The 121,896-nt window shown below is 44.5% G+C and overlaps 1 protein-coding gene across 1 annotated transcript; it reads left to right on the forward strand.

Annotated features, from left to right (window-relative positions):
- The first annotated feature begins 34,681 nt into the window (after window positions 1-34,681).
- Window positions 34,682-121,572, forward strand: SAMD3 (sterile alpha motif domain containing 3). Its single transcript, XM_054024239.1, has 11 exons — window positions 34,682-34,835; window positions 58,989-59,095; window positions 59,863-60,052; window positions 65,111-65,224; window positions 83,990-84,175; window positions 84,559-84,643; window positions 103,565-103,732; window positions 117,117-117,326; window positions 117,649-117,820; window positions 120,347-120,429; window positions 121,037-121,572. The coding sequence occupies exons 2-11, from the start codon at window positions 59,017-59,019 to the stop codon at window positions 121,316-121,318; spliced, it is 1,569 nt and encodes a 522-aa protein (XP_053880214.1). The 5' UTR covers window positions 34,682-34,835; window positions 58,989-59,016; the 3' UTR covers window positions 121,319-121,572.
- The last annotated feature ends 324 nt before the right edge of the window (window positions 121,573-121,896 follow it).

A 121,896-nucleotide genomic window follows, 5' to 3' on the forward strand; every position in this document is an offset into this window, starting at 1 on the left:
ACTGCAGCAGGTCTGGGCCCGTACTCACCAGCGGCGGGAAGTGCAGCGGCCTGGCCCCAGCTATGCTGCCGGTGAGTGCTGGGGTGTGGTTCCCCCCTGTTCCCTAAGCCAGTTCCCCCCCCCCATGGAGGCCTGGACCCCTCTGTGGGGGGGGCTGCGTAGGACCCCAGAATAGCTAGGGACGGCCCTGTCCACACACAGTTCCAGGAAGGTGGTTTTCCGCATCCGAAAGTTCTGTTGCTACTGCTCATCAACCCACACTTGCATGACGATACAATACCACCATTCAGGGCTTGTTTCCCGAGCCCAAAAGCAACAGTCTACCGTGCAGCTATTCCGTGAATGCTAAAAGCAATCTAAAGTTGCTCCTATCTCACAGCATGTCAGGCAACTGGGAGTCTTCTTCAGTTAGGAACTTCATGATTAACTGCACGGCCATCCGCGATGTCTTCATGACAGTTAACAGAGCATACAAGAGCAGTGCGGGATCCATCCCTTCTCAGAAAGCTGCTGGGCTGCACAGCAAATAAGGGCTGTTGAAAAATGCTGCGAAAGAAAGCTGGAAGCCCAAGGAGTGCTGGGACAGAAAGCAATGCCTCACGGGACATTGAGCCTGGTCCCAAGATGCTGCACGATCAGCTCCGCCTTCCCACAACACCTAGCGACAGAAGGTGTTGAGCTGGACCGTGGGACAGGTACCAATTAATTGCTCACACTGTCGATGATAATGCCCCAACTATGGACGTGTTCTACCGACAGAGGGAGCGAGTGTAATAATGACATTATGATTTTTATTATGTCGATTTTTGAGTGTTAACATCACTTTTATCAACAAAGCTTGGTAGTGTAGACAAGGTCTAAGGAACCAAGAGCAGAGCAGCTGCTGAGCACAAGTTATACAAAGGAAATTACCCTAGAAGGAGCTGTGGATGCAGCTATCTTGTCTGAATCCACAAGACAAATGCTCTTCAGTTACAGAAAGCACCTCTGCAAACTTGCCATTTGAAGAGATTGTTTTAGATTATTGTGTTCAATTCATTTGTGAAGAATTTCAAATATTTGTCATGGAAAATTAAGTTAGGTACACTGGAGCTGATGTGTATCACCCAGTATCAAGTGGGCTAGTAAAATGTTTTATGTAGACACTTAAAAGTTGGAATCCTTCATCATTGTGTTTCAAATTTCTGTTATCACCTATTGCATAAGTCTACACTTGAAGCTACCACTCAGAATATTTGAGCAGATACTTTCTCAAATGCCACTTATCAATTAGATATGATTTATTTAAATCAGATTTGGCAAAAGAAGTTTATGAACATGTAGCAGGGCAACAACTCACCCCTGCGGTGCCTCCTGCTGGTCATCCAGGGAATTAGCTCACCAGCCTCCAGAGGGCCCTCTGCAGGCCAGTGTCTTGCCTTGCTGCTGGCCCCAGTGTCCCTCCCAGACCCCGGTGCCCCTTCTCTTGGGGTTCTGCCCCCTGCAGTACCCTACAGTCTCACTGGGTCTCCCCTCCTGGGGGGAACCTTCAATCCCCTTATCACCATCTCACCTCAGTCTTGGGCTACTGCCAGTCACCATCTAGCCCCCGTTCACTGGGGCAGACTGCAGTATAATTGCCACTCATCATTGGCAAGGAGGGTTTGGACCTGCTGCCTCTGCCTACCCTTAGGCTGCCCCTCTGCAACCCCAGTACCCTTCTTGGCCTTTAACAAGGCCTGCAGCCTGGGGGTTTTCCAGGCAGGAGCTCCCCAGCTCCTCTAGCCTTTCCCCAACCCTACTCCACTTTAGGTACGCTGCTCAGCTCCCAGCAGCCAGGCCCATCTCTCTCAACAGATGGAGAGAGACTCTTTTTTAGCCTCTGGCCCACAGCCCTAACTGAGCTGGCCACAGCTGTGGTCAGCTACTCACTCAGCTTCCCCAGCTGTTCTTAATCCCTTTTACCCTGCTGCAGCCCCCTCCAGGACTGCTTTTAATGCCTCCGAGCAGGAGCGGGGAGACTATCCTGCTACAGAACAACAGCCCAGAGTAAAGAATCCTACAGACTATTCCCTATCTCCCAAGATGTATATACACTAAAGATTCTTAGTATGTAATTACAGAGGAAGGAGTGGGGGAAATATTGCCAGGAAGGCAATGCGGTACCAGTGCCATAACTCGTAAAAATTGAAAGGAATTATGAAGAAGCATAGTAACCTGCTGTTATCAGATAAAGGTTCAGAAAATACAATGACAATGGTGATCAAGAACTGATGTGACTTGCAGAAAGCTGGGCCTAAATTCTGTGACAAGACGTTCTAATTTCTGCAGCAGACTGAAAATACGGTGGCAGCACCATTTAAATTAAAAAAAAACTTAACTGAATTAAGTATTAATTGATTAATACATTCAATGACATACCCCAGTGATATTTATTTTGATATTTAGTGTATTTTATGCCTTTTTTATATTCTCAGTTTTCTAGGTGCTGCAAATTTTATGTTGAAAACACATAAAAATCATCATAAAAGATTTCAGGGAAATTGAAGGTTTTAGCACCGAAAAGCAGTGGGAAATGATTGGGGGATAAGCACAATAGTTAAGGTTTTTCTGCTAAAATTAGCAGCAGTGAAATAGTTGACAATGTTGCCATTTTAAATTGCCATCTTTGTTTGTTTATGTGTCAGAGTTAAATACCACACTGACATGAATGGGGGTAGCTCTCAGTTCTCAGAGCTATTGTTTCAGGTTTTCTGCAGTTTCAGAAAGAACACACTGCTTTTGTTTACATTCAACTAATGTTTTTAAGATTTTCTAAGCAACCATAAAGGCTAGAAACATACATGTTTTCTAAATTAAAGACTAGATTGTGGAACACAGTTTGGTCTCTCCACAGAATGAGTCTGACCCCCTGCCTTAGAATATTGTTAATTGCCGCAACATGTTTGCCACTGAGCACATAGCGGACAGCCTGAAGGCTCCACTGTTGAATTTAGCCAGAATCCCAAGGCATTCCACAAATTGTCTCCATAACTAAAGTTTGACGAGCTGTGTTGGGATCTATTTATTTTAAATCTCTCTTCATACTGGAAAATGCCCTCATTAACAGGGTGGCCAAAATTCAGCATGATCGACTGGAGGAATTTGGAAGAATTCAATTTTTATCGGTAAATGTAGGCACGTGTCAATTTCACTGTAAACACAGACTGATGAAAAAATATTTCCAGCAATAATAAAAATGCACAGCTAGGCAAAGTAAGGAAAATGTTGCTTGAGAAAGTCTTAGAGTTTGAGTTAAGAATATTTACTTTGTCAACCCATCACATGTCAAAATACAATCTGTTTTAACGATTATAAAGCTTTAACATTTTGAATCTGTCTGCTGTCATTAAATAATTATTGCCTAACCCCCGTCCACAATTTCTGGCAACTGTGAAAATTTATACTGATAAATAAAAAGTGGTTAAAAATAAAGAGACTATCCACTGAAATATTTTTAAAAAATAATCAAATTTTGTCAAACCTAATCAAGCTTATTTTGGACACAAGAATTGTTGCATTGTAGCTGTCTCATACATACACACATCAGCCAGTTGTGCCATCAGTCTGCACTCAAATTCCCATTGGCTTCAATGTGAATTCAGAATATGAAAGGATGACAAAGCTATGCTCTGAATAGCATTTACTTACGTTAACTGTCAATGGAAAAGTTTTCCTGTAAATTGAAGGGATTACTGACATTCTCTTACTGACACTTTTTCTGACTCTCAAGACTGGTGATGTTAACCTTGGTCTCCTAACTAAATTCCAGTGTGGGTAATTACATTCTCACTATCTAGATTTCCCCCCTGCCGTTTCAATTTGTTACAGTATTCTTCTTCAGTTCTGGCCCCTTGCTTCTATATAGAGTAGCTAGGTGACTGCATTTCAGTTGTGGAGAAAGTTAAACCATCTGTATAATTTAGATTGGTAAGTCCCAGATGCTACTTTGGGATCTGCTAGCATGGATCCTACCACCCACAGAAAGTCCCATGGAGCTTTGCAGATCCCAGTATACCATTGGACCCTAAGGCTTTGTCTACACTAGAAAAAATGTTCCAGTTTAATTAAATAGATTTTAAATTTAACCTAAATCATTTTAACTTGCATTTAAAATTACCTTTGTAAGCTAAACTAATTTATCTTTTAAATTCTCCTTTGCCTGTGATGCCTTCAAAAAAGTTAACAATAGTTGGGCTGCTGATGTGCTGAGACCACTGCCTATCATACTATCAATATTATTATCTCATTGTACTCCTCTGTCTGTCTCCATCTGTTGTCTCTTGTCTTATACTTGCATTGCAGCGTCTTTAGGGCACAGATTGTATTTTTTATTTTGTTTGTACAGCACCTAACACAATGAGGTCCTGATCCATGACTGGGGCACCTAGGTGATATGGTAATACTACTAAAAATAATACATGAGTGTTAAGATGATTTGTATGTGTCTGCCGTAAAGATTTGAACTGATTTAACTAGATCAACCTCAAATTGAGTTTGTTAAACCAATACAATTTATCTAATATAGACAAGTTCCTAAGTCTACAAAGCACTTTGGGGTCATTTATTGTAAAAGGAACCATATAAATGTAAGATAATTGTCTTCTTTTCTTTGAGTCATTGACCTACCATAACATTCTCAGGGTATAACTAACTTAAGAAATACATAAGTCAACTTATCTTGCAGTTCAGAAGAGTGATTTCCCAGAATCCAGATTCTCCAGCAGTGTTTGTGTGGGTTTGTTTTTTTTTTTGTTCATTTGGTTTGGGGTTTTTTGAGCCTGCATAACATCTCTATTGACCATGTGAGTCTGACTCTCCCCTGCCAAGCACCTTATGTAATCAGTTACACCTGAGCAACGGGGCTGTGAAGTGCTACTGTTCTGATTTGTGAGTGCTTTACACCTACTTCAGACCTAGCCATGATTTTGGAAAAAGTAAGAAAGAGGCTGCCCCTGCAAATCTTGTTTAGGTTTTACACTAAGCCCATTGCATACAGGGAGAGAATTTTAGGAGCATCGACAATACACACATAAATTTAGCCCCTGATATGAGGACTAGAATTGTATATTGACCATGTATATGAACTCTGCCAATCTGAAAATCTTTCATGCTGTGAGAGCCACCTGGCCCACACAGAAAGTTCTGAACTCGCTTAGGGCTTGTCTAGATGAACATTTAATTCACAGCAACCTGGGGTGTGAATCCTACCCCATACTAGCCAGCTGCATGCTGATGGGCACTAATAGTTTGTTAATGCATTTTGATCTACACCACTTTGAAAGAGACTAGATCAAAACACATTAATGAATTACAGTTAGTGTACAGTTAGCAAACTAGTGTGGGTAGAATATAGGAACATAAGAACGGCCCTACTGGGTCAGACCAAAGGTCCATCTAGGCCAATATCCTGTCTCCCGCGAAAGTGGCCAATGCCGCGTGCCAGTAATACATTTTAACGTTTTTAGAAGGTCTCTTTCTATAAGTCTATAATACATAACTAAACTATTGTTGTATGTAAAGTAAATAAGGTTTTTAAAATTTTTAAGAAGCTTCATTTAAAATTAAATTAAAATGCAGAGCCCCCCAGACAGACAGGCCAGGACCCAGGCAGTGTGAGTGCCACTGAAAATCAGCTGGTGTGCCGCGTTCGGCACGGATGCCATAGGTCACCTACCTTGTACTAAGCATTCATGTAGATAAGCCTCTAAACAACCTTGCTGATGCACAATGATTTGCATTGGTCCTGCTCTCTTCTGTTCAGGTTCTTATTCTTCATTCATCAACATAGTATCTGGTAACACTGCATATTACAGTAGCATTAGTAATAATACAACTGCTATTCACCTATGACTTAATTGTACTGTAATTTCTATACAGCTCACAATTTCACAGTAACCTCATCATGAAAATTCTGTATTCCCCTAAATGCCTTTCAGATCTTTAATGTTAGAATGTTATGTTCAATCACATTGTGACAATATTGAAGTTAAGACTCAGTCATGCACCCTTTATTCATTTAAGTAGTGCCCTTGATTTCAGCAACACTGCTTGCATGGATATGAGTTAGCACGGTCATGACTCACTTGTGAAGTACACACAAAATATTAACATACTTTTTAGTTACTTTTCATATTGTTGAATGTCTTATTGATTTCTTACTGCTCCCACTTTTTTCAAACCAACCTGAAATGCCTGCTAGTTTCTAGAGCTGAAGTTGGTTTCATTACATTTTGTCCTTAAAAAGGAGTCTTCATGTGGGACCTCTACAACATAGTTCTATCCAAATCAAAATCATATAATACTTTAACTAAGAGTGTATTTTACAAAAATCAAGCCACACTCCTAATATTTGAGTCCATTATTTTATTCTGCACTTGACTATGACTCATGGAAATAATTTAAACAATAGACTTGTCCTTGACCATCATTTGTGGGTTTGACTCTTCTCCACTGAAGACAAAACACTGGCTTGTACTTGATGGTAACATAGTCATTCCCAGGCCCTTGCCACCTATTATTAGGGTTGTTGTTGGTTTTTGTTTTTAAGTACAGTGATTATATTTAAAGAGATCTTCAGGAAAGCATGCATTAAGATTTAGCTTCTACCTCAAGGAGAAAACAGAGGTTGGAATAATTGCTCATGCTATAATTTCTGGACATTCTACAATGGTAAATCAATAACGCATGTTTTAGCTAATTAGAAGATAAAATGGCTACAAAAAAAAAAGGAACAAAGAAAGTACATAGCAGAAGAATTAATTTATCATTTCCAAACAGATACTTATTGAAAGAAGGAAACATTGTACTTATTTTAAAGAGTTGACATTTTCCAGTGCCACCGATTCTTAGCTTGAAAGCAGACATGAAGATGTTTAATCTGTCTTAATCAAAATTATTTACAGATCTTTAGCGTTAGAATGTGCCTTTTGGCACAATCCTCCTTAAGGCATGATGGCATGCATCTGGGCTGTCCTAAGAGCAACCCAGGGAAGGAGTTGTGACTTATCTGTTATAGCCCCTCACCTGGTGCACATCACTTTCCCAACCCCATGCCAACTCAGTTCCACTGGCCATAGTGCTGGGGGATGGAGTCAAGGCTGTATCAAGCCCCTCTCTACCCACTAGCACACAGTGATAGAGCAGTGCCACACAGTATGCTCGCCCCATCACAGTTGGGGAGGTGATCGGGGAGCCCTACTGGTGGAAGTAGGGGGTCTAGTAGTTGAGCATCCTCAGTAATGAAAGGAGAGTCGAAGAAGCAAGACATGATTAATTTCAATGAAGTTAATGGCAAAACTCCCATTGATTTCAGTGAGAACAGAATCAAAGTGTGTGATTTAAGGAACTGAGCCTGAATCCTTATAGACAATTTTTTCCTGAGTAAATACTGCAAGATTGGGCCCCATGTGTCTTAGCCATAGTGTTACTGTGTAACTATATTAGTTAAATGCATATCCTGCTATATCTCCTCCTCCAATCCCCAAACAGATTCTCTCAAGATTTAGGGTAGTGGTGAGTAGATTCAAATATGCATAATTTGGACTGGAGTTACCAGCCTCCTAGAGTTCCCGTGAATTTAAAGTTTCCTATTTTCCTTTTCCCCATGGAAGAAAAATAGATGGATCAATATACAAAATATATCCTATTTTATTATAAACAATAGCATTTACAACACATTATACATTGCTTCTGTGCCATAGATCTGCTGCCAAAAATGTAAAAGAATACATCATCCATGATTGAACAAGGTTGTAATTTAATCAGGGGATACTGCTGAAATCATAAACAGCAAGAGCACAGCTCAAGCTATTTGTGAATGGCAGCCAATCCCCCTGATTAAATACCAAGGCTGGAATTCAATTTGGGACTGCATTGATATATGTGACCTATAAAAATATGTTTCTTTCATAATGAAAGGAAAGTCAAAGCAGCAAGATAATGTCACTGGAAAACACCAAGGACTCAAATGTGCCTCAGTAAAGTTAATGGCAAAACTTCCATTGACTTTAATTGGAGGATTAGTCTCAAGGCTTGTAATTTAAAGGAACTGATTCTGCAGGCAAAATTCTACAGACAATGAAAACTTTGCCTGAGTAAATGCTGCAGGATTGGGTCCTAAATCACTTAGCAGCAATGTTACTGCAAACACACTTGCAAAGAGCTAAGAAGTACTGGCTGAGCATGATGCTGGAGATCATAGATCACTGGATAATTGTGTCTGAGTGTACCAGGAAATAGCTTGCTCACAGAACATTTTAATAAACCATAATTATCCCTTCAGAATCCACAACCATTGATCACAGGGTATGTATGGAGGAGCGGAGGCCAGGAGTTTAAGCAGACTGGATTATTTCAGTCCATTTATGTTTTAGTACCAAATTTTCCTGATTACTAGGGTTTAACCTAGGTTTTCGCTGAAGAGAAGGAAGGCAACTTCCTAAAATAGGCATGTACAGTGCAAATATAAAACGCCAAGGGGGTCTTAGAACCTGCCACTCTGTTACTACCCCTTATTAGGTGCATAAGGACTAGTCTACCTTAGCTAGGAATTCATAGAGACTGATATTTTCATTTAGGATATGTATACCTAGTGCATCATTTTAGGCATATACTGTAGTCTGGGCTTTGCTAAAATAGTGTGGTTGATCTTAAGGTCCTAAAGTAGTTTTGTTTATGTTTAATGTTAATTTCCCAGGTGACCTGCTTGTCTGTTGGCTCTTTCTGACTCCTCATGCAAATTTCCTATCCAGTTTCTTTAAAGTATATGTCAAACATACATGGGATGTGAGATGCATTTTTCAGTTGTGCTTAAAAGAAAGTCACTAACTATGCTGCCACCTAGCGAAGCTCAATGCATTATAGGACTTTTGTTTGAACAGAGTTTTAGCACCCTTTTCCCTTTGTAAGGACAGAGTTCCTTATTAGAACTATTTAACATTTGACTCTAATCAAATAACAAAGCCATCAAGATAGACTTTGAAACAGAAGAATTTGGTTTAAAGTAACTGCATAAAAATATCCTAGAATACTACTGCTTTGACCTCAAGCACTGCTATAAACTGTTCTTTTAGGGTGATCCTGCAGAGTACTGAAAATCCTAACGCCTAAGGTCATTGCATGTATAAGTGGCTCATTTCCAGTTGTTCCATTCTTTCTAACTATTAAACGTTATGGCTAGATTACTTAGGACAGGTCTTTGCTAAAAAGTTAGATTGACCCACATCACTCAGGGATGTGAAAAATCCAACACCCCTGAACAACTTGGTTAAGATGACCTACCCCTCCTGCCCAGTGTAGACAGTGCTAGGTGGATGGAAGACTTTTCAACCTAGGCTACGTCCAGACTACCCGCTGTATTGGCGGATAGCGATCGATTTATCGGGGATCGATATATCGCGTCTCGTTAAGACGCGATATATCAATCCCCGAACGCACTCCCTGTCAACTCTGGAACTCCACCGGAGTGAGCGGCGGTAGTGGAGTCGACGGGGGAGCCGCGGCCATCGATCCCGCTCCGTGAGGACAGGAGGTAAGTTGGAATAAGATATGTCGACTTCAGCTACGGTATTCCAGTAGCTGAAGATGCATATCTTACATCCCCCCCTCCCCCAGTGTAGACCAGGCCCTAGATACCGCCTCTCAGGGGGTGGATTAGCTACAGTGATGGGAGAACCCCTCCCATCATGCTAATTCATCGGGCTGCAATTGTTTATGTTGAACACTTGAAAAATCTGCCCCTGAATTCTTTGGAAAATAGCAAACTGCTTTAGGCCTGGCCAGTTGATTGAGAGAACTGTAAGGAATTGGTGTTGATGATTCAATAGATTCAATTGCTGACTCACTCTTTTCTCTAAATCAGTATTGAATCAAATCCTGAGTATAGTTGGAAAGTGTCATCTCTGGATCAGTTGTAAAATGAAGGTCTTGACCAACTGTAGTCTTTAAAATACTTCATAGCACATTTTTGCAGGAGTAGAATTATTAACCCTGGTATCCTGGCATTCAGCCTACTTAAAAGTTCCCCCTAAAGTTTCAATTGAAAGTTAATTTTCACTTTCCATCTATTAAAACATTTGTTGTATTTCTATTGAAAAAAGAATGCTGTGTTCCAAGCATGTTAGCTGAATGAGCAATTCCTATATAGATTGTAAAAATTCGTTGGGAACCTTCAGGATAAAGGAACTATGTAAATGTAGGTTGCTGAAGATATACCTACTTTCAATAGACAATTATCGGCTTTTATTTCTAGTAAGTCAGTAACACCATGTGATGTGTGCATCTCTTTGTGTTAGATTATATGTCACCCTGTGAGACAAAGAAATATTTTATAATAATCCCATACAGCATGACATTCATTTGCTATCAAGGCACAGAGCTTTCAGAAATACTTTTGTATTTCAAAAAGGTATTAATTACCAGAGATAACAAAGCACAGTGCCTAAGCTATTCTACATTCGCTGCTATCTCAATTGACTTTGGGTTACTTCAGAATGCCTGTAGAATAAAATGATATTTTTATTAATGTTACTGTCTTCAACCGATATTTTACTTCGGGTTCAATTCTGCAAGATGCTGAATGTTGTAAACCCCCAACAATGTCGAGATACGCACACTCTTTCTCTGTCTTGAAATGTCTTAACACCCATAAAGAAATACTATCCATGATTCTGCTCTCACAATGGTATAAATGGAACCACACTGGAATAAAGCTGGTATCTCCTCACTATTGAGCCTCTAGAAAGTATTACCAAATTCCATGTTAAAAATAACAGTATTAAGTGTGACAGAGGGGGTCAAGGCACAGACCCTTGGGATCCAGGATAGGTAGCCAGAAGGATCAAAGAGGGCCCCACACTGCAGAAAGTCCATGTGTAAGCACACAGCACACAGGTGGTTGTTGACTGCGATTCCCTGTTGCGGGTACAGGACCGATAGTATAGACTATGCATTGTCTGGATGGGAGGCCTGGAATGATGATGCTGAATTTTCTAGGGGGAGGGCCAACATTTTGGTGGCTTATAGTTCAGTATAGTCTTACACCAGCCATGCTGCAAGAGCACCATTCACTAGATTGTCATAGAACAGATGGTGCTCTCATAGATCCACTTGTAGAGGGGCCTTCCATGAAGAAAGAGGTTACTGCCACCTCTGTGACACTGTTCTCCTCCTCAGCCAAATCTGGTTGAATCCTGATCTGTATTGAGGAGGGTCAGACACTAAGTAGGATTGGCAGGTGCACTGAGGACAGTGGCAGGGTATGCATATTATCCTCTCTACCTAGACCTGGGCTATATTACCTTTTTCAGGACCATCCTTAGGATTTATGAGGCCCTACCCAATATTATTAAACTGGTGCCTATGGACCCCCAGGAGAAACCCCCCTTCCCCATTGCTGACACACATCAAGCTTTGTATGCAGCAGATGCTGCGACAGCCCGGGCTCGCAGCCCCTTGTGGGGAGGAACGAGGCAGCAAAGGATACTGAGCTACCCAGCCCGCCTCACAGCAGCAAAGAGTCACAGTTCCCCACAAAGAGCCCCGTACCCTCTCCCTCATGCAGAATGCGCCTCACCAGTGCATTCGGCTCTATGAATACAGCCCCTGCCTAAGGAGACTGCAGTGTGCACTTGGGTGTGTGGGAGCAGACCCGCTCTTACGTGCTGTCCCAGTAGTGCCCCAAATTTTCGGGTGCCCTACGCAGCCGCGTATGCCTAAGGATGGCCCTTACCTTTTTCACATAGTCCTGCCAGGGTTCCCAGAAGAAGCCATAGCCAGAAGGATTACCCAGTAGTGTGAGTCCAATGAAACCATTCTAGTAGGGAGAAAAGAGGAAAGGATTCTGGGAGCCAAAGTCCATGCAGGGGCAGGGTAGTTGCATGCAGACAACCATAGCTTTCTGCAGATCCATCAGGTTTAGGCTCTGACCCCACACTTTCCCAGGGATAACATACTTTTCTCATCCTGGGGGAGGGGCTTCTCCTCAGATGTTTACCCTAAAAGTCCACCTGTGGGTTTTACTGTGGGATGGAAAAATCTATATAATGTGTGGCTCCACTCCCTTTTCTAGGGCTGGATAGGGAACTGGCTTGCAAACCCACTTACTACATTGGAGACCACAACTGAGGCTGAAAAACAAATAATTAAATTTTCATAGATTAAGACCAAAAGAAACCATTAGGATCATTTGGTCTGACTTCCTGCCTAACATAGGCCATAGAATCTCACCCAGTAATCTCTGCATCCAGCCCAATAATTTGTGGTTGATCTTTTAAAAAGACATCCATTCATGAGTCAAATACTCCAATCAATGGGGACTTTCCCACATGCCATGACAAATGCCAGGGAATCAGGTGGGAGTCAGTTGAAGTGGAGGAAGGATCTTGTCAAACAAACCTATCACAAATTTTAAAGAGGTGTGGGACCCTTTCAAATATTTGTGTTTGAGAAAGGAAGTTGAGGGGCTTTTTTTTTCTTCAGGGTATATTCTTTTGCACAGGTTCATTTCACACAGATTGCTTGTAGGCACTGACCTAATGAGGGCAAATTGAATTTAGGAATATTTGTATTACCTTTATTTTATATGAGCTATTCAAGTAAAAGATAGGGGGTAATGTCACACTAATCTTAAGTACTGCTAGAGAAGCACAATAATGAAAATGTCAAAGAGAAAATAAACCACTGATAACCACCTAGTCTACAAGTGCTAAAAAGCAAGACTGTTCTTTTCTGAAATGACCTTCCCTCCCCAAACTTTCACTGCTGCTTCTATCATTTTCAGTTGCAGAAGTGATTGTGCTCAGTCTCATTAAATGGAAACACCACTCTGCATGCTCAGCCCAGGAGAATAGAAATTCAGAGGTTAAGGAGCACTTCTCACCATGAATGAACTGTGGAAGTGTATTTATAAAAAACAACAACTTTAATTTTAATGGGCTTTTCTCAACTATCGGGCTGAAAAGGGAGGTCATCGGTGACACATGAGAATGTGGTAGCATAGCTCTGTGTAAAAGAGTGGAAACCATTTTCCAAGCTGCATAAGTAGTGAGAGCTTCCAATGGCCAATATTTTACAATTGTTTTAGTGGCAGAGCTTTTTTGATTATTAAACCAGGCTGGAAACTGACCCTCGCAAGGGTCTCATTCTGGAAGTATCAGAAATGATGTTGCTAAGCCCAGAGACAAACAGCATCAACTTCTGCTGAAAAACTGATTGCAATTCTACAATTAGCTATGCAATTTCTCCACAGACTTAGTTCTATATCTAGATATGGATCTCTGACTCCACACCTGCAGTCTCCACAGACTCCTGGGAAGGTCTGGGATAGAGCAGGAGGCAAAGTACTGTGCTCATGTGGTAGTGTTCTTAAGGCTTTTCCACTGCAATTGTGCCTTTTGTTCTGCTCCATGCCAGGTACTATAATGGGAGAGATAATAGGGCCCTAATTTATCCCAGGCCTAGGAGACCACTCCCCTTGGACTTTTCTGCTTGTGCATTGGAGCTGTAGTTTTGAAACAGTTTTGAAACACTGTCTATTGCAGGAAGTTATCATTGAAGGCCTTAATCCTGGAAGGTGTTCACCCAGGCAGACTCCTTACATCCACATAGCATGTCAATGGGCATAAGGGGAGTGGTACTAATATGATATTTGATACAAGACCTCTTGTATCTCATGGGTTTCCCATCTATTGTAGATTAAAGAATCAAAGGAGTACCTCAAAGTTAATTTTAAAGTTTAAACACAGAGATTCCAGTAATTTTATACATCAAAATAATCTAATGATTTTAGAAAGATGCTATCATACTTCCCCAATGTTGCTCTTGTACAAACTGTCTCCAGCATAATTAAATGAAGGTGCTCAACACTTTAGCCCATAGGAAAAAAGCAATTATTTTAGGTATCAGTGCAGCCCAATAGTGTCAAATGTGAATATCTAACTAACCCTTTATTGTACCAAGTCATAGCTAACATTTTTTTTTTTTTTTTTTTTGGGATAACAGGAACATCATGGGATGAAAAGGCTCAAGAGTCCCTTGAGTCTGACCAAAGGTAACCTATGGTATTTTCTGTCAAGGACAGGCTTGGAAGTAAAGGGGTATTCTGAGACCTGGCTCATGGGCTTCATTGAAGGACTGGAACTTTCATAGATTTGGAAGTTTGGTAAAAATATAGATCAGTGTCCAAACATTTTCTTCTGTTTGTGGGTGTTCAGCTCTTCTGAAAATCAGGCCACTTACTTAAATCCATATTTAGACACTGTAATGCCTGATTTTAAAGTACCTACATTTTTTAAAAATAGTCTATGTTCTTAAGAGTTTGAATAAACTACCTTAAATTAGACCATCTCAAATGATGGAACCAGCAAAACCTGGTATGACAGAAAGAATGAGAAATTGTCTATAATATACCAAGTGCTGAAGTTAGAAACCTATCTGCTTTTAAAGTCTTTCAGAGATGGTTAAGCATGGTGATTAGATGTAAGGAAGTGTTCTGCAGACACTAGGAAAATAAGTCAGTTTATGCACCTAATTTTCCAGTATCGTTATAGTGACTGGTTTTGATTAAACCATACAAGAAAATTCCTAGCAAGCAAGTTGAAACATTAGTAAGAGGGTTTGAAACAACTTATCACTTGATAGTATTTTCTCTTAAAAGAAAGATATTTAGTGGATATTTAGTAGCCTATTTCCTCACATGCATATGTTTAAGGGAATAGCAGCAGCATTAACCAAACTACGGGTAGAAAAAGCATACTGCTTGTTATCTACACAGGACTAAATTAGAAAGTGAAAGTGGGATATTGCCCTGGCTATAATGGAGCTGTGACAATTTCCACCAGCTGAATATCAGCCCTGAATTGCTTAATATAGTCAGGTCAATATCCCTTAATATAGCTGGGATCAAAACAGAGCTCCCTCTCCCATTTACCCATTTGGAAATGGCAGTATGGTCATGACTGCCTGATATCTAATTGTCAGGGGTTGGACTAGATGACCTCCTGAGGTCCCTTCCAACCCTGATATTCTATGATTCTATGACTCCCACTGACAGATTGAGAACACATGTCGTATGCAATATTTCTTCTCTGTAAGAAAAGATTTTTGGGGTAAATCCTCAGCTGGTAGAAATTATAGTGCCATTAACTTCCATAAAGCTGAATTTAGCTTCACAATGCCCTGTGAGGTGAGGTCAGGTTTTTTAATTCCCCTTTTGCAGCTTTTGAGAAACTGAGGGACCAAGAGCTATAAGGCCGAAATTGCCTGGTCTTTGGGTGCCCAACTTGAGGCACCTAAGGCTATAGTCACAAGGAAAATGTAGGCACTTAACTGACACTTTTTAGGTGCCTAAGTCAAACATTTAGGCACCACTGATATTCGCAGAACCAGCATTCAGTTACCACCTAACCCTGTAGGTGCCTCAACTCTCGAGGCATCTAATTTTCCATTGTTAAAGTCCTCAAGGTGCTGACATTTTGGCGGCTGGACATTCACACAACTACTTAAATCCTGACACCATCTAGCAGCTCAGGCACTAAAACAGAGTGCAATTCCCAAATTAAGCATTGCCCTGCCTTTCTTGCCTTTGGGACCCAATCCAGTAGATGTACTTTGAGCACAGCTAAACCCACACTCTTGCTGAGCATTGCACGGCCCCTTTTGAATCTAGCCTCAGGTGCCTGATTTTTTTCAGAGTACTTAGCATTTTTATAATACTTTATATGTTCAAAGCACAGCTCTCTTTGACTTCATTTGCAACTGTGAGTGCTCAGCATTTCAGCATTTCTGCAAAACTGGCCCAACTGTCCCATACTGGGCCTCCGGAAGATGAGGAACACACAGTTAATGATTACCCATGGAAAAGTCTGGTTTAAGTGACTTGCCCAGCATCACAGAGCAAATTCTGTGGCAGAGGCAAGGATAGACTCCAATTCTCCAGGGCAGTGTTCAACTGTCTTAACCATGAGACCATCGTTTGTCTTCCTGCAAGCCATTCCTGTACACCTAAGATACGGTGGGTGGGGCTTGCATTGCTACTGCTGCTGCTACTGAGTTACCACTGCTGTTGCTGCTGGGGGAGAAGAGGAAAGTGCCATGAAGCCCTCCCCCCATTCCATCCAATCACACACTACTCCTGCTGCTGGCCTGCCTACCTGCCTCCACTCACCCACTGTGGGATTGCTGCAGCAGAGACTCTTATTGCTAGGGTTGCTAAGTGTCCAATTTTCAGCCAGAAAGTCTGGTTGAAAAGGGGACCTCACCGTGTCCAGTTAGATCTACCACCTGGACACCAAAAGTCTGGTTACTGCAGGCGGGGCAGGAGGGCAGGCAGCAGGTCATCACCCATGCTAGCCCCTACTCAGCTGGCCAGGGCCACCTCCTACCTGCATTGGGCGGCTGCAGCTTCCAGCCCCAGCTCTGAAGGCAAGTCCCTCCCAACCAGGCAGGTGGGAAGAGGGGAAAAGCAGTGAGCAATGGGGGGAGGGAGGAAGCCAAGCAAAGGGTGGTGGGGCCTTGGGGAAGAAGCAGGGCCTCGGGGGGCAGAGGAGGTTCCAGCACTCCTGCTGTAGTGTCAGGTTTTTAAATATTACGAAGTTGGCAACCCTACTTATCGCAAGTGCACGTGGATACATGTGCCCCCCTTGGACACCTCCCAACTCCTTCCTTCAGTGTGCATGGGGCTAGTGGACCTCCCCTCCCTCTCAGCCTGCCTACCCACCAGCCCCCTGCTCCACCTGCAGTTTGCTGCCTCCTGTCTTGTGTTGTTCCCCTCCCCAGCTTGCTGCTCACCCTGTCTTGCGCGCTCCTCCTTCCCTTCCAGTTTGCTGCCCCTGCACCATTTTGTGTAGTCTCCTCACATTCCCCTCTCCCTGTATTTTGCCATTATATCTCTATAGCCCCATCAGAGCTCAGTGTTTTGAGCAGTGGCCTGCTAAACCCAGGGCTGTGAATTCAATCCTTGAGGGGGCCATTTAGGGATCTGGGGCAAAAATCTGTTTGGGGATTGGTCCTACTTTGAGCAGGGGGTTGGACTAGATGACCTCTCCTGAGGTCCCTTCCAACCCTGATATTCTATGATCTGCATTTCTCCCCCGTTATTTATTGTCTTCCTCCCCTGCCCTGCCCAGGGGTTCCTTTGCATTGTCTTCCCTGCCCAGCCCCTTCTCCTGACTTTGTTACCTCCTGGCTGCCCTGCCCTGCCCAGCACTGCTTGCCCCAGGCACTTTTGCATTCCCTGTGCTTGTGATTCTCCTCCCCGTTACCCATCGCAAGCCGGAGGAAATGGTTCCCCCCAAACTACTGATTGTGACCCATCTTCCTTTATTTCACTAATCTCTCCAGTTGCTGCTTGTGCCCTCCTCCCCCACCCCCTAACACAACTCAGTGGTTAACATCTGTCATCCCTCTCCCCCCTCCCCCCGCCCCACAACCTTTCAGTTTATCATTCCTATCCCCCCTGCGGTGGCTGTTCCCGTCACTTGTCCTCCATGGTGGACCCTGACTCAGTCATGAGTGAGGTTTCTGCTCCAGTGGCCTCTGCCATTGGGGGGTTAGAGGGGAGAAGACTGAGGGGGATCCCCAGCCATTTTTGTTGCCCCACCTCAGCTCAGTATCAGGTTTACAATGGTGCCATGCCTGCACTCAGAGGGGGCCGCACTGGAAAATACAGTACAGGTGGTGCTGCATGGAGGGGCACACACTCCCCTGTCCAAAGGTCACGGGGCCGCTACCCAGCTGGAGAATGACCAGGAGTATGTGGGCTCAACTGAAGCTGTGGCGCACTCAGCCCCCACTGTGCCGTGGGATGAGCTGTGCCAGTCTTGGCAGGCACACATGGCTCCGGGAAAGGTGCAGCTTGCTCTCCAGAGGTGGGGAGACTTCCATCTAGTCCTCCAGGCTGTGAGGGCCTTGATAGGGGAAGGCAAGGGGACCAGGAAACATGATGCCACAGCCTACCAACGGGCCTGCAGCTTCCGCAACTCCCTGGTCGCCTTCAGGATCAATGATGGGTTGCTCCATGACATCATGGGGACAGCCAGCATTCCTGGCCATGCTCCTCAAACCCCGCAATGCCACCCACCACCTTTACATCGCTGAACATCAGGGGCTGTTGGATGAGTCTCTGCAGGTGCCAGGTACTCTCCTTCCTTCAGGCAGAGGGATAATCTCTCCAGTTTCTGCATTAGATTCACTCTGATCCAGCTGCCTAAGCCAGCCGGAGGAGGAATGCAGCGATAGAGCAGCTTGAGCAGGAGGTTTTTGAGCTGGAGAGATGCATGGCTACTCACCCTTGGGATCCATCTGTCCACAGAGAGTGTCAAGAGAACAGGGATGAGCTCTGGGCCCTTGACGACCGTTTAGCCCGGGGCACCATCATTTGATCCCACATCCAGTTCTTTTGGGAGATGGATTGTGTCTCCCACTTCTCTACACTGGACAAAAAAAGGGGTCCAAAAAGCATATCACCTGCCTCCTGGCAGAGAATGGCACCCCTCGCTACACCAAGGGCACCAAAGACTGCTACTATGTTCTCTAATGGCACAAAAGGTGTTTTATGAAAAGCTGAGAATTTGGCTGCTTTATTTTGTCTCAAATTCTCCTTTCACTGCAGTTCACATCACGGTAAAAGTACTGATGGAGTGCTATATTAGCACTCTTTCCACTGCTAGCGCTAGAAGGGAACAACAGTGGATGATTTCCCTAAAATGCTTAATGTGGATAAGATCCTAGTTGCAATTTCATCAGATATGTATTGTGGTGACGACGCAGGAAAGGAAACAGAACGCCAGGTCTGTGGTAGCTAGAGAGCTTTACAAGCCTCTTGCAAAAAGCCTCCCAGGAAAACTTTTCCTGGGGTTTTTATTTCTCTCCTTACTTTGTTTACAACTCTTCTTAGTGGTTACATTCTTGCGCATAGAAGAGCCAGGCAGTATACATGCACATAAGATAACGAACCCATCTCTTGAGCGCGTGAACACCAGCTGCGAGGGTACAATCAAATCAGCCAAATAAGTTTCCCAAACACAAACGCTGGATTGAAGGTCACTCCTGCCTCGTAGCCATGGGAGCAGTTTGCCGCGCCTGTGGACTGGCGATTCGGGAGCTATGCATCTCTACATCTCCCCCTGTTTTATTTTATAAATGCGGTGTTTAAACAAAACACTCTCGCAGGGTAGCATACACAATGCCACTAGATTGGGTATACATTAAACAAAGCAGCAAAGTAAAACGTCAAACATCAAAACTAGGACCCCATACTATAAAAGGGTCTTCATCCACTCTAAGGGTGGCTATAACTAAATATAATCCTACCAAGGAAGAAAAACGTCTTGGCGGATGACTTAAGCATAGCATTTCAGCATATCAATTTGCTATTGCATACAAAACTATTATCAGCAAGCTTAAAACAGCACATTTCTTTCACTGTCTCACACCCCAGATGTTGCTGGGTGGTTTACAGACAGGAACAAGGCAGGTACTTAACAGACCTTGCATTTCCGGGGCAACGGCCAGGCAGAAATCAGATTGATTTAATACTTCTGCCAGGTGGACCCAGGTGTTAAACTGCAGCCGCTGCTTCATCTGGGGTTCGCCTTGGCAGCTAGGGGCCAACAGGAAACTTCCCAATACACACAAAATAAGGAGTGAATTAGCATTAAGGCAAGCTAACAATGTCACAAGGTAATTTTCTGCGGTAGGTTCTAGCTGCTGCTGCACTCGCAGCTGCTCGGCCTGCAATGAAAGGGCTTTAACCTGTCCCCAGGTTATGCGCTGCGGGGGCCCCCGCGGGGGGTGCTGGCGAGGATGCTCGGGATCCTGCAGATGTAGGTTGAACTGTGGAATGGGGTTCGATAGTCCCTGGTGCCAGGCCATCGCCGTGCCACGGGCGGACGTTACGCGCCGGGACCCACAACGGACCTGTAGGAAGAGAAACGGCAGCATGCCCTCGTCCCCACGTTATAAGGGGCACTGGGCCATGCCACTGAGGGTCTGGGGCCTTGCGATATTTAACAAAGGGGCGGGGCAAGGCCTGGTAGCTGCGAAAATGACATTCTGCTGCAGAGTAGTTGTCAGTCAAATTCAAATGATTCAGGGTAAAAAGCACTGCAGCCAGCCATTCCTGGCGGGGAGGAAGGCCTACGGGAATCCCCCCTTTCTGTTTTTGGCGGACCAGGGCTTGTTTGAGCGCACGATTGGCTCGTTCCACAATGGCCTGGCCTGTGGGGTTATACGGGATACCAAACGTGTGGACAATGTCCCACGTGGTACAGAAGGAGGCAAAGGCCGAGCTACAGTAGGCGGGGCCGTTGTCGGTCTTAAGATGGGATGGGTGACCCATGATTGCCATAGCGCGAATCATGTGATTAATAACATGACGAGAGGCCTCACCCTTCTGGGGGGTGACCCACACATAATGGGAAAAGGTATCTACACACACGTGAAGATATTGCCAGGGGGCAAAGGGAGGGAAATGTGTAACATCCATTTGCCAGAGCTGGTTGGCCGAGGTTCCACGAGGGTTAACCCCTACCTCCGGGCTATTGGAGAGAGAAGCGCAAAGGTCACACTGGCGAACAATGGCCTGCGCCTGATACAATGGGAGAGTGAACTGCTTGGCAAGGGCCTTGGCAGATTGATGAAAAAAGGCGTGGCTTTCGATTGGGGAGGAAAAAATTGAGGCCACCGATTTGACCGCCTGGTCGGCCACCGTGTTGCCTTCTGTTAATAGGCCCGGTAGTGTGGTGTGACTGCGAATGTGTGCCACAAACAGTGGGCTAGAGCGGGAGGAAAGGAGCTGTTGCAGGGTAAGAAAAAGGGCCAACAAATTGTCATCACAGGAGGGCGACACATAGGAACCTGGAAGAGACTTAAGAACATTAGTAACATAAAGACTGTCAGTAATCAAATTAAAAGGGTCATCCTGGAAGCATCGGCAGGCCAGGATGACAGCAGCCAACTCTGCGCGCTGTGGGGAGCGCTGAGGCAGGGTAAAGCGGACTTGCCAAGTGCCTTGCACCTGCCAGCTGACCGCACCTCGTGTTGGGCCGCCGTCCGTAAAAAGGGTAAGTGCATCCTTAATGGGGACGGTTGACAAGGACGGCCGGAGGTGAAGGCAACGTTGTTGTAGGAATGAAAGACGGGGGTCAGGGGGAATGTGATATTTAACTTCCCCAACATAGTCAGCAAGAGACAATTGGAGGGTGGCACTGCAAGAGACAGTGCGTTCCCAGTCTTTAGCCGGGATGGGGACAATAATGGCAACGGGGTCCCAACCCAAGAGGGTACGGGACCGTCCTCGCACTTTAAAAATCAGCTCTGCGGCCTGTTGAGGGAGTGTCTGAATAGTATGCGGAGGGGAGTGGGTCAAATAAATCCATTCAATTAAACGAAGACGCGCTGCCGCCCCCTCCTGGGCGAGGACAGCTGTCGGTTGTGAGAGTGTGGGAAGCAAAATGGCAAAAAGGGGCTGTTCCCTTTCTCGGCGGTCGACCCACACCTGGGCCAGGGTCTGGTTAATGAGGGTGACCGCTTGGCGCTGTTCCTGGGAAACGGGAATGATATCTCCGGGGAGACGGCCCTGCCGAAGGCCAGAAAAAAGAGGGGACAGCATGGAGGTAGTCAGAGGGCAAAAAGGACGAATCCAATTAAGGGACCCCAATAACTGTTGAAGCTGTACAAACGTAAGAGGGTTGGGCAATACCAACTCGGGACAAACTGGACGGGCATATGACTGGAGCATGCGGTGACCAAGATACAAAAAGGGTGGCTGACGCTGGATCTTGTCCGGTGCCACAACCAGGCCACACGCCGCAAGCTGGTGGCGCAGTTCGTCCAGCCAGTCATCAGGGAGGACGGGGTGAGCCACCAGGATGTCATCCATGTAGTGGTAAATTAAGGCATCTGGGTGTGCTGCTCGGAAGGGCCGTAGGGCCTGCGCAACAAAATGCTGACACAAGGTGGGGCTATTCAACATGCCTTGAGGGAGCACATTCCACTGATAGCGTGGAGTGGGCTGGGAGTGATTCAAAACCGGAACAGTGAAGGCAAAGTGCACCCGGTCCTCAGGGTGCAAGGGGATGGTAAAAAAAACAATCCTTTAAATCTATTACAAATAACCGGTAATCACAGGGAATAAGGTTGGGATTAGGGGTACCACACTGCAGGGGACCCATAGGCTGTATAATTTTGTTAATGGCGCGAAGGTCCTGCAGGAGGCGCCACTTGCCAGATTTCTTTTTAATCACAAACACGGGGGTATTAAAGGGGCTAGTGGACTCCTCCAAACGTCCTGCCTTCAGCTGGTCATTAACCAAGTGCTGGAGGGCCTCCAGCTTTTCTAAAGGAAGCGGCCACTGCGCAACCCATACGGGTTCGTCAGTGAGCCAACGGAGGGGGAGGGCCGTATGCCTAATCATTGATATGGATGGTGGCAGTGAACTGTGTCAATAAATCACGGCCCCACAGGTTGAGGTGGACGGGGAGAATGATAGGCCGGATACGGGCGCGGCGGATGCCTTGGGGCGCCCTAACCTCCAACCATCGGGCACTTCGTTGTGAGTCCTGTGCCCCGCCCACACCCCAAACTGCCGGAGCCTGCTCTGTGGGCCAATGGGCGGGCCACTGCGCAGCGGCAATGACGGTAATGTCTGCCCCAGAGTCGATAACACCCTCGAACGGCTGATCGTTGAGGCAGTAAATGCGTTTGGGTTGGGGTGCTCCAATGTCTTTAACAACTGCTGCCATTTGTGGGTGAATAGTGCGCTGGTCGGTGGACCCGAAGCCTCCGGTTCGGGGAACGTTTCTTCCCCCTGCCGGAAGGGAGTAGGGCACAAGTATGAGTTGCGCCCAGGCATCTCCCTGAAACAGCCGTTTCGGGAGATGACTCCACAGTTGAACATGGATAATTCCACCATAGTCCGAATCCACCACCTCAGGCACCACAAACAGGCCCTGCTTGCTGGCGGACGAGCGGGGTAGGACAAGGCCCACCATGCCCTCCGGCAGCGGGCCCTGAATCTGGGACGGCATGAGGAGGACCTCCCCGGGGAGAGTGATATCCATATTTTCCTGATTAACAAGGTCAATCCCCGCACTGCCCCTTGTGGCGGCGGGGGCGTCGTGCACGGAGAGGGGCGCGGCCTTGGGTCTCGGGCTGGTCGCAGGCCCGCCTACTAGTTTCCCGGGGGGTTGTCTCGGTTAGCAGCCAAGACCCGGCTGTCACCCCCGGCCAAGCGACACTGCGCAGCCCAATGGTAGCCCTTTTTGCATTTCGGACACAGCGTGCGGGGCCTCTGGTCTGTCCGGGGCTTGGGTTTGTTTTTACACATGCCCCCCGCAGGGGCCCGACACTCCCGCCAAAAATGTCCGGGCTTCTGGCAGTTAAAGCAGTTCCCCTGAGGCTTCTGCCCCTTGTGCAGGGCAGCTGCCAGCAGGGCCATCTGATGGATCTGAGTGCCTACGTCAGCACACGCCTGCAGCAATTCTGCCAGGGTATACCCGGGGCGCCCGACCACTGCCTGCATGGCACGGCGGCAGTCTGCATTGGCATTTTCGTAAGCCAATTTTATCATTAGTTCAGTCTGGGCTTGCGGGTTATCAATCTGCCTCTGGACTGCCTCTTGGAGGCGGTCAATAAACTGGTGGAATGGTTCGGTGGCACCCTGCCGAGTAACCGCAAAGGACTTAGAGGACTCGCCTGCAGCGGGGACCCTGCGGAACGCGCGACGGACACACTGGCCAATGATGGGAAAAGCTACCCGGGGCGTGCCCGCCGCCTGCTCGGGGATGCTCGAAAACTGCCCTGTGCCATATAACTGCTCAGCAAGATAAGCCCCCCCACCCTGCGCTGCTGCTGCAAGCGCCTCTCGCTGGTACTCGCTATCCCACACAACGTATTGCGCGGGAGACAGCACCATGCGACACATGTCTTTCCAATCTTGGGGGAGCAAGAAGTAACCGTTTGACACACCTTCCAAGATCCCCAGGGTGAAAGTGGACCGCACCCCGGTCTCACGAACTGCCTTGCGGAGCTCGCGCAGAACTGAGTAGGGGAGAGCCTCCCAGTCCACTATCTGCCCCCCATTTCCATTATCCCGCCAAGAGACGGGAAACGCCTCGAACCCACACTTGGATTCCTCATCGGTCAAGAGACCGGCCTCACGCGCTTGCCGCACCGCCGCGGCGACAGCGCCCCCCTGCCCGACCGGTAGGCAGGGGGGCGCCGCCACGGGCGGCGGCGCAGGGAGGGTCAGCTGTGGGCAGGAGGGGGGTGGCCCATCACCTGGGGGCAAAAGGGGGACCGGCTTGGGGCTGTTGGGGCCGATCCCCTCCAGTGCCTCCTTACAACGCTGCCAGAGCAGCAGGCACTGAACTGGGGCACGGGGTTTACTATACAAGGTGATCCCAATCTGTATCCAATCAAAAAGCTGCAATGACCCGCAGTCTGGATACCAGGGGCACTGGCGATCTATTTCCCTTAGGAGGTCCTCAATATGAGCGACCGGGACAGCGACACATGATCGCTGTCGTATAATCTCTTGTAACTCTCTTGCGTGCTCCTTCTGGGCACTGGAAAGTTTCCCCCCCATACTCACGAATAAGGGGCGGCAAACAGCCGCGGGCGCGCTCGGCGTATCCAGCCGGTGAGTAGAGGGGTATCACGTCGGGGTCACCAGCTGTGGTGACGACGCAGGAAAGGAAACAGAACGCCAGGTCTGTGGTAGCTAGAGAGCTTTACAAGCCTCTTGCAAAAAGCCTCCCAGGAAAACTTTTCCTGGGGTTTTTATTTCTCTCCTTACTTTGTTTACAACTCTTCTTAGTGGTTACATTCTTGCGCATAGAAGAGCCAGGCAGTATACATGCACATAAGATAACGAACCCATCTCTTGAGCGCGTGAACACCAGCTGCGAGGGTACAATCAAATCAGCCAAATAAGTTTCCCAAACACAAACGCTGGATTGAAGGTCACTCCTGCCTCGTAGCCATGGGAGCAGTTTGCCGCGCCTGTGGACTGGCGATTCGGGAGCTATGCATCTCTACATGTATAATATTTTATTTAACAGCTACTCACACACAAAGCCAGTACAGAAACTTGTTCTCTAGGACTCTGTAGTCAGTCACGCAATCACTGCTTCACACACAACATGTGTTTTTATCTATCTGCACATAAACCATTTTTTCCCCACACACATGGTACAGCCTGTATAGTACTGTCCACAAAATTTCATTCTCCCCCTGCATGGCAGATTCATTACAGAGGTTACAATCAAAACATGTTAATTCCTTGGAATGATCTGGTGTGAATTGCTTTGTGTCAGGAAATTCCAGGGGCTGGAATCTAGAATTTAACTAATAGTTTCATCTGAATAAAAATGACATTGCAAACTGCTTTGTAATATCTAACTTGTACTAGACTTCCTATTTTAACAAGTTTATAAATGTGTTAAAATCACCACTGTGTGGTTGTGTTTGAAACAGTTGTAAGCCATCACCCTGTGCTACCTCTTGATTGCCTTAATTTTACTTATTAATTGTGGTAAATAATAGCCAAAAGTGATGATTATTTTAAGCTGCTCAGGGCAGGGACTGATTTTCGGTGTTGAGTAGTGCTGAGCACATCCCTGGCATATGAGTAATAATAGTAATACAAGAATAGAGCAGCAATTCCCAATCTGTGGTGTGCAGACCACTGGTGGTCTGTCAAGAACCAAAAATTTCCTACTTCTTGTTTCCCACTGCTTCTAGCAGCACCCAGGTTCTTCATTGCCTAAAGAAACCTACCTGCTGATAGAACAGTTAGAAAAAGCAAGATAAGACAGCAAAGCTGCTTGCATTTGTGGCCACTGATATGGAGAGGAGGACAAGAATCCAAAGCTCCCTTTAGGGACCAGAGACTGTTAAGTATGGGAGTATGAGCAATCTAGGAAACAAAAACCTATCTGAGCCCTACATACAGTAGTCTTAGAGACATATTTAAAATTCACGTTTAAACATGATTTAAGCATGATTCCACTAACCTGGTAGATCACAGTTTGACTGGCGACTGTGGTTGAGGATACATCATTTAAAAGCCATTTTTCCAAACCTCCCCACCAGCCAGACAAATTAGTTTAAACAGGATCCATTTTTCAACCATATTTAAGCACAGCTGTGTGAGACTGTGTGGTGGGCAAAGCTCTGCAGTGTAGTCTCCATGATACAAAGTTTGTAAAGGACTATCTTCTGTCTATCTAATATCTATATATTTAACATACTCATCCCTGTAGTGTTTAGGTGTCCATCCTTAGGGAGTACAAGCATCCTCTATGGCAGTTATGTGAGATCTTCTATCTATGCCAGTTGGAGTCAAGCCTGGTAAATATTCATTTGGGAAACCCAGATGCTGCAATAAGTGGTGCTAGTAGTTTGCTAAGGCCTTGTCCACACGACAGCTGCTTACTATGCCATTAACAGGTTGGTGGATCAGATGGCTAAAATCTCATTCATGTCCACACAGCTAATAACAATTTAACTGTGTGCTGTCCCTGCTAGAGGCCTAGACTGGGTTCTTATAAGTGGTTAAAGACACAGTTGTTTTGCTGTGTGGATGGGCATTCCTGACTTTCACTGTAACCAGTGAATCAAGCCCTCTCCACCGTGTAACTCTTTGTGGGTGCATGTTCCACACTGCACTTTCCCATGTGTTGAGAATGCCACTCTGGCCTGACCTCAGAGGACCCTATCCTTTGTGATTAAGCTATCTCAGAGCACACACATGGCTAATTCTCCCAGAAGCTGCTGGCAGATTTAAAATGCCTGTAACTTGTTTTGCTAGATGTAGCACTCTCACATCTGCCCCCATGATGTAAATGGCCATTATGACCTTTGAGGCTGTAGATTATGGGCTTTAGATAAGAAATCTCATAGACCTAAGCAGAAGTGGGGACCGCTAAATTCCCATAATTGTTGTTGCTGTGAGCAACTCCTGGGACATTATGGCGTGAGCTTCTGGACTGTAGCTCAATGTACTCCTAAAAATATGGTTAGGCAGAATGCTGGGTACGGATGCAAAATCATGAAGACAGAGAAGCTGCTGTGAAGACACAGGTTTAACCACACAACTTGTAAGCAGTTCAGATGATCATGTCCCTGACCTTATCATGGATATAGTTATAATTAAAATCATGGAACTAGTTATAATTTGAATGGGACCTAAAGGCATTGTTTCTTTTGAACTGAGCGCTGAACCAACCCACTCCCTGCCCCCATTATAGTGAGAAGATGCAGATTCTCAGATGATATTGGAAACTAAAGTTTTGGCTAATTGTGTGCATTACAGATAGGACAAAATATTTTGCTTCCCTAGCCAAAATCTAAATATTCTGTCTGCTTTAGTTTCACTTAGATCAGGTTTTCTTTACCTTTGGACCTCAACTCATGTACAGTAGTAGTATTGTGTGTGTGTACATGTTTCACTACGGAAGTGGCTGAGTTTAAGTGGAGGGAAGTGATTTCTGTATATAATCCAGATTCTTTGGATTATATCAGGTTTCACTCAGAGGCCAGCAGGCCTAGTGGGCAGGTCATGGCTCAATAGTCTTTCTACCCCAAAGTCCTGGGATGGGCTTGCCTGACAGTCAATGGGCCCACCAGTCAAATTTTGATTTATCATTACTCAGACAGACAGGTGGAAAGGTAGGGACACCCAGACGCTCCCTCTCAACCCAGTCCCAGCCCAGGAAGGGAGGTGTGGAGTGTCTCAGTTGCCTTTTTTGGTGCAGCTTTCCCTGAGCTGCTTCCTATCTCCCAGCTCTCTTTGGTTTGTGGTGTGGTCGCAGCCCCAGCAGGGCATTCCCAGTCTCAGGGTATGTCTACACTGCGGCTGGCCCATGCTAGCCAGCTTGGGATCGCAGGGCTATGGCTGCAGGGTTGTTTCATTGCTGTGTAGACTTCTGGGTTCATGCTGGAGCCAAGGCTCTAGGATCCTGGGGGTGGGAGAGTTCCAGAGCTCAGGCTGCAGCCCAAGCCCAGAAGTCCACACAGCACCACATGACATTGTCATAAATGGAGTTACTGTCCCCAGTGTTATTCTCTGGGACCCTGAGTACCTCTTTTGCTTTGGCTTATGAAATCATACCCTGGTCTCAGAAGCCCTGTGTGACATACCAGGGTACAATCCAGACTAGTGTGGGGCTGTCACCCCTGCCCTACAACCTTTGGTGCCCTACAATGCCTTGCTGGAGTAGCTCCCACCTGGGCCACTCACAAACAGCCTTCTAGCATGCAAGTCACACCCTGAGTGTCTGTGTGTAACTGCAGCCTGCCAGCCACACTTGGGTTACACTCTGGCTCTCACTAGCCTTGGTTATACCCCAGGGTGACCCCAACACACCACCAGTCCCAGACCTTTCCCAGAAATGTATGTCCTGTGCTGCCCAGCCCTCTCCTGGACAGTACAAATATTTTGTCTTATTTCTTTAAGAGAATAATATGTCATTGTATTATCTCAAATAGTTATTCAGACACTTCATTTTAAATACATTAGATAAAACAAGTTTTATTAACTACAAAGAGAGAAATTTTAAGAGTACAAGTAATGAGGTATAAAAGTCAGAAATGTTTACAAGAAAAATAAAGATAAGATGTTTACTAATGCCTAACTTAACAAACTATTTTAGATTAAAGCAATATTTCAGCCAGCAGTGTGGTGCAGCGGAAGCATGCTGGGCCCATAACCCAGAAGTTGATGGATCAAAAAAAATCATCCTCTGCTAGGTTTCTGAGGGCAGGGCTGTCCCTAGGAGAGTGTGGAGCTCGGGGGCAGAAGTGACATCACTTCCGGGACTGAGCGTGCCGGGGGCAGATGGGGAGGCTGGGGGAGGCAGTTTCTCCCCAAACATCCAGGAGTGGCCCTCTTCACACATTCCACCCCCTCAGGGCCCCACTTTGGCAGCACTGCTGGGCTCCAGGGGGCTGGGGCCACACCGCCAGCCTTCCTGGGGTTGGGGAGGCTGCAGCGGCGCCACGCACTCTCCCTCCCAGCACTCCGGGACTGACCAAACTCTATCAGTCAGGATCCCTCCCCTAGATTCCCATAACCACTTCCTTTGTCTCTTCAGGTGCAGTGAATGCAATGGGCAGAGAGAGAAGGGGGGGCCTTGGTGTGTTTGTCCCTCCTTTTTATAGTTTCAGTCCCCCTCTTGAAAAACATTTCCAGCAGAGACCCAGGAGCCAAAGAGTCTATGTGGAAGGATCTTCCCTGCTGTTTTTTTCACCTGTTTGAACTTCCTTTGTCTTCCCTTCCTGCAAATTAAGCAGAGCACACATTCCTTTGTTTAGGCCAGACCTGTTTGCCAACTTCTGTTTGGGCAGGGCTGTGGGGTTTGGAACATGTGTTAAGAACACCATAGAGGGGAATCTTATAACTTCACCTACAATGTTGCCACACATATTTTACCAGGACAATAATGAACAGCAAATGTGAGTTTTCAAATGAGAATTTACAAGGAATATTTTCTACAAATATTATTACAATAGTGTATAGGGTGTGAATTCAGGGGTGTATTCTGTCACACCCTGGCAAAAGAACATTTACTTACATTCACAGCAGGCATAGGATGGTGGTGGTCAAATGTGTGTTTGACCAATTGAAATCCCGCTGAGAATGTCTACAGACCAATTTAGATTCCAGTGTCATCAGTTCTGTCCGTGTCACTGTGGCTTGCTGTGCTCTTCAAAATCTTTGTGAGGCTAGCTGGAGCTGGATGCAACTGAAATTGGGGATGCGTTGTGCTCCCATATTATGGATTTGCATGGCTCAATGGAAGAGAGAGAATAGGACCTTTATGAATGTGCTGGGGGGGAGGAGCATTGATTGCCGAGGTGGGGGAGTTGATTGCCATGCATTGTACTTTTGAATTACATGATTGCTTATAAATGGGTGGGGGAACAGTATTGATTGATGTATATAGTTGTATGGAGACATGGATTTTGCATAAATCTCCCCGTTGTCTCTGATCATGTGTTTACCTCTAATATCTGAAATACATGTAATATGACGTATTGAGGTAATGGCAAAAAAAATTCTTTATAAAATAAAAACATTTAGTTTTACACATGTATTGGACAAGTACAATAAACAATTGCCTGGCAGGACAGCTGTCATAAACAAACCAAAATAACAGCAACACCAAAAGCTTTAAAAGTAGCCAAAATCAAAGTGCATAAACAAATGTGAACAGTTAAACTGTGCAGAGGACACCCTCCCCCTAAAAAAAAAAAAAATCTATTGTGTGTCCGTTGGTGTCCCCCCATTCTTCTTTCCCTTCCAACTCAGTGCAGGAGCATAGAAAAAAATCATTTTGGAATTTCCAGGGCAGAAACTTACTTTTTGAAACTGAGTTTCAATATATTGGTGGAAGACTGCTTCAGACCTCAGAGCTCCGTGGACACAGTCAGATTACAGAAGCCACTGACAGAAGTGTTGAGAGAATGGTCAGTTAAAAATCACAACTTAAAAAAAAATAATTTTTTTTTTAAATGGAAGTTTGAGGGGAGGTCAGTAGTCGTATTGTGCTACACAGGTCTTCTCTATTATTTCAGGAATTGCTGAGCTTTTCTTTAGATTTTCTCTGTAAGCTGGAAAGCTTGTCTCTCCCACCAACCGAGGTGGTCCAGTAAAAGATATTAAAAGTAAAAAGCACCCACCTTGCCTCTCTAATATCCTGGCACCAACAAGGCTATACCATCACTGCATACACTCATTTCAAATTATTTATATTTAATTATTTGTGCTGTTCAAATACCAAAAAGTATCATTTGTTTTCTTTAAAATATCAAGTACAAAGTATTGGCACTTTTACTGGTGTATTGGCACATTAATATTTAGGGGGGTAAATTTTACATTTCCACAGTTCTCAAAAATGTCTTGTGTTCCTTCGTTTTCTTCACCTCTTCATGATTCATTACAACGTGGATCCTTTTTAAAATCAGCATTAATGTAATTTCCCACAGCAACACCAAAAGGATAATACTTCACAGAAAAAGCCATTATATTTTGCTAAATTTGCCTGTATGTTTATTTTGACCTGTAAGCTGGCAGCGTTAACTCACTTGGTCCAACAGTTGAAGCCAGTGTATTCTACATAGATGTCTTTTTTTCAAAGCCTATTGTCTGGTTTGTAGCATTGGCTTTAGCAAAAGAAAGGATTTTAACAGACAAAAGGCACTATTTACCCAGTCACTTCTCTCTCCAGTGTAGTTCTCAGCTTCCTCAGAAGCTGCTGCTATGACTTAGGGCTGGTGTACACAATCAGTTTGAGCATCAATTTAACTGAACAATCTCAATTAGTTAAATCAGTGCAACTTCATGGTGGGGACACTTATTTTGGATTAAGAATGCCCTATTTTGATTTTGTTTAAATCCAGAATAAGGGTGCCCACACCATAGAAACCAATTTAGTTAAATGGCTGCTCATACTGTGTAAACATGGGTCACTGAAGGAACTGTTTTTAGTTTTACCATGTGAACTGATTGCAGGCTCTACCTTATCCTGCTGATTTAATATGCCATCAGAATTGATCATATGGTTCTTGACCTAAAAATCTGAGGTTGACTTGACCTAGTATGTAGGGTTACCATACGTCCGGATTTTCCCGGACATGTCCGGCTTTTTGGGCTCCAAATCCCCGTCCAGGGGGAAATCCCAAAAAGCCGGACATGTCCGGGAAAATCGGACATGCGGTCGGCGGCTCGGGTGCCGGGCCGGGGGCTCGGGGGCTCGGCCGGCGGTGCTCGGGGGGGCCCGGTGCCGGGCCGGGGGCTCGGGGGGCCTGGCCGGCAGTGCCGGGCCGGGGGCTCGGCCAGCGGTGCTCGGGGGGGCCCGGGGCGGGGGCTCGGGGGGCCTGGCCGGCAGTGCCGGGCCGGGGGCTCGGCCGGCGGTGCTCGGGGGGGCCGGGTGCCGGGCCGGGGGCTTGGGTGCCGGGCCGGGCCGGGGGCTCGGCCGGCGGTGCTCGGGGGGGCCCGGTGCGGGGCCGGGGGCTCGGGGGGCCTGGCTGGCAGTGCCGGGCTGGGGGCTCGGCCGGCGGTGCTCGGGGGGGCCTGGGGCCGGGCCGCGGGCTCGGGGGGGCCTGGCCGGCAGTGCCGGGCCGGGGGCTCGGCCGGCCGTGCTCGGGGGGGCCCGGGGCCGGGCCGGGGGGCTCGGCCGGCGGCTCGGGTGCCGGGCCGGGTGCTGGGCCGGGGGCTCGGCCGGCGGTGCTCGGGGGGGGGCGGGTGCTGGGCCGGGGGCTCGGGTGCCGGGCCGGACCGGGGGGCTCGGCCGGCGGGTCGGGTGCCGGGTCGGGTGCCGGCGGTGCTCGGGGTGGCCGGGTGCCGGGCCGGGTGCTGGGCCGGGGGCTCGGCCGGCGGTGCTCGGGGGGGCCCGGTGCCGGGCCCGGCCGGGGACTGGGTGCCGGGTCGGGGGCTCGGCCGGCGGTGCCGGGCCGGGCCGGGCCGGGGGCTCGGGGGACAGGCTGTGGGGACCTGCGGTGCCGGGGGTGGGCCGCGCCTCCTCCCCCCCCCACCCCCCCTTACCTGCTTCAGGCTTCCCGCGACTCAAATGTTCGCGGGAAGCAGGGGAGGGGGCGGAGACTTTGGGGAGGGGGCGGGGTTGGGGCGGGGGCGGGGGCGGGGCTGGGGGCGGGGCTGGGGCCCCTTTAAAGTGTCCTCCTTTCGGAGGCACTAAATATGGTAACCCTATAGTATGTAATAGCAGATTGTGTGAACTATGTACAAAACTCTGTGTACAATGGCAGAACTACACTGAATTAGGTGGGAAGTATATGGCAATGTTAAGTAATTGCCAAATCATTCAGTAACCTTTAGTTATATTTAAATAATTATGCAAATGCACTACAAAGTGATGCATATTGTTTACTTGAGTTATAGCAGTGGAATGCCACTCCTTCCATTGCTTATTGGAGCCTGATGCATTGGTGGTATAATGGTGAGCATAGCTGTCTTTCAAGCAATTGACCTGGGTTTGATTCCAGAACAATGGATCCATTGCTTATTGTAGGAGCTACACAGTAAGAAAAGGTTTCAGAGTGATAGCTGTGTTAGTCTGTATCAGCAAAATCAACAAGGAGTCCTTGTGGCATCGTAGAGACTAACAAATTTATTTGAGCATAAGCTTTCATGGGCTAGAACCCACGTCACCAGATGCATGGAGTGGAAAATACAGGAGCAGGTATAAATACATGAAAAGCTGTGATTTGCTTTACCAAGTGTGAGGTCAGTCTAATGAGACAATTCAATTGACAGCAGGATACCGAGGGAGGAAAAATAACTTTTGAAGTGGTAATGAGAGTGGCCCATTTCAGACAGTTGACAAGAAGGTGTAACAGTAGGGGGATATTAGTATTGGGTAAATTAGGTTTAGGTTTTGTAATGACCCAACCACTCCCAGGTTTTATTCAGGCCTATTCTGATGATGTCCAGTTTGCAAATTAATTCCAGTTCTGCAGTTTCACATTGGAGTCTGTTTTTGAAGTTTTTTTGTTGAAGAATTGCCACTTTCAGGTCTGTTATTGAGTGACCAGGGAGACTGAAGTGTTCTCCTACGGGTAAATGGACACAAATCTGACATCAGGAATCATAACATTCAAAAAACAGCAGGAGATCACTTGATGGGCAAAAAAGGTATCTTGATAGACAGAGCGAGACTGCAAGCTCCTTTGGGCAATGACCATGTCTTGCCCTGTATCTGTGCATAGCTCACTGAAGGCTGTACAGTGCCACTGTTCCACACATTAATCATAATATGGGGCCAAAGAATTAAGTGAAGGCAAGGCAAACTATAGGACTCATGGTTGCTTATTTTAGCAGAAATTAGTTTGTGATAATGGCTCAAATAGTAATTGTGAAAAATGAAGACTTTTTGAGGCTGGAGCACAGAATCACCTGAAATTCAACCTACTCTCCCCCATAAATGCTGTAACTCAACTTTTGAAATGGACTTAAAACAGCAAAACCAATATGAAACATTTGTAAAAAAAAAATTTCTTCTGAGATGTAACATTTTATGCTAAATCTGTTTGTGCTGAGTTTACATCTCAATTACAAACACCAGAAAATAGGAATTTAGTGAGACTGTCACTTGATGTACAGGGGTTGAACACAGTGATGTCAAGTGTCACTTAAAAATAATCATGTTCTTTCCTCAATCTAAATTCAAAACAGCTCCAAGAGTCCAAACTCAGAGTCAAGATTCATTTACATTCAAAAAATCCAGGATTAATTATCGAACGTCAGACCCACGAGATTATCTATTCGTTTGTGGTCTTTTAAGGCACAGCACACAGTTTGTCCCTTAAGCTGGAACCAGAAATGTTCCATCGGATTGTCTAGCTCAGAGGAGCAGCAGCAGAAAGCCACGGGCCACATCTTGCTGAGGGCTTGAGAGCCCCACTCAGATGTTGCCCCGGCCCAGAAATGCACCAGGGCGGAGCCAGCGGCAGCAGCCGGGGAGTGTGTGTTTGTAGCTTGTGGCCGCGGTTGTTTTCTCCTCCCTAAGAACATGCTGCGGGTTGAACCCACAAACGAACCAGCTTTGCTTTGGAAAAAGCACCCTCGACATCTCCAAATGAGCCAGCGACCCACCCCCTTTCCCTGTCCCCTCCCACTCTCCCTAGCACCCGGGCGGGCGCTCCCGTCTCTCCCAGCTCCAAAGCCGGCGTCCTGCTTCCACCGCGGCTGAGAGCCAGCCCCCGCACCGGAAGGGGAAGCGCCGCCCTGGAGGAAAGGCAAAGGCAGCTTTGCATGAAGTTTGCTCGGGACAGAGTCTTCGGCTGAGCGGGACAGGTAATGGGGGGACGGTGCAAGTAGCGCCTGGGCAGAGCTGGCTGGCAGCAGGGCTGGCCCGCGGGCCGCAGCTCCCCTTGCAGAGCCGTAGCTCCGGTCCCGCTGAGCCCAAAGGCAGGGCAGAGGGAGCGGGGAGAGGCGGTTGCGAACTGAAGCCTTCCCTGCCACCTTCTCCGGTGCGGTGCCCCGGGTTCACCTGCCCGTGGCTCTGCCTCTCTTCTGAGCTGTGCCGCGCCGGGAGCGGGAGCTGGGGCTGCCTGGCTGAACGTAGCCCGGGGGCACGGCGTGTGCGCGCACTGTGTCCACACGTGTGGAGTGAGCCGCCCTGCCTTTACCCCCACCTAAGCGGGTGTGCAGAATAGGGTGGCCAGCTGTCTTATGTAGGCCCTATTACTGCCCACTCCCTGTCCGCTCACCCTAGTTCGAAGATGACTCCAGGGGGCATTCTGCACTAGGGTGACCAGGTGGAACAGCCAGTCGAAAAGGGATCCTGAGGGCTCCAGTCAGCACTGCTGACCGGGCCGTTGACTATCCGGTTGGCAGCGCCAAGCAGTGGGGCTAGCAGGCTCCCTGCTAGCCTCTGTGCTGCGCAGCTCCCAGGAAGCAGCCAGCATGTCTGCCCTCCGGCTTTTACATGTAGGGGCGGCCAGGGGGCTCTGCACGCTGCCCCTGCCCCAAGGGCCACCCCACAGCTCCCATTGGCCGGGAACCGTGGCCAATGGGAGCTGTGGGGGTGGTGCCTGCGGACGGGGCAGAGCGCAGAGCTACTTGGCCGCACTTCCGCGTAGGAGCTGGAGGGGGGACATGCCCCTGCTCCTGGGAGCTGCTTGAGGTAAGTGCTACCCAGAGCCTGCAACCCTCATCCCCTCCTGTGTCCCAACCCCAGCCCTGATCCCCTTCCCACCCACTGAACCCCTCAATCCCAGCCCAGAGCACCCTCCTGCACCCCAAACCTCTCATCCCTGGCCCCACCCCCAGTTGAAGTCCTCACCCCCTCTTGCATCTCAACCCACTGCCTTAGCCTGGAGCCCCCTCCTACACTTTGAACTCCTCATTTCTGGCCCCACCCAGGAACCCACACCCCCAGCTAGAGCCCTCACCCCCTCCTGCACCCCAACCCCCTGAGCTAGCTCAGTGAAAATGAGCGAGTGAGTTAGGGTGGGGAGAGCGAGCAACAGAAGGAGTGGGGGGATGGAGTGAACAGGGAACGGGGTCTCAGAGAAGGGGCGGGGGATGTGCATGGCCTTGGAGGAGGAACAGGGCAGGGGGTGATGCAAGGGTATTCGGTTATGAGCAGGTAGAAAGTTGGCAACCTTATAGTGCACCAAAAAAATAAAAATTCTGCACACAATATTTTAAAATTCTGCAAATTTTATTTGTCAAAATAACACTACATAATCACGCCAGTTTCAATTATTTTGGTAATTGATTTAAAAATACCTGTCAGCAAAAAGACACCCACAACTCATCCCCCCCCAGAACCCACCTGCAGGCCACCTCCCCACTAATACATCCGAACACTCTTCTCCCCAGAGCCCAACCATGGGCCCCCCAGCCCAGACACCTGTCCCCCATGAGTCCAGGGATCCAGAGGGAGAAACAGCCTGATGCTGGGTCCCAGGCTTGCATGGACTTTCCTGTGTGCAGCCCTCTCCTTCCCTCAGGGCATGCTGGGATCTGCAGCTGCCAGGAACCCTCTAGCTTCCTCTCTCTCCACAGCAGTGTCTTCTATTTGCAAGCTGGGCTCTACCAGGTCCAGTGGCAGCTAGCAGCACTGCAGCCAATTTCTGTGGGGGAAAGGAAATTCTGTGTGCACTTTAATTTCTGCAAAATTCTGCATTGCACAGTGGTGCAGAATTCCCCCAGGAGTAGAAGATACATGCACTGTGTGGAAACTACTTTGAGAGCCTTGGCTGGCGGCGAAGTGCAAATTGGCTGATGGCATATTTTCCCACTGAATTGCTTTTAGGACTCATCTGGCGCATTTTGTGCATCTGGTTCTTTGGGAGAGACTTTTGCTTATCTCACCACCTAACCTTGACCACAAGTGTTGCTCCTGACCATACCTTCTCTTTGCAAAATGATGTTATAGTTTAATATTTTTCTAAAAGCCTCCTTTTTTGCTTTGTGTAGACCAGTGGTCCCCAACGCGGTGCCCACGGGCGCCATTAGAGGATTGGGCCAAAAAAAACCTGATGAGGTTCAACAAGGACAAGTGCAGAGTTCTGCACTTAGGACGGAAGAATCCCATGCACTGCTACAGACTAGGGACTGAATGGCTAGGTAGCAGTTCTGCAGAAAAGGACCTAGGGGTCACAGTGGACGAGAAGCTGGATATGAGTCAACAGTGTGCTCTTGTTGCCAAGAAGGCTAACGGCATTTTGGGCTGTATAAGTAGGGGCATTGCCAGCAGATCGAGAACCGTGATCGTTCCCCTTTATTTGACATTGGTGAGGCCTCATCTGGAGTTCTGTGTCCAGTTTTGGGCCCCACACTACAAGGAGGATGTGGAAAAATTGGAAAGAGTCCAGCGGAGGGCAACAAAAATGATTAGGGGTCTGGAGCACATGACTTATGAGGAGAGGCTGAGGGAACTGGGATTGTTTAGTCTCCAGAAGAGAAGAATGAGGGGGGATTTGATAGCAGCCTTCAACTACCTGAAGGGGGGTTCCAAAGAGGATGGAGCTCGGCTGTTCTTAGTGGTGGCAGATGACAGAAAAAGGAGCAATGGTCTCAAGTTGCAGTGGGGGAGGGCTAGGTTGGATATTAGGAAACACTATTTCACTAGGAGGGTGGTGAAGCACTGGAATGCGTTACCTAGGGAGGTGGTGGAGTCTCCTTCCTTGGAGGTTTTTAAGGCCCGGCTTGACAAAGCCCTGGCTGGGATGATTTAGTTGGGAATTGGTCCTGCTTTGAGCAGGGGGTTGGACTAGATGACCTCCTGAGGTCCCTTCCAACCCTGATATTCTATGATTCTATGCAATTTATGTGCGCCCGCCTAGTGCCCAGCAGGGGAGAGAAGCCACGGCCCCGCGTCTGCTGGGGACAGAGAACTCTGGGGCTGCAGGCGCTGGTGTTCTCTGTCCCTGGCAGGAGCGGGGCTGGGGCTTCTTTCCGGCTTCTCTGGGGCTGCAGGCTGCGGGTGCCGGTGCTCTCTGTCCCCGGCAGGCGCGGGGCCGCGGCTTCTCTCTGGCTTCTGAAGCCAGAGTTCTGAAGCCAGAGAGAAGCCACAGCCCCGCGCCTGCCAGGGACGGAGAACTCCAGGGTTGCAGAGAAGCTGCGGCCCCATGCCTGTGGGGGACAGAGAACTCCGGGGCTGCAGGCTGTGGGCGCCGGTGTTCTCTGTCCCTGGCAGGGGTGGGGCCGCGGCTTCTCTCCAGCTTCTCCGGGGCTGCAGGCTCCGGGCGCCAGTGCTCTCTGTCCCCGGCAGGCACAGGGCTGCGGCTTCTCTGAAGCCGGAGAGAAGCTACAGCCCCGCGCCTGCCAGGGACAGAGAACTCCAGGGTTGCAGAGAAGCCGCGGTCCCGCGCCTGCTGGACACAGAGAACTCCGGGGCTGCAGGCTCCGGTGTTCTCTGTCTCTGGCAGGTGCGGGGCCGTGGCTTCTCTCCGGCTCGAAGGCCTGCTGGGGACAGAGTACTCCAGGGCTGCAGGCGCCAGTGTTCTCTGTCCTCGCGGTTTCTCTCTGCACTGCTCAGAACTGCCGCCAAAAAAAAAAAAAACCCCTCCGCCTCTGCAGAATGGACTGAATGTTTATGATATTTATTTTGTAAAAACTCCTTAATTTTTCTTATAGGTAGATAAAAAAGAGCAAATTCACGTGGTAAGGTGAAAGAGTAATTGCCAAATAATTTAATTAATACCTTTTACATGTAAAATTACCTTTTTTATCTTATGGATTCATATATTATGTAATATTAAATATGATGTTTAGCCTTGAAAAATTGTTGGCGCCCGCCACACTCTTCTGAAAACATGAATGTGCTACTGGCCACAAAAAGGTTGGGGAGCACTGGTGTAGACCAACCCAAATAGAAGAAATAAAGTGGAACTGCTTTAAGAAAGGGAAAAGAATGTCTCTGGGGAACAGAAGTTAAAAAGGGGTAAATGGCCTTGCATAGATCTAAATGGTAGGCTGCTTGATTTGCTTTCTTTAAATGTCAAGAAATCTGGAACCCATATCTGATTCCTTAATGCCTAGATTGCCACAGTGTAAATGAAAATTCTGGGCCAGGTACTGCCCTAGATTCAGCTACTCCCACTGACATAAATAAATATCTGATTTTCCAGTTCTTTGCACCTGATAACGTCACTTACACCAATAAAAGTGAGTGCAAAAACACTACCAAATCAGAATGGTTACACATTACACCCACTTTGTAAATGATGACATAAGGTGCAAAGCAGAGAACCCAGGCCCAAGCTTTTGTGTAAAGTCAGTGACTAAGGGCTAGTCTACACTGGCAACGCTAAACGTGGCTTGTGTGGTTGTGGCAGAGCGCTGGGAGAGAGCTCACAGAGCTCTAAAATAACCACCTCCACGAGGGGCGCAGCTACCAGTGCTGGTGCACTGTCTACACTGGTGCTATACAGCGCTGAAACTTGCTGAGCTCAGGGTTGTTTTTTTTCACCCCTGAGTGAGAATGTTGCAGCACTGTAAATTGCCAGTGTAGACAGTCCCTAAGCTTATGTGTACACTTAAAACGCTAGAGCAGCGCAGCTGGACTGTTGTAGTTCACCACTGTAGTGCTTCAGTGTAGACACTCACTGTAGCCACAGGAGGAGTTCTCCCATTGGTGTAGTTAATTCATCTTGAGAGGCAGTAGCTAGGTCAACGGAAGAATTCTTCTGTCAACCTAGCAATATCTAGCCTGGGGGTTAGGTTGGCATAGTTACATCTTTCAGGGGTGTGTATTTTTCACACCTCTGAGAGACATAGCTATTCCGATGTATGTTTCAGTGTAGACCAGCCCTAAGTATAATGAGGTAGTCTTGTTTAGAAATTCTTCAGAAAACAGACACATTGTAGTGCAGCTGAGAACAGTAATTTATTTATTTTCAAATACATGACAATATACTCATTTGCAGAAAGAGATTTAGCCATGTTTATACACATTGCACTCTGTAGTGTAAAGCTTTGAAGGAAAAAATCAGGTTACAACATGGTCCAAATTATTTGTCATTGATTAAGTAAAAATGATGTACCAGGTTGACTATTATAGATTAACACATAATTAATGTCTACATTTTCCCAAGTATGTAATAGTCAATTCTCGAACAGAATGCTTTAGAGATGCAAATAGAAGGTGATGGTGCTGACTGGTGAGATTGGTTGTGGTGCTATGATTGTTTTGTTTTATTGGTGACTATAGTGGTGTCATTTCAGTTTCTCTTTGATTTCTCCCCTTTCACTCTTAACCCTTCTCTCTCCTACTCATTATATGGTTTCAAATGTTGGTGGAGATTCCAGAATTTTAGTAGGCTGGTCTTATTGCTTGGCACTCTCTGCACTGTCTGTACATCCTGGGTCCTATTGCACAAATGTTTGAATACTGTTGACTGTCTGTTTCAAGGACACAGCCTTGGTTGATGGAGATCACGGTATACCCCATAAACACTGAGGAGAGCCTTTTCAGTGACAGGCTCATGGCAGTGGAACTTGCTACCACCAGCTATCAGGTAGAGTCCAAACCCTGCTACCTTCTGGACATAGTGCAAGATTCATCACTTCATGCAAGTGCTTACTTAATTGATTGGTGGAATCCCACCGTATAAGTAAGGGATCCTGAGGGAAGAGGAGAGCTATGTTCCTCTGGTAGTATAGACATCACAGTGCTGTTCGAGATCAGGGCCCCGGCCTTCCATGATGCCTGAGTTCGAATGGTAGAGAAATATGACCTACTGGCCAAAACCTTGAGAGCTAAGGGTTCCCAGACACACGCACTGATCGTCGGAGCCTTTCGTGCATGGGACCCCAGTAACGAGCAAGTGCTGAGAGAATGTGGAATTGGTCAACGCTACACTCGGCTGATGCGGCAACTCGTGGTGTCAGATGCCATCAGGTGGTCGAGGGACATCTACATAGAACACATCACCGGACATCGGCAATACCAGGAAGGTAGAGCTGGAGTGCCAATGAGAAGCGCAGTCAGGAAAGTAACAAATACTTTCCTTATGGATTGCATTTTCTAAACGGACAACCAACCAAATTCTCAATTACTGAGGGACAATCTCCACTCATTGATATATTTTGCTTTCCACAACCAAATCTCCATACAACTTTTCATGAGTGATGTACCTGAGTATTCGGATTCTAATATCTAAACTGTATCGTTAATCTATTCACTTAAATTTGGGTTATTGCTGATTATGTACTCATGTATCATATGACTATTAAAAACTAACTTTGTATTTGTGGATAATCTAAGTACTATACCCAGATGTACAGCCACTGTTTTCTCAACCTATGTATTATATAATTTTTTTAACATTAGCTTTAATAAAATTTTTAAATCTGTTTTTATCTCTCATAAAAATGCAAGCAAAGAGCACCTAGATATTATTGTTGATAGAAGTTTACTAGATAAAATGTATTTAGTAATATATTACTTTTCTTTGGGCTGTGGTGGAGAAACTTGCTATACTTAAGACTCTAAGAGTGATGCCATTGGGAGTCCTGTACTCCTGGCAGGGACACTCATGGCAGTAAGATCGAAGGTGAGGTACCAGACGAAGTGCAGCCCAACACACCCTAGTATAAGATCTCAACGGCAGAACAGGTGGATGAAGCAGGATCACCTCTCAACAGCTGTGAAAGCAGACAAATGCTTCAATGAAGAAGAAACTCACGGTTGTCTTGGAACTTCTTGCAACCGGACACTGATGCCTCTTCTGCCAAGATTTATGTGGCTGCTGGTGTGCAACAGGTCTTCCACATTAAACTAATCAAACACAGGCTTCTTTCAGAGGAAGAACTTTTTCCCCACCCCTACCCATAAGAGTCCTGTGGCGATGGGAGAGTGGTGATGGAACAGGTGAAGTGATCACCAGGAGTCCCTAGTCACAGACACACAAGCAAGCGATGACTGCAAGACGGTTGTCGTGTGCCCCTGGACTGGGATGGGGGGGCATTTTTGGCAGCAGCGGGCATGACTGAGCAGGCCTTTTTAGGAACCCCTCTTCTCACCCCATATGGGGAAGGCACTAGAAAAGAAAAGGTGCCCCTACCTTATGGTAGGGTATCCACCATACCTGACTGGATAACCGTGTCCAGAGGGCTCACTCACAATGTAGTCGGAAAAACAAAAATGTTTCTTGCAACTTGGAATGTCTGTACCCTACTAGATGAATCAAAAAGTGAAAGACCCAAACACAGAACAGCAATTGTTGCCCGAGATCGTTCGAGATATAATGTCGACATCGCTGCTCTCAGCAAAACAAGACGTTCGGATTAAGGCCACTTGAGGGAAGAGGGGGCGGTTACACTTTCTTCTGGAAAAAAAAAACCAGAAAGCAACAGGCGAATACATGGTGTTGGCTTTGCAGTCAAGAACCTTCTAGGCAACCACCTGACTGAGCTTCCCATTGGCATCAATGAATGCCTTATGACCCTGCGCATCCAATTGGTCAATAAGTCATTTGCCACTGTCATCAGTGCATATGCACCATCACTTGATGCTGAAGAAGAACAGAAAGAATCCTTTTACACTGACCTTGATAAAATTTTGTCATCCATTCTAAAAACAGATCAGATAATCCTTTTAGGAGACTTTAACGCAAGAGTTGGCCGAGATTCTAATGTATGGAATAGCACCATTAGGAAGGAAGGAAGGAGTGTGCAAGACCAATTCCAATGGCATCCTTCTACTCAGCAAATGTGCAGAGCACTACCTTGTGATCACAAACACAATCTTCAGACAAAGCAACAAGTACAAACAACTTGGCAACACCCCCAATGAAAAAAGTGGCACCTCCTAGACTGTCATTGTAAGAACACAGGATCTAAGAGATGTTCAAATCACCCGTGTCATGAGAGGAGCCGATGATTGCTGGACTGACCACTGCCTGGTGAGGTCAGTCATGTCCATCAGGATTGCACCAAAACATAGAAAGCAATCCAAATCACACAGATGGCAATACAACATCCAAAGAGTTCAGTCCTCAGTGCACCAAGAGAACTTCCAAACACTCCTTAGTGAAATATTGACCAAATGCACACCTGGAAATGACAACCCAAGTGTCGAAGAAGACTGGGAAGCCCTAAAAGAGATGATCCATGAGGCTTGCAAGAAATTCATCGGCTTTGCTACCCGCTGCCATCAGGACTGGTTTGACAACAACAACATTGACATTACAGCCCTTTTGGACCAGAAGAGAAAATCTTTCTGCGAGTGGCAAAACCAACCACTATCCAGTCAGAAGCAGAGCTCTTTCCATCAGCTCAAAGCTGAAGTTCAAAGGAGGATCCAAGAAATCAGAAACAAATGGTGGGAGGACAAAGCAAAAGAAATCCAAACATTTGCTGATAAACATGATCTGTGGAGCTTTTTTCGTGACACAAAGACCCTGTATGGACCAAAGACCCTGGCCTCACACCTCTGAGATCCGAAGATGGTAGTACTCTTCTTAAAGATAACGAATCCATCAAAGAGCGCTGGAAGGAACACTACCAAAAGCTTCTAAATTGAGAATTAACTGTGACTGACGACACCAGAGACTCCATCCCTCAGCACCCAATCTGGGAAACTCTTGTCAACCCGCCAACACCTGAGGAGGTCTACAAAGCAATTAAACAAATGAAGAACAATAAAGCAGCAGGTCCTGATGGCATACCATCTGAAGTACTGAAACTGGGGGGAGAAACACTGACTAACAAGCTTCACTTGCTGCTCCTCAAAATCTGGTACTCCGAAGAAATCCCTGCTGACTTACATAATGCTAACATCGTCACCATTTTCAAAAAGGGAGACAGGGCCAACTGTGGCAACCATTGAGGCGTTGCCCTCTTCTCCATCGCTGGGAAGATTCGTGCTAGAATCTTACTGAATCACCTGCTCCCTCTTGCAGAGGAAGTACTTCCAGAATCTCAGTTTGGCTTCAGACTATCACGAGGCACCACCAACATGATTTTCGCAGCCAGGCAGATCCAGGAAAAATGTCAAAAACACCACCAGAAGCTGTATGTGGCCTTTATCGATCTGATCAAAGCCTTCGACTCTGTCAACTGTGAGGCTCTGTGGAAAATCATGTCAAAGTTTGGCTGCCCAAGCAAATTTATCACCATTGTAAGACTCCTCCATGACAGATGACTACCTCTATCCCGTGCAGTTGCTCTACCTCTGAGCCCTTTGTCATCCAAACTGGCGGAAAACAAGACTGTGTACTGGGACCCACCCTTTTCTCCATTTTCTTAGCAGCTATGAAAACACTAACCCAAAACAGTCTACCCCAGGGCATTGGCATCCAATATCGGATTGACAGCAACCTCTTCAACCTTGCTTATCGCTATGCCAGAACTAAAGTAATATTGGCAACAATAACCGAACTCCAGTGCGCAGATGACTCTGCTGTAGTTACACACTCAAAGGAGGATCTACAAACAGCCCTTAATTGCTTCTCTGAAGTTTACAAAAGCTTAGTGCTAACTCTGAACATCAGCAAAACAAACGTTCTCCACCAGCCACTCTCCGGTCAATCATCAGACCCAGCAAGGAAGATCTACACTGACAAAGAAGAACTGGAAAATGTAGAATACTTTGCCTATTTTGGCAACCATCTTTCACAGAGAGCAGACATAGATGTCGAGATTCAGCACAGAATTTGCTGCACCAGCCTTGCTTTTGGCAAACTGTCTCGCCAGGTGTTCAACAATCACAACATCAGAACACATCCTAGACTTTTAGTTTATAAAGTGGTGGTAATGCCAACTCTCCTCTATGGCTGGGGGAGTTGGGTGACCTATAGAAAACACCTGAAAAACCTGGAACGTCAGCACCAGCACTTTCTTTGGACGATCCTCAACATAAAGTGGGAGGATCATCACACTGTCAGTGTCCTCACAGAGGCCAACATCTTCAGTGTTGAGGCCCTGATTATCCAGCACCAGCTGAGTCAGAGCGGGCACTGTGTCCTCGTGCCTGATATACACTTACCAAAACAACTACTGTACGCTCAACTCACCAAAGGAGAAAGGAAACAGGGAGTCCAAAAGAAACGCTTTAAAGACACGCTCAAGGTAAACATCAAGGGATGTGGCATTGAAACCACACGCTGGGAGACAGCAGCTCAGGATAGGGATAACTGGCAAAGACTTGTCAGAGAGGAAATGTCCACTTTTGAGGAAAATCGCCTTGTCCTGGTTGCAGAAAAACGCCAGAAAAGAAAGGAAAGATAACTGTCACACAGCAATTGTGGCCCAACCCTGTCTTCCAACACCACCTGCAATGTCTGTCAACAAGCCTGTGGCTTAGGGATCGGACTCCTCAGTCACCAAAGGACCCATGAAAAATAAAACCTGTGAAAGAGATCATCCTCAACCTCGAGGGATTGCCGATGAAAACTGCCTCATGATGGGCATACTACCTTTTTTTAAACCATGCAATGATGCATGTGATATAAGAATCTATATAGAATAGAGTGGGAGCAAATTGAATCAGGTGGCTATACACTCAGATGCTGTATTGTAGAACAGCTGTTTGTGCAGAGGGTCAATATGCCTGTTTTTACTGCAGTTTGAGTACTAATTATTACATTTGCTGAAGGACTGCATATTTATATTGTATATTATGCACCTGGAATCTCAAACTTAGGTCAGGTCTCCATTGTACAATGACATGGCACGAACACATGATAAGAAAAAACAGTTTATAATCCCTGATCCTAAACATTTTAGCATACATGCTTAACTTTAGTAGCCTGAGATGACTATTCATGGTACTAAAATTAAGCACATGTGTGTTTGCAGGATTGGGGCCTAAGTAGACAAGACAGATAGAGGGTGGGAGACCATATTTATCCTGATTTCACAGATGAGGAAAACTGAAGCACAGAGAGGTTAATTGACTTGTTTCATGACTGGAATATTGGTATAGAAGGGTGTAGTTCGTTCAGGAAGGACAGGCAGGGGAAAAAAGGGGGAGGTATTGCATTATACATCAAGAATGTATACACTTGTTCTGAGGTGCAGAAGGAAGTGAGGTGCAGACCAGTTGAAAGTCTCTGGATGATGATAAAAGGGAGGAAAGAGGGGAAATGTCATGGTCGGGGTCTTCTATAGACTACCAAATCAGGACAAGGCAGTGGATGAGGCATTTCTAGAACAAACAACAGAAATATCCAAAACACAAGACTAGTGGTAATGGGAGACTTTAACTCCCCGGACAGCTGTTGGAGAAGTAATACGACAAACCCAAAATGTCCAATAGGTTCTTGGAATGTATTTGGGACAAAGTTTTATTTCAGAAGGTGGAAAAAGTAGCCAGGGGAATGGCCATTTTAGACTTGCCTCTGACTAACAGGGAGGATTTTGTTTCAAATCTGAAGACTGGAAGCAATTTGGGTGAAAGTGATCATGAAATAATATATTCATGATTCTAAGAAAAGGAAGGAACGAGAGCAGGAGAATAAGGATGGTGGGCTTCAAAAAACTTTTTAACAAACTCAGAGAACTGGTAGATAAGGTCCAATGGGAAGAAAATCTAAGGGGAAAAGGTTTCAGAGTAGCAGCCGTGTTAGTCTGTATCCGCAAAAAGAACAGGAGTACTTGTGGCACCTTAGAGACTAACAAATTTATTAGAGCATAAGCTTTCGTGGACTACAGCCCTTTCTTCGGATGCAGGAATTCAGGAAAGCTGGCAGTTTCTCAAAGAGACAATATTAAAGGCACAACAGCAAACAATCCTCACATGAAGGAAAGATATGAAGAATAGTAAGAGACTAATATGGCTACATCAAGAGCTCTTTAATGACCTGAAAATCAAAAAGGAATCCTACAGAAAGTGGAAACATGGACAAATTGTTAAGGAGGAGTACAAAAGAATAGCAGAAGCATGTAGGAACAAAATCAGAAAGGCAAAGACATAAAACGAGTTTTACCTAGAAAGGACCTACAAGGTAAAAAGAAGAAGTTATTTAATTGCATCAGGAGCAAGAGAAAGATGAAGGAAAGGTCCTCTACTTAGCAGGGAAGGAGAGCTAATAGCAGATGATATCAAGAAGGCTGTTGTGGTTAATGCCTATTTTGTTTGTCTTCACTAAATAGGTTAATTGTTACCAGATAGTCAACACAGTTAATATTGACAACAGGCAGGAAGAAACACATGCCAAAATAGGGAAAGAACAGGTTAAAGAATATTGAGATAAGTTAGATGTATTCAAGTAGGCAGATGAAATTCACACTAGGGTACTTAAGGAACTAGCTCAAGCAATCTCAGAACTGTTAGAGATAACCTTTTGAGAACTCATGGAGGAAGGGTGAGGTCTTAGCGGACTGGCAAAGGGCAAAAAAAGTCCCTGTCTTTAAAAAGGGAAACAAAGAGGACATAGAATTATAGACCAGTCAGCCTAACTTTGATACCTGGGACAAATTATTGAAAATTAAGTTTGTAAACACCTAGAGGATAATAGGTTTAAAAGTAGTAATCAACATGGATTTGTCAAGAACAAATCAGGCCAAAACAATCTAACTTCCTTCTTTTACAATGTTACAGGCATAGTGGATTGGGGGTGAGGTGATGGGGAGGAGGAGGAATAGATATAACTTATCTTGATTTTAGTAAGGTTTTTTGACACAGTCCCACATGACATTCTCATAAGCAAACTAGGGAAATATGGTCTAGATGAAATTAGTATAAGGTGGGTGCAAAGCTGTTTGAAAGAATAGTTTTCAGTGGTTTGCTGTCAAACTGGGGGGACATATCTAGTTGGTCTTGGAGGGGTTAGTCCTGAGTATGGGACTATTTGATATTTTCATTGATGTCTTGGATAATGGAGTGGAGGGTATGCTTGTAAAGTTTGTGTATGACACCAGGCTAAGAGGGGGTTGCAAGCACTGTGGGGGACAGGATTAGAATTCAAAACAACCTTGACAAATTGGAGAATTGGTCTGAAATCAACAAGGTGAAATTCAATAAAGACAAGTGCAAAGTACTACACCTAGGAAGGAAAAATCAAAGGCACAACTACAAAAGAGAGGCTGTCTGGCTAGACAGTAGTACTGCTGAAAAGGATCTAGGGATTATTGTGAATCACAAATTGAATATGAGTAAAAAATGTGATACAGTTATGAAAAAGGCTAATATTCTGGGATGTATTAACAGGAGTGTTGTATGTTAGACATGGGAGATAATTGTCCCATTCTACTCAGCACTGGTGAAGCTGCAGCTGGAATTCTGTGTCCCGAAAGGATCTTGTGTTCAAGTTTTTCCTCTGCCCTTCAGAATCTTTTAAAGATAATGTAAGAGCAGCTATACACAGGCCAGCAGAAGGAGACCAAAACAGAAAGAGCTGTACAAGGAGAACAATACCAAGAGTATACAAAGCCAATAATAAAGCAATTGTGAAAAAGGCTAATATTCTGGGGTGTATTAATAGGAGTGTACTATGTAAGACCCAGGAGGTAATTGTCCTGCTCCACTCAGCACTGGTTAGGCCTCTGGAATATTAAGTCCAGTTTTGGGCACCACACTTTAAGAAATATGTGGTCAAATTGTTCCAGAGAGTCCAGAGGAGCACTACAAAAATGATAAAAGATTTAGAAAACCTGGCCTATGAGGAGAGGTTAAAAAAACGGGGTATGTTTAGTTTTGAGAAAAAGAAGACTGAGGGGGGGGGGGGGAATCTGATGAATCTACAAATAAGTTAAGAGCCGTTATAAAGAGGACTGAGATCAACTGTTCATTGTGTCCACTGAAGGTAGGACAAGAAGAAATGCACTTAATCTGCAACAAGGGAGATTTAGGTTAGATATTAGGAAAAACTTTCCAACTATAAGGATACTTAAGGACTGGAATAATCTTCCAAGGGAGGTTGTGGAATTTTCATCACTGGAGGTTTTTGAGGACAGGTTGAACACCACCTATCAGGGATAGTATAGGTTTACTTGGTCCTGCCTCAGCACAGGGGGCTGGACTACATGACCTTCAGAGATCCCTTCCAGGCCTACATTTCTAAGGTTATATATGTCTTGTCTCTCTCACATGCTTTAGTCTCCCTTTTTCTGTATTTCTGATTCTATATATTTTGAGTTGTTTGGTTTGAGCAGTGCTTTGCTATGCATTATACAGTGTTTATGGTATACATTAGACACACTGAACTTTGTTTTTCCACTCCCTGGGGCAGTAAGGCCTGATCTACACTGCCACTTAAGTTGATGTAAGTTATGTCGACCTAACGCGGTGTCTCCCACTGACGTAGCTTCTGCCTCTCCAGGAGGTGGAGTATTGAAGTTGACGGAAGAGCGCTCTGCCATCAACTTATTGCGTCTTCACTAGACCCACTAAATCAATGCCGCTGCCAGTTTAGCATGCCAGTGTAGACAAGCCCTAAGAGACAGAACTGCAAAGATCAATCTAACGTTTTGATGTATGTCTGGTGCTCTCTGGTCACCAACTTGAAAAGCAGCTTTTAGGAATGGCCAAAAGCTGAAACACCACAGTACAATTACAATAGAGGTTCAAGTCCCTAAATAGCAGGGCACTCTTACTTTAAAGGTGGATGCAAGTGTCTCAGTTATTTTTAATCTTTTAGAGGTGGAAAAACCCCAGCCTTGGGCTGTAACTGCCCTGCTTTAAGCAATTTGTCCTGAATTGGCACTCTCAGTTGGGTCCCGTCAGAACCAGCATCGTTACACTCTTATTCATTACCCATAGTGAATACACAACAAATGTATGTGAAACAGCCTAACGTGGTGTTGTTTGCCACAGTGCATAGATGGTGATGAGCACTTGGAATCTCCATCTAGGGCCTGGTTCAGCAAACCTTCACACATGTGACTTTGAAGTCAAAAGAGACTACTCTGAATGTACCTGTTAAGAAATAGGTGTGGTTCCCCACATCAAAGGCGACAAGAACATCTTTTTGTTAAGTGTTCATTAGATATCAGAGGTGCATGAGAACAAAGGCTTGTATTGTATGTATGTGCACAACTTTCTTGGTGTGTGAACAAACATTACAATAAGGAAGGCTTAATTTTTTACAGAACCTGTTCTGTAAGGGCTAGTCTACATGTATTTTTTGTACTGATTTAACTTAATTGGTTTAGAAATTGCCATAGTTAAATCAGTGCACGAACATAGCTTTAGTAGTAAAAAAGGTGCTCATATTGATTTCAGGGCTTGAATCGTGCCAGAACATTCTGGAGCACTGTTCCAGTACTTTTGATGCTATCACTTATGATAAGGTGGCTGGATGGTTTATACCCATCCCCCCGCTGCAGAGGGTCTGTGATACTGTCCTCACTGGCTCTGGGTAGAGCTGAGTTAAACCGTGTGTTGGAGGTACGTTCCTCTCACTCTCTCCGCCTCGGGATGGAGTGGAGGAAGACGGCGGATCTTTGGCCCGTTTCCGAGATGCACCAAGGAGTTGGCTGGAGACCAATGCTGCTGATGGATAGTAACATAGAATTTGGTGCCTTTGTGGGTAAGTATAACAAAGTAGATTGTGAATGTCCTGAAGTCATTAGTAGCTGCTCTTATCCTCTTGCTTCTGGCTCTGCTTGCCTGGCTTTCACCCAGCCTCGTGTTGAAAGTGGAGGATACGTTAATTGTGGTTTTATTCATGATGAAGATGACCCTAATGATTAAAACTGCAGCAGCAGAGTTGATACATATGATGAACAGTATCCAAAAGAAGATACCTCTGTCATCCAGCAACCAAGCATCAACAGTAAACTGTGACTAAATGGTGGTTCACATGAAAAATTGAATGTTAAAGATGGGAGGAGCCTCTGAGGGTGTCGGAGTGCAGTGTAGGCCCTGACAGGTGGTGTCAAGGTGTACGGGGTAAGATGGGGGGCAGTGCGGAACCTGCTGCCATGGGGCTCCTGGGGCTCCCGAACCCAGAAAAAGCTGCCCTACTTTGCATTGCTATCACTTATGAGTGATAGTGTTGGACATGCGTTCCTGCACTACTTTTTTTTAAGAATTCAAGCACGGGTCAATTTAGAAACACTGCTTAGCTATCTTAGTACAAAAACTGTGTAGGCAAGCCCTATATCATAAGCTTAACATTGCTTTTCTGGTTACTTGTTCAAAAATGTATGTGATGCAGGAGTACTGAAGATAGAAGACAGTGCAGTAAGCAGTTCTCTAGAATACTAGTTCCCAATTTTTTTGTCTTAGGCTATGTCTATACTAGCACCCCTGACCGACATAAGTTTCACCGACCGAAGCGCTGGTGTGGACAGTGTTCTGTCAGCAGGAGATGCTCTCCCACCCATATAGCTACTGCAACTCGTGGGGGGTGGTTTAATTATGCCGATGGAGAGCTCCCTCTTGTTGGCATAGAGCGGCTACATGGGAGACCTTACAGCGGCACAGCTGCAGCAGTACAGCTGTGCCATTGTAAGGTCTATAGTGTAGACATAGCCTTACATACCCCTTTTTGTGCACATTTATTTTGGGTCTCAATAGCCTTAAGTTATTTTACTACAGAGTTGGAAATAATGTATTCATCCTTTTTAAACATCATGTTTTTAGACCATGAATCAAAAAGAGGCACAATGGAAGCAGCCATTATTGTTGTTTATGACTCTTGTGTTACTCAAATTATAAGCATTGAATGGCGTGATGTATTTTGGTATGCCACTGAACTATGTTAATGGCTTGACTTTTTAACTTGTCTAATTTAAATTCAGAGTTCCTTCTAATCTTTATCTGGATTATTGGAGAACATTGTTAATGGGCAGTGAGAGGCTCTGGGTGTGTGTGTATGCATTAATTAAAGGGCAGCGGGAGGCTCTGGGCATGCATGTTTAGTACCAAACGTAACGTGAATTATGTGTGGCAATAGAATAAGTTATATGATGCTGTATGTCAAAATGTATAGAACATTCACTGTGGATAGACCACTTGATGCAGTTTTCTTTCCTAACCTGTACAATTCTTCTGTTCTGAATCAGTCACTCTTCATGAGATTATATTGTATTCGTATTATAAAGAGTGCTTCTGCTTGAAGCAGGGAATCAGAATTCCAATGTTGTTCTGCATTCACAAGTTTCTGTGAGCTTGTAATGGAATACTCTGTTAGCATGTGCCTGAAGAATGTCAGCAAGAAGTTGTTGTTGGGATTTTGTTTTTGTAGTGGTTACTCTTTGACCACAAAAGTTTCTGTCTATGCTTTTAAAAGGTTGGTGCACACAGTGAAGTGCTCCTCATGATGTAAACATGCAACCATATTTAAGATGGCATTGTTCCTATCTGCCTTCCATCAGAAGGCCTTAGACTGGAACAGGGGAATATCCAGTTAAGGTATCCTTTTTTATCATGTTTTACCCTCATTCATCACATTTCCCACTTTCAGTGACAGATTCCACCTTTCTATAAATGTTCTGTATGCGTGTGTGTGCGCGCGTGCGCACACACACACACACTTCTCACCATTGTATTATAATGCCATATCTTAACTCTGACCGCATTGACATCAACATACATTCCAGCTAGGCATCAATGTACCTGTAAACTGTATGATACTGTTTTCTTTTGTAAAATGGGGATAAATAACTTAGGGCTTGGCTACACTTGCGAGTTACAGGGCAATAAAGGAGCCCCGGGCGCAGTAGCTCACTACCCGTCCACACTGGCAAGGCAAGTAGAGTGCTCTGACTCTGCGGCTACAGCGCTGAGAGGAATAACATTTGCTGCGCCTTGGCTACAACGCCCAGGCATCAGCGTGAACGAGGTGTTGCATTACTGCGCTCTGATTGGCCTCTAGAAACGTCCTGTAATCCCCTTAAGTTAAGTGGTTGCTCTTGTCATTGTTTTGAACTCCTGTAGGAATGCAGAAATGCCCTTTCAAAGCTCCGTTTCTGACAGCCGACATGCAAGTCATTACTGTGGAATGCTGGATGTGTGTGAGAGAAAGAGAGAGAGAGAGGCAGGCGGGAGAGGGAAAGGTCTGCTGCTGTCTGAACTTACAAGACAGCATGCTGACATGCTCTCAGCCCCCAAAAAACCCACTCTCTCTCCCCCCACATATACACACCACACTCCTTGTCACACTCCACTCCACCCCACCCCACCCCTCCCATTTTAAAAGTACGTTGCAGTCACTTGCATGCTGGGATAGCTGCCCATAATGCACCACTCCCAATGCCGCTGCAAATGTGGCCACACCAGTGCGCTTGAAGCTGTCAGTGTGGACAGATTGCAGTGCTTTCCCTACTGCGCTCCGTGAAGACTGGTTTAACTCAAAGTGCTCTACATCTGCAAGTGTAGCCATGCCCTTACTTTACTTTTGTAAACTGCTTTGAGATCAGTGGATAAAGTATGTAACAGCTGATTTTTATTATTGGATGAGTTGGGAGTAAGATATGAGATGCCAAAATATTATGTAGATTCTTTTTTAAAAAGGGATGCAGAAGCTGTGTGAATTTTTAACTTCTTAAAAATATTTACAATTCTTAGGGGAATGTTTCAAAGTCACCAACTGGTATTCAGACTGTGCTTTTGAAATTTGCTCTATGGCTGTCCCAAATAGAGCTATTATTAGTTTCATGAATCTGCCTTCTTTTCTTAAACCAAAATGATGCACCATCACTGAAAATCTTAAGTATTAGGTACATCTTAATATTAGGTATACCCTGCAGCCTAGGAGAGCAGAGAGCAGGATTACAGGGGACAATAAAGAACCTTCTCTATATCTCGGCTTGGAAGGATTTTTCTATCAGTAAATGTCTATTTCACCATACACACACAAACTGACGAAAAAATATTTCCATTGGTGACAGAAATTTACATATAGGCAAAGTAAGAAAAATGTTGCTTGAGAATCTGTTAGTCAAAATCTAGTGATTTAGACTTTTCAGTTAGGCTAAAAAGAGACTAGTGAATGAATAGTAAAAACAGGTATGAATTGTTGATTTAAGGATATTTACTTTGTCTATTTTGACATATGATGTTGAGGAGCTGTGTTTTAATGATTTATAAAGGTTTAAAATTTTGAATCTCAATGTCTACCATCATTAAATAATTATCTGAACGACCCCATAATTTCATGGAATTATGAAAATTTTAAATATAAAAATTAAAAAAGTCTTAAAACCCATCAGTTTGTGGAACTGTGAAAATTTAAATAATAAAAATTGAAAAAAAATGCTTAATAAGGAACATCAATATTATCAGTCAAAATTGTGAAAAAGTAAAAATAGAATTCTGCCAAATATCTTAGGCTATGTCTACAATAGGAGTGCTTTTCTGCTATCCCTAAATGCGTATACTATGCTGGCAAAGTGCTGTTAGTGTGGACACAGCTATACCAACAGAACTGCACTTTTGCTGGTATAACTTGTTCTAGCACAACTCCTCCCCCCCCCGGAGCAAAATAAGCTATACTGGCAAAACTGCATTCTAAGGACTTTTGCCAGCACAGCTATGTTGAGTCACAAATCACAGCTCTTCACACCCCTGATATACATAGGCATGCCAGCAAAAGTTTATAATGTAGACTTGGCCTTAGCTGTACCATTGTCTAGAATTTTCTTCAAACTCCTGGGAGTTGACACTCACAACGTACTTATTTTTTTCTATCCTGAACTCCCTTTTGTGACTGTGCTGCCTCCCCTGCCCTCCTCCCCCGACCAACTGAGTCAAATTCTAGTCTTAGATTCACACAACTTTTTAAACGTTTCATACTGGGGCACGCATTGTACTCATTTGGAAGTTTGTCTCTCCTCTTTTCAGAGGATTGTAAGCCATTGGGCCAGTCTAACCAAGAAATAACATTATCTGGCAAAATAGCTTCCTCAAAGTCCAGGTTGCAATAAAATATTCATTATATGTTCTGTGGTTTTTGTTTTTTTCCGCTCCACTTTCACAAATTTCCTCAAAACTAAATCAGCCTGAAATTTCACTGGTGTGTTCTTATGCCATGACAAGATGTATTCAGAAGAGTTGAATCAGAAAAGGTGTTTTGGAGATAAAGTGCTCAAACAATGAGGCTCTCACTTCTAGGGAAATTTTTTTAAATTTAACTTAGTTTACTTTGAGAAAATAAACTCCCGACCTTTTAATCTAAAGCAGGGATGGGGAACCTCTGGCCCGCAGGCCGGATCCTGCCTGCTGCTTCCCTTTGTCTGGCCCGCGGCAGGTCTCCACACCGTGGGATGAAAGCCCCAAGCCTTGGTGCCCCTCTGCCAGGCTGGAGCCGTGAGCACCAGCTTGCTAGCATGTCTCTGCGGCCCCTATGTGGAGGGGTGATCAGGGAAGCTCTGCGTGATGCCTCCGCCCCCTAGCGCTGCATCCGCAGCTCTCATTGGCCGGGAATCGTGGCCAATGGGAGCTGCGGGAGTAGCGCCCGTGGGGGGCAGGCAGCGTGCACTGTGTAGAGCCTCCTGGCCTCTCTGCCTAGGGGCCGGATGTGCCGGTTGCTTCTCGGAGCAGCGTGCAGCCAAGGCAGGCAGGGAGCCTGCCTTATCCTCACTGCGCTGCCCACTGGGAGCTGCCTGAGGTAAGCGCCGCCCGGCTGGAGACAGCACCCCAAACCTTCTCCCGCACCCCAAGCTCCTGCCCCAGGTTGGAACCCCCTCCCACAACCTAACCCCCCCCCCCCGCACCCTAACCCCCTGCCCCAGCCCAGAACCCCCTCTCACACCCCGAAGCTCTAATTTCTGGCCCCACCACAGAGTCTAGGGGAAACCCTGAGCCTTCGTACCCCCGTCCCCACTGCGGGACTGTGTGTGGCCCCCGATTGATTTTTTTCTGTGGGTCAGTGGCCCCGATAGAAAAAAGGTTCCCTATCCGTGCTCTAAACTGAGGACCGATTCTAAAAGCACTAACTATCATGAGTAGTCCTAAGGATGTCAGTGGGATTCTGCTGATGTCTACTTCGACTAATAGGTTCTCTCCCCAGTAGTAAATGTTTGAAGAACGGGTGCTAACGCTGTATTGCAGTAATCATAAACAGGCAGGAGCTCTTGAAAATTGAAGCTCTATGCTGAGTTCAATCTGTACTTTATGGTCTACATTGCTAAAAGTATTGCTTCTGCTGACTTTTTTTGTTCTGCTTCTGAAGCACTGATAGTATATAACTATATCTTCTACTACTGTTTGTACAGTAACTAGCGCAATAGGGCCCCATTCATGGTTGGTCCTTATGCTCTACTGTAATAAACATGAGCAACAAAAATGATAAAATGTTTAGAAAACCTGACATATAAGGAAAGGTTAAAAAATGGGCATGTTTAGTCTTGAGAAAAAAGGATTGTGGGGGAGCCCGATAATAGTTTTCAAATATGCTGAGGACTGTGATCAGTTGTTCTCCATGGCCACGGTTGGTAGAACAAGAAGTAATGGGCTTAATCTGTAGCAAGGGAGATTTAGGTTAGATATTAGGAAAAAAATTCTTACTATAAGGGTAGTAACGCTCTGGAATTGGTTTCCAATGGAGGTTGTGGAGTCCCCATCACTGGAGGTTTTTGAGAACAGGTTGGACAAAGAACTGTCAGGGATGGTCTAGGTTTACTTGGTCCTGCCTCAGTGCAGAGGGCTGGACTAGATGATCCCTTGAGGTCCCTTCCAGCCTACATTTCTACGGTGAATAATTATGCAGCAAAGAGCCTGAATATCAGTATCCATGTTCAATGTTTCTAGCTGGCTCCATAACTCTGCCAGAATAGTGGTGGGCTCTCTATTCTCCCCGCATTACCTTTACCGTATTAAAGCATCTGTAAACTAAGCTGTGGTTGTTAAATATTTTGAAGTGTATGTATGTAATGAACGTTTGTATAAGTCTAATTTTCAAACATGACTCCTGTAAACTGCCGTCATTTAAAATAATGTGCAGAACCTGCATTTCCATGCATAGACTGTCATTTGCATGCAAAATGGATAACTACACATGCTACATGTTCAGGCCCTTTTTATAGCTGCAGTTAACTACAGTATTTGGCATTTTGGTGTGACCTGATTAAAAATGCTCTTATAGTATGGGCCATTGGCAGTTTCCCATTTTTAAGTATTTTACTTTTTTATTATTGTTTGGCTCTTAAGGCAAGTATCTTCTGCATTCTGTTTTATCTTTCAAGTTTTTAGACGCTTTTTTTTTGTCCTACTCTTCACAAGGAAGCAAGAAGTGTGACAGGAAGGTGTGATTTTTAATTTACACCAGAGTTCTCAGCAAATAATGACTTTTCACACCCTGTTATTGCAGCTTAGCCTGGGGGAGGAGTTGTATGGCTACTGTTGTCATATCAAATTAAATCCACTCTTGTAATTCAGAAAGACATTCCTTTTTAATTTAACCCTTTTCAGTTTCTGAAGCATATTTATCTTAGATGGATGAACTTTAAATTATTCTAATTATTTAAAAACTAATGGGGTGTGTGGAGGAAAGAATTATTATTGAAGCATGTAACATGTAAATGCCTATTCTCAAGTTTGGTATGGTTTTTGCCCTCCTACAGTATGACAAATTGTGACTCTCATCCTGCAATGAACTTTACAGGGGCAGACCCTGGTACCTGCATGGAGTTCATTGCAGAATCAGGGCCTTATGTATGTCTGCATTGTAAGAAAATGTTGGGTCTAGTATGTCTAATGTCACCTGGAAGGAAAATGATTAGCCCACCCAAAAAGTTCTCTTGAGTCAGCTAATGTTTTTGCCTCTCTGATTACTTAGAAACTAATTCTCTAGCTCTTCAAAATTTGCCATGGCATTCAGCGAGTGCTTGACTTCCATGCAGCAGAGCCAAATTACATCAATTTAGTATTAAAAAAATTAAAAAAACACTCATGACAGTGATGTCTCTCTAGAGTTTTAATTGTAAAAGAGTCATAAAGATGGGAAGGCAATTTCTCTGTATAAGCACATCATATCTTTCCAGTGCAGTTGTTCATTTTTTTTATTTAATTATTTATTTATTTACTTACTTACTTAAAGTTACTGACCATCTTGGGCATTTTAAAACCAAATGAAAAGCAGATTAAATAAATCAATAAAAATAAAGTTAAGAATCTTATTTCAAGCTATTATGGAGGGAGGGATTGTAATGTTTAAGGCATTTCAGTTGATGGCCTTTAATCTGTAAAGGCCTTTCTTTTAAAAATTAAAAAACAGTGCAAACTCCTAGTGATGTTTTGGGGTAAGAAGTGACTTACCATGGTTTGGTTTACCTTGGTTTCAAATAAGTAGATCAGAGCAGACATGCTCTTTAGAGAAGGACTATATGGCACATGGAATATATAAATACTTGGGTACAGCAAGTAGGATGCCTAAGGACTCGATTCTGGATGGTGCTGAGTCCCCTCAGTCCCATCAAATAGGAGATGAAGAAACTGAGTCCCTCCTAGAATGGGCCCTTCTATTTGCTCTAATATCATTATGATCCATGTGACATGCATTTCGTACCAATAGTTTGAGCCTGAGACAGAATGTGTGAATGGTGAACAACAAAAGTAGTCTGCCCCTCCCCCGGATTTTCCAGAGGCTTTTATTGCCCCTAATTGTTTGTAATCAAGATTTAAGTGTTCACTTGACTAACTGCTTGGTAGTGGAGAGAGGGTTAATGTGCTCGATTTACTATAAACATATATGTGACAGACTCTTATCTGATCCGTTTTTTTTTTCTGTAAAATGTCAGCCATTTCCTGATGAGCGTGGTGGTGAATTTCACACCTTTCTCTTCTTTGTGTGGAAACCTGGGAGTTAATGGTACAGGATCAGGTAGCATTCTGTGTAATAAAGAATGAGGTTTTTTGTTAGAGGAACAGAGGGAAATCAGGGAGGAAAAGAAGGGGAGGGGAAGAAAGAAGGAATTGTGGAAAAATTGGCTGCTTGAAATAGATATTACTTTAGCAGGTAAATAGCAGCTTTATTTCTCAATACATGTTTTTACTCAGAGCATGTAACATTGCCTCAGAAAGACTGAGCATTCTGTTGTCTTGGGAAGCTGACTCTGGAGTGGAGCATAAAAATAAAACATTCCTTTATTTTCATTCCACAGTGGAATTTTACCATTGCAGCACCTGAAGATGGAAAGTTGGTCAGTTGATGAAGTCTGCAACTGGTTGGTGCAGAGAAATTTAGGAGAATTAGTTCCTAAGTTTCGTGGTAAGTCTTTTTTGTTAAATGTGTATTTCCTGTCTCTCTGCTTGAAAAAAAGTATAGTCTGTTTTTTAATTTCCACCGTCTAATTTCTTGTTTATGGATAGTATTCAATTTTGTTTGTTTGTATTTAATTGCCGTTGGGTAACTTCAGCTTTTAACAGAATTTATTAGGGAGAGGACAGACCTGATAAATCAAAATGAGGTTGTAAATTTATTATGAATAGTCTGGAAGAACTGCTATGAGAGGGACTGAAAACCTATAAACATATACACCTTCTAGGAACAAAATTGGGTTTACTGGCATTTGTTTAGGGCCATTTTATATTTAATATCTGTGTTTGTACTGATGCAACTTTGATATGTAAAAGTTTGTTTTATGGTACTGTACAAAGGATTGAGAGAGATTGGCACTCAAACATGCTGTGCAATCTCTAAAATGTTTTCCCTCATTAACAAAATACCAGTATATTGTAAATAAGCCTGCCTTAACATATTAAAATATCCAGTTTGTCAATTGCTTTGTGTCTAAGGCACAGAATTTTGTTACTGGAAGACATCAAACCACTAATTTGTAAAATAAGTTAAAATTCTTGCCCAGCTTTTTGGAAGGGATAGTAGCGAAAACAAATGATCTTGTGTTACAGTTGATGTTGAAGAACTAACCATGTTTGCCTTTGAGAACCACCTACCTTGTAACATCATGTTGTATTAGGTATTCAGAATCTTACTACACAGTAATACGTAAGGATATTTTTCTCTTCAATTTTCAGAGGAAGAAGTGAGCGGAGCAGCTCTTTTGGCTCTTAATGATCGGATGGTGCAGCAGCTGGTGAAGAAAATTGGGCACCAAGCAGTACTAATGGATCTGATTAATAAATACCAGCAACAGAATAATGGACTACAATCTTTTACTTACAGTTGTGAAATAACTCCTCCAAAGTCACCAGAAGCAAACAGTGGGTGAGTCTGTCTATGCGTGAAACAAAATATTATTCTGTTTAAGTATGGCTGTAATCTTCCCTCTGTGTTTTCATGCTGGCATTCATTAGCTCCATAGCTAATATGTTATATAGTTAAGTTATATAACTTCTGTACAATTTGAACCCCAGCTGAAATGTTTAATTTAATACTTTGTGGGTTTAGACATGATGTAAACATTGCTGCACAAGTTGTTATAGGTGGGGCTGATTGCCCTTACAATACTTTGTAATCAGTTGTTTATAACTTTGCCAGACTATAACCATTTTAGCTGAAACATTCCATGCTGGATGTCTGACTTAATTTCTAACCACCCTCCCCCCCCCAGCCCAGTCTTCCAAAACAATTCAGACGTCCCTGAGTATGAGGCTGTGGAGAAATGTTTTGCCACTTTAAAAAGTTCTGGGGACATGTCCCTGTTAAAAATATTGTGGGACCTTTTCTTCTAAATGCTCTCGACTCATAGTTTGGAGAGGGGACTTGAAATTTGGCAGAGGGGCAGCCTTTGTGTCAGGGATGGGCCTTTTACCATTCTTGGAAAATCCACCCAAATTTGGCCAGGTTATAAGTCTTTGAAAAATCTCAGTTCACAAATGCTCAATAGAGACATTTTAGAAGATTGTGCCTGCTGAATTTCCCAAAGATTCTGACTGCACTGGGCATGTTCCAGTCCAGGGTTCAACTGGAATTTCCCTGCAATTGCAGCTCTGTGCTGCTGTGCGCTGGGCCAGGTTCATCTGTGAGTACCTGAACAGAGAGCACAGTTGACAAGGCCTGTCTCTCCTGTGCTTTCAATGAGCCTTCTGCTGGGGAGCCTGGAGGAGGAAGCTGCCTAATTCGAATGCAGGGAGGACAAGAGCCAGATCTACGGAAGTGGGTAGGGAAAATAGATTAGGACAAGGAGGTGCAGGAAGACTGGGACTTGGACGTGGGGGTGGCAGAGTCTTGGACTTGAGGCTGGTAGGGGGAGGAGAGGGAAAATGGGGTGGGGGCTCAGACTGGGAATTGGGGGGAGGGGGCAGGGAGGTGCTAGGATTTCCTGGTTTTTAGAGATGGTTTAATTATGCTGGTGGGAGAACTTTCTCCCGCTGGCACAGAGACCTTACAACAGTGGTACTGCTGTGCTGCTGTAAGGTCTCTAGTGTAGACAAAGCCTAAGTGAGGATGGGATTCAGTGGATGAGTCAGGGGTGGGGATGAGACAGGACCGGAACAGGGACAGGTTGGAGGAGATAGAGTAGAACAGGTCACTCTTTAGCATGCTTGGAAAAGCCTGTGCCCACTTGAGAACACTGCCCTCCAGAGCCTGGAATGGAACTCAAGAATTCCTGAGTGTCTCTGTTCCTCTGGTGTCAGCAAATATCTATGAACGCCCCCTTCCCCCGAGCAAAGTGTCCAATCCCTGTCTATTGGTGGTCCAGATAGAGCATGGTACTTTTAATTTGGCCCCCTTGTGCGCATACATTATGATACTGTTTTTAATTGCATGATCACATATTATCCCCTTCGACCCCCACCCCACCTCACCCTTGCCTCGTTCAGTGCACTGCATGGACCTGCTCTGAGGGTGATGCAGGGTTGTGTAGCGAAGGATGTTGTCTGTCGAACCCCTGCTTCGTTTGTTGCAGAAGTTGGAAGGTGTGTACTGAATGAGGCAGAGAAAGGATGGTCTTGTAGTTAAGGCAGTTGAATGCTGCCCTGGAAAATTGGATTCTATCCCTGCCTCTGCCTCAGAGCTCCAATGTGATATAAGTCAAGGATATTTAAACCAAACTTTTCACAGCTTGACCACCTAACTGTGTGTGCCTCATTTTCTGGGCATGTGACTTGAGCCCCTAGGGGTCTGATTTACAGAAGTGCTGAGCACTCACACCTGCAACTGACATCAATGAGAGCTGTGCTTTAGATACATTACGTGCTACATAATACTAAGTATTCTGAAAATCAGGTCCTAGGCATCTCAGATTGGGCACCCAGAACTAGTGGATACTTTTGACTTAAATTTTTCTGTGCTTCAGGTCCCCAGAGGATAATAAAATGGGCATAATAATTCTCCCTCATCTCACAGATGTGTTTTGAAAATAAATTCATTAATGTTTGTGAAGCACTCATACTATAGTGATGAGCACCAAAGACCGTGAGAAAAAGAATACTGTCTTCATCGCAGGATATAAATAGTATTCATTAAATAAAGCCTGGAGCCTCACTTTGAGCAATGTGGGAAAAACAAAATATTGAATAGTTGCTCAATAAGAGACCACAATCCATTCTGTGCACTCAACGAGGCAGAATCCTGTGGACAAAATAGTATGTGATGATATAATTAATGATTGTTTCATAAATGGATACATACAAGGCGGCTGAATAGAGGTTCCACAGGCAATCTTAGTTTTGGAATTTCCTACTTTATGAATGCTTGACTTTGCAACTTTAATAATGTTCTTTTAACATAGGTTTGTGTATGTGTAATAAATATGTATGCTGCACAAAATTTTTTCAGGAATTCTTTCTTTGACTTTGTTTCATTCTCTAGAAACCAGAATTTGTGCTATCTGTGATTTTGGAGCACTGTAATAATTTTTTTTACTTTTAACATTGTTAATGGTTTTCCTGCAAACCACCTTTTGACATGGAGAATCAGATTATTTGGGGGAGAAAACAGAAATGCGCAGATCTATTATATAATATATACACGTGCACAAAACGGATTCATTTTTTTCACTGTTCGCTTGCTGACACTAGACCAGATTACAGAGCCCTTAATTGCATATGGGCTGCACAACCTGGCTTGCTTTTTGCAGCATCCTATGGCAAAGCATCTGTCACACTGTAAGCAATATGTCCTTCATCCTTTCTTCTGCCTCCATTCCTTCTTACATGAATGCCTTTCTTAATGTTCATGGGTGCTTTCTTGGCCTACCACTCTTTAAGTTCTCTTCCTTTCTGTTGTTTGCTGTCTTTTGGTTGTCAGGTGAGAGAGAATGATTTCTATGAGCAGGCATTTTGTACAAAGTCAGCTTAGCTCCTGCTTATAAAATGAGAACTGCATTAGTTGGATAGAGTACTGTAGGCACCTAAATGAATAGTCACTGTATAAAAATACTAAGGGTAGAGGTGATGAACTTGACCAGAAATACTGTATCTGAAACACGTCCTATGAAGTCTGGATCAGTATCTGGATCTGGGCTTAATGCCTTGGGCCTATTGCTAATTGTGAGGTCAGAGTGTACCTGCATGTGCACTAGCACCAGAGGAGCTCTTTGCATGGTGTCTTCATGGCCACATATGGAATTTCATACATCAGTTATTTGTAGACTAACTGCTCCCAAGTTCAGTTGGGAGCCTGAAGCCACATTAAGAAGATATCTGGTTGCTCTGACTTAAGTGAGTGGTTTGAAAAAATGACTAGGGAAAATGAAAAGGCCCACTGAAAAGGAAATCTGCACTCAAACATGCCTGTTCTTGAGGTCACTTGTCAGCAACAGGTCCCCATGCACCAGTTGTATTAGTTTGTCCACTACTGTAGATGGAACAGTGATTTTGCACACCACTGCAGACAGTGTTCTTCAGACTTAAAAGATGCTGCAGAGATGGCATGCAAAGAAGTCTTCAAGATCTATATTATAAATAGCTGGAACACTTCTATGTTGCAACTGGCGATGGGTCCAGACTTCCCTAATATTCAGGTTCAAGGAAATCACAAGAACACTTTCTTCAACAATGCTGGAAATGATATATTTACAAATGTTTCCGTTTCAGTGTCTCAGAGGTCTCAATGAGAGCTGCTTTTTTACTGTTCTTAGCAGAAGGTCCAGTCTGATGTAGGATAGAACAGAATCTGTTATTTTTTTGGCAGAGCGAAGCAAGGTGCTACCCACTCTCAACTTGATGTCATTTTTCTTTAGGTAATATGATAACTTTTAAACACTGCGTCTGATCAATTCCAAAATTATGGGGAATGTTCTAGGCTGCAATGGGGCAAACCCTACTGATTTCAATGAAAATTGACCTTTGGAAGCCCTTGTATCTGCTTACCAGAGCTATCTGCTTCAGTCAGGTCTGTAATTATCCAAAAATCAAAGAACTGGTTGATGGCAGCCATTAACACCTTCCCATGCTGAAGGACTTCTCCTCCCCAGGTAGAAAAAAAAAGAAATAATGTGGAGGGCACAGAGAGCACATGTCATAGGTGCAAAATGGGGGTGAGAGGAATGGGTGGAGAATGGGGGACACACGGAGCCCCTGGCACAGCAGGGAGGAGTTGCCGGGAGTCCCTGAAAATACAAGTAGTGCCTGATGTGTGCAATGAGCTCAGCCTACAGAAGCAGTGAAGAGGACAGCTCTCTAGGGCCTTGTCTACACTGCCACTTTACAGCACTGAAACTTTCTTGCTCAGAGGTGTGAAAAAACACACCCCTGAGTGATGCAAGTTTCAGTGCTATAAAGTGGCAGTATAGACAGTGCACCAGCGCTGGTAGCTACTCCCCTCGTGGGGGTGGTTTTTTTACAGTGCTGGGAGAGCTCTCTCCCAGCGTTGGTGCCGCGACTAGACATCCACCTTAAAGTACTGCCGTGGCAGTGCTTTAACATTGGTAGTGAAGACATATCCATAGTTTAATAGAGCCTGCCTTACAACACTCTGCAAGTCTCTTGTTTTATCATGTGTTGTAATGGTGAACTGTTTCCTGTAAGTTAGAAGACATCAGACACTAAATATAGCAGAAAAAATAATCAAGAAGCTGCTGTATCTATGAAACTTTAAAAATATTGTGATTTACTTCTCTGTAATTACATGTCTTGATTAGAACATCTCTTAGCAATATTTCTTTAGTTTCCCTTTTAAGTTGGCTGGATCTAATGATTAATTTAATTTAATTCATCAGCCACTTCAGACACATCAGCGTCACTTAAGGACTATTCAACATGTTAATGTTTTTGCATTTGCTATTTTTGCAACAGGTATTTTGGAATCTTAGAGTATATCTCTTTGTACAAGCTTTGCAAAGTGTACAGCTCACCAATGAAATTCCTTCTCTTCCAGCTCCGTGGGCATCCAGGTGTTCAGTGCTTTAAGTCCTACGGAGCAGACAGGTTATATCTCTCCAACTGAAAAGTATGATGGTGGATTAATTGACCGAAGAGTGCTAAAGCAGAAGTGAGTTTATAGTGCATTTGCTAATTCTACTTATGTTCTGAAAACCGCATTACATTTCTGTTTTGCTGATGAGACTATGAAGTTATTCCACATTGCCAGGAAGTCCTATAGACTCCATCAGAAAAGTGAACTGGTTTGTCCCTAAATACTGAAGTACAAATTAGGGATGTAAATAGAATTTTAAAAAAGTAACCATTTAAATTATTAAAATGGTATCAGTTAAACATTTAACCATTAACAAATTCAAACATAGGCACGGGAACTAAGGGTGTGGAGGGTGCTACAGCACTCCCTCCCCCCCATTTTACACGGGTCTCAGCTGCTGGCCCTCCGTCCGCGGTCCCGGCTGTGGCTGCCAGCCCTCTGCCCAGGTTCCTGGCTGCTGGCCCCGCACCCAGACCTGGAGAGGGGTAAGGAGGCCGAGGCTGGGGCCACAGCTGGGGACGGGCATGGGGCTGGGAACGGAGCCCCAGGCACGGGGCCGGTAGCCAGGACCCCAGGTACAGAGTGACAGTGGAGCCCAGCGTAAAACGGGGGGTGCTGTAACGCCCTGCACCCCTAGTTCCTACCCTATGACGTCAGTTCCATAGCAATGGTCTGGATTCTTAACAATGCAGAATCTAGTTCCACAAGCATTATGAAATGGTATTGCTGCGGTGTTTTTAATGTGCATGTTAGACATTTAACCATTAACTGAATACATTATCAGTAAGACTGATGCTTATCAATTACCCGGTTAACATTTTACATCCCTAGTACAAATCTGTCTTCATATATACAGGTGTAATTGTCAGATAAACAAGCAGGAATTGGAACACACTTATCTAGGGGTAGACCTGAGTCCTGGTTCAAAAGTGAAGTGGTCTGGTTAGAATTTTTTTTTTCTACGTTTCTCATTTGTCAGTCTCTTATGAAGAGCCAAAGGGAGGAGCTGATCGGCGGGGCCCGTTGGTGGACGGAAGGTGCTGTGGGGAGGGAGAGCAGCTGATTGGCGGGGCCCACTGATCGGTGCTGAGCATCCACTATTTTTTTTCCTGTGGGTGCTCTGGGGCTGGATGTCGGTTTTCAGTGTAGATCAGCCCTGAGTGTGAACCTTGAGCCTTCAAGCAAAATACTCAACCCTTTTATCCACTTCAACCAGAGGAGCCATCCAGACTATCTAACCAGCTTTTCTAGTCCCTTAATGAAAATTCCTAGAACACAGGGTAAGTCTACACAACAAATGAAGGTGTGATGATAGTGTGGGTAGACATATCCATGCTAGCTTTAATCTAGCCAGCGCAAGTAACAATAGTAGTGCACACACAGCAATGCAGGCTTCAGCACAGGGTAGCAACTCAAGTATGTACTCAGTGTCCCGGATGGGTTTGTACTGGGGCAGCCAGCCTGTACTGAAGTCCATGCTGCCACATCACAACTTCTGTAGTTACTTGCACTAGCCAAATTAAAGCTAGCATAGGTATGCCTACCCATGTTATAATCACACTTCTATTTGCTGTGTAGGTGTGCTCATACATCCTGTTCGACACCTTGGCAACTGGCATGCAGCCAGCATAACCTCCTCAGGCATATGTACATTAAACTTCACTTCTATTAACAAAAACCAACCAAACTACCTGGGAGGGAAGAGGCGGCATGAGAGCAGGGCCTCGAGGGGAAGGAGGAGTCAAGTACCCCTGGAAATCAGAAAGTTGGTGCCTCTGGTTAGGGGTGTAAAAATCTACACCCCTGAGAGGCGTAGCTATACCAACCTAGCTCCAAGGGGAGACGGCACTTGGTTGATGGAAGAATTCTTCTGCTGACCCAGTTATTGCCTCTCAGGGAGGTTGATTAATTACAGTAATGGGAGGACCTTTTCTGTACTGTACTGAGTGACTACACTGAAATGCTACAATGGCACTGCAGGTGTGTCACTTTAGTATTTTATGTATAGAAACAGCATTAGGGAGAGATTATAGCTGGTGTTGCTGTGGGTTTGACTGCTGAGGTGATGGTTATTTAATTCTTAAACATAGATTGGGGGTTTAAGAAAAACCTGTTTTGACTACTGATATTACAATTCAACATAATGTTAGTCTGATAGTTCTGCCAATGTTTATGGGGGCGGTTCTTAGTGGTTTTTCTTTTGTTCATCTTCTTCCAGGACTAGTTCATTTTTTCCTGTTTTTATATATTTGGAGTGTTTAAATTCTGTACATCTTTCTCTTATATATGTTTTCCCCTTACTCATGGAAACGGCTTCATTTGAACTAGTGTAGTAGTAATATACTGAAAGAGAGAATAGAGTCTTTGGGGTTGCTACACAGGAATTTAGGCCAATATAGTTAAACTGCTATTGTTAAACTGGTCAAAATATAGCGTTTTAAATTCACATTCTACCTTACCCTGATAAAACTTCTCTATATAGACAAGCCCTAACAACCACCTTCAAAATATGCTTCTCGATATCACAGAGAGATTGAGGGAGACTCTGTCTAGCTCTGATAGTTTAAACCCAAAAATAACAGTTAACTTGGTGTAACAAAAACATAATTTATTTTACCCCTTCTCTTCCTCTATTGAAGAGTCATCAAACTGCATTATGCATCCAACTGATTAGCTCAGAGGTCACTATGGTTAAATTATTTTTTAGAGATTGGGTAAAAGTAAAAAAGTGTGGAGTATCCAGGGTCTTAAAGTTTTCTTGTGTAAAAATTTGTTAAAGTGGTAGCAATGCTGTTTTGTGAGAACACCCACTTAGGATACACAAAATGCTCCCATGAACACTTCTTTCATAACTGCTTTTCTGTCCGAGTACTAGCTCCTGCACAGCTCAAGGCAATATGAGACGGTGTTGTTGCTGAGACAGCAGCTGTTATTGTTTCTTATAGTTACCTGAGACTGCTGTGCAAGAGCCCACATTTTTATTGGCCTATGTTCTACATGCAGTTTCTGAAGGCATGCATGCCAAATGATATACAAATCGGATCCACTTCTCATGAAATTCCAACTGTTTTCCTTCAGGAATGGCATCCTGATAAAAGATTGATTCTCATATGAGAATAAATCTTTATATATAAATAGAAAGATGTTCCATACTTTTTTGTGAGGGGTTGCATAATGGACTTCCTGTCCAAATGCCTTGGAGTGAAATATTCGGCGGTGGGACAGATTTGTGCTCGCTAACAGGATACCACATCACATTTCAAATCCTGCCTGACACACTAATTGAGTGGCTGTAAAAGTGTTAGGAATTTTTTAGATCAACAATTTTACCTCCTATGTGATACAGCTAATAGCTAGTCCTATTGAGGGTAGTTTTGAAGGTGTTTGTCTTCTACTGTCAAACATAGGTCTTGCTCTTTAATTCCCCATCTGTATGTAGATAGACTATCCTGAAAGAGACTAACACTATCTGAAACTCATTTATATGCATGCTGGAAAAACAAGGGGAAAACTGTTAATCTGAAACATTGTTCCTGTAAATTTTCTGCTGGACTGCTTGTCAGATCTTTCTATGCATTAGGAGTTTATCTGAATAGACTTTGAATTCCTTACCATTGGTACCACTGGCCATCAGAACTATTTCTAATACATGTGGTAATCTAATTATTTTTCCAGTTAGGTAGATTTACAGCTTCACCTTTTGCATGATTGTTTACAGCATTTCCAACTCTTTTTTCCCTCTTAAAGCCTCAGCTCATTGGAGTCAGTGGTCTATATGAGAATTTCTACTGCTCCCCTCAACTCCCTCCTCACCCCCCCACTTTATCTGAAAGCTTCTAGCTCTTGCAAATGTGACTTCTAGAGGGTCAAAAACCAGAAGACAAATACCATCCCACACCCAAGTTGTTGTCTTAAAAAATCATGGGAATTTCAAACAAACAAACAGAAAAAATACTTCTATGATTTTTGGGGCGATTGACTCATGAGTTTTGAATGCTTGATAGCTTGATAACCAATCTGATGCTGTCAGCCTGGGGTTTCTTTATGTGGGCCCTTATTGTTCTAAGTCAGATAGCTTAAACCACTTAACTCCCTTTTTTCTAACAAAAATAAATTGAATCCTCCAAACAGCTTAGAGCAGTGGTCCCCAAACTTTTTACCTCGCACCCCACACTTAACCCCTGTCTGCGCCTCCCTCTCCCAGGGCCAGGAGCAGGGCCACGGCTCTGAGAGGAAGAACGCAGACAGGGGTAAGGAGGCCGAGGCTGGGGCCATAGCTGGGAGAGGGGGCGAGAGCAGAGCCAAGGGGCCAGGAGCGGAACTGGGTGGCACTCCATTCCCACCCCTCATGTGGGCTGGCCCAGATGCTTAGCAACGCCACCCCCAAACATTCCTCCACGCCCTACAGATTGGGGACTACTGGCCTAGAGGAAACATTAAGTGTGTAATGTGGTAATTCCACAAAGATAACTGTAAATAATGAGACTTACAGAAACCCAAAATATATTTGTAAAAGTACTTCTGTTCCAATACACTAGATTTCACTCTCTCTCTCATGGATGCACAGATATATGTGCTCTCTTTCTCTTCTATAAAATGGCCTGATTAGATGGCAATTCAGCCAGTCTTACTCATGAGGAAAAATTCTTCTCTCCCGAGCCTTCTGTTGCTGCTGCTGCACTCCAAGCACAGAAGGAGCATCTCCTGAGAATGTAAGGCCTGGTCTACACTAGGCGTTTATGTCGAAGTTAGCGCCATTACATCGAATTAACCCTGCACCCGTCCACACTGCGATGCTATTTAGTTCGACATAGAGGTCTCTTTAATTCGACTTCTGTACTCCTCCCCGACGAGGGGAGTAGCGCTAAATTCGACATGGCCATGTCGAATTAGGCTAGGTGTGGATGGAAATCGACGCTAATAGCTCCGGGAGCTATCCCACAGTGCACCACTCTGTTGACGCTCTGGACAGCAGTACGAGCTCGGATGCTCTGACCAGCCACACAGGAAAAGCCCCGGGAAAATTTGAATTTGAATTCCTTTTCCTGTCTGGCCAGTTTGAATCTCATTTCCTGTCTGGACATCGTGGCGATCACAGCAGCACTGGCAACGATGCAGAGCTCTCCAGCAGTGATGGCCGTGCAGTCTGTGAATAGAAAGAGGGCCCCAGCATGGACTGATCGGGAAGTCTTGGATCTCATCGCTGTGTGGGGCGATGAGTCCGTGCTTTCTGAGCTGCGCTCCAAGAAACGGAATGCAAAGATCTATGAGAAGATCTCAAAAGACATGTCAGAGAGAGGATACAGCCGGGATGCAACGCAGTGCCGCGTGAAAATCAAAGAGCTGAGACAAGGCTACCAGAAGACCAAAGAGGCAAACGGACGCTCCGGATCCCATCCCCAGACATCCCGTTTCTACGAGGCACTGCATTCCATCCTCGGTGCGGCCGCCACCACTACCCCACCACTGACCGTGGACTCTGAGGATGGGATATTGTCCACGGCCGGTTCCTCGGACATGTTAGTGGACGGGGAAGATGAGGAAGGAGATGAGGAGGGCGAGGCAGTCGGCAGCGCTCACAACACTGATTTCCCCGACAGCCAGGATCTCTTCATCACCCTTACAGAGATCCCCTACGAAGCGTCCCCAGCCGTTACCCCGGACACAGAATCTGGGGAAGGATCAGCCAGTAAGTGTTGTAAACATCTAAACATTTATTTTTAACAGAACAGGAATATTAACAATTAAAAGAATGGGTTGTTCATGATTACTTTGCCCTAGGCACTTAACCGTTCAGTCATGGGCAGTGCAAGTTTTGAAAAAAAATCTAGCAATGTCCGGTTTTCCGTGATTGTCCTGCCCAAGCCGCTCTACTGTTTATTCCCTGCTACTGCAGCTACAGTAAAATGCGGTCTATATGTGCAGGGATAGAGCAGTAATCCTCCCGGGACATCTCGATGAAGCTCTCCTGGAGGTAATTGGAAAGCCGTTGCATGAGGTTCCTGGGGAGAGCGGCCTTATTGGGTCCTCCGAAGTACGACACGTTGCCGCGCCACGAGACTATCAAGTACTCGGGAATCATTGCTCTGCACAGCAGGGCGGCATACGGCCCTGGTCTTTGGAGGCTTTCCCGGAGCATTCTCTCTCTCTCGCTGTCAGAGATCCTCATCAGGGTGATGTCGCCCATGGTGACCTGCTTTGAATTAGGTAGGGGAATGTTAGTGTTGGGACTGCTTGCTCGTTCCTTTACAGAACTGTAACAGCTGGTTTGCAGCCACGCGGTGGAGGCGGGAGAGGGGCTGCCGAAAGGGATCGTTCCTGGGGACAGCCGCGAGGGGGTGGGACAGGGGCAGAGTTCCCGCTTGCCGGATTGCTGGCAGCAGGGACTGACATTGCTTTAAATGTGAAATGAGGCCAGTGGTAATATAAAAGTTTTAAACTGCCACAAGTCTACGGCTTACCATGTCTGCCTGCAACAGAAATTCCGTTGTGCTGCCCCGCTTCTCAAATGTGCTGTGGAAGACCCTAGGCACTGAATGCGAAGGCCGAGAATTCGACCTTGTGCTGAGTGCGCATGTGATAGGTGCTGTGCATGGTCTTGTTCACAGAGAAAGACTATGTTCTTTGTTCACAACTACATTTATCTTTCTGAGGAATTCACTCCCTTTTTCCCATTCCCACAGCCACATCTGCGACTGTCTCACAACCTAGCCTGGCATCACACTCCCAGAGGCTAGCGAAGATTAGGCATAGGAAGAAGAGGACACGGGAGGACATGTTCTCTGAACTTATGGCCTGTTCCCAAGCCCAGGCAGCACAGCAGACCCAGTGGTGGGAGAAATTGACCCAAATGCAGCAAGCAAACATGGATCGGGAGGAGAGGTGGCGGCAGGAAGACCAGCAGGCGACTCAAACGCTGCTTGGACTAATGAGGGAGCAAACGGACACGCTCCGGCGCCTTGTGGATGTTCTGCAGGAACGGAGGCAGGAGGACAGAGCCCCGCTGCAGTCCATCTCTAACCGCCCTCCCCCGCCACCAAGTCCCATACCCACCTCACCCAAAGTGCAAAGAAGGAGAGGCGGCAGAGTCCCTGCTAACTCTCACTCCACCCCTGCAGAGAGCTCTAGTAGCAGAAGGCTCTCATTCCCCAAAACTTGAAAAGTTCTTTCCTTCCCGCCTGACACAAGCCCCCGTCCAAGTTTCACCTCCCAGTTCCATGTGTAGTTGATAATAAAAAATACGTTCATGTTAAGTACTGTTTCAATGATGTTCTTTTGGAGGAGGAGGGGAAAGGGGGTTGGTAATTGGACAGGACAGTCGCCTTTGGCAGGGTACATAGGCGGGGGCAGGCACAGCAGCAGGGCACATACACAGTGCAGTGATGCAGTGACTAGTTACCCTGGTTAGTCTGGGAGGTTGTTTTCATGTTATGTGGTGGGGGGTGGGTTGCTCTGTGACTTTGTGGCGGGGGAGGGCAGTTACAGATCTTAAGCGGCGGTCCTTATGCAGGATCACAGAGCCACACAGCAGGGGATCTGTAACCGTCCTCCCCCTGCCACAAAGTCACATAGCCCCCCCATACACACAGTCCCGATCAGGAGGGGTGACAGGCTCCGTTGAAACAACCATCCCACCGCAGCAGAGCCCGTCAATCCTTGAGTTTAGAAGCTTCATTCGCGTCACTACACTACACCCGCTCCGCACCACAGTCTGCGTCCCAGTTTTAAAAAATTCCCGCGAAAACAGTATTAAAGAAAACGGTGTGCATTAACAAAGTAGAACTATTTTTATTTCGAAACGTGTGTTGGAAGGGGGTGAAGGGGGTATGTAACTGGGTAGGATAGTCAACATTAACTGGGTAAAGAAACGGGGGCAGGTTCAGCTTCTCTGTACACAAACTTAAAAGTCACAGGTTACCCTGCTCAATCAGGAACTTTGCTTTCAAAGCCTCCCGGATGCACAGCGCTTCCCGCTGGTCTCTTCTAATCGCCCGGCTGTCTGGCTGTGCGTAATCAGCAGCCAGGCTATTTTCCTCAACCTCCCACCCCGCCATAAAGGTCTCCCCCTTGCTCTCACAGAGATTGTGGAGCACACAGCAAGCTGCTATAACAATGGGGATATTGGTTTCGCTGAGATCACAGCGAGTCAGTAAGCTTCTCCATCTCCCCTTGAGACGGCCAAAAGCACACTCCACCACCATTCTGCACTTGCTCAGCCGGTAGTTGAAGAGTTCTTTTTCACTGTCCAGGGCGCCAGTATAGGGCTTCATGAGCCAGGGCATTAGCGGGTAGGCTGGGTCCCCGAGGATGACTATAGGCATCTCCACATCCCCAACAGTTATTTTGTGGTCCGGGAAGTAAATACCTTGTTGCAGCCATCTAAACAGACCAGAGTTCCTGAAAACACGAGCATCATGAACCTTGCCCGGCCATCCCACGTAGATGTTGGTAAAACGTCCCCTGTGGTCCACCAGTGCTTGCAGCACCATGGAAAAATAGCCCTTTCGGTTAATGTACTGGGTGGCCTGGTGGTCCGGTGCCAGGATAGGGATGTGAGTTCCATCTATGGCCCCACCGCAGTTTGGGAATCCCATCGCTGCGAAGCCATCTATGATCACCTGCACGTTTCCCAGGGTCACTACCTTTGGCAGCAGTACATCAACGATTGCCTTCGCTACTTGCATCACAACAACCCCCACGGTAGATTTGCCCACCCCAAACTGGTTCGCGACTGACCGGTAGCTGTCTGGCGTTGCAAGCTTCCAGAGGGCTATGGCCACTCGCTTCTGTACACTCAGTGCAGCTCGCAACCGGGTGTCATTGCGCTTCAGGGCAGGGGACAGCAACTCACAAAGTTCCAGGAAAGTTCCCTTCCACATGCGAAAGTTTCGCAGCCACTGGGATTCATCCCAGACCTGCAGCACTATGCGGTCCCACCACTCAGTGCTTGTTTCCCGTGCCCAGAATCGCCGTTCCACCGCATCAACATGACCCATTGCCATCGTGATGTCCTCGGCGCTGGGTCCCCTGCTTTCTGAGAGGTCTGTGCTACTCTCAGACTTCAGGACATCACCGCGGTGCCGTAGCCTCCTCGCCTGACTTTTCTGCATCTGCCTCAGGGAAACCTGTATGATAAGCTGCGAGGCGTTGAGAGCGGCCACAACTGCAGCGATGGTCGCAGCGTGCTCCATGCTCGCAGTGCTGTGGCATCCGCACTGTCAATGACTGGAAAAGTGCGCGAACTGATTTCCCGCCGGCGCTTTCAGGGAGGGAGGGCGGGAGTGATGGACGGATGACGACAGTTACCCAAAAGCACCCTCGACACATTTTGTTACCCAGAAGGCATTGCCGGCTACACCCAGAATTCCAATGGGCAGAGGGGACTGCGGGAACTGTGGGATAGCTGACCACAGTGCACCGCTTCGAATGTCGACGCTTTCACCGTTAGTGTGGACTCACAAAGTCGAATTACTGTCCTTAGTGTGGACACAGACGTTCGACTTTGCAATATCGATTCCAAAAATTCGATGCAAGTAAATTCGAACTACTCTCGTAGTGTAGACAAGGCCTAAGAAACAAAATGCAATCCTGACTGCCTCCAAAGCAAAGTTGGCTGTGTCAAGGATCAGCCATGTTAGAAACTGGCTTTAAAGCATGGGCGTCATCTGATCAGTTTTGCCTGTATTTTCACGGCCTGTTTTTTTTAGCTGGTGGTTGTAAAATGTGACTACAGTTCCACAAAACTTAACTGAAAGTTAATATTTGTATCTCTGCTATGGTTCCCTCTCCCAACTGTAAGTGAGAGGTTTTCGGAGGGCAGATCTACACTACAGCCTAAGTCGATATAACTTCCATCGCTCAAAGGTGTGAAATCTCCCCCCCCAGTGATGCAAGTTTTGTGTTGTCCACACCAGTGCTATGTCAGTGGAAGATGCTCTCTCGCTAACATAGCTTCTGCTTCTTGCTGAGGTGGAGTAATTATGTCAACAGGAAAGTGCTCTCCTGTCAGCATAGCACGTCTTCACCAGGTGCGCTACAGCTGCCGACCGATGTAGTGCTCTAGCATAGACTTGCCCTGAGTCTCACACTGTGACTGACATCAGCTCTTCCTGTTTCTACATTCAAGAAGAGCTACAATGGGCCAGTGAAGTTAAGTAGCGAAAACATCAGGCAAAATATAGCAATAAATAAATAAGATGTAGATAAGGCTCATCCAACAGCAAGTGGGCCAGAATCTTTTTCTCCTACCCACCTGAAACACACACATGCCCCTCCCCCCCAACCATTACCACCAAGCTGGAGTCTCCATCCTAACTTTCCTGACTATTATTCCATCCTAATTAGTATGTTGAGAATGTGTTGAGTGCAGTGCTGAAGTTTTCTGATGTCCCACCCTTTGGGACAGTTAACTCATTTTAAAATAAATGTTACTAGAAATAATGTTGTTTGTATCGTGGTCATGCCCAGAGGTTCTATCGCTATTGGAAAGGAGGAGAGGGGGCTTTGTTAGATGCTATACAAACATATAGACATGTCTTGCCCTGAGGAGTTTACAATCAAAGGTCCTGTTCCTGCAATGAGCTCTGTCTGACCAAGCTCAATGAGCTCTAATTGGAGGCCCACAGTGGGGCTCTATGTAGCTTTCAGGGAGCTGTGTGTTTGGGGTTCATTCCCAAATCAGGGAAAATTGAGAAAAATTAAGAAATTTAAATTAAGAAAAGGGGTGTAACAAACTCATGGAGGGAATGAAGCAAGGAAGACCAGAAACAACATTGAGAGGAACCTATGTTAATAGCCTAGTTATGTGCACAGCTAGTTGGCTTTCAGCCAGCAAAATCTTATTTAAATTATGTAAAACAAACAAAATAGATATTGGAAACTGTTCTTCTTTACTCAGATGCCCAGAGGCTTTAAGGGTTATTATTACCAATGTGTATAATATTTTATCCTGTTTCTTGGCTTCTGCTGTACATTGCACAGATGTCTTGAGTGAACTATCTGCATTGATGCCAAGGTTTTTTTTTAAATGATCAGTTTCAGCTAATTCAGGAACATGCCTTTGTGCGAAGTACACCATATATTTTGCTGTCGGAAGCTTTTTGGCTGTGTTAATTATGTGCTCAACCATACGATCCAGCCTAAAACCATCCTTGGATAACCAAGGTGACACCACAGGGGTGCAAACGCCATAGCTTTTCTTTCAGTGAGACAAAATGTTCCCCATGGCATTGGGACTATAATTCTAACACATACCTTTTTGTTCAGTTAGTGGAGACAGAACAGCTCGGTCCATAATGACCTTACTTTATGGTATTATGTTCCCAAGAGATGTACTGTGTGGGAACACCCTGAGAATACTATGAAGCCAAAGAGAGTTACAGTTATAGCATTTGCTTCACATGACTTTCAAGCATAGCAGAGAGAAGGTGAAATAAAATGGGAATCTACAGAAACTGCATCATTACAAACTAGTTAATAGGGTTTATTATACCAATGGGATGCCTTTTTCTGAAGTAAGGTGAGACTTACAAATCCATTCTCAGATGTGTTAACCTGGTCTGTGCCCCAAGATCTTGCAGATATGCGAGAGACTTTGGGGGGCACTATATTGCTATTTGGTGTTAAACTTCTATTTGTAATTTGTAAACTTCTACTTGTGTGAGGCCTGGACTAAACACACAAGTTGCACTGGTTTAACTAAAGTTTGATGTTACACGGGCACAGCTTTGGGCTGGTCTTCACTATGCGGAGATCAACGCTGCTGCAATCAATGCAGCAGGTGTCGATTCAGCGGGTCTAGTGGAGACCCGCTAAATCGACGGCAGAGCGCTCGCCCGTCGACCCCGGTAGTCCAGCTCCCCGAGAAGATTAAGGTAAGTCGATGGGAGAGCATTTTTCATCAACGCAGTGCAGTGAAGACACTGGGGTAAGTCGATCTAAGTTATGTAGCTGGAGTAGCGTAACTTAAGTCTACTTACCCTGGCAGTGAAGACAAGCCTTTTGTGTGTGAACACTTCTGTAAGTAGATAAGCTGTTAGTTGCATCTCTTTCCAGCCAACTCCATTGTTTAATTTAGATCTACTTCACCTATTTAACATAATCACCCAACTGTGAGTTTTTTGTGGTGACTTCATCTAAACATAATCAAGTACTTCTTCCTTATTGCTCCAGGAGCATGAGGATTTTTCAGAGACTGATGGGGCAAGGTATGAATTTTTCACACCCCTTAGCGACATAGAATCATAGAATATCAGGGTTGGAAGGGACCTCAGGAGGTCATCTAGTCTAACCCCCTGCTCAAAGCAGGACCAGTCCCCAGACAGATTTTTACCCCAAATCCCTAAATGGCCCCTTTAAGGATTGAACTCACAACCCTGGGTTTAGCAGGCCAGTGCTCAAACCACTGAGCTATCCCTAGCTGGGTTGACCATTTTAGGGTAAACCAGGCCTATGTTAGGGTCGGTCCACACTGAAAAGTTACACTGCCATACCCACGTCTCTCTCAGGGGTGTGAAAAGTTCACACCTCTGAGCGACGTAGCATTTTAAGTGTAGACGTAGCCTTAGAAACTATTTTAGCTGAAACTGTTTACACATGGCTTGTAATTCCTGTTTACAGCCCAAGGTAGTGAAGGCCTTAAGCCTGGTATACACTACCAGGTAAGGTCAACATAAGCTGCCTTGCATTGATCTAGTGGTTCATGTGTCTATGCTTAAATTTGTCTGCCACCAGTGTAAATGCCCCATTACAGCAATGCAGTTACACCACCTCACTGAGTGGTGTTGAGCCATGGTCAACATTCTGAGGTCAACACTGTGCAAGTGACACTGCGTTACCTATGTTAACCCTAACAGTCCTCCAGCAGCTGTTCCGCAATGCCCAACACTGTCTGCTTTGGTCACAATTGTGAACTGCATTGGCCAGGAGTCACTGAGACTGGAAGCCACCCAGCCTGCCTTCCCACCTACTCTAAAACCCTGCGATATTTTGACATGCCTTTTCCTGATTGTCCAGCTTGGCGAGCACACCTAGCAGCTCTCCCTTGTTGTGTGCAGCTTCCCAGCTGACCAGGAGGGTTCCATGCTCCATATGCCCCAGCCTGGAGCAGATAGGACGTACAGGATCTCCTGAGCCTGTGGGGAGAAGAGGCTGTACAGGCACAGTCACAGACCAGCTGTAGAAATGTGGACATCTATGAACAGATTTCATGGGGGATGCAGGAGAAGGGGTATGACAGGATCAGCAGCAGTGCCATGTGAAAGTGAAGTAACTGCAGCAGACGTACCGCCCTGGAGGCCAACAGTCAGTCTGGTGCTGAGCCGCATGCCGCCGCTTTTATGGAGAGCTGCATGCCTTGACGGAGACTCCACCACTGCCCTGTATGCCACTGTGGATACCTCGGAGGAGCCTGAGTCACAGACTCCTAGTGTGAACAGCGAAGAAGAGGAGGAGGATGGGGGACATGTAACTGGGGGTTCACAGTATGCCGCAAACCTGGACCTGTTGGAGGTTCCACTGCAGTTCAGTCAGTCTTGGTAGCCGAGCACACATGAGCCTGATGCAGGGGAAGGAATCTCAGGTAAGTGTATAAATGTATTACCCATTACAATAATGTACTGATATCACTCTTAACTTAGCAGGTCAACTTTGCGTTAATTTACTCATACTAGAAGAGGCAGAGGTACAACAAAGAGAGGCAGAGCTGTTATCTGCTCTTCATTCCCCTGTAGAGTTAGGTGGGGTGGGAGATGGGGAGGGAGGGGCCCGGGACCATGTAGAACAGTTCGTTTATGTACCCAGGGATGTCCCTGGAATCCTTCTGAGAGATCTCGATGAATTTTTTATGGAGGTACTCTGGAATCCTCTCCTGAAGGTTTCTAGGGATGGCAGCCTTATTTCTTCCTCCATGGTAAGATGCTTTCTCATGCCCATCAGTGATAACATCAGCAGGCATCATGCAGTAAACATGATAGCAGCATACGGGCTGGGCAGATTCAGGACGCCAGCAGCATCTGTGCTCTCTGAGCCTTTGTTACCCTCAGGAATGAAATATCAGCTAAAATCATCACCACCATGTGTGGAAAATGGGGCCAGTATTCAGTGCCATTGCCCTGTAGTCATAGTTTCATGCTACCGAGCATTTCCCTCACCTCTGGTGGGCAATACTTACCATTGCGGGTGCTATGGGTGGGACCGTGCACAAGTACTCCAAGCAGAAGTGTCAATAAGCGTGTCTTGTTTAAAACTTTAGGTGAGCGAGGGAAGGGAGTTCTGAATCTTAGCTTTCGTTTTTCAATTCTCACTATATTGACAATGGTACCTCTGTGTTTTGTCTGTAGCTGCTGCCATTGTGGCCTTTGTTCCCCCACCACATCCCTGGAATGCCAGAGCCAGTTAAGGAGTAGAAAGAAGAGGACTTGGGATGACATCAATGAGATCTTGCAAGCCTGTGCTGCATCAGGCCATGGGCAGAGGGCGCGGAGAAGGAAAGAGCAAACAGGAGAAAGTTGCAGCAGGAAAAGGAGCAGGAGATGCACCAGGACATAATAGGGCTTCTCCAGCAACAAACACGGATGCTGCAGATGCTTGTGACCTACAGGTGCAGCAGTTGCAAGCTCGCCTTTGCAGTCCGCAGAGAACTTCATTTTAGCACCTTCCAACACACCCTTTACATTCCACGTGGCATCATCCCTACTCCTACCACTTCACACTGTGGGACGTTAAAGACAACCACAGCTTCACATACACTGACCTGTGAAAGCCACAGTTGCTGTATGTGTAGCCAAGATGGACATGAATGTTCTTTTTCATTAATTAAGTTTTTAATGTATTTGATTTTAAATTGCACAGATTATTTGTTTTTGCACTGGCTTTGTTACTCAATAAAATATTTTTTGGAAAATAATGTATCTATTAGTTCCCAGCATATACTGCAGAATGCCTAGTGGTAGTGAAAGAACCCGCTGCTTGTTATTGTACACTATGACATAATTCATAGGATCAGTGACAAAAACAGTAATAATTATAAATGTACAGCAAGCACCACAAAATTAATAGGTGCATTGACCGTGTTATATTCATAGATGTGCAACAATAAACAGACAGTTCCTAATGGTCCCCAAAACTGCAGGTCCGGATAAAGCATAGTACACCACCACACATTACTGTGGCTTGCTCTTAAAGTGCTCTTTCAAGGTCTCCCTGAGACATACAGCTCTTTATTGAGCTCTTCTAAAAACCCTTGTGTCTGGCAGTTCAAACTCAGCAGACAGCTGCTCCACCTCTGCCCTTCACCCCATCGGAAACTTCCCCCCTTTTCTTCCAGTATTATGCATGACACAGCAGGCAGCTATAACCCTTGGGATGTTTGTCTCACAGAGATCCAGTCTTGTGAGTAAACAAACCAACATCCCTTCAATCTACCAAAAGCACATTCAACTGTCATTCTGCAACTGCTGAGCTGATGGGTGAATCTTCCCTTGGTGCTGTTGAGGTGGCCAGCTTCATGAGTCAGGGGAGCAAAGGGTAGATTGGGTGCCCCAGCATCACCGTTGGCATTTCAACATCACCAATGGTAATCCGCCAGTTTGCAAAGAAAAGTGCCTGCTTTCAGCTTGCTGAACAATCCTGTGTTCTTAGAGATGTGAGCATCATGCACTTCCCTGATCAACCAACACTTGCATAACCATAGAGAAGTAGCCCTTTCTGTTGACGTACTCTGTGGCAAGGTGGGCTGGTTCCAGGGATGCACATGCCATCACTCTACTGTCATTTGGGAGCCCTGTTGCTGCAGATCCATCTGCTATGTCCTGCACATTGCTGAGAGTCACAGTTCTGTGTAGCAGGAGAAGATTAGTGACCCTGCACACTTGCATGACAACAGCTTCCTCAGTGGATTTTCCAACTCCAAAACAATTCCCCACTGACCTGTAGGAATCTGGCTTTGCAAGTTTCCACAGTGTGATCGCCACTCATTTGTCCACTGTCAGTGGAGCTCTCATGCTGTTGTCCATGTGACGGAGGGCTGGGGCGAGCTTGGCGCACAGATCCAGGAATGTGGCCTTTCGCATACAAAAGTTCTGCAGCCACTGCTCGTCATCGCAACCCTGCATTACCATGTGATCCCACTTGTTTCTTGGTCTCAGATGTGGTGCTCCACCATCTGCAACTGCTCTGTGAACTCCACCAACAGCCTTGAATTGATTTTCTCTATGTTCCACAGCAATCTGCTCTCCATGAAATCATCATGTTCTCCACCGATGCGGTTCTTCTTGCAGCTCTGCAAATACAAGGGGATCATGTGCTCTGTGCTTGCAACGTTCATGACAATAGTGCTGAGGCTTCATGCTTCTGTCCGTGATGCGGACAGTGAGGAAGGCCCTGTGGTTTCATGGGATTTTTGAAAGGGTGCAAAAATTAGAAATGTAGATGACATTATGGGATGGAGAAAGTTGCATGCTGGGAAGAAGAACCCTTGCTCCTAGCCATCTCTGAACGACTTGTTTCTGCCCTACCACACATTGTCAAAACTTCCCAAAAGACAACGCGCTGGATGGTGGCAAGTTGAGACAAGCACCCCTGTTGAGTATGTGCAGTGCCGGTGCAAGGAGCCAAATATGTATGCGCACAAACGAGATACTAATTGTGGTTTATGCTGACATAACTTGCAGCAGCCGAAGTTTGTAGACGTGGCCTTAGAAGTGAAAATTTCTGTATTATGTGCCAAACCTCAGTCTACTCTATTTCCCTCCCACCTTCCTTAACTGATTATAATCAACCAATTGCTAAATTTTTGTGAATTTAGCACAAAATGTCTTTGAATTAACCAAGGCAGTCTCCTTTTAAGTTACCTTCCATTATTCCTAATACTCCCTTTCCAGGTGGAGAAGATTTACCAGAGCTTTTGTAAAGGGAAATCATGCCTCACCAATCTATTAGAATTCTTTGGAGGGGATCAACAAACATGTGGACAAGGGTGATCCAATTGGTATAGTGTACTTGGACTCTCAGAAAGTCTTTGAGGTCCCTCACCAAACTCTTAAACAAAGTAAGTAGTCTTAGGATAAGAGGAAAGGTCCTCTCATGGATCAGTTCTGGTTAAAAGATAGGAAATAAAGGGTAGGAATAAATGGTCAGTTTTCAGAATGAAGAGCGGTAAATAGTGGTGTCCCACAGGGGTCTGTACAGGGTACCAGTACTGTTCAACATACTGTACTCCTAAATGATCTGGAAAAAAGGGCAAACAGTCAGGTGGCAAAGTTTTTAGATGATACAAAATTACTCAAGATAGTTAAGTCCAAAGCAGATTGCGAAGAGTTACAAAGGGATCTCACAAAACTCAGTGACTTGGCAACAAAATGGCTGATGAAATTCAATGCTGATGAATGCAAAGTAATCCATATTGGAAAACATAATCCCAACTTCACATATAAAGTGATGGGTTGTAAATTAGATCTACTGGAGTCATCGTGGATAGTTCTCTGAAAATATCTGCTCAGTGTGCAGCAGCAACCAAAAAAAACTAACAATGTTTGGAACCGTTCGGAAAAGGACAGATGATTATAAGACAGTAAATATATGTTTATTAATGCACTATATAAATGCATGGTACACCTACAGCTTGAATACTGTGTGCAGTTCTGGTTCTCCATCTCAAAAAAACAAAAAGTTAGAATTGGAAAAGGTACAGAGAAGGGCAACAACAATGATTAGCGGGATGGAGCAGCTTCCATATGAGGAGAGATTAAAAAGACTGGGACTATTCTGCTTGGGAAAGAGATGACTAAGGGCATATGACAGAGGTCTATTAAATCATGAATGGTGTGGAGAAAGTGAATAGGAAAGTTTACATAAAACAAGAACCTAGGGGCCACCCAATGAAATAAATAGGCAGCAGATTTATAACAAACAAAAGGAAGTACTTCACACAGCACACAATCAACCTATGGAACTCATTGCCAGAGGATGTTGCGAAGACCAAAATATAACTTGGATTAAAAAAAGAATTAGATACGTTCATGGAGGATAGGTCCATCTTTGGCTATTAGCAAAGATGGTCAGGGGCACAATCGTAAGGTCCAGGTGTCCCTGAGCCCTTGATAGCCAGAAACTGGGACTGGATGATGGGATGGATCGCTTGATTGCCGTGGCAATTCAGTCCCTTTGAACATCTGTCATTGGCCACAGTCCAAAGACAGGATACTGGGCTAGATGGACCATTGGTCTGACCCAATATGGCTGTTCTTATGTAAATCTGTTTGGATTCTGAATCTGCAAAGACGTGCCTATGAGGTGACCCACTGAACTCATGGGACTTCTGGCATATTTGAAATTAAACATGTGGAAGTCTTTTCAGGGTCTAGGCTCGTGTATTTTTACTGATTTTTTTTTTTCTAAAACAGTGGCTTATTCACCCATTCTGTTTGGAGCCAAATATTAATTGCTAAAATAACGAATATTATCATCCATATCTGTTGTTTTGTGCCAAAAGCTATTCTGTGCATGTTTAGTTGGTGAAAAGGTTTGGTTGCCTTCTCCTAGCTCCTGATCTAAGGCACTGTGTATAAAACATTTAACTATTTTAACATCTGAATTGGTTGATTTTATTACATGTTTTGCATGTAACTTTATTCTTAAGTAGAAACTAAGAGAAAGCAAAAAAATAATAGGCATCTCTGATCAAGCCTAAAACACCAGTGGTTTTTAATCAGTACGGCCATAACTTTATTTCCTACAAAAACATTTGGCTTATTTTTTTTCCTTGCTTAGTTTCCCACAGGGATAAAAAGAACTATATGAGCATCTGATAAGCTTTGATATCTTTAACCCTTTCTTTTACAGAAAAAATATGAAACATGTTTTTGCACGATGTGAAACAGTACAGTGGACAAACTCGTATGTTTTACCAGAGTTTCCTTATGATGTCCAATGCATATTAGCAGAAAGGAAATGCCCTGACCACAGCATGAGAATAAGGATTATTGAATTTTTACAGGCAGACATGACAAAATATCTGGAAGGATCACTGTAAGTACGGTAGTTTTGGGATTCACTCTTTTTTTGGGGGTACAACTGATTGCACAATAAATTCCCAGATGATGATGAACCAGTCTCTGCAATCTGTAAACTTAAATGGTTAAAATCATTGATTTAAAGCCCACTGAAGTCAGTGGAAAAAACACTCTTGGTTTTAATGATGGACTTTAGATCAAGCTCTAAAGGCTCTTCCCATGCATTACATTTAGGATAATTTCTTCTTCCTTTAATATGTAATTTAATGTAAATATTTTGGAAACACTGTATCAATTTAACTTGATATCCTCTTAAAAAAACCCACCAGACTTCAAATTGACAAAAAGTGTCTAAAATGCCACCTATTCCTATATTTTCTTTTTATCTTGTTTGAACAGGTACCCAAACAGTCAGCAGTATAATGTTGTCGTCAATGCATTGCTTCAGGCATATCCATTCCTTGATGAGGATGGGAATGGCTTTGTAAGTATCATAATTAGTGCAGTTCTCAGTTTATCTTAAATCTCTATCAAATGTGAAACTTTTTTAATCTAGTTGTTTAGAGGGAGACTAATTCAGAGAGAATTAATATCAGTTTGTTTGGTGTTTTTATTTTTCATAGTGCTGCAGCTTCTATTTTAAGTTATGTATCCCAAATAACATACTTAATTTTAAGCACCAGTAATTGCACAGGGTTAATTAAATTACTTGCTGTTTATCAAAGCCATTGTCAGATCATACATGCATAAGTACTAATGAAAAGTTACCTCGCTGTTGCTTGCATTGACTTTCTCTATAATATGCTTTTTTTCTTAAAAAAAAAAAAAAAAAAAACTGTTAAACATGTGATTGTTTAAAAAATCATGGTGATGATACAACTATGCCAGGCCAGTGGAAAATTGTATTTGTAGGGGGGAAGATATAAACATTACATTATGAATATTTTTGGTGTTTGCCTTATGCTACTGCAATACATTGTGATCATCCTTAGTGAACTTGTTTACTGTTACCTATATCAAGTAGTTATTATGTTCATGTCTTTTTAAATATGGCAGGAGTAAGTACATTTGGATAAAATAGCTCAGTAGACCATCACTAGGGCTCTCATGTGGTTACAGCGGGAAGCTGAATGGAAGGAGGAGATGCTGTTAGGTTTGGATGTAATTTTTCATTTTCAGGGTCCAGAAAACAGATCTGCAATCTGCAAAGATAATGTTCAGGCCTGTTGACTTCACATCATTGCCTTGCCATGTGATACAGCACCTGGTAAAAGACTGTGGGAGGTGGAGGGGGGTTTGCTCTGAGGGACACATACATGTCCTCCACAGAGTTATTGCAGAAAATGCAATCTAAGGAAGAATGTGATGAATATCCCAATTCTCCTTTCAGGCTGGGCATTGTGATAGGGAAGTACCACACTGAAGTAAGCAAACTCCCCATCCTGGGAAGGAAAGGCGAGATAGAGCATCAATGAGTTATATTCTACCCTTATTTTTGCTCAAAATTCCCATTGAGAACCCCCAATAGGAGTTCCATGTGTGGGTCATTGGTATAACATGACCCCATTTGTAAAGACTGACTAGAATCCATCTGTGAGTGTTTCTAAGGTCCCATTTACAGAACTTCATTTTAGGGAAAATTTCAGGAAATATTGTGGAAAATTTTAGGAAAAATTGTATTTAAATGTGGCTCTGAAAGCAGCTTTCCCTAACAAATGTAGACCTGGCTAAACTGTGCTATAAATCATTTTATAAAACTGTTCTTTGTCAAATCGTTCATCCTTTTCTGCATTGGTTGGGGACATTGCATTAGCAGCCTGCTAGCAAAAACTGTATTTGGGGAGTAGCATAACGCAGATTGAGCAAGCAGCTGAGTGGGGCAGAGGCTTCTGTTTTGGTAATGTGTTTGTTTTATATTTGACATTTCATTCAGTTACTGGGCAACATAGCTGGAAGAAACAACAAAAACATGCAAGGAAAAGGTTAAACCTAAAGAGTCACAATCTTGCTAATCTCATAAATTAAAAGTTCGAGTGAGGCCCCCCTTCCCCCCCCCAATTGATATTTAAAAAGAAAAAAAGGTTCTTTTTATTTGCCTTTTGTTTTATGAGCCTATGGGTCACATTTTAATGCAACCATGAGGGCTAGAAGTTTACTATTCTTTAAATGAAAGCAGAGATTCTTAAGTATACCCATGACTCCGGCAGATGGGGCTTTAAAAAAACAAACCAGTTATTGCGAGAATCATAATAATCATAAGAATTGACAACGCTGGATTCATAATACCTAAAAAGACGGTACCGTTGCCTGATTCCTTCTTGGTGGAATCGGGCTCAGAAGACTGGAAACATAATGTTTCTCATGTCACCTCTTCTAAAAATGTTTTGGACAAATGTAAGGAAATAAAGGAGTTGCTGGAATCACCAGTAGTGCTAACACTGATGATTCAAATGTCTTATGAGACATCTGAAACAATCAGATAATTGGATTTTCAAATAAGTGAAACTTGTTTCTCCATCAGTTTTGAATATGGGGAATATACTTCTATTTGAGATCATCAGAAACTTGGTTAATTAGGGATTACCTACAATCTCTGAAAAGGTGTTGAAAGAGTCTGTGCTAAACATAACAAAGAAAACAGCCCGAAGGTGAAGTGGGAATTTCAGTACTGGAGGACTCTGCCAACAAAACGTAAATGTAACCATGTTTGTAAAATGATATGTCCTGGCTAGAAGACAGATTATGAAAATAAAGCTAAATATATCAACATTTTAAATTGGGGCTGCTACAAGGCATACAAGTAGGGAGCTTGCAGCAAGTTTGTATTGACAGTTGGTCATGTTGTTACGGGGCTGGGTAAGGGAGGTGGATGGAAATCGTACACCAAACAGAACCTGAGCAGTAGACCTCAGGGAATAATAGCACAAGTGCTAAGGCTGACAGATAAAATGTTACCCAGAAGACTAAAAGCCATTGTAAACTAATCTGTCAAAGACTCTCTGACTTCATTTATCTAGATTTCTCAACTGAGTTACAGGAAAAAAGTCTATTCAGTCTTTACTGAAAACTGACTAAAAGTTACAGGAATTCGATTTTGTTCTCCTATAACCAGTGCTATGTGTATTTCCTGGCACAATGGACTCAGATTCTGTAGGAGGTATTTTTTTTCTGTTCTGCAAATGAAATGCCAAATTCCTCTGCAATGTTAATTAGGTTATCCCCCTTCTAGCCCCCCTCATAATACATTGCTAGGTCGCAGCTATGGGCCCCAGCTCCTCGAGTCATGCAGTTTATCAAATAATACATTTTCACTTAAAAAAAATAAAATTCTACTCCACCTGGTTATGGAGATAAATTTGAAAACATGACCCATATGTAACTGAAGCTTCATATTTGGGCAGATGTTGCTGATAGCTTAATGCAATCGTTTTGAAAATAGTGAGCTGCCCCATTCATCTCAATGGGTTAACTCCAATACCTACTGCTCTGGGACCTCCCCACCAATATCATCCTAGCGGAGAACTCTCTGTGTGGCAGTAAAAGGCCTGGCCTACCCATGCAGATGAAAACCCAGATGCTAGAGAAAATACTGTAGAGATCCCATGCCAGTCCCCCTGCTCTGGGAAGAGAAGGAGCTCCCTGTCCTCATTACTCCAAGTGTGTGTGGGGTGCTATTGCCCAGGGGTGATACCTTGAGAGTTTAGCCACAGGGGGGTCCTCTGTAGTAGTCTGGAAATGGGATTTACATCTCATGGGTAATGTCAACATTTCAAAATTTGTTTCCATTCTGAATCGGAACAAGAAGTCAAAATATTGAAAATTCTCAAAAAATTCAGAAGAGTTTTGAATATGAAATGTTGGAACAAAAACTGTCAGTATTTTTGATGGAAATTACTGGACATTTCGGAAACGGAAAATTAAAAAAAACTGGGAAAAATCTTAAAATTTGAAGTAGATCGATTCCAATGAAACAACATTTTCCCATCAGGAAAGTTTTCATGCAAAATTTTTTTTACCAGCTCTAGTTTTCAAATATTGATACTTGTTTCAGTGTAAAATATAAAAAAGTATAACTTAAATGCAATTAATACTTTCTTTTTTTATGGAGAAAAAGGTAATTTAGATGTTAGGAATCTCAAACGGACAGAGCAAGATCTTGTAAAGGTCAAGAATGTCTCCAGTATTAGTAGGAGAAACATGAAAATAGAATCCTACACAAAAGCTTGCCATTTCTTTTTGTGGTAAAGAGGTAACCAGAAAGATGCCTGTCTACTACTGGTCATTTAAGAATTATTCATAATACCAGTCAACATTTGAGATATCTGTTTTAAACAAATAAGAAAGTTGTCTTGCTCTCTATTTAGAGTGGGAGGTGGGTAAGAATTAAGATAAAAACCTCAATTTAAAGAAAAGAGTGGCTTAAAGCTACCAAATGCAAAGTTATATCCCTGTACTTCATTAGTGAAGAGCTTTGAGCTACTTTTGGAATGAAACAAAAGTTTTACCACATAGGACTGGCTTGGGGATGAGAGAGGAAATCAGTGCTTGAATCTTATTTAAGGTCTCTGCTCCCTTCCTCCCTCCCCCACCCCCGCTCCCTCCAATAGTCCTCCCTCTTACTTGAAAGATATATCTGAAGTCACATGGAACACTTGGGAAAAAAATCTTAACTTTTTAGGCATGGGATACGATGGGAATTTCTGGTCTATAGTATAAACTGAATGGTATATAAAAAGTGTTAGAATAAACAGGATTTATATAAGAACAACAAATGTCTTTAAGGATATTGTATTTTAGGAAAAAAATAGTTCCGAATGCTTCAAACATATTAAAATTTTGAACACAAACATGATTAATTTGTGTGGATATGCCCTAATACTTTCTACTCTTTATTTTAAAAGAATCCTTAAAGTCACTTTGTATACAAGTTTTTATTCCTATCAAAGAAAAAAATACAAGTTAAGCACAGTGGAGAAGCAGCCAAAAACAAAACAAAAAATTGGTGATCTCTTACAGAAAAAGATTAATAGGAATTTAATTAAAGCCACTCTAAAGAAAGGCTGAGATCTGTCCCATTAAGAACTAAAAACAAAAGATAAAATATTGAAAACACAAACATTAACATGGGCAAATTCTGGAGTTGTGATGCTAGTTTGTATTATTATTTAGAATAACTTTGTTAAATTTTAAATATATACACACACAACTAAACTATTTATGTAAGTTAATATATTATGAGAAGCTATTTGCTACCTAACTTCAGCTATACTTGAAAATATAAATCAATTATTTGTTACAAAATTTACAAACAAAATTTGTTTATAAAATACCAACTAATTAAATATAAAACCAACAAGATAAAAAATTCAAAGGAGGGAGATAGACAAGAAGGGAAGGAAGTGGGTAGAAAAGAGGAGGGCTGCATTTAATAGGATCATTCAGATACTTACAGGAAAGAATTTTTCTTGGGTATTTCTATTATATTCCATGATGGCCGAGCTTACAATGTCTGTGTTCCAGTCTTCAGTTGTTGGTCATTTTTTGGATTTCCATTTTTCTAATACTAATCTTTCAACAGTAATTAGTGCTCCACTGAGCCAAAGTTTTTCAGATTTATTCAGCTTCCAATTAACATTTAAAATCACGTTTCACTTGTAACACAGTTTTATTTGATAGGCAAAAATAAACTCTGCAATTAAGTTCTGCCCAAAACATACAGGTATAGGAGCATTCCCAGAGCATATGGATTAAGTTAGCAGCTGCTGAATCATAGCACCAACATTTGTCTGACTTAACGGCACCCATTTTGAACAGTCGGAGAAGAGTCCAATGCAGCCTGCATACAATTTTCTGTGGGATTAATCTTTAAACGGAGGTCCAAAGAACAGATTGGCAAACTGGCTAAAATTTGTTTCCATTGGTTAGCAGAGAATTTCTTTTTTAGGGAATCCACGTTTAATTCAGATTTGCTGGCCAAGTGTGCATATACTTGCATATACATAGGTCTTGGCAATCGATAATATTTGGGGAAATGAAAGCAGTTCCGAGGTGGATCGGGGTAGCATAGGCATCTGGGCCAAACAGATGGTAGATGGCATGTTTAAGGTGGACCTATGGCTGCTCCTTCTTAGTCTCTAGATTGAACCTTTCTTTTAATATTGTAAAAGGGAGGAAGGTATAATTTTCAATAAATTGACTGATGGTCAAAATCCCTTTCCTAATCGAATCTGTCCAAATGATGGGGTTGCCTGCTATACAGAGTTTTGAGTTACCCCAGATGGAGGCCTTGGTACGTAGAAAGGGGGTGTTTTTGACTGCCACCATGGTTGGTAGGTAGTGATCAGCATGCAGCACGTTGGAAATAGGTTAAAGGAGCCACCAATGCTGCTTCCAGCTGGATCCAATCCAGGGCTCTACAGCTTGCTGTCTTGCTTGGTTAATTATTGTCTGATGGTAAAGTTTGAAATTGGGAAATCTAAAACCTCTGTCTTGATAGGGAACTGTAATCTTGTAAGGCGATTCTGGGTTTGTTACCAGCACTCCACAAGGAGGATCTGAACATGTTGATTTTAGTAAAATTAAAAGGGAGGAATATGGCGAGGGAGGGAGGGAGTTCAATCAAAATGAATGCTCTTCCCAGGATCCTCTTTATTCTGTTTATTTTTCCTCAAATGGGGAAAGGCAGTGCCTGCCATCAGTTTAAATAGTTTGCTAACTGCATGATTAATGGGGGTAGGTTAACCTTGACTATGTTTTTAATTTCCTTAGAGAAGAGGATGCCAAGATATCTGAGGTTTGTCTGTTGCCATCTAAATGTCCCTGTAGGAGAGCCACTTCCAACTAAATCCAATAAGGTCTTCATTGCTTCTGACTTATCCCAACTTATCTTTGTAGCCGGAGAGTTTACCAAAGTTATCCATGGTTTGAAGGATATTGGGAATAGATTGATCTGGATTTTTAATAAAGAGGAGGAGGTCATCTGTATATGGAAAAATTTTTGATTCCCTGATTTGATCCCTTGAATACCTGGGTGTTCTGTGATTAGTACTGTAAGTGGTTCTAATACTAGACTAAACAGAGAGGGGGCGAGAGAGGGCATTTCTGTCTAGTTCCCCAAAACAGATTAAAGCGGGGGAAGGGGAATTGTCTGAGATATTGTGCTATTTGTTAGGATACAAGGGTTGGGATTGGAATATAATAGCTGTATCCATGAAATAGGACTTTCCCAACCCAAATTTATCCCTGGTAAGAAACATATTGCTGGTTCACTCTGTCAAAGGCTGTCTTTGCATCAAGTGAAATGATTGCATGGGAATTTCGAGAGTGTTGATGGAATGCCATAACGTTAATCAATGGACATGTGTTCTCTGAACCACAACTTTTTAAAATAAATCCCACCTGATTGGGGTGAACCATTTCATTCATTGTTTTTTCAAGTGCTTAGCCAATGTTTTTGAAAGTATTTTTATATCAGTATTGATTAGAGATGGGTCTATAGCTGTTAACACTTTTGCACATCCTTCTTTGGTTTAAACAGTACAGTAATTAAGGCTTCCCTCATTATAGGGGGTAACGTACCTTTCCTTTAAGGCATCTTTGTGAATGTATAACAGCTTAGGGGCAGAATTTTTTTGAAACTTTGATAGAATTCTGTAGGTAGGCCATGAGGGCCGGGGGTCTTGCCCAGATTCATTTCCTCTGAATGCAACCGAGAGGTCAACCTGGCCTGCTGCTCTTTTGAGATTCGACGGATGTTAAGAGTTTTAACAAAATTATTCAGTTCTTCTCTTCTTCGAGGAATCATTATTGTAAAGAGCCTGGAAGAATTTCAAAAGTTGATCTCTTTTTGATTAGTAATAATCTGCCCTTGTTCTGATTTGAGTGATGCTACTCTGGATCTTTGACCTCTCATTTTTAAACCGTATGTGAGAATTTTCCTTGCTCTCTCCCTCTGACTTCCAGTGTGTTTGTTTGAGTCTAAAAAGAGAAAATTCGGCTTGTGCTGAAGTAAGTCTATTTACTTCATACCAAACTCTGATTAATTTTCTATGATTTTCTTGGGAGAGGGTAGCTTGCACGTTCTAAATCCATATCTTTAAATTTAGTTAATTCCACAAGATTAATTTGGCTAACACTCTTCCTACCTGCTGAGTAGGAAATGATCCTGCCCCTAATAAAAGCTTCTAGTGTATCCCATAGAGTGGATCAGGATATCTCTGGTGTGTCATTTTGTTTTGAGGAAAAAAACAATTTCTTCTGTGTGATAGCTCTGAAAATGTTTATAAAAAGAGAGGAGTGCAGTCTCCATTGTTTACAAGTCCGTTTGTCTCGGGAGGGAAAAACTGTAGTATCGCTGGTGCATGATCAGAGATCATGATAGTGCTTAATAATGAAATCAAGTCTGAGTCTACTAGAGTCTTAGAAATCAGGAAGAAATCTATTCATGACTATGTAGAATGTGGGGAGGAATAAATGTAAAATCCTTCATTGTAGGGTTGTTCAAGTGCCATTTAACTTTTAACTCCAGTTCTTCCATATAATCTTTTTAATGTTTCTAGTATGTGTTTGTGTATGCTGGGGACAGCCTGACTTGCCTAAAAAAGGGTATAACACCACATTAAAATATCCTGCTAGAGTGACTGATTCTAGAGGGATATTAATTTAGAAAAAACTTGGATTATCTTTATTGGCTCCATATACATTAATTAGAGTATATAGAGAGTCAGAGATCTTAGCCTTCTCCAGCAAAAATCTACCTTCCTTATCTTTATTTACATCTAGAATTAGTAGGTTGAATCTTTTGTGAAACAATATTGCTTTGCCTTTGGCTGTTAAACATCCCTTCCCCCATCTATACACTCCTAATTTTCTCTGCCTCCAAGTCACATCAGGCCGTCCCGTAGTCTGGTGTTCAGGGCACTCACTTTAGAGGTGGCAGATCCTTATTCAAATTCTCTCTCCCCCTCAAATACAGGGGAGATTTGAGCTGGTGGTCATCTTAGATGAGTGCCCTAACCACTGGGCTAGAAGTTCTGAGGAAAGCTCTCTCCTTCCTCGCTGGCTTCTTGCAAAAACATAAGCGTTGGACTCCAGGAGAGGGTTCCCAGCTGAGAATCCCAAGCAGAGAGAGGCATCTCCCTCCAGTCTGGATTTAGGCACTGAATTCCCTGAGCAGGGCTTAGGACACATTCCTCTCCTTGGCATCTCCCATTGGTTAGCTTAGGCGGCTCCCCACTCAGTGTGCTGGCTTTTGTGAATCTCGTTCTTAGGCGCATGTCTCTCCCCCTTCATTGTATAGGAAGCGTGAGTGCCTAATTCAGGCTTTGTAAATCCCAGGGATGATCTAAGCATCTAAAAGGTGTGAAATGCTCAGTGTCACAATTATTAAGTCTCTTTGTAAATCTAGCCCATAGAATCTGTCCATTTAATATATCCATTTAATATTTCCACAGGTTGTTAATGTTAACCTCTGCACCAAAATACTGTACATCTGATGTGGGGGTGGGAAGGCAGAATCAGAAAGCCAGTGATAATACTTTCCCTCATAGTAGGTGCAGCATTCAGAATAGAATTAAAAATAATAATAATTCAGCACTTTTTGTACAGTACTGTTCTATCTGCGGTATCCTTTTAGAGGGCTTAAAGTCAGCCTTTTGAAAAGATCTGGATATGAGCAGTTAATGACCTCCATTTCAGTTTACTTTAGCCAGTTTCTACGAAACAACTTATACACTATATCAAACTTCAAAAAGCAAATAATTGTTTTATCAAATGTAATTTGGGGGTGGAGAGAAACTGAGAGCACGTGCAAATGCCTACCTTCTATATATGAATCCTCCCTCAAAGTTCAGCATTACACAGCAGCACTAGCGCAGTGAAACCCTGAATCTCATTGTTGACATTTTTGATTACATAACTGTTGCATACAAAATTATTATTCTTTAGTAAATTGCTACATTTAATCTGTCCATAATCCTCTCCCTTCTGTGTCAGATACACAGAGTAATCCTTGTTCTCTTCCGATGAACATGGTAAATCTTCTTGTTTTTGTGGTGTTAGTAATAATAAAGTGACCCAGTGGGCTACCGGTTAACTCCATGTAAGAATGGCAAGACAGATGCCTCCACTTGCCCTCCAGAACACATCTCACTGACTACCACCATTTGGGAAGCAGGATAAATATATATAAAGGCAATTTTTATCTCAACAGATGAAACAGTTTGTGTGAGCAGGGTTTTGCAGAAGCTTATGGGAATCCTATTACAGAAATAGATTTAGCTAAACTCTTAATGTATGTGAGGGGAGGAGGATGAAATATCTAAGTGTTTTGAACTTTGAACTTGAGAGATTTAAAGCTCTACATAGGTGGCTGCTGAAAAATCAGCTAAAAGATGTCTCCAAGACAAAGATGACATTAAAAGAAAAATCTGAAAAATAACCAATTAAAATGATATTTAAAACTGGCAGAGTAATATGTGTTAAATATATCATGTCCCAAAAATATTTATTTAACATCAGAGATTAAATATACTTTATAAGTACTAAATTAAGAATTATTTGGCTTTTTTTAAAAAGATGTTTTCACAACATTATCTGGGCACATGAAAACAAGCAGGTTGACTATTTGATAGTACTAAATATAAATACTTATGGCCAGGCTTCTAAGGATGCAGATAGAGGGATTTTCAAAAGCATATAGGGGCAGGGCCGGCTCCAGGCACCCAAGCACATGCTTGGGGCGGCACCTGGTAAGAGGCGGCGGGGGGAGCGCAGCGCGGCGCGGCATTGCGCGCGGTGGGGGGATGGCGCTCTGGGGGGGGGTTTCCAGCGGCGCTCGGCGGGGGGGGGCGGCGCTCTGGGGGGGGGGGTTCCAGCGGCGCTCGGCGAGGGGCGGGGCGGGCTCCGGCGGCGCAGCGCTCGGCGGGGGGGGCGGCGCGGGGCTCGGCGCTCGGGGAGGGGGTTCCGGCGGCGCTCGGCGGGGGGGCAGCGCTGGAGGGGGGTTCCGGCGGCGCTCGGCAGGGGGCGGGGGCGGGCTCCAGCGGTGCGGGGCTCGGCGCTCGGGGGGGGGGTCTGGCGGCGCTTGGAGCAGGGCGGGTCTGGCTCCGGCGCGCGGCGCTCGGCGGGGGGGGTGGCGCGGGGGGTTCCGGCGGCGCTCGGCGGGGGGGCAGCGCGGCTCTCGGCTGGGGGGGGGCGCTCGGCGGGGGGGCTCGGGAGGGCGACGCTTTTTTTTGCTGCTTGGGGCAGCAAAAAAGCTAGAGCCAGCCCTGTATAGGGGAGGGATAGCTCAGTGGTTTGAGCATTGGCCTTCTAAACCCAGGGTTGTGAGTTCAATCCTTGAGGGGGCCACTTAGGTATCTGGGGCAAAAATCAGTACTTGGTCCTGCTAGTAAAGGCAGGGGGCTGGACTCATCGCTTCCACTTCTATGAGATAGGTATATCTCCATATTATAGATGTTGCAATTAATGAGAGTTAGGTGCCTGTGCAGTTTTGAAAATCCCACTAGATGCCTAAATACTTTTTTAAAAATCTGGCTCTTAACCCTCAAATTGAGCTGTTAGCATACAGGTGTAGAGCAAAAGCTCAAGTGAACAGAAGGACTATATTCTTAACCCTGAAGTTCAAGTCAGTCAATATCTCACCAATAGGGGAGATCAGTTCCAAAGTCAAAAGCCATTATATGTTGAAGTCTAGGTGAAGACTAAATGCCTGGTTGAATATCTTAAAGAAAAGGAAAGAATGCAACAACCCCCCGGCCCCTTTTTGACTAACAGAACCAAATGAATGTGATTATGTTAGCCCTGCTTCCTTTCATTTTGCTACTGTTCACGGGTCATTCTGTGGCAATTGCTATATAGATAAAGTTGCAACTGAATTTCCATTATAAGCTGATTTTTGGCTTTTTTCCCCCCTTCCCTTCTGTCAAGCTGTCTGGAGTAGCTCATGACCAGGAGCGCCAATGTCATGGCAGACAGTTACAAACCAGGGCACAAACCCCAAACTGGTTGTGAGCTCTATACTTAGATTTTACCAACCAGGTATCAAGTGTGAACTCCTCAGGCACTACAACAGCCTTAACATGGAGTCACAGACAGTCCCTTGGGTACTCTGGGATATCTTGCCACCCAGGCAAGTCTGCCTTTGTGATAGATGGTCCCTTATACCACAAGTCACAACAATATCCACATTACTTTCAGTTCCAAAGGACCTGTCACTCACCTCATCATTTGTACCTCAGATCTCACGCTGAAGACAACGCTTTTAGCCAATCCTATAATAAACTAACAAGATTTATTAACTAGGGACAAGAAATGAGTTATTTACAAGGTTAAAGCAGGTAAACATGCACATACAAATGAGTTAGTCTTAGGTTTCAAAAAGTAATAGAAGCTGCTGTATTGTGCAAGCTCTGTTTGCCCTTTAGGGTTAACTGAAGCTAAACATCTGGGGATCCCTTGCTTATGCTTAGAAATCTTGCCCTCTCCCTGAAGTCCAAGCAGCATAGGGGATAATAATTTCTTCTTGACAGGGATTTTTATTCCCTTCCCCCAGAGCTCAAGATGATGGGCGGAAGGTTTGTTCAGTCTTCTCTTCATGGGTGTGGGATGAACGATCAGCAAAATCTTTCTTTTGTCCACTGTTGTTTCACAATGGCTGATCTGATATCTATGGGCCTTTTTTCCTGGGGCAAAGATGACCTCTCTTGTAAACTAGCATTTCACACTCAGTAATGCTTCTTTCCTGACGAGAGGGGAGGGGCTTACAGTTTTAGAGCAAACACTTAAATATTACCTTATAATGTGGGATACAGATATTACAAGTGAGATTAATGCATACAGCAACTCACAAACATTTCATAAAGTCCAAACACTAAACACATCTTTATAAATCTAATACCAATTTTACAAATTCCAACACTCATCTCTGTGTTAGTATTGTTAAAATAGATATGAGCAGAGATTGTTTAGTGAGCCAGACTGATCTCCAGCTATGCATTTGTCAGTGTTCAGTGACGCTTTGGGGCCTTGGCATGAGTTGGCACCTGGTCTGCCAGTGTCACACATCTTCTCCCAAAATTAGCCAAAAAAAAGGTAATATTGGCCTGAAAATAGAAAAGTTAGGATGAAGGCCAAGGTAGATATTTTTCTACCAAATCTGAAGTGAATCAGACAAATGGTTCCTAAATTATAATCTAAAGATAAAGGTGTTCACCAGAGCTGGGAAAGTTCTTTAGTGGGTTTCTTGTTTGCCACTTTTCAGGTGAGAAATGAAACTTAGTTTACTGGATTCCCTTAGCTGAGATCCGATGCCCAGCCCCCAGTTGGTTACTTAGCCCTGGTCTACACTACAGAGTTAGGATGAAGGTAAGGCAGCTTACATTGACCTAACTCTGTAAGCATCTATGCTAAAATGTTGCTCCCGCCAACGTAACTCACCTGCTATGCCAACTTATTAACTTCACCTCCATGAGAGGCGTAGCTCTTCGGTCGACGTAGTTAAGGTGATGCAGTGTCAATATAGACACTGTTGCTTACATCAACTGTTTCTGCCTTTTAGAAGCCATCCCATAATGCCGCACACTGACTGTTAAATCAGTGCAAGCTCTCCTGGTGAGGACATGCACTGCCAACACAAGGAGCGTAGTGTGGACATGTAAAAGTGATTTAATTATTGCAGAGGCTGTTTGTCAATGTAACTTAGGTTGACATAGTTTTGTAGTGTAGACATACCCTTAAAGACTACATTCACAAGCGACTATGTTTGTAAGCGTAAGCTTCATTGGTGGGATATTGTCAACTGGAAAAAAATAATTCTCCCATTGAAAAGCTCATGAAAGGTCCTGTGCACCTCCTAAAGCTCATGAAGTTCTCCGCTCCTGCAGCCCTGAGCATCTGAAAGTTGTGAACAAGAGGATTTGTGTGTATGTTTATGTGCCACTGTAGTTGCTACCACCACACCGGAGGTAGCCCACAGGAAAAGGGTGAATGAGCTCTGATTTCCTCTCCACCCCCCAACTTCAGCTCTCGTCTTAAAATCCTCCAGTGGTTCTCTGTGGATTATAGCAGTAGGACCACAGGAGGTTTGTTGGGTGGAAAAGGCAAGAAGTGCTAGTACTTGTCCACTGACTTTTCTTGAGCACCCTTCTCCCTATCTGCACGTCTTTGTTCCTGGCAGCCCTTCCCTATTACCTGATCTCTGGTAGGGCATCATGGGGAAATGGGTCTCTGAAAGAGATGTTGTAATAATTGGGACCTATTCCAGTTGTGAGCTGACCTGTGGGAAAGGGGATAGAAATTGATAAAATGGTTCTGTTACCTGTAATAACAGAGGGCATGTGGAGGCAGAGGGCTATTGGGGAGAAATGGAGACATGGGGGAATGGATGCCTTGCTGAGGGGAAGAGAGAGGCTGCCAGCAGCTCAGGGTTGGGGAGGAGAGGGGAGCATTTAGAAGCAGATCAGCATGCCTGAAGAAAGCAAGAAAGTATATAGTCTGTTAATGTTTAGGTACCAAATTACTTAGTTGGCTTTACACTGTGTGTGCCTGATGTGCTTGTGCGACCACACGGCTTTTCTCTGATGGGATGTACCATTAACGAAACACTTGTAAACTCATGTTATAGCAACCGTTTCTACCTCAACCTTACTTATGCTGTCTTAACCAGCTCGAGCATAATAAAGCAGCCCTCTGGAAGTTTGGCTGTGAGAGTATTGTGCTGCATTGCCGAGAAAATTGGCTTACACTGGAAAATTTCCATGTAGCACAAGAACATTACGCAAAGTTCTCTTCTACAAGTATCAAGTACATTACTCCATTGAGGACCTAAAAATATTATTGATGACTCACTTCTCTGAGAAAACAGAACAATTTCCCACTGTAAACATGGGAGATGGAGAGAGAATATTCAGTCACTTCAGAAAACACATTTCATCTGGTTGCCAGCAAAGACACATCTACTGAGGAAAATGTGAATCAGAATCTGATTCTCATTAAGTTGCATAAGGGTATGATATTCTACTGTTCAATTACAGTCCACTTCACTTAGATGCATTGTCCACTTATTCACAGAGACTGGGGCCAAGTGATTGCTCAGCGCATACCTGTTGTCTCATTAGGTTGCCCTAGTCTGTATACTGTCTCCAGACTAGATGCCTCCAGGAAAAGATGACTGTTATGAGAAAGATTACTGCACTGGCAAAAAAAACCTTCCAAATTCCTCAATTGGAGAAAGGCATGAGATAAAACATGGTACACGGAAACTCTTATGATATTTGGAATAAATCAGGAAACTCTTGTGGTATTTGGTAAATGCCAGAAGTGAATGTAAAACTATCTTAGCTGAAATTAGCACTTAAGTTCATATGGTCATGATGGTCTTGGGAGTAGACAGGTAGACAGAGGACATTATACACCTCTATCCCGATATAACGCGACCCGATATAACACGAATTCGGATATAACGCAGTAAAGCAGAGCTCCAGGGGGGCGGGGCTGCGCACTCCGGTGGATCAAAGCAAGTTCAATATAACGCAGTTTCACCTATAATGCGGTAAGATTTTTTGGTTCCCAAGGACAGCGTTATATCGGGGTAGAGGTGTGTTTCAGAAATGTGATTTCATGTTTGGGCTTTATAGTTATGTTGTCGTTTAGAAACATGTTAAAGGGACAGCTTGGAGTGGAGGCCATTTAAAAAATGAAATAAAAGTAGATTCAACAAAAGTCCTGTCAAAACAGGCAGGTTTCCCTGTCTCCAATGGCTCTAGAAGATAGAGAAACATGCTGCATCTCGCTGCATCTACCTTCCCTTCTCTCTTTCTCTCTCTTTCCTGCCCCCCCCCCCCCAACAGAGAAGCAGAAATCCAGGGCACTCTGCCTCCCCACTTCCTGGGAATGGGCAGCACCTCACTGGCTCCTAGATCGGGGTGGGGTGGGGGAGGGGAGTGTTTGGCAGAGCACCCAGGCTCTCTGCCTTTCTGGCTTGTGAAATGGACAGGGCCCTTCCCTGAGGGCAGCCAATAAAGCCAAAAGATTCCATCTCAGTTCTCCTGAAATGGAATTTTTCTTTATATCTGTTTCCATGAAAAATTTTGCATTTTTGCTATTTTGTTCCTCTTCAAGACTAAACTTTTTCTCAGAAACATGCCCCCCTCGGCAGGTCTGTTTTAGAGCTTGTCTATATGAACAGTTAGACCGCTGCAAGCTGGGGTGTGAATCTACTGCACTGTCCGTGTGCACCCTGCTGATGCACATTAACAGTTTGTTAGAGTACTTCAATCTAGTCCTCTTTGAAACAGGACTGGCTCAAAGTGCATTAATGCAATTTGCTGCAGTCTAGTTGTTCATGTAGACAAACACTGAGGTTTTCCTTGTAATTATAGTATGTGAGTTCAGATAGAAATGAGTGTTTCTGGTTGATGAAGTCTTGTTCAAGCACTTACTTGATAACTGGTTTTGAACATGGTTGCAGTTAGCACCGTTGGGTACTCCACTGACGTACAGAGTTTGGAATTCCAGGATGTTTTGGAAATGCAGGCTTGGGAAACTCTAATCAGTTGGCAAGCAGTTTTTTAGGGCCTCATGTCTGGCTAGTGAAAAACTGATAATATTTTAAAGATCTTGGGCTAGGTTCACAAAAGGATGTAGGTGCCAAACTACCACTTTAGGTACCCAAGTTCTCTCTGTGCGCATGTGTAACCCACACGCCTTCTGGGTGTGGTGTTCTGTCCAGTCTAGTGGCACCGAGACCATTTAGAGATTCATGAGTCTGCTCTACAGCCTTAGCTAAAAGCCATGTGGCTTTTAGCTCATGCGGTAGAGGCTTATGCACTAAGCTCTAGAGGTCCCAGGTTTGATCCCGCCTGCTGACAACAGAGGTCTGTCAGTGTTACACATGAGCACTGCTGTCTCACTCTAGGTGTGTAGATGCCTAAGCCACAGAGTGATGCACAAACCAGGGGAAGATAGGTATTCCTTTGCTTAGCTTGCCTGAAGGGCCCAATCTGGTACATGTGCTCAGATGTTGCCTATGGGATCAGGTCACATATGTGAACCTGCAGAAAACAGCCAGGGGACACCTCACTCATAATTTATAGCCCAGTGGTTAGAGCACTCATTCATAATTTATAGCCCAGTGGTTAGAGCACCCAGTGGAAGATCCCCAGTCAAGTCCCCTCTGTGTCTGATGAGGAGAAAGGATTTGAATAGGTATCTCTTACCTGTCAGGGGAGTACCCTAATCACTGATCTATAGGATGTTTTGATGTGGAATCCCCTCAACTTCCTCCATTGAAGCTGTTTCACTGTGAATTATTAATGAAAGAGTCATTGGACGGAGAGAACGAGTGAGCATCAGAATTGACTCTGTAGCCTGGTGGTTAGAACACTCACCTGGGAGATGAGAGATACAGAATCCAGTTCCCTTGCTCCCATTAATTTTTTAAATTGTTTATGCAAGTGGATTAGCTTTAACAGGGGAGAGTGACTCACATCAGAATATCCCATAGCCCAGTGGCTAAGGCGCTCACCTGAGAAGTGACAGATCTGCCTAATGAGAAGGGAGTTGAACACAGAGGGGGGACATGAGCTGGGGAGTCTCCCACATCCCAGGTGAGTATCCTAGTCGCTGAGCTAAAAGTTATGTGGAAGGTCTGCCCCTTCCCCTGGCTCCTTGTAAAAACAGCATTGGCAGCTAATGCCAAAAGAGGGTTTGCAGCTGAGAATCAAGCAGAGGGAGGCATTGAACACCCTTAGAGGAGCAGGGCTTAGGACACACTCTTTGCTTCAGTATCTCCCATTGGATAGCCTGGACTGGGAGCCACCTACCATGCTGGTTTTGTGAATCCCATCCAGAGGCACCTATCTGTCTCTACTCATCATATAGGGATCTTAGTGCCAAACTCCGGCTTTGTGAATCCCGGTGATTTTGTAGGAACTGGGACACAGAGTGTTGCCACGCCAAAGTTTCTTTGTGAAACTGGCTCCTTGTGGCCTGTGGTTAATCATGGACCCATGTTAGCACAAAGGTTAAAAGTTCAGAAGCAAGTGCTGATCTGCGGGTTGTGTAGCTCTACATCATCATCTCCTCCTATTTCCAATGCCAAGTATAGGCAGGGCTTTGGTACCTAGACTGCCAACCAACTCAAGTCTAGGCCCATTTTATAGATGGGAAAATGAGGCATAGAGAGGCTAAATGACTTACCAAAGGTCACATAGAAAGTCTGAAGCAAAACAGGGACTTGAACCCAGGTCTCCCATGCTCTAAGTTAGTGACCTAACCACCAGGCAGTCCTTCTGTGTAATTCTACAGGCTTTATTTAGTTTGGTGGTGTTCCTACATCTCCGAAAATAAGAATAGTCTGATACTTTGTAACTGCGGGAAGCGGTGCTGGAAATAGGGGACTTATTTGTGTATCAGTTTTATAAGTTTGAGTGACTCCTGGAGCATCTCTTCCTCTCAGCCAATTTAATACTTGCTCAATTTTGTAACCTTTTATTGCAGCAATGTGAATAATACGATAAACAGCAACTCTCACAGGAAGGATTTACAAACTGAGTCATTGATCCAGTTGTCAAAATTAGCATCATTGTCTTGGGTTTGCCACTTTTAAGGTGCTGCTCAGATAGCCCAGTATTGGGAGTGATATAAGAACTTATCTAGAATAGTTCTCTTTAAGAACAGCAAGTGGAGACAAAACTTCCATTGGGACTTCCAATGGCATTTCCTCCTTCCATGCTAAGTATTTGGGGTGATAGAGTGGGGAGGCACAAACAACTCGTATAGTTAACTCATTAATTCTAAAGGACGTGCTTGTAAATTAAAAAAGAGCCTCAATAAGATATCACTGCTTCAAGCTGGGTCTTAACTATATCAAATGAAAAATCAGGTGTTTTCTCCACATTTTGGTATGCTTCAAATATGAAGTTTTATGTTACCATCTTGTAGAAGCCAGTACACCACAGATATTTCCAGGGAAACTTGAGTTGGGGCAGTAAATTTGGGATTAAACACAAGTAAACAGCAAAGAGCTTCAATCAGTAACTTTCACCATCTTTTAACGTACAATCTATTTTTCTCTCTTATGCTGCTAGTTCAGATAAAGCTACAAAATACTAATTTGATGGACATTGGTGATATTAGGAGGCAGATATGACAGAGTGGCATTCAAACTGCAGCTTGTCTGTTTTCTGGCCCATACTGCAATTGCCTGCTTTTCTTTGGGACAGCCTCTGTGTATTGGGTTTAGGTACCTAAGTATATAAACTGTAGGTGCAGTTAAAGAAGCTTGCTAAAAATTTGTACCCGTCCTTGTCAGTTTTTCCTTTGTCTAGAAATAGTAGATAATGACCTGCTTTGAGAGAGTGGCGCAAACTCCTGATGGATTCTAATGATGGTGGGTTTTTGTATGCAGTTGCTATGGAAACGAGCCCTTAAAGATCGCTTCAAATATGTGCGGAGACCAATTGAAGATGATGAGCAGGTTATAAGGAACAAATGCAAGTTTGGTCACAGGCGAGGACAGACAAAGAAATCTTCTGCTGAAAACCGATGTGATGAAATCCAAATGGTGCAAATAAAAGTAAGCTTTCTGGTTCCTGTTAGAAGGGAAAGTTAGTCCATAAATAACGTGAATGGGAAATATTACCCTTCCTGCAAATGTCTTTGGGCTCCAAGGTGGCAGTAATACACTACATGCAGAAGTGGGATAGCATGGAGTAGCCCCACCCTACTTGGAGCTAGCCCTGCATGAGGGGCACTCTTTGGGCCAAGGGAGAAGCAGTTGGGGCTTCTGACCTGCAGCGGGGTGGTGGGGTTAGGGTCTTCTGCCAGAGACGACTGATGCCTGCTGAGAGTGGGGGGCACAATTTAAAGGTTCACCACCGCAACAGCGTGAGGCACGCCTCCCCTTGCCCACAGTGGCCCCTCCCTGCAGCTCCCTGGTGTTAGCTCCACTTGGAGAGGCAGCAGCAAGCAGTTGGGAGCTGCAGGGAAGGGCCGCTCCTTTAGCTCCACGGGGAGAGACAGCAGCAAAGGCAACAGCTCTCCCTATAGCTCCCAGCTGTTTGCTGCTGCCTCTTCCCACAGCCACACCTTCCAGTTTGCTGGGTCCAGCAGCTGCCATGCAGGGAGGGAGCCTGAGGCACCATGTGACTGAATAGGGCCAGCAAACCCTGGAAAAAATAGGGGGCGGGATGTGACTCCATGTGCCCACCCCACATGTTCCCTCCCCCAATGTGTCACCTCCAGCTTCTTCCCAGTGGGGAAAGGGGGGGGGGGGGGAAAGAGTCTTGGGGCCTCAGCCCCGCAGGGCGTGCTGAAGCCCCAGCAGTTGCGACCCGCAAGGCTGAAGCCCCAAGACCCCCTTCCCTGCAGGGCTGAAGCCCTGAGCCCCAACGGGCACGCCCTGGCTCTCAAACTTCTGAAGATTGTCATGTGCGGCTTGGACAGTCAGTAAGTTTGGCCACCTATGGTATATAAAAAACTCCCACTCTGTTAGTGCATGTCACCCATTTTGCATGCATTTTGGACTGGATATAAGTGACTGCACAAAGTGTAGCACAACGGGGACTACAATTTTTCAGTCACCAGGTCCAGCCACAGCTGAGCCCTCTGTGTTAATAAGCGTACATGTACATTTGACAGATAATTGGTGCCCTTAGATCTTCACACGATAGTCCATCCATGGTATGTTATAAGTAGCCTGTGTACTAATACATAGGGTGCTTATGAATGTACATATGCAGGTGCTGCATCTTTCTGAACTGAATTCTCTATTTATAGATGAAGTCATTACTGTAAGGTAAGTGACATAAAGTGTGTTAATATTGATGTATCCACTGTCATTAATGCGTTAAGTGTTCTGTTATGCTTTGCCAACTCTAATGCCACTTATATCAATGCTGCTATTGAAAAAAATACAGTTAAACTTTAAACCACCAAGTTATATCAGTGTTTTGAAAAAGACACACAATCAAATGTTTGGCCTCCAGCTTGATCTATATATTTCCCTCCTTGTATCTGTTTATGAAGTGTAGGTGTTTCATTGGAGGAGAAAGATGGGGATTTCTTTTAAACAACTTCTATGTAAATTGTAAACTGGGGTTTGTGGATTACTGAAATTTTTAATCCAAAAATACATCTTGGTTTTGGTATATCCTAAAATCTGTTCATTCCCTTTTTGGAGCTTTGCTTGCAGGTATAAACACATCCCTACTTCTGCATGTTCCAGTTGAAAGTTTTTGTACTTGCAAAAAACAAGAGGCTAATATAAAAAACTGTTGTTTTCTATGGTTAGTCTTGGGCACTATACCTAGCGGAGAAGGTGCAGGTTGCCCTTTCCCTGCGTTCATGCAAAACGGAACCTTAATTTGTCTGCTTGTGCTTGGAAAGTACAAATGTAGCTCTTCTAATAGTACTAGCCGGCCCAGGAGGGCTCTCTCTGGTTAGGGTCATAGCCTCAGACCTGCAATGCCAGCAGGGGAATATGGTGGAGTGCATACTACACCTTTCCTACAAGAGGAGAAAGAGCCACTGCTCCCTGTACTCCAATGGCTTTCACAGTCACACTGCTTTCTCCCTCTATTGCCCAAGTGCATGGTTGCTCGCTCTAACACAACGCTCAAAGCCATTATTTAGCCTCTGTTTTAGAGTTTATGAGGAAGGGAAAAGAACTCTAACATGAAGGAGAATTTGTTCAGTTGCCTTAATGTTATGAACGTTTGCTACTGGCAAATTTCTGCTGTTGTGTGATGCCCTCCTCCATTTGGAATGAGGGTAATCGGAGGTGTAGGTCTCCGTCAGGGCAGCCCTCATTTTAATTATCTCATTTCTTCTTTTTCTTACATGCCAGAGAAATTTTAAATGCAAAAACTAACATTAGTGCAGCCTTTAAGGTTGAGAAATCATGATAGCAAAATTAAGAAATCATAATTTATTTTAGCTTTTATTTGGTTTCTATATATTAATAAATGGATCTGGCTTAGCTCCCTGAGACTCTAGGATTTAGACATTACAAATGCACACTTTAACAAGATGTTTATTAGCATCCTTTTTGGCAAGAGCTTTGTGTATATTTATTTATAAGAACACACAGAAAGGCACCCATCCAAGGCACTGGGCACCATGTCATAAATTAAAATAGCAGAATACACATCCTTGTCTCATGTCTTTACAGAAACTAATATTCTTCAAGTGCTTGCTCATGTCCATTCCATTCCTAGTGTGTACATGCCCACGTGCGCGGCCGTTGGAGATTTTTGCCTTAGTGGTATCTGTAGGGTTGGCTATGGTGCCCTCTTGAGTGCTGCGCTCATGCACTTGTGTATTAGGCGCCGCTGGTCCTAGGCCCTCTCAGTTCCTTCTTACCGCCTGTGGTGGTGAGTCGAAGCATCTTTTCCTTGCCTAGCAAGGACTAGGTCTAGCCTTAGGGTTTTGTAAGTAGTTTGTTTATAGTAGTTAGTGTTAAGTAGTTGGTAAGTGTAGTTAGAAGTTAGAGCCCCATTGGGGACTTTGCCCCATGCAAGGCATGCGCTGATCTCCGGGGTTTAAGCCTTGCTCGGACTGCAACAGGCCTATGCCTGTAAGTGACCCCCACAGCAGCTGCCTGAAGTGTGTGGGGGAGTCACATGTGAAAGACAAGTGTTACATTTGCAATAACGTTCGACCCAGGACCCAGAAAGAGCATGGCAGCCGTCTGAGAGCCCTTGTCATGGAGGCTGCTCTCTGCCCGGCTTCTGAGCCTTCCCGGATGGACTCTACCCCTAGTACCTCAGCCTCGGTGCGTAGCACACCCCAGCACTGGGCTGTGCCCGGCACCGATCTCCATCGCCGGTGCCCAAAAAGAGCGCCAAGAAGCATGGCTTCTTGGCATCAGGCAAGAAAGGCCATGGGGTATCGTGCCTCCCCAATCGGCGCCTGTAGCCCCCCAAGGAATCTGCCACCGACTCCCGGGAGTGGTATGGGACCCAGACTTGTGGCAGGGCTGACGCCTTCCCAGGGTCTCCCAGCGCCTAGAAAGCAGAGGCCTCTACCAGTGCTGCTGGCACTGGGTGTGCCACAGGAAGGGGCAAAGGCTCCCTATGAGGGCAAGCCAGATATCAGGACCCCCCCAGAGGGCAGTTGAGCCCTGCTGATCCCCAGAGTCGAGGCAGCGCTCTCCAACTCCACACCGCAGATCTTCGGCTTTGCAGCCCAAGTCCTCTCTGGCTTGCCCAAAATTCCTGATGAGATGGTCTGAGAGATGATTCTGGACCCTGGGCAAGCGGTTGGCTGTCAGAGTGATACTCTCCTCGATGCAGAACTGCCACAACCAGATTGCCTCCTGGAGTGTGCTCCCCCTTGCCTGTTCATATACTACATTGTGGTGGTATTGTTGATAAGTATATGAACCACTGAAGGAAAGCACCATACACTGGAAGTGTCACTCCACTACAATGAACTGAAGGAATTTTCTGTGGCTTGGCAAAATCATCACATGAAAGCGTACTGCAGGTCCAGAGCAACAAAGCAATCATTCTGAGACGACGCAGGGAGGATAGTTGATAGAGTGACCATTCAGCACCTCATCTATCTGATATATTTGTTGAAGCCACGAAGGTCGAGACTGGGTCTTGCCCCTCCCTTGGATTTTGGCACCAGAAAGTACCGGGAATAGAAGTTGTGACCCCCCCCCCCGTGTTCTGGTGGAACCTCCTCCACTGCCCCCAAAGCCAGTAGAAAGTGAACCTGCTTGAGGAGCAATATCTCATGAGAGGGATCCTGGAGGGAGCGGGGAGATGGAGAGAAACTGGATGGCATAGCCCGATCTGATGGAGCTTAAGACTGAGCTTTCTGTGGTGATTGAGCCAGAAGCATTGTAAAAGCAGGCCAGCCTGTCCCCAAAGAGAGGGGATGGGGAGAAGGGAGCAATGACTGGAACACTGCTCTGGACCAAGGAGTCAAAATGGGTGCTTGGGGGGCACCGGGGGAAGGCATGTTAACTGGTCAAAACCTGGACCAGAATGTGTCCTCCTCTGGAACTTATGCTCCTTTCTTGGGTAGTTCTTCTGTCTTGTGGGAGGGAAAGTCTTCCCAAATGTGAGCTGCAGAGGCTGCTGCTGTTGACCACTATAGGGTCACCTCTGCACTGCCAGCATATACACCCCTTAGGACCATAGGGTAGCTGTGGAGTCCTTGGAGGAGTGCAGTCTCGTCTGTCTTGTCCAACAAAAAGAATTCTGCCATTGCAGGGCAAATCCTCTATGGCCTGTTGTAGATTGGGATCAATGCCTGAATTCTGCAGCCAGGATGCCCTTTTCATTGGTCCCCACCGAGGCCATCACTCTGGCCAAAGTATCCGCGACATCTAGTGCAGACTGCAAAGAAGTCTTACCCACCAAGCAGCCTTTGGTATTAAATGCCCCAAATGCCTCCCTTGAGGCTTCAGGAAGCTGGTGAGCAAACTTAGACATAGCTGTCCAGTTCACAAAATCATGCTTGGATAGGAAATGCCTGCTAGTTACCAGTGCGCATCTGCAAGGAAGAGGAGGTCAAAGCACTACATTTCCTTCCTTTTGTGGGTTTAAATCAAGAATGCTATTGAAATATAGGTTATTAGTCGATAATGAAGTGCTCTAACCTGCCATCACTGCATGCTTGTAATTCCAATTGTTATTTAATTGGGAGCAGCACATATGTCAACAGCAGAGCAGACCCTTGCGATTTCACTGCTATATTAGTTTTATGACAATGATCATTGTTAGCAGAGAATCATAGCAGGAATGCAGTATATTTAACTACAATATGCTTGTGGATGAATAGTTACTTTCATAGCCAAGCTGGCTGAAAGTACAAAGGAAAAAAATAGCTGTTTGATTTATGCTTATTAGGTATTCATACACATCAAATGCATCTGTTTAGATCTGGGAGTGGACTTAAATCTGCCCTGCAGGGCTTTATCATTCCCCATGGTTATGACCAGGCAGTATAGGGTCAGATCTCAAATCCCTGCACTGGTACGAAGTAGCATTTCTCCATGCACTTCGTCGTAGGTGGTACTGAAGCCGGCATGCTTCAAGGGGCTCAAGGAGCACATTGTTAATAGGGAGGGTGACTCTCCCAGGGACAGATGGCTGCAGGATATCCACAAACTTATGGGTATTCTCCTGCAGGAACTCTGCTTGAATACCCAGGGAAGCAGCCAGGCACTGCAAAAGGTCCTGGTATGCCTTGGAATCCTCTGGTACTGAAGAAGAGGAAGAGCCAGATACCACAGAATCATCTGGCGATGAAGACAAAGCAGTTAACTGTGCCTGGATTCTTCTCCAGGGCTGGTGGACCTAGATGGACGACTGGAGGCTTCACAAGGGGAAGGTTCACTGTTGCCTGGGCCTGCAGCAGATCAATGATCACCACCACAGCCCTGCTTGGTGATCTCAGCTTAGAGCAAGATGAGGTCTGGGACTTCTGCAACTGAGGAATGTCCCATGGATTCTATGGAGACCACTGGTTTGGATAAGGTGTTGATGGCCAGTACTCCTGGGAAAATTCTGCACCACTCTGTATGCAGCATTCATATCCCCCCACAGATTTCTTTGCTTCCCCTCAGAAAAAGGACTTTCTGACAGGAAAGCAAAGGGAACCTGCCAGAGTGGTCACGCACCCCTCCCCAGCAGTGCTGGTGTGTCGTTTTTGGCGCCCAGGGCAGCTGGCAGAGAGGTAAAGTACAATGGGGGAGGAGAGCGGGGTCCGGAGATGCCCCTGCCGGTGGCTCCTACCCGGCACCAGGCTCAGCTGCTAGTCTCAGCTGGTCTGGGGGAGGACAGGACTTCCTCTTCCCTGCAAGGAGCGGTCAGGACAGGGGCTGACCAGCCCCCAAAAACCTCCCTGGCTGCAGGAAGCGCCATACTCCCACCCCACCCCCCCTTTCCTGCTCCTCATCCACCCAACCCCTGTGCATCTGGACTTCCCCATACCCAGATCCCCCGCTGAGCCTCACCTTCCCCACCCCCCGCACTCAGAATCCCCAACTCCTACCTCACCGAGCCTCACCCCCTGCACCTGGAGCCCCCCTGTACTCAAACCCTCCTGCTGAGCTCCACGCTCCTGCATTTGAACCTCCACCCAGACCACCCCCGGTTGAACCCCCCTCCATTCAAATCCCCCCTGATGAGCCGGACCCCCCTCCCAATGAGCCCTACGCACCTGGACCCCCCCATCCCACTGAGCCCCAACCAGCTGCACCCGGACCCATACCCCACAAAGCTCCACTCCCCCAGCATCCGGATCCCCCTGCTGAGCCCCCCACACCGAGACCCCCCTGCTGAGCCCCATCCTCCCACAGCCAGACTTCCTACCCCTGCTGAGCCCCCTTCCCCTGGACCCCCTGGCAGAGTCCCATTGCCCCTGCACCCGGAACCGCTCAATGAGCCCCTGTCCATCCAGATACCCCCCTGCACCCTCTACTGAGCCACCCACATCCAGATTGTCCCACTCAGAACTCCTCATCCCACACCTGGATCCCCCCACACTAAACCCTTCCGCATTTGGAACCTGATGGGCAGAGCCTGCCTGCCCATACCTGGTGTGGAGGGGCAAGGCCCTGGGGGTGTTTCTGGGGCAGGCCCTGCCCTTGCTCTGTGTCAGGGTCAGGTGCAGCATCATTGCCGAGTCTGTCTCCTGGGGAGGAGGGGCTGTAGGTTGATCTCCTACCTCTATGCAGCCAGTGGCTTTTGCTACCCACTGCCATGCTGGAGTCTCCACGTTTATTTATTAACAAATAAAATTTGCAGAGTTTTGCAGAATTGTAAAGTAATGTGTGCAGAATTTTCAATATTTGGCACAGAAGTCCCTCAGGAATCGTGGCCAGTAGGTGCTGGGTCAGGGGTCACCATCCTGACCATGAGATGAGCGCCAATCCTGGTACCCATAGTGCTACATAAACACCCCCCCAGTTCAGTGATGGACAACTGAAGGAGGAAGATCCCAATGTGGACACTAAGGAGTCCTGGGCTTTAGGGGACAAAGGTGGAACCAGTCCCGAAGGTGCAAGGAGCCAGTCTGACTCCTCCATAGCTCAAAATGAAGAGAGAACAGGCGCTCATGGTGGAGATGGTACAGCTGGCACCAGGTATGCTTCTGTTGGTTCAAGTGCTGGAAGTGGTGTCAACCCTGAAGTCGGCAGCGGTACAGAGGTAACTTAACGGTGCCAAAGTGGAGGGTAGTGAGTGCCACCATGGTGACATTAGCGCCACAGACAGCAGGGGTGCCAAAGCTGTTCTTATTGAGAAGGTGACTTGTGCTGAGCCCAGCCCCAGCCCCATTTCCACTGACTGTTGGTACTGAAAGACTCACAAGTTCAGTGGCTCTACCAGCCAACGGGGCTATAAATGATTCAGTCCTGGCAAAGTCTTGGACCCTGGGAGAGGTTGGGACAGAAAGGCAGAGGAGGTCTGTTCCTGCCTGATATGCCACCAGTGTGGAAACAGCGATTACTGGCGTTTCCCTTGTCGGTACTAAACTCAATGGACAACCCTGGGGCCAGAACCAGAGTCAACGGTATAGGGTCTCTGATCTCCCTGTGTGGTGCCGGGGAACGGTTGATGAGATCTGCTCCATCCCATGGGTCAGCACTCACTCATGCTGATCTGCACTCCTTCTGGAGGAAGTAGTCAAGTCCCCACATGATCTGGAGCGGCTATGATTAGTCTTATGTGACCCCTTCCTTGTCACACTCAATGGAGAGCAACTCCTCCATCTCTTCGGAGAGGCACCAACTCCAGGATGCAATGCAGCAGCACTCTCAGAACTTGAGGGTGAACTCCGATCCATCATAGGTCTTGTGCTGAAAAAGGCCGCACAGCCTATTCAAGCAGGTGCTGCTTTAGATGAAGATCCTGAGTCCATTTCATGAACTATTTGCAAATCTCTCCCGCACAGAACGGACAATATTTAAGCCCCGATGAGGGCATCAACAGGGAAATACTTAAACTAAAGCTAACAAACACTAAATGTAATTAACACTATACTAAGAGTACTAATTAGCTATAGACAACTAGAAAAGTCTCTAAGAAATAGAGAGGTTGGGAGGTTAGAAATCTCACACAGCTCCAACTCCAGCCACGAGTGGTAAGAAGGAACTGACGGGGATTGGGCGGCACTGCCTAATATAGCCAGGGGTTGGGCTATGGCCACGAGGCATGAGTGCTGTCCCTTTACGGGTACTGGTAGGCAAAATTTGCCAGTGCGTGCACACAGTGGTTCTGGTGTACCTACAATTAAGTGGAGTACATGGCTGCATCTACTTGAAGAAAAACTCAGTTTGTCCTTGTTCATTCTGGCCAGCCAAACCATGCTAAAGACTTGACTGCAGTAGACTATGTGTAAGCACCATTCTTCAAAAAAGTTTAAATGTCACTGCAGACAGGGACTGTAAACTGGTAAACGCAGATACATAGGGATCATTACTTCTCCCACTGAATGACATTCACCTCCGTGTTGAAAGGGCTTTTCATTTATTGTAACAATCATCTTGTGACAAACGAAAAGGTAAAGGGAGAAAATGTCTAAGTATAACTCTTTGGAAAAAAAAAGAAGGGATCTTGAATAGTCAAGCATTTAGATGAGACTGAGTGGTGATTAATAGCTCGTAGACTGCTTTTCATTTGTAGGATTGTATTTCACAAATATATCTTTAAGAAAAAAATGATCTGATGAAATATACAAGTTCTGTAATAAGGCAGTTATATATGGAACATTCTGTTACAAGCATGGAGTTAAACACTTTTTTTAATAAAAGCAAAAAAAAGTTGATGTTAGATAATAAGCTCCTAATGGTAGAAATTATTCATATAGCCTTGAACCAATGCCAGGTTTTCCCATTCTATCAAAAATCTCAAATTTGGTATGAATAAAACTCTGCTTAAAAATACCTAATAAGCATAAATCAAACAGCCATTTTTTCCTTTGTACTTTCAGCCAGCTTGGCTATGAAAGTAACTATTTCCACAAGCACATTGTAGTTAAATATACTGCACTCCTGCTATGATTCTCTGCTAACAATGATCATTGTCATAAAACTAATATAGCAGTGAAATCGCAAGGATCTTCTCTGCTGTTGACATGTGTTGCTCCCAATTAAATAACAATTGAATTACAAGCATGCAGTGATGGTAGGATAGATCACTTCATTATCGACTAATAATCTATATTTCAATAGCATTCTTGATTTAAACCCACAAAAGGAAGGAAATGTAGTGCTTTGACAAGTCAGTGTTACTGGCAATGCATAGGGAGGAAGGATTCTCACAGCCCTGTCAGTTAAGGGCCTGAATACCAGCCCTTATGTTATGAATTAGGTATTTTCTTGCTGTAGCATTTTCCACCCTCAAAGGGCTACAGATATTACCTAATAGTACCTCTCATCAAGATGCTCATATCTGAAAACATTTGCTAAAACTCCACAGCTATTAAGTGGGTAACAGGTACTATCTGGAGGCTGCCATGTTAATAATGCCAGCCAGAAATGCAGTTCCTTGTTGCCTATCAGGATAGGAAGACCAGGGATGCAGCCTGAGACATAGGGAAACAGGAGTGTTCTGCTTTTTCTAGGTAAGTTGAGGGCTTTGGGTTGGTGTGTGCAGCTATATAATACTTTTTGCCTAAGCTAGAGATAGAGTTTAAAATTCAGAATAGCCTAAAAAGAGCAACAGAACGTTCCTGTGGCAATATCAGTCCGACACTGCAGCTGCTTCTTACTTATTTCACATTCCCATCTTTATGTAGACCATGTAGAGCATCTTGAAAGAAAAAATGCTGCAGGGCCGAGTCTTCCTTGCTTTACTCAGGTAAGCAATCTCACCAAGTTCAGTGGGATGACTAGCATGAATAGAGTGAGCATGATTTTGCCCTCTGTCACGTTTTCCAGTAGGTCAGGGGTTTCCGCAATTATTTTTCTGCCATTTCAGTGTTTCTGCTAATATGTGTTGTACGATGTGCTAACGGAGTCAGTAACTAAAAAGACTCTCGTGAATGCATAGCCATCTGTGTAGCAGGATCCATGCAGTCAGGGGTTTGGCTGTGCTTGCTTTGATAGTTGTGAGTGAAGATTAAAATGGAGGGAAGATCACAACCTAGTCCTAGTGCTTGTTTCCAAGCTTGTCTATGGCCACATCATGCCACACTGAGTCCATTCTGCGTCCTGTGTGATGGGGTTGTTGGGAGTATTTGCCTCTCCAGGAATGAGCAATTGCAGCACAGTTCAGATGATTGAACAAACTCCTGAAATTTTGCAAACACACCCAAAAGACACATCAATGGCAACAGTGCCATTTGGAGTTGAAGATGTCATTCACATATCCTCACTTGTGTTGTTTTTTAACCACTGGCCTTTGTGCTGCAGCCATGCTGAAGAGTGAGGAGTGGGTTGAAAGTGCTTAACACACCCACATGTGTATTAAATGGCTGACAAACGCCCCCTTCAGCTGGACTGCAATTTTGTGATTAGAAACAGATTACAGGGCAAAATGCTCCTAAGTATTTTAAATATGCATTACCATTCTGAACATGCTAAAATATAGTTCCAGCAGCAGTGTGCTTATTTGATACAACTGCAGATGTCGCTGTGCTTGCAAACTTCTGGTTACTAAGGATAACAAAGCTGGTTTTGTTGTCCACCTGCAGCAGCCAATTCAATAAACTGCAGCAGTATCACAAACTTTATTCGAGCTTTATTTTCAATTCCCTTACGCCTCCCTTCATTTCTCCTTCTCTGTTCATGTTCTTCCCCCTGTTTCCCAATGCCTACCCCTCTTGTGATGGGTAGATGGGCTTCAAAAGAGAACCTGCTGCCTTGGGCAGGAGCTGTTTGTTCTTTGCAACTACAGTGTTACAGAAAAGTTGAGCCCTTGGCAATTGCTATTGCATTCAGCCCTACTACCAGTTTGATGAGGAAGGTGGGATGGGACTGAAGAAAGGGGAAGGCGCAGCTTAAGGGAATTAAAACCCCACCATGTTGTATGCCAACATCTCAAAATTCAGTGAGCCACTAATAAAATAACATATGGTGTTTGAAACTCACATTACATCTCAGTTTCTGTCTATTGCCAAGCTGATGATGCAGAGTTTAAGGTTGTTTTAATGAGAATTGTGCAGTTCTATACCTTTGGAGAGAGGTATTTATAAAGTGGAACTTGAGCTGTAAATTTCCAAGCTAATTATTTTTGTCTTGAGGGCTCCTTCCTTGAGTAAATTATAGATTCTTTCCACCTTAACATGATAGGTTTACAAAGATATTTTGCCTGGGATACAGAATATAACTCTCCATGTTGCACAGACAGATCTGTGAAGCACTCTGGTGTCTATTAGGATGACTAGTGCTATCTGAATGAAAGTGGTTGTTGGCAGATAATGCATATACACTTCTACCTTGATATAATGCTGTCCTCGGGAGCCAAAAAATCTTACCGCGTTATATCGAACTTGCTTTGATCCACCAGAGTGCGCAGCCCCGCCCCCCAAAGCACTGCTTTACCTCGTTATATCCGAATTCGTGTTATATCAGATCGCGTTATATCGAGGTAGCGGTGTAGTTTGAACCTCCAATAAACCCTGGGGGTGGAAGACGGTGGGTATAAGCTTATATGAGTATTGGCCAGCTCCTAAAGCCTTGACTATACTAGTGTTTTGGGGGAAATTTTCCACCAGTGGGATTGATTGTATAGACTGACCCGATTGTTTTCTCATTACATCATCTAGATGACATGGTGGTGGTGATGCCTGACCCCTTTCTAAACATCTTTTCAGCACTATGTTCCCATCATTAAGCTGCACCTGTGGGAGACCTACTGGAAAATACTAGTGTAAATGCAGTTTGAATGGCAGTTTTGACCAATGGCTCTTTTATATTCATCCCAGGCTCATTTCAACAGACATTTCACTGGTTTCCTCCAGTGAAAGCTAAGTAGTTCCAGGCTGCTGCGTTTATTGCTTCTGATGGCAACTGCTCCTACTAATTATAGGTTTTATAACTCAGTAGGGATGGCCTGATAATTTTTAGGAAAACCGTTAGTTATGTCTATAACTACAGAATAAACAACTTCTCCAGAACACCAACAAGTAAATTACTTAAATTGTGGTTGCCATCAGAATTGTGGCTCTCCTCTCATTTCTAGTTTAAAGTTATAAAGTAGATAAGGTGAGAAACCCATGAAAAACTTAAGTTTGGTGGTTCTTTGAAAAATGTCTTTAGTAAAATGACACTACTTCATTCAACTAAAGAGCAGTTCTGCAAACATTTATTTGTGTGAGTAGTTCTACTGATATCAATGGGCCCTCTCAGGTGAATAAGAGTAATAGTTCTAAGAGTCTGAAGGATTCCCTCCCTCCACCCACCATGTATATTCTTAGTTATATCTACTTTTAATTACTAAGATGCTGGGCCTGAGCAGTATTCGCTATGCACTGCTAAGGGAGTGATCTTGCATCATCAGTCAAATTGTTTACTAATTTCCAATGAGCTACACACCCACTAAAAAGGCAGTGTGATTGTGGAAAGATCACTGGGGGAGTAATTTGAGCTCAAGAAACAAGAAGGAGAATCGAGTCTGATTTTCAGAATCCAGGTGGAGTTTGCAGGGGTAGTAGTTAGGAAGTGGTGAAGCACAGGAATGGATTACCTAGGGAGGTGGTGGAATCTCCTTTAGAGGTTTTTAAGGTCAGGCTTGACAAAGCCCTGGCTGGGATGATTTAGTTGGGGATTGGTCCTGCTTTGAGCAGAGAGTTGGACTAGATGACCTGAGGTCCCTTCCAACCCTGATATTCTATATGTCTCAATTTGTAAACTGAACACACTTAATCTGAAGATTGAAGCCCAATAAACCATGCCATTTTTACATGACAAATCATCTAGGTCCTCCAACAGGCAAAAATACTTCTGGGCTGTGTAAATTCTATAGAGGACTCACCATCTGTCATTGTATTGCTGACAGGAAGAGATTGTTTATCTTGAAGGACATGACGCTGAGATGGATGAACATATTATCTGGTTTAAGCAAGAATATATGAAAACAGAGAGGAACTGGGAAGAAGTTGATAAAAGGATGAACAAGACATTAGAAATGCGAAGAAAGATGATCTGTAACAGGGCACCTTTGAAAGAGATTCTCCGACTCTTTCCTTTCTTAAGATGTCCTTATGAGGTAATGCTATGAGTGTCTTCAAAAACAGTATTGCATGTTATGATCTAGATATGGGCAAGATGGCACCTGTGGGAGTGCTCCAATAACCCACTAGTAAATGTGTGTTCCTGCCCTGGCACTACTTCAAAATATTCTTAGTACTTTATGCATACCATGCACTATAATATCGTGTGGCTATTTTATATACTTTTAACACAACATGAAATATTTCTCCTCCAGAAAAAAAAATTGTAGGCTAGTCTATTAACTGTCTTCAATGTATGCACCCCAGAGTTAATTCATTTATTTTGAATACTGAAATAAAATTTTCCTCTTCCTTCAGCTTTTTAGGGAGTTCCAGCTCCTTACACACATGGATATTTATAAGAAAACAGTTGAGATTTTGGAGATTTATTCAGAAAACATATTGACTTTGTACTCGGTGAGAAATAATCCAATTAATGTGATGCTGCGAGAAAATCTGAAACAGCACACAGAGGAAGACATTCTGAAATGTCAGTATAAACTGTCTATGTATTATTTGTCTGAGTTTTGTAGTACATAATTGTCCAGGCTACTGTTACTAGACTATCTTCTATTTATCTGTAGAAAAAAACCCATTTTAAAAATGTATCTGGGGCTGGTTGAAAATATATTGGGGCATGGGGGAATTACCAAAGAGAATATAAATACATTAATGGGGAGGGGAATTAATTATTTAAATGAATGAGATTTTATTTGTGTGTCTAATAGGAAAAGAAAAATTTGAATAGGTAAAGAAAGAAATTCTATATAATAGCTACTGCTAACATGCAGGAAATGAAATATTTCACATATAGATATGTGCTGTTTATATCGTAGGAAATTGTCTAATAAACTTACTGTACCATTGGCAAACTCGTTTTGAAAAAAACATGGACAATTCTAGAGGCTCCCAATGGAGAAAACCACATGTGGAATACCTGTTGTCTAAAAAGGAAGGAAGTGATCTTGGAAATTACTGTTCTTAAGGTTAAAGTCTGTTCATAGTGAAATAATGGAAAGAAAAGTTACTTACTAATACCTAGTTCAGGTAGATTGCCTCTGCAGATCCACATGCTTGCACACATTAGTGAGGAGAGATTAATAATACTGGAACTTTTTAGCTTGGAAAAGAGATGGCTAAGGGGGTATATGATAGAGATCTATACAATGACTGGTGTGGAGAAAGTAAATAAGGAAGTGTTATTTACTCCTTCTCATAACAGAAGAACTAGGGGTCACCAAATGAAATTAATAGGCAGCAGGTTTAAAACAAACCAAAGGAAGTATTTCTTCAAACAACGTCAATTTGTGGAACAGTTTGCCAGAGGATGTTGTGAAGGGTTCAAAAAAAGAATTAGATAAATTCACGGAGGGTAGGTGCCTCAATAGCTATTAGCCAGGATGGGCAGGGATGGTGTCCCTAGCCTCTGTTTGCCAGAAGCTGGAAATCAGCAACAGAAGATCAATCACTTGATGATTACTTGTTCTGTTCATTCCCTCTGGGGCACCTGGCATTGGCTATTGTCGGAAGACAGGATATTGGGCTAGATGAATCTTTGGTATGGCTGTTCGAAAAGCAGTAATCTTTGCAGCCAAGTGAGAGCACTCTTGTACATCCACAACTGTTTGGATCTGTGGGTGCAAACAGGAACATGGACCTGATTGCACTTAGTTCCTTTCCACTTCTCCCAAAACCTCCATCTAGAAAACTAGAATATGGGAAGGAGAATGGAAAGTGTGGATCTGCAGAGGCAAGCACTTCCAACTAATTCCTGTAAGTACCCTTTATTTCTTCCAGAATTCCATCTGCAGCTCCCTTCTTAGAGATAAGACACAAGTACTCCTCAAACTGCTCTCCTGAAGCAGGCACAAGCAAGGAGGGCAAATCCAGGGTAATGCTCTAGGATTGTGTAGTTTTCCTAAGTAGCAGCTTTGTAAATTTTGCTTTTCAAAACTAAGGAACTGTGCCAGTGAAGCTGGTTGTTTTTTGTTTTACCTACTACGATTAACACTCAGTCACCCTGCAACCCCAGGTAGATGACGTGTTTGAAAGCACAGCTTAATTCATTAAAAAGAACAGGAGTACTTGTGGCACCTTAGAGACTAACAAATTTATTAGAGCATAAGCTTTCGTGGACTACAGCCCACTTCTTCAGATGCATAGAGAGTGAAATACATTAGAAAGCCTTTTAATGGAGATATGCTCCTACATTAACCTTAAGGGAATACAAGGTGCATAGGATTTTCAAAAGGGATTCTCTTTAAAACAAAACAAAAAGAAAGTCAAAACTCTCATCATCATCTAAGTAAGTTGTGAGGCTCCTAGAAAACTGGGAGAGAAATCAAGTGATTTTTTTTCCCCCTGTGTAGACCAGACCTAACACCCTAAAGGAGGAATTTTGGGTGGGGTGAAGAGCCGCTTTCCCGTTTGTGCAAAAAATTGTAAATGGTGTATGCTAGTGCTAGAATATGTCTGATGCCATACTTAAAAAAACCTGTTTGTGATTTGAGAACCGAGAGGGAAAATGTTATTTACAATACTTAAAACAGGTGGTACAAAATATTTTTTTTTAATGCATTGTAAGGAGCACTCCTGACTTGGCAGTAAGATGGCCTAGATCATCTAAGAAGGCTCTTCCTTCATTGACTTCCAGGGGGAATTTGCACTTGTAATATTGTATAATCTTAATTTGATTAAAAAGTAGCAACCTGAAATTCTTACTGGAAGACATTTGAGATTTTTCCAAGTTCATTAATGTGCGGCTCTAGTGTAAATACTCTCTCTTTTTGAAAGTAATACTTTGCCTTTGTTGGGGAATCTAGACCACAACAGAAGGTGCAGTTTACTCTTTAAGGTGCTTTGGAATAGCAATCAAATAAGAAGGAAGCGACAAGTCATCAACTACCAATCTTATAATTCACTGTTAATACTTCATAAATCTCCATCTGTTCTTCAGGGATGCTAATAATCAAATATTTTCATTTTAATTTAGTAAAAAAATCTTTGCTTTTGACAGATATGAAAATGACTGCCACATGCTTACTTCTACCAGATGTCTTTGGAGATGATTCCAGTCTGTTTGCTGCTGTGAATGAGGAGGTACATAAATGTGTCTGTAGAGGCTAGCTACACTTCCAAACAGACTAAAATCCTGCTCCATTTTCAGCCACATGTATTAAATTTATCGTCCTGGTTTTAGAAGCGCACATGCCACACATTGTTTTTTTCAAGCAGCTGCTGCTTAGATATTGCACAACATTATTAAAAAAATAAATAAATAAAAACCCTAAGGAAATGCCACATCACATGGCAGATAGGGGCTTTTAGAGGAGTGTGATCTAATAGTAAGAGTGGGGATAGACAGCAGTCTTGGTCTCTCATCATGATTCTACCACTGACTCCTCATTGAAACAAGTCACTTAGGCCCAGATCCTTGAAGTGTTAGGAACTTAACTCCCATTGGTTTCAATGGAAGTTAGGTACCTAAAGTACCTTTTGTATCTGGCCCTTAGCCTCTGTGTCTGTTTCTTAATGGTGACATTAACCCATCTTTCAGCCAAAGGTCTCAAATAACCTGACTTATTAACCAAGTTCACAGCATTATTTCCAAGCACATTTAATTCTCTTAACCTTTACTGCAGCTTTTACAGTTCAGCTCACCCAAGCGACATCAAACGATCATTTGCCTTAATTTTTTTTTTTTCAGGTGAAGGTGTTGACACCAGTCTTGGAAGTAAAAAATCCCTTCAGTGTTAATACTTGTGAATTTGCTTTGTATATAGAAAAAGAGAAACTGGCCCAGCTGGATGATTGTACTATGGCTCTAGCTGCTCTGTTGGCTGCATTTCATGTGTTCGGCATCCAGTGTCCAAAAAGGATCCACAACACATTTAACTTTCTAGAGTCACTGATTTTAGAGATGAAAAGTCCACATTCCCTCCCAAAGAAGATAAAGAGAAAACTGGAATTTGAATGTCTGAACATTTAATGATGTCCAAAACACTTGTCTCAGGGGAATGTCTTTTGGAGCAGTTGACTCTTTGTCTGAAGAAATCCTTTGTTGTAAAGATAAGTTAGTGTGATTCTTTCCAGTGGAATTGTATTCATATTTATAACTCAGCTATGTTTTTTTATTGTACTGGCTGCTTTTTTAGTTTTGAAAACATGAGCATTTTCATTATTTTCAATGGAAATTCTAGAGCAACTTTAGCCTTATTGAAAAAATAAAATTTTATAAGTAGATGTACATGTGGGCAATTTATTTTTCTAAGCTTTTTATTGCTGTTGGAACAAGTTTTGACCAAGTCAAAGGTAAGAAGCATACTTTGATTTAATTCAGTAAACATTGTGTTGTCTGAGTTGTTATTTGAATTCATGTTTTGGTGGGAGTTACTGTACTACAGGGGGTGGCAACGTTCGGCACGCGGCTCGCCAGGGTAAACACCCTGGCGGGCCGGGCCAGTTTTATTTACCTGCTGACGTGGCAGGTTCGGCCGCTCGCTGTCCCCACTGGCCGCGGTTCTCCATCCCTGGCCAATGGGGGCGGTGGGAAGCCGCGGCCAGCAC

This window comes from Malaclemys terrapin, chromosome 3 (assembly GCF_027887155.1).
Source record: "Malaclemys terrapin pileata isolate rMalTer1 chromosome 3, rMalTer1.hap1, whole genome shotgun sequence".
NCBI classification, from domain to species: Eukaryota; Metazoa; Chordata; order Testudines; family Emydidae; genus Malaclemys; species Malaclemys terrapin.

What these genes read in the sequence shown, in the direction of transcription:
- SAMD3 (XM_054024239.1), top strand. Translation starts at nt 59,017, where the DNA reads ATGGAAAGTTGGTCAGTTGATGAAGTCTGCAACTGGTTGGTGCAGAGA. An exon ending in TCACCAGAAGCAAACAGTGG is followed by an intron (nt 60,053 to 65,110) that starts GTGAGTCTGTCT and finishes CTTCTCTTCCAG; the next exon opens with CTCCGTGGGCATCCAGGTGT. An exon ending in TCTTAAGATGTCCTTATGAG is followed by an intron (nt 117,327 to 117,648) that starts GTAATGCTATGA and finishes CTCTTCCTTCAG; the next exon opens with CTTTTTAGGGAGTTCCAGCT.